The following is a 111,357-nucleotide window of genomic DNA, read 5'->3' as shown; positions in this document are numbered from 1 at the left end:
ACATTCAGTTGTTTTACATCATTTAATAATCCTCCACATTTCAAATATAGAAGATGCCAATCTGATGTTACGGTGCACAATCTTGTGAACATCACTGCCAGCCTGTCTGGCCAATGTTATGTTCTAAAATGTGTTTTTAATCTAATAGATGATCAAATACTGCAGTGAGAAATTGATGCAGGAAGGGGGCACTATATACACTCATTTCCAGCTGATAAATTAATATGAAGAATTTACATGTTGTGCATTTCTCATTTTCAGTGACTCAGGTAGTTGTAACAACTTCATTGTACAACATCCCAGGACAAACTGTGTGTCCCCACTGCCAGTAGACAGTGGTCACCCAAATAGAGCCCCTGTATGTCATAATATATATATAAACCATAGAGCTGAAACTATAAAGGAAACATTAAAACCCATTTGAAAAGTAGAAAGTAATCACTCACTGTGTTTCCTCTTACAACCTGCCCAGGGCTGTAGTGGTAAATGAAAGCTTGGGTAAACCTTACTACAGACAGTCTATTGTGGCTGTGAGGCCTTATGGATGGATAGATGGACAAATCAGTCTCTATCTTAAAAACAAATCTCGATTCTCACATTGTTTATATGCTTCTTAATATAGATTAATGTTTGTAATATAACAAAATAACAAAACTGACTCATGGGGAATTAATTTGCTCAAACTTAAAGCCAAATCAAGACAACAGTTTGACTTATAGATGAATCATTCAGATGAATGATGAATCAGCATTTTATGTTTCATAATAACATAAACTTTCTGTCAATTGTAGTGCTGAGTCTACTGACAGTTATTGAGGTCAACAACCTTTAAACAGCTTAAGAAAACATCATGTTAATTGAATTATTGTGTAGTGTTTGTACTGTATTCAAATTCAATCTCATGCTTTGACTTTTGTTTGTTGGGATGTTATTTAGTTTATATTTGGATAACAGACTGTGCCTTTTTACCCAGACAGTAATTCATCTAGACACAGTTGTAAGTTAGACTTTAAGAGTTTTCTCTGCCTCCTGTTGAATTTGTTCATGTCTCTCCTCACCTGACACCTAGACTGCTTCTATGTGTTTCGCTTTCCTCCTTAATCTTTAAATTAACCTTAAATCTTGAATCAGTTGCACCTTCTTCCTTCTTGAATCAGTTCTTTACTTTCTCCTTGTTTTTCTTTCAACACCATTTCTCCCTGCAATTCATCCTCTCTCTGACAGAGCATGAAGCAGAACTTTAACCTGTATGGTGTTAATTACAGTAATTGTGGACAAATGATACACAGTGGGAATGCATCAGCAGTCAAGCTATCCAAACTATCAAGCTACATTAACATAAAAGTAATGTAAATTAATAACTCTAGATAAACTGGGCGGTTAAACATCACTAATGTCAATTTAAAAAACTTACTTTGCTGTATTTTGTCTGACTGATTATTATTTGATGCCGCACATGTCAGTTAATATCATATATCAATGACATATGAAATTCTGTGGCAGGATCAGGACACAAAGTCATTTACATATACAAGCCAATTACACTATCCTGATCATGAATTGGGAAGGGTAACTCACCTTATCTGTAGCCCATAAAAGCATTTCATGCTCTACAACATTATTTTGATTTTCTTTACTACTAAATACTATACTAGTATTTTGAGTACTGAAGGCATTTCATCACTTATTCAATTGTAACTTTGTTAAGGACTAGTTATTTGGTGGCTGTTTCCCTCTGTCAGGAAAAAATCAGAGATAAGATATGAATACTGATATGTAATGACAAATGATAAGGCATGGGAGATTATATATATCACACACTGGGAAACTTAATTATTAACACAATAATAACATAATTATTAACTGATGAACATACAGTACCAATAAAATGTAAACTAATTTTGAGGTGTCTGCTATGGTACTGAGTTGCCTTGTTTGTCGAGAGCTGGAAGGATGCTGGTGAGTGTTGGCAGCCAACTTTGTTCTCTGGTGTGCTTAATATTTGTCTTGACTTTTATTATTGTGATTTAGTGCTTTTTGTTATTTTTAGATATTTCTTTTATACTGTTCTGTCCATTTTGTCTGCTTTGAATGGGTGTTTTTTGAATTTTATATTCAGTGCAATATACTGTACAATACACTGTTTTCCACTGAATTTTGGGCCATATTAACAGTGATGGATTCAATTATTGTACTTTTGTATGAACTGATGTACATTTGAATGGTGATGCATAGTTTAGGAAAAACATAGAACAAACTCCATAGTCAGTAACAACAAATCTTGGAACTAAACTGAACGAAGTGATTTGAATCAACCAAGTGATTCAGGATTTCCACCTCTAATGTGTGGGCATACTGAAGGCCTAATAATATTCAAATTGAATCCAGCCAGGCATCAGTTTCATGGTTTCTGTTGATTATTGTTGTCCCTAAAACAAGCTCACAGGTGTGTTACCATCAACAAGTGGACTGCTGTGGTACAATGGACCATGATGAATTGTGGAATTCACTTGCTCTGAATATTGCTTTGAAGTGGTACTGGGATGTTTACATCACATTCACCTATCACCTCAATTCTATTCCTTAAATGCAATCCACTGCTGGACCATGGACATTAGAAAGCCAACTGCTTTGTCTTCCCCATTATATTGAGTGTGAGGTCAGGCCCCATGATACTTTGCAGAGCAGTTCATTTGGTGCATTTTAAGTTCAATTCCCTACGGCACCTCCCCTCGGGAGAATCCCTTTCACCATGTTTGCGTTTCAATACTCTGAAAACTCAAGATGACTTTGATGAGATCGACCCTTTGAAGGCCGAGGGAGCAATTAAACAATGACGTAGATGCTTCACATTCACCGCACAATGCATGTTTGAGAGAACCAGCAACAAATTTTACATACCACCTTCGTTTAGAAAAACTGGACATAAATACAATATATTTTTGACAATGATGAAATCACCTGATGATTACATATTGCAATAATTTGCTGAAAACACCATTTCTTATTTGACATTAATTGGTATGAGTTAAAGGCAGTGCACAGACACTTACTGTAAACAGCTGTTTCACGATTCATTATAAATAGTATTTGTGTAGTCTGCTGGACGTCTCCAGAGACATCTCTTCATGAACATGGCAACTAATGCAGTCTCCTTAAAGCTGTCTGAGTTCTGGGAATTGTCTGCCTTGGCCTGGTTTGCCCAGACGGAAGCGCAGTTTGCGCTTTGGGAGATCACCGCAGATGCCACACAATATTATTATGTGGTGTCAGCCCTCAGGAGTTCAACAACAACCAGAGTGGTGAGCTTCCTCAAAAACCCTCCGGTGGAGGATAAATTTGAAATGCTAAAGGCTCAGTTCAAATCCTTTGAACTTTCTGATGCTGAGTGGGCTGGCCAGCTCTTTTCTCTTCAATGATTCGGTGACAGCAAGTTGTCTGAACTTATGGGAGCTTATAAACCGGACTTCCTCTTCCTCCAACTGTTTCTCTGACAGCTACCCTCTACAGGCTGCTCTGGCCACCACCGCCATCACTGACTGCTGGGCTCTTCCTAGTGGGACAACAACACAGCATGGCCGTGCTGTTTCCAGCCTAGGCTTTTTCATCATTGACTGGAGATGTCACAGTCGCCACCTCAGCAGCAGCTCCCCCATGGCAATGAACCACCGGCCTGTGTTTTTACCACAAAGTTTGGTCCCAAAGCCAAGCGGTGCCGATCTCCTTTCAGTTTCATCACAATGGGAAACGTTGAGGCCAGCTCTCATTAGTGGCCATGCGCGTTGGCCGAGCAGCCTGTCCCTCCCAAGCCTGGAGAATTTGGCCTAACATGGGCAGCGCGCCTATCGAGGCCGCCTCCTGGGACAGAGCCCCCCACAATTGGGGAATGGACCAGGGCTGGGCCGCCAACATCTAGGTCATCTCTGTGTACCACAGCGCTGAATGGCAGTCTAGGGCTATCAGGATGACCAACATCTGCTCTTGTCTCACTCTCTCCAGCAGTGGGGGAATGAGATAAAGAGTGGGAAAGGTCTAAATCAGCCTCCTTGGCTATGGCGCATGTTCAAACATGTCCACCCCCAAGGGTGGATTGTCTTGTGGCGTCAGGGAGAACCAGAGTGAGCAGCGAGTGTTGTTTCAACTGACGAACTGGTCCACTTCCACTCTCCTGAACTGGTTCCAAATCTGCCTCTCGACATGAGGTCAGCGCCCCTTTTTTCCACACCAGGAATATGGAGGGCTCTCAGAGACATGAAGTGTTCTGAGGCCCACACCAACAGGGCCATTATCAACAGGGCTGCAGATTGGACTGATGTAGGCAACCGTGGTGTGGTTGTCTGTTCTCACCAACACGTGTCTCCCCTTGACCAGAGTCAAGAAGTGTTGGAGAACCAGGAGCATTACCTGAAGTTCAAGGAGGTTGATGTGTCATTTTTCCCCTGAAGGCCACATCACCTATCGCTCTCCCCAGACTGGTGCATCCCCACCCCTTCAGGGACACATCTGTGAACACTGCAATGTAGGAGGTCACTTGACCCAGCGGTGTTCCTGCCAAGAGATGCTATGGAGACCCCTAATAATGCAGGTCCTCCAGCACTGATGGGGGAACATTCACCAAGGGGTGCTTGTGCCTCTTGAGATCTAAGCGCAGGCTGGCGATCCACTGTTGCAGATGGCGCATGTGCAGGAGCCCCAGTGGAACAACTGGATGGCCCGCTGCCATAAGCCCCAATGCCTGCATGACAGTCAAAGCTGTCACTGCCACTCCCTGCTGCAGTCTGAGGACTGCCTGCTGCAGGGCTGTCCGTCTGGTTTCCAACAGAACAACTCGCACCCTGAACAAGTCGAGCATGACTCCCAAATACTCAGCCTGCTGGTGTGACTGGGGGTTGCTCTTCTTCCAGTTGATGGCAACACAAACCTGGCTGCTTGGAAAATGGACCATTCTCACTGGCCATGACAATGAGGTCATTTAAGTAGAAGAAGACTTTCATGCCTCAATCACACAGAGGTTGCACCACGTTCAGTGTTTTTATTAAAACATTTTCAACATGTGAACACACACACAAATCTATCTCCTCTTGGGAGGATAGATTTATCTCCTTGATGCCAGAGAACGGAGGAGGAACACAGCAGAACTGAAGAGAATAACCCAGAAAAAGCTGAATATTCAACAGGCTGCTTCTCTCTCTTGATAGCTCCAGATAAGATTAGATAAGATAATAAGAACAAATCTTTACTTATCAGGTAAAGCTGACTAAGCATGCATGCTCATCTCTGCATTGCAATTCTTCATATTTAGTTCAACACATTCAATGTTGGGAGCTGCTCAGTGAAGAAGAAAATACACATTTGGGTAGAGACTTGATAATCAAGTGATGTCTGGGAACAACTCCTTGATCAACAAGATGCCAACTGTGTGTCTTTCCTGCCTTTGACCCCTGCTGATTTTACCTTTTTGATCCTGCAGCAACCCCACCTGTTTTTGCCCCCTTGATTTCACCTACTTGAGAGTTCCCCCCCCTTACTACGCTGCCTTGATCCTGTATGCAAATGCCCTACCTCCCTACCTTTTGTTTGATCTTATGGTATAAAGTGTTTCCATCCCCTCTGCTCTGAGTCAGTCTACTGTATCAGACCAGCTCTGTGTCGGTAAGCTGACCGCATTTCCGGAATGCTATTAAACCACTTCCACCACAGCAAACTTTGAACAAGGACTTGAGTGACTTTCTTCAACATCAGTAAAACCACAGCCTTCTACTGTAGCCACTGGGCAGTTTGTGGCTCAGTGGTGCCTTAATAGTAGTTGTAGAGAGAAAGTAGTTCTCCTGTATTTGTGGCTGTTTAGTCATTACTTGTCCCTGGTTTATATGGACACACCGATGGGGTCAAGCAAGGACCTAGTGGGAGGGGGGCTTGGCATAAAAGGATGGGAGGGTATAGGGGTGTTAGACAGGGAGACACTCTCAGGCAGCATGCTGGGCATGGTGCCCTGCTTCCCTATTGCTGGCCCCTTGGCACTTAGACTGGCAACAGCATGCTGTGACTTCATCCTAGTAAAAGCATCTAAGATTTTGGCTGTCTGCCGTGGTGTCCCCAGCCAATCGGGGCACACACAGTGCCAGATCACTCCAGAGGTAGCCAATAGTAAGTCTGGATGTGTTTAGTGTCATCCCTCTCAGATATGAATTCCTTTAAACCCACAAGGTACACAAATGCAGACACAAACACGAAGCTCTAATTCAGAGTGTGCACACATTTACAGAGTCTCTGTGTATGGATGGAAAGGAGAAGAGATACAAAAACAGTCTCTGTTTGTGTTTTCAAGTGAATGTACCTCTGTATACTCTTCAGTAAGTCCAGTTCAGACCTGTCAGCATCTTCAAATTACCACACATCTAGTGTTTCACATAAAGGTGGCAAGTCACCACTGCTGCATTTAGATATTTGTCTCCCTCTTGTGGACAATCTGAGTAATGCAGGGGGTGTTGGTATTGTGAAAGGGTATACTGTAGTACCAAGTATATCACTGAGGAATAAATACAGTTTTATAGCAGTATATATAATTTTAATCCATGAGGAAAATTATGACAAACATTGTTGTTCATATTTGAATCTTTATTTTCTAAATGCAAGAACAAATCCAGTGATAGAATATTTGTTTGTGACATTGATATTTCAAAGTCAGAATTTACAGCTTCATTTATTTATTTTTTTCCTTTCTTACACATATACATGCCACACCAACTATAAAGCTGAAACATAAAAAGAAATCAATATAGTATCAACAAATTCTATATACTAAAATGAGAGAAAAAAACAATAAAATGAAAATGAGTTCACCAGACTTTAAAGCTATTCCGGCCATGTGCTGTCAAAAGTCCACATTAAGATCATGAAATTGGAGTTGTCCTGTGGTCATCATCACTTAGTCTAAAAGGGAAAAAAAAACCCACAGGGAATGTGTCAGGATCTGGTGAAAGTTTTGTCTTGCATAAAAGTATATTAAAAAAAAGTTTAATTTAAACTACAGAAAAATATCAATATTGATAAAGTTTAGAATAATGACAATAGTAAAAATTGCAGAGATAACAAAACCATACAAGTGAGATTACATACTGTACAGTGAGATTACCTTAAAATACCAAAAGTACTTCAGCTCCTGTATCTCACCTTGATCAGGGTAGCCAAGACACCATAGACCATGGAGATGAGGAAAAAAAGGAGGAACATGAAAGCCATATACCAGCTTTCCACTCCTAAGTCCTGGTTAACATTGGCATGCATGATGTCATCTAAGAAACCGCAGTTCTCCAAGATTTCTGTGACAGAATTAAAATGAGATCTGTCAGTGTTGTTACTGACTCACAAATGTGTGAAATAGGTGGTTAGGTATGTGAAAAATGAATGTGCAAGAAAGATGTGGATCAGTGGACTAACTGGCACCTGGTTTAGATATATTCAGGGCTAGAATGATGGTTGTATGTGTCACCCTGCAGGTGTGGACCACCCCGGATAACCAGTTGGATTGGGACAGATGAAGGCGACTTCGGATGCTGAACTTTCTGTCTTGGCCTCTGTGGGGTTGGCTGGTGCTGTAGTCCAACAGCTCCCAGGTGTCATCAAGGAACCAAGTGATGTTAATGGAAGCAGGACTGAAGCCGAACACCAGGCACACAAGTTCACCAGAGCCCTCGACCAAGGTGGCTGAAGGTTGGGTGGGTGTCACAGTGGCTGGAGAATAAAGTCATACATGGTCATGGAGGAAGAAAAATCATGGAATACTTATAAAGTAGGAGAGTAAGAAAAAAATCTTGGAATTTGAAAAAAACAACTGCTTTTTAGTAACACTAAACCGGGAAGAATTACAGACTCTTAAGATGTTTTTAACAACACTAGTGGACTGAAATTTTGCTGAATGTTAAGTCTCTGCTCACCATACCCATCCGTTATAGTGCTTTTAAAGGCATTACAGATGACTCATGTCTGACAACACAAGAATAGGTCGATTCCTGGTCCTTGGTTTTAGATGTGTTTAATCTGCTGCTCATTGAAAAACTGCTCCCTGTATTTAATTTCCATACAGGGCTGTTAGTGTACTGAGTTGATGGAGGTCTATGGCCATCCTTCTCCCAGTTCACTATGAATTTAGATGGGAAAAATCCAGAAACTAGGCAAACCAGTGTGAGGATGTCTGACGTAGACAGCTCAGAGACAGTAGGTTGTATTATTTTCACTGTTGGTGGATGTAGCTCTTAAGAAACACAAAGAGAAGACAACAATAAATATTTCTATTTTGGCTCTTTCAATCTCATCATTTAGTCACATTCAGCATCATAGAGAATATAATTTTTAGCTGTTGAGTTTCTCATGCAATCTTGTCTTCTTAAAATATGCTGAACTCTAGAAATTCAGAAACAGCACTAATGAACTGTAAAGATTCAACTTCATGCATTTTACATATAACAATACCTCTGTTTTTGCTGATATGGTCCTCGTAGCCCTGGTTGGAACATTTGTGCTTTTCCTCACAAGACACTTGTTTATATGTGTGCCAATCCTCTACTGACACATTGAGGAAGCTCTGCAAAGTTTCTGTCCCATTCCTGTGACTCACTGGTGGCTCCATATACACATTCGAAGAATATTTGTTCCCACCTACTTTCCTACTTTGGAATATCATTAAGACGAGGGCCAACCAGAAGACAGGTGATAGTCACCTTTCCCTTGTTCTGAAGCTGCTGGACTGGTGGTCCCCAAATATACACACCAACTATTTGGTATGATGGTGGAGTTACTGAAAAAAGACATTAAAGGGGGAGAAATGCAATCATCAAGTAATGAGTAAAGAGAAACATATGTCTCAGATTCTTTAAAGGATGATTCAGAAATAGTGTGAATGTATTCATTTGACAATTAATGCATCTATATGATTATGGAATATGTTTTAATTTTACCTGAGCAGAGGCTGATGGTCTTTTTGACATTTTTATTCAGAGACAGAGAAATCTCCTGATCTCCACTGATGGACATGTAACTGGAGGCCCCGGAGGATAATAACAAGAAACAAAGCAAATGTTCTCTTTTAGATCCTTCACTCTCAAAACACACCTGATTTATATTTTGTCTAGTCCTCTTACCTGGAACATTTATGGTCTTCTCAGTGGATAAGAAGCATGCATGTTCAGCCTTACATTTTAGAGGCTTCATTGTTTTCCACTGACTTATGGAAACTGTCAGACTGCTGATTATATGAGTTGAGTTTGTGGTCTGGATCACTTGGTTATTGGGCAGAGGTTTGTTATTCATAAGCCAGGTCACGTTGGCATCAAAGGCAGTGTGGACCTCACATTTTGCTTTCACTTTAGACGTTGCCATCTCTACTGACTTGAAGCTCCACATGAATGGAAGGAGGAGCTCTTCCGTATACTGCCAGAAAAAAAATGTGTTTGGCCAAAATGTTAATCTCATTGAATTTAGTTTATTACATTTTTGAAATTAAAACTATATGTCAGCAATTTTCATAGTGTGCTGTGACAATAGCTGTACATACTTACTTTCACAAATACTTATGGATTTTGTAAAGTCTTTGTCGTTGTGCGTAGAATTGCATGAAAAATTTGAGCCTTTTTCCCACTCTGATTTATTCGGTCTTCTCCACTCCCTCCACACTCTGCAGCTTCCTTTGGGTTGGCCCAGTGTTTAAGGGTCGGTTGTCCTGTTGCCACGTCACACTCAGTGCGTCTGGAAAGAACTCACTTATGGTGCAAACAAGTTTGACTGCTGAGGTCCTGAATTCGCCTTCCCAAACAGGGTATAATGTGATGTTTAGAGAGACAATTTGTCCTGAAATAGAAAAGAGATTATTATTTATTTTCATGTATTATTCCACATTGTTGGACATTTTTAAAATTTTTAGCTGATTTGATCTCTTTAATTATACATACCTTCAGATTGTAGTCACAATTCTGAGTGTAATATCTTTGTATTTAGGCTAGATGGCAGAGTTGTACGTTTACAGTGTTTGGTATCTTAAAGTCAGGTGGAGATAAGGCTGGAAGTCTGTTGTGCGTATGTTGCAGCATGACAGGGCAGAGTGATTAGGGTTAGCAACAGGCGGAAGCATTGAGTAACACCCAGGTCCCAAAAAAGTACCAAATACAGAAGTGAAACGTGGCACAGAGCAACGATGCATCCCACACACCAGGTGTGAGGTGTGGTTATGCCAGTAAGGGAAACACATTGCACATTTAAATGTTTCATATCAGTTTACATATCTTCACATCACATAGCTTTTACATGGCTCCTTGTGACATTGCTTAAGGTTTTAGTTCTCGAATCTATTAATAATAGACTATTAATAATAGACTCGAGAACTAAATCCCAATTTGCATATTGGGTTGAACATGGTCTGTTGATTCCAGGTGCTGGGGAGGTGACAAGCATAACTGATAAATGTACACAATAAAAAATAGTAAAAAAACAAACAGAAGAAATAATACTGTAATGAGTATTATGTAATGAATGTTTAAAAATAAAACTAGAGATAATAAGAACATTTTCTTAAGAGAGACAAAAGTTGGAGGAACAACATCAATGGTTATCTTCACTTAAACATTTATTTTCAAAAAGACAGAAGATTTTGTGATTAAATTGGAAAAAAGGACAATTGAGATTACTTACATAATACTTTAAGATTGTAAGAAACAATGCAAGAAAAATTGTTTTTTTTTTGTTGTTTTTTTGTTTTTTTTTACAGAAAGTTCACCTCATTTCATTTGACCTGAAAAGAAAAGAAAGAAATATGTATCAGTAACACTGCATCAAAACGATCACATACTTACTACTTGTCACCATTTAAATGTGTAGTTATTACAAATGTATTATATGACTAATGTATGTATACTCTAGTTAAAATAAAGCTGCATCATTAAATATCATAAACATGAATCCTCAATCTGGCCTGAGCTCTTTATAGGGATGTTCTTCACATTTTATGGAGGACATTTACAGCTGGAATCTAAATATTTATTTTGGATTTCATATGCATCATTGGGTCTACTTTTTTAGAAAATTATTGTTAAATGAAGCATTGCACCATTTCTTTCCCTGACGATTTGAAAAATAAATGCATCGAAGCATGGCACAAACAAAATGTTACAACTGGCTTCTGTTGTAGTTTGCTGCACTTATTTTTTTAGTTTAATTAACTAATGAGAAAACAACTATTTGGGGATAGAATTTAACACACAAGAAAAAGACAAAAAAGAAAAAGAAAACCTGCAAGACATAGTGCAATTTAGTATAAAAGCCCCCAAATCTGAAATAAACATTGTCACTGAGGGGCTCGTGATGTTAAATCTTCGTTGAAGTATGACTCAAAATACCACTAGTTACTACACAGTTGATTCAGTCTATATATAGTCTGTAAACTCTTAATGCTTTACAAATGTGATTTTTATTTTAAGTTTGTAATGCTTGAATGCATGAAAGTGTTCAGGCGTTGCTGTTATTGTATCCGACCCCTGTAAATTAATACATAACCGATAATTGAGATTTTGCTTTTTAGAATTATTCCAAGAATCTAAAATGTAATGTAATAAAAGAGTGATGTAGTGGGTAAAGAGTGACAATTAAAATATTTATTACATCAACAAGATGTTGTCAAACATTCATAATGATTTATGACATTTAGGTGTAGTTGGTAGTTGTGATGTGATAACATTACAATGACTATTACATTTTTAAAATGACAACAAAAGGTGGCTTCTATCAACCCATCTGAGTTATTTCCATAAAATTATTTACCCAGTTGTCTTTCTCTTGTTGAGTTAAATCTGTGCACAACTCTAACATATAAACTCATAATTACCTTGAAAGCAGTGGTTACAATGCTGAACAGCAGACTGATGAGGAAGAGAAGAATGAAAGTGATGGCTGTACTCCCCATGTCATCTTGTTCTTGATCTATATCTGGCTCCGTGGGACAGCTGCCATTGTTGTTCACCTCATCTGGATGCACTGCAATATGTCAATTAATACTTGAGATAATCCACACCCAGCTTTCAACAATAGCTCATGAGACAATTTAATTCCTCATTATCTCAATTATTATTTCTTCTATTTCTCTTAGTAGGATGATATATTCTATAAACTCACAGGTTAGAGTGGATTCAATCATTGAATCAATCAGTCAGTCACGCAATCAATTATAAAGTATAAAAAAGTATCAAGTATAAAAAAGACAACCACAATTTAAAAAAAACAGCTCTGGCATATATCTTATTACTTATTACATTATTATGAGTGTACCATAAGGCCTAATCGTCAAATGTGTCCCTCTAAAATGTTGATTATGTTAATTACAGTGGCCCTAAAAAGATCCTGAATTGCTTTTGAAAGACCCCATTATTGGTGTGGCATGCATTACTTGGCTTGAGAATCAGTATCGTTATAATATGACTGAGAGACCACAGCGACTGAGTCAGACCTTGACAACCATCTCTCTTGTGTTGAGGGTGCAAGACCCAGTAGAGGAAACACATGTACACAAAGACAAGTCACAGAGACAATATTAATAAACTAGCTACAAATAAACATGAATATATAACACATGTTTTTAAAAATATGTAATTATTACCTAAATGTGGTAGGGTGTATGTGGTGTTATTCTAGTAAATACAATATCAGAGGGTGTAATAACTGATGAACTGATATACTGTCATGTCACTATGCTTTAAAACTCAAATATGCTGATATTTTCACCTAATCTATGATGCATTACACTATGACAGCACACATTCAATAAACATGTAGCTCCAAATAAAGACATGAAATGCATGCGACATACAACAACAGTTGCAAAGTGTTTTTTTTTTTATTTTGATTTTAAATCTGCATTAACAAGACAAACACAATGTCATATCACAAGCAACAAACATTAAACAACAAACAGCAGAAGACACAGCAACACAAAATAACATCTAATGGACCTCCATGTTGAGGTTGACCAGATTGGTTTGCGCAGATGATCCGTGCGCCATGGACCTGACGATGGCTTTAGTTGTGTTTTTCAGAGATTCATGGTAAACTACACAGCTATACACCTTGTCACTGTCCTTCCAATCGTCAAGGCTGAGTGTTAACTGGCCATAGACAGAATAGAATCCATTGCTCTCTACAGGGTTTGTGGTACTGATATCGTAATTTGAGTCTGCTGGCACATCATCAACAAGCCAAGACACCAACACCTCCTTGGGGTAGAAGCCTTTCACAAAGCAAGTCAGGGTCACCGTGTCTTTATTAGCCTGTTCTACTGGAACCAGCATGAACACCGAAGGATGCTGTTCAAGTCCTACTGCAAGCATGAGAAAACAATTAGGCCTCTCGCCACAGATAAAAGTACCTACTGTATGACATCATATACACAAATATACAAAATGACAATGAGAGTCAAACATAGGATTTTAGTATAAAATTGTGGTTTTCCTACCAGTCCTCCTTTCATACACTGTCTTTATCTGTAAATCTGTATGTTGAACAACGCAGACACGTTTTATCCCAGCAGTCCATTCGTCATATGTGATGTCAAGTGGAACGTCAATCAGGCCTTTAAATCCATCAGCGGGGACTGATTCTTCAATCATGCTCTTTCCATTCTCATCCTCCCAAAAAACCTTCGTGACCTGTGGCTTGTTTATCTTGACTTGACATACTAAAGTTCCTTTACTCTCTACAAACATGTCCGGCATTGTGGGGCCTTTGATCTCTACTTCCACATCTAGTACTTCACATCCAGCTGGTTATGTAGAGTGAAGAATTATTTAACAATTATTGAATGAACATGGCTGCAAAAGCATTAGAATTGAAATTGAATTTACATCATTTAAAAAAAAAAAAAGAAATATACTCACTTGGCTCAGGACATGACCCTCCGTAGGTCACAGTTGAATTCACAAATGCGTTTTCATTTTTCAACTTAAACTCACATGTAAACTTAGTGGAATTAGGTCTCAAGTCACTGGTGGGTACCATGAGAAAACTTGCTACACTGTACAGTGTCTTTCCATCGGTGGTCTGGCTTTCCTTAATGGGTGTTTTGATCTCATATACTTTGTCGAAGACATCCCCGTCATCTTTCAGCCATTTGATCTCATATTCTTCTGGTGAGAAATATTTGGCATAGCAGGAGAAGGAAGCCTCGCTTCCATCATCAGTGGAGGCCAGCACTTTAAGAGTTGGCAACTCAAAAACTGCTGAAAAACACACATATACACAAATATATGTATGTGGAAGCCAGGAATAATATATTCATATATGCAGAAGCAGAGGTGAACAGTTTGCTACAATGTCCATTTAATCTATAGACTTTTCTGTACTAGTGTATGTTATGCAACTTTCATGTACACGTGAACATACTGATTACTCTCCTCAAATTAACATTTAACTTGTTACTCAAGTGTGCAGAAAGAGTCAAAAGGAAATTTCCATGGAAAAAAAACAAACAATTATAACATACTTTTGACAGTATATGCTCGCTTCTGCATATACATTGACTGTTCAGGCAAGCAAACACAGATTAAACATTTGTTATGAACAGTGAATGTTAATTAACAACATACAGTGAACGTGAAGGCAGACAGAGATCAAGAAGAACAAGAACTATTATGCAGATAGATGGACAGAAGCAGAACACTTTGCAATAATCTGCTCTTGGACAGGTGAGAGAAAGTCAGCAGCTGAATATACATGAGCAAGCTTCAGCCTTTTTATTCCACCTCACTGTTTGTTTTGCCTGCTAGGCCTACTGATTCTGCAATTAAAAATATCTGAGATTATGTCACACTATTTAATATTTTGACAGTTCTCCAATAATGTTTCTCAGGAAAACCAACAAAGCAAAGTAATAGAAATGAACTGCCTATAGACAAACTACAACAATAACACTGACTTATAACTTTATTATAGTTTCCTTCTCATCTTTTATTCTTTCATTTTATCTGGTAAAGCACTCAGATCTGCATTTATTGGATGAATTGTGTTATATAAATACATTTATTATAAAATTATTATAACAGCAAGAGTTTTGTAACTTGAATAGTTATTTACTAGTTATTTGACATAAGGTCACCAAATGATTTTGTAAAAAAGCAAAATTCAATTAAATCCAGTATGACATTATCAATCAGTTATTATTCCCAAACTGCATGTACATTTTTGTTGCACAGTTATAAAATATGTTAACAACACTGTCATGCTAAAAACTCTAGTTCAATTATTCTATATCTATATCAACTATTTAAAGTAATTTGTAATAATATATGACATGGGATAAGTCTTACGTGGTTCAGATGGAATAAAGTCGACGGAAGGACTTCCCTCTGAATGTGTCACAGTACACTTATAAGGTGGCTTTGCCTCCCAGTCCTGTCTCCTCACTTGGACTTGACTGACTCCCATATAAAATCCGTCTTTCTGTACTGGAGGATACTGGATGAAGTCCGTCAAGGCAGTCCCACTTTTGGTCCATGAGTAGGTCACTGAGCTGGGTGTGAACTCGGTGGCGAGGCAGCCAAGAGTGACCATGTCTCCAGTCCCAGAGCTACATGATGTCAGGGGAAACAGAGTCGGTGCATGTGGTGTGGCTAAAGAAGGGAAAAGCAGACATGTAATTAACATATCAAAATGAAATTTAATGTCAACATAACAGTTATTTTTCACCAAGCACTGGTTACAACAAAGAGATGTACAATTGAGTTGATACAGTCGTATAACAAAGCACAGCATGAAAACCATTACCTTTTTAAATGGTGAAATTGGAAATATAAAGTTCCCTCCATACGCGGACCTTTGTCACCCGATCCCATTTATTTAGACATTTTATGTTGCACTAAGATTAACATACCTAAATAACATTATTTGTGTGATTTTGTTATTCCATATAGAATAGGTAAATCTCTTTCAATGCATAACTTTAACAACATCTAAAACAATAATTATTTGTAATTTTGAAATTGCAGCACGGATCGGATAAACGGATAAACGACCGATCAACTGACCGTGTTGATTGCAGTCACATTATAAGTGCCAGTAGGAACAATTTGTCACAAAAACATATTTCTTTTGTTTCGATTTAGCGATTATTTATGAGATCAAAGAGTATTCTTACCTGATGAAACAGTTACTGTTGTACCCTTTCCCCAGTAGTCAAAAGCACCGTAGTAGCACAGTACGGAATCTACTTAACTGTTAATGTAAAAACGCTACATCTACTAATGGCCTGCGTAAAAAGTTAACCTTTACATTTAATTAACCCTGTTTTGTTATAAAATTCACTTTAACGACCAAAATATAAATTTGCCAAAAATATCCTTCATCGTATCCTACTGAGAATATCGCTGTTTTGACTTTTCTCATGTTAAAAACACTTTGCTTTACAATACAGAGAAGTTACAGTATAACTTAAACATGACTTTTCACAGTTTGAAACACATCCTGCTGTAGATTTTAAATGGTACATATTTTACCTGATGTTACTGTTACCATAGTGCCTTTTCCCCAGTAGTCAAAAGCCCAGTTGTCACAGTAAAGTAAGTCAATTCACACTTCTCACAAAAACCCATTACTATCCCATTACTTCATGTCATACAATGTGATTCAGGAAACAATTAAAATCACACTAAAATATACAGCAGTTGATAGACTTATGTTAACTGTCTTATGTTAACAGTCAGGAGTTTTAAACTTTTGATCAGTTCTTTGTTGGGCTACAAAATGCTGTTGGCTGTCTTATCACTGGCCAACAGTTGTGACCACCTGAAAATGATTATATATATTTTAATGATGTGATTAGGAATTTCTTTCTTCAATCGGAAATAATAAAAGAACATACCTGAGGTGACGGTGACCATCGTGCCTTTTCCCCAGTAGTCAAAAGCATTGTCACAGTCTAACAAATTGTTAACCACTGCATACAAAAACCTGTTCCCAGCTAACTACACTTTCCATGGAAGCTTATTTCATGACAATCTACCCTCTGACATATTTTCCCCGGCTTTTGCAAATTTGGATTCCGAAGATGAAACAAAAGATGATTTTCACCACCAAAGTTTCAACTGAATCTACTGTTTATGACGCATTTAACATATTCTAGAAATGAATTAAGTGTGTAGGATCACAACTGGACTTCTTAAAAAAATAAACAGTTTTTAAATCAAAATCTACACATTTAAGAAGAAAACAGGATTGACTTACCTGATGTAATTGTAACCATCGTGCCTTTTCCCCACTAATCAAAACGACTGTCACAGTGTAATATGCCAACACATCCAACATACAAAAACAAGCACCTTAAAGATGCCAGTGATGGCACCAAAGACTAAATATGCTATATTAAACAATGCAATTATTACATTTTCATTCTATAAACAAAAACTTCTTATTTTACCTGCTGTGACCGTCACTGTTGTTCCTTTTCCCCAGTAGTCAAAGTAGTAGTCACAGTGACAGGTTTCAATAGCACTTTAGTACAAAAAATACTTTACAGCTTGTATCATCTAAAAGATTATTGTAATTATTCAGTAAACTTTACCCTGATCTTCCTTTGCTTTCGCTTCAGAATACACACCAGTTTAAGTACAAAATATATCAACATAAAGTTAATGATAAACCAGACAAATATTGAGTCGTCTTTACTTGAAATAATTAGATTATTACTTACCAGAAGTGACTGTGACTTGAGTCCCTTTTCCCCAGTAGTCAAAGTAGTCATCACAGTGATGTATTATGATCTGCTTCTAATACAAATACCAGTAATAACAGTTTAAACCAAGAAAAGTGCACGTTTCATTGACAAAGCATTTCCCAATGCACGCTTTATTAACCATTTCCCCTTGAGATAGTCATTTCCTGTGGTCTGAGTTATGTAAAATTATGTACATGTGTTTGCCAACGGTTAGTGAAACTTCCCCTTTATCAAGCCTCCTGACAGCTCCAATTCCTGCCACATGGAGTTTACACAAGCAGATGAATTTGATTCAACCAAATTATTGTTAAGCTTGATATAAAAATAATTGTTGCTTAATTTCAAGTCTGCATATTTTTACTGGCATTAACTGAGGCCTGGCTGTGAAATTTATCTAACAAAAAAATCAATCAATGCCATTGCAATACAGTAATACACACACACTAAATCAGAGTTCCCTTTAATTTTATTAGCAATGTTTTGACCAACTACATCTCTTCCCCAGGCAAATAATCACATGAACCCTCACAAAAAATACCATGGTAACACCATAAAAGATTGGCATGGTAATTTGGTCACTACTATGATGGTACTATTCTGTATTTCTATGAGACAACAATACCATGTTATTGTGCCATACTATTATAAAATGAAATGCCATGTGTAAGCATGATCAGTCATCATCAAGAAACATGATCAGAAATCATGAATTTAAATTAGTGTTCATGACTGAACATTCTGTGATCTCTGTATACACATGAACAGTTTGTATAATAAATTATAAATAATTTTCAACATTAGGACTGAACAATAATTTGCTATATTTTATTAGTGGAAATGTATAGTATTGATATCATATCATGTTTCAACAAAATCAACAATAAAAAACTAATAAAAAACTACAGAATAATCAAGGTTTGTTCATCACTTTGGTCTAATAACAGTGAAGCACAGCTGAGTGCATTTATACATAAATTTGAATACATGTGCCATATTGTGATATTGGAAAAAATATTTTTGTTGATGTTGTGATTGTGTTACATTATAGCTGCTAGCTGGTGATCAGGGAACATCTGAAAGATTGCTGGTAAATTTTCTTGCTGTTTGTGCTTCCTTTTTGGATCTGGCATCTGAAATGAATGTTTTTTGCTGGTGTGGAGGAGAGAACTTTGATAGGTGAATGAGACAGAAGGCCAACTATGCCATCTGGGGAATTTCACCCCAGGAAATATGTATGACTGGGAAATGGGTATTACCAAATATCAATAACCTCGAGTTCATAATTAATCAAGGCACATAGACTCGTTCACTGAGGGGACAGAGACATGGTTCAAACGTATTTTTTTATTCAATCAAATGAGGAAACTGGAAAATGTTGCTGGAAAGACAAAGGAGTTAGTGGTAAAACACAATATAGAGTTAAGAAGTGGTAAAAGTATTCTTTTATTACAAAACTATTTTAAAATAAAATAAAAATCTTTTACCATTATAAGTCTAAGTGTACTACTGGTATTTTAAAGAAATAAGACAAGCAAAACTAGAATAGGCTGAGACTGCTAAATGGGGTGGCAGGCTGTGTTGAGGGGTGCTACCACATACTCACCACAAGTGCAGTTACAGCAGCCTAAACGCACACAGCAAACATGTGAACCATTTGTGTGTCCCAGTGTCTTTAACCACAGCAAACAGTGAAGGGACCTCACCCAGGGTGACTATCCTCCCCAGTAGACTGGCACTCAGCTCCACTGAATTAAAGACATAAAAGGAACTACAAACAAGGTTAAACAAAATTAGCAGGTCCAGCTCTAGACAACAGGGGGCCCTAGACAAGATTTTCTTTGGGGGCCCTCTTTACTTTGCCTGTAGCCGACTATGACTTATTTTATGACTTATTTCATCTATGAAATAAAACTATTAACTATATACAGTGTATAGTTTGCAGGTTTATAGCTAGGAAATCTAAATTATAAAATAAGGGCTGCATTTAAAAATAAAATACATAACAGATCTTTTGAAAAATGTACATCTTAAAATAAAGTGGATTGATCATTTTAGGCTCTTAGATTGTTTTCTGTGCCTTCAGTTCGGATTTGAGTGGGTATGTTTGCTCAAAAGATTTGTGCTTTGTCTTGTAGCGGCGTGTCATATCTCTGCTTTTAATAATCACTATGTTTAGAATATATGAGACATATTGGTTATGAACTGCCTGTGGGAAGAATGTACATGCAAGAGTCTGTCCATTCTTGATTAAAAGCTTTGTTATCACTGTCTTCTTTTTTCTTTTTAAATCACGCCATGTGAATTTACTTTTCTGTGACTCGCTTATTTCTCCGACTGTTGTCTCTTGTCTTGTCTGTCCCCCGTGTGTGTATCTCACTGGACCTTTCTCAAAACCAAGTGCACCAAGTTCGGACTTGTGTATTTGCTAGTTTGGACTTCGCAAGTTCGACTTGGGATTACAAACTTCTCAGGACGAGAGGATACCCAGTTATATTTATCAATGAAGCCTGATGAAACCAATCAGTTAAACAAACTCCAAGCATGCCTTAAGGACATAAAGACCTGGATGACCTGCAATTTTCTACTACTAAACTCAGATAAAACTAACAAAAGTTATTGTGCTTGGCCCTAAACACCTTAGAAACACATTATCTAATGATATAGTTGCTCTGGATGGCATTACCCTGGCCTCCAGCACCACTGTAAGGAATCTGGGAGTTATCTTTGATTAGGATATGTCCTTTAACTCCCACATAAATCAAATCTCAAGGACTGTCTTTTTTCACTTACGTAATATCGCAAAAATCAGGCACATCCTGTCCCAAAAAGATGCAGAAAAACTAGTCTACGCATTTGTTACTTCTAGGCTGGATTATATCAGGCTGCCCTAACAAGTCTCTAAAGACTCTCCAGCTGGTCCAGAATGCAGTTGCATGTGTACTGACTAAAACTAGACAAAGAGATCACATTTCTCCCATTTTAGCTTCTCCTAATCCTTCTCCTAACTTACAAAGCCCTTAATGGTCAGGCACCATCATGTCTTGAAGAGCTCATAGTACCGTATTATCCCACTAAAACACTGCGCTCCCAGAATGCAGGCTTACTGGTGGTTCCTACAGTCTTTAAAAGTAGAATGGGAGGCAGAGCCTTCAGCTATCAGGCTCCTCTCCTGTGGAACCATCTTCCAGATTTGGTCCAGGGTGCAGACACCCTCTCTATGTTTAAGAGTAGGCTTAAAACTTTCCTTTTTGATAAAGCTTATCAAAAAGGGCCGACCAGGCTCACCTTGGATCAGCCCCTAGTTATGCTGCTATAGGCCTAGACTGCTGGGGGATTTCCCATGATGCACTGAGCTCCTCTCTCCTCCTCCTCCTCTCCATCTGTATGCATTCATGTAACATCAATGCATGTCACTAACTTTGCATCTTCCCCGGAGTTTTCCCCCCCTCCCCTCTTTCTTTCTCTCTCTCAACCCAACCGGTCAAAGCAGATGGCCGCCCACCAAGAGCCAGGTTCTGCTTGAGGTTTCTACCCGTTAAAGGGGAGTTTTTCCTTACCGCTGTCGCCAAGTGCTTGCTCATGGGGGAATTATTGGGTCTCTGTAAATTAAAGAGTACAGTCTTGACCTGCTCTGTGTGAAAAGTGCCCTGAGATGACTTTTGTTGTGGTTTGGCGCTATATAAACAAAAATTGATTGATTGATTGAATGGGATGTAACTGCACACCTAAAACATCATAAAAACATCATGTTAATTGAGTTGTTATGTAGTGTTAGTACTGCATTCAAAGATCTATAAATCATGCTTTGACTTTTGTTTTTTGGGATGTCCTTTAGTTGATATTTGGATAACAGGCTGTGCCTTTATAAATATTTACCAGAACAGTAATTCATCCAGATACAGGTGTTTCTCTTTCCACCTTAAACTTTTTCTATAACTCTTGAATCAGTTGCACCTTCTTCCTTCCTGAATCAGTTCTTAACTTTCTCTTTCTTCTGTCTCATCTCTCCTAATTCCTTCACTCACTTTGAAAATGTAAAAAGCCTTCCTTTTAAAGTCTGACAGAGCATGAAGCAGAACTTTCACTTGTATGGTGTTAATTACAGTACTTGTGGACAAATGACACACAGTGGGAATATATCAGCAGTCAAGCTATCCAAAATATCAAGCTACATTAACATTAAAGTAATGTAAATTAGCAACTCCACTACTTACTTTCTTATATTTTGTCTGACAGATTATTATTTGATGCTGCACATGTCAGTTAATGTCATATATCAATGATATTTGACATTTTGTGGCAGTACAATATATGGTGATGCGACTGCTTGGTTTAAGAAAAACATACAACAAATTCCACAGTGAGTGACAACAAATCTGGGAATGAAACTGGAGGAAGTGATTCAAATCAACCTAGTGATTCAGGATTTCCACCTCTAGTGTGTGGGCACACTGTAGGCCTAATAATATTCAAGTTGAATCCAGCATGGCATCAATGTCATCGTTTCTGTCGATTATTGCCGTTCCTAAAACAAGCTCACAGATGTGTTACCGTCAACAAGTGGACAGCTGTGGTAAAATGGACCATGATGAATTGTGGGATAGCTACACTTGCTCTGATGCTTGAATGCAATCCACTGCTGGACCATGGACATTAGACTGCTTTGTCTTCCCCATTATAGTGAATGTGAGGTCAGGCCCCATTTTGACTTGTAGAGCAGCTCATATAGTGCGTTTTAAGTTCACGGCACCTACCCTCTGGAGAATCCCTTTCACCATGTCACCATTACAATACTCTGAAAACTCAAGTTGACTTCTATGTGATCGACCCTTCAAAGGTTGAGTGATTGAACAATGATGTAGATGCATCACATTAAACACACAATGCAGGTTTGAGAGAACCACCAACAAATTTTACACTCCAACTTCGTTCAGAAAACTGGACATAAATACAATATATTTTTTACAGTGATGAACTCACGTGATTATTATATATTGCAATAATTTGCTGAAAACACCATTTCTTATTTGACATTAATTAGTATGAGTTAAAAGCAGTGCACAGACACTTACTGTAAACAGCTGTTTAACGATTCACTATGAATAGTATTTGCGTAGTCTGCAAATTAGTTCAAGTATTTTCAACACATAATGTATATGGTGCTAAATGTTGAGGGAGAGATAAAGGAGGGTATGCAAAACAATTATTGAAAAGCACCATATAATCGTGAGGCAGGCTGATTTTTACATAGAACCCTTTCCCTTTTCGTTTGGTATAAGTTTCAGTTGTGTGGCACTGTACTATTGAATACTCTGTCAGTTCATCAATACTAATTTAAATACAATAATAATTTTCTCTGGTTTGACGCAGCTCTGATCTGTGGGAATAAGACCATGTTTCTCAGCACTGTTTGATGTAAAACCTGGTTTGATGACTGATCGATTGATAGATAGCTACTGTAAATATGTCTGAGTTTAATAACTGAAAACTGTATAATGATACAATCATTTCAGACTTTGTTCTGGAAAATATAATGATACCTCTGATGCTGCCATCCGACAGATAGCAGCAAATATTGCACTCGCAACAGCAACACATTGAATGACTTCAGCCTCCTCAGAAATGTTACTGATGTCTGTGCCGTCATTTCCATACTTTTACAACCACAGTCTCTTCTCCCTGAATGGAGATGAAGTTTATTGCAGTTTTTCTGAAATCCAACACCATGTCAGTGGTATTGGCCACATTCAGAAGTACGTTTGTTCCTCCTGCACCACTCCACCAAGTTGGTCCAAAGGTCTCTGTACTCTGACGTCTGTCCACCTCTGATACACCCAAGAACTGCAGTCACCTGACACCTTCTGTAGATGACAGGACTTTGTACTGTGTTGTGGCAGACAGCAATAAGATTTGTGTGCCTGTGTTTCATTTTTTTCTGTTTACATTTCAGGCTCCTCAAAAATTGTAATTGAAAGTCTGAGAAGTGCACCTTGTTGAAGATATTATCATGGTCTCGTTGCTTAGCTGAAAACCGAGAGAAAGGCTTTAGGGGGAGGATACGTAGAAGGACATTTTCAGTTTCGATCAGCACTTGAAGAGTCACTTTGTTCCAGAGGCACATCTGTAGAGGTCAGGTTCTCCTATTATATCTGTCTTCAGCTTTCTTAGTAACATGAACTAGTTTGATTGTGAAACTAAGAAACCATTTGTTAATTTTCAAGTTTAATTAGAGGATCAAGTAGCTTTTATGCTGTTATAGTTTTTGTTAATCATCTCAGTACAGTTTAGTTACAATTACAGTGTTAGCATTATCCTCCTCTTAACGAGGTAAATGTAATGATGAACTACTGATTTTTAAATTTAAATTTTTAAAACGATGAACTATTGTCTATTTTGCTGATATATGACTTTAACTTTGAAGGAGACATATTATGCTTTTTGAGATTTTCTGTCATTTATATTCTTTTTATACTAATGTTGGATGTCTATGTTAAACGGTCAACATGCCAAAACTCATTATACTGTATTGAGTCAATTTGCCACTGATACAGAAAGATTAAAAAAGTCACTTTCATTGTGAACTTTAAATGTGATATTCTTTGAATATATTTATTATCTTTACTACTAGTTATTAGTCTCCATGTTATTTGGTTTTAGGCAATGACTTGTCTCAGATATTAGGGTAAAGTTCTACATTCACATGTTAATGTCTTACTTTACAGCTATGGGAGGAGGTAAGTTTTGACCTGCTAACACCCCCACCTTCTCATGGTAACATATTCAAAACATTGCATAACATTGTTAAAAACTTAATTATGGTAACATTCACAGAAAACATTGTTGATGAAGTGGTTTAAAATATGGCTTATGTCTTATGTAAACTATATATCTGCAGGTTTAAGTAAGCCATGGAGGGAGATTCCAGAGTGAGTACCATTGTGTTCTTTACACAATGCTGAAACCTTACATATCTTTTGCTTTTCAGCAGACATTTTGACTTGTCCAGGGCTCTATTGTGCATGCTCACTCACTGGCATGGCTTCCTGGGACAAGTAATGGAATAGAACCATCATTAATATTATTGATTAAGCCTGCACTATTGATTAAGCCTGCTTTGACAAGTCAGAATGTCTGCCGTGAAAATAGTCTATTGACTTGTCCTAATGAAGTTACTCAGCATTTACAGAAGCAAACTTTGAGAGGAGCAGCCAAAACACACTTAACCTAACACATTTAAACATTTTAGATAGTTTATTGGCTGACACAATTAGTACTTTTTGACGTTATCTTAAATGTTGTAGAACATTTAGTGAGCCTGTAGAGGAAAGTGTTATCCTTAAACTTATCTGATGGTACCAAAGAAAATTCCCCAAATGTGCGATCTCTGATTGTCACTATTTGTATAATTTTCATTTATTATCTCCAATATCCTTACTTAAGCAACAATAACATAATGCCCTGACAGGGACCGGTGAGTGTTACTGCAATCACGGTTTACTTTTCCTTAAAAGACCAGTGTGTAATAATTAGTGGCATCTAGTGGTGAGGTTGCAACCAACTGAATGCCCCCCCCCCCTCTTCCAAGTGAGTAGGAGAGCCTATGCTAAACGTGAAAGGCCCTCTCTAGAGCCAGTGTTTGGTTTGTCCATTCTGGGCTACTGTAGAAACATGATGCTGCAACATGGCAGGCTCTGTAGAAGAGGACCCGCTCCCTATGTAGATATGAAGGGCTCATCCCAAGGTAACGAAAACACAACAATTCTTATTTCCAGGTGACTATACACTAAAACATACTTATACCCATACCATATAACCATAATATTATATTCCATTTATAAGGTATTAGGTATTATAAGGTATTAGTAAAGGATTTTGATACTTATTCTCTCACATAATGGTGGATAAATGGTGGTGACAACAGTTATAATAACTATTCGAACCCATGTGTTATGATGTTATTCTTCTTGTTCTAAAATAAACATAAAGCCCAAGAGCTCCAGCACTCAGAAAGTGAATGAAAAAACAAATAAGACACCAAACACCACTAAGAATAATCACACACAATTATTTGCTGTGAGAGTAAAATACTGTATAATGATACTTTAGTTTAGCAAGAGAGTTAGTAAACATGTATGTATTTAATATTTTAATCTAGTCTAATCTGATATTTTTCTCTATTAAAAAGGAACAAAACTGATGATCTGAGCTTTGTGGAAAATTATCAGCCAAAAAAGAAAAAGGTCAAACATCTCAGAATTCTGCTTCATGGACCAAGTGGTGCTGGCAAGTCCAGTTTCATCAACTCTGTCATCAGCTGTTTACAAGGCAGAATTAACTGTAACAGAGCTTTCACAGATGCAACCTCTGGGAGCAGCTTCACCACTCAAGTATGTCTTTTGATTGTGTTACTTATAAGCAAAGTTATCAGTCTTTATGTATTTTGTACAACATAAAACATCCAAGTGGCTGATCTGTAGATTACAACAGTACACTGATCAATCCACCAGATGTTATTACTGCCATTACATGAATTACAAGTTGTGTAAGGCAATATAATCTTAAATGATTGTAGTTCCCTTTTCACAATTTTTTAAACTTTTTTTCAGACTTCTTTGTCTATGAAGAACAAATATTAACATTATAGATATGCAAAACTGGAGGTAAAAAATGATATTCAGCGTCAGCCAAAAAAATAAGATTTGAGTCAACAGATTACGAGAGACAGACAGGGGAGAAAGAGAAAAAAAGAATGAAGTGCAGTAATAATTGTAATTGACTGTAACAACTAAAACATTCAGTATGTGGAAAGTCACATCAAATATGCAAATTGGAAAACATTCACAAATAATGCAGCAGAGCAAAAGAATACTTATGCTCCTAAGAAATCATTCCTTTTATGGTTGAAAGTATTTTGACCTTTTGATTGAAGGTCAACAGATGTAGATTGTGTGAGTAAATATCTAAATGACTGTTTTTTACTGTAGGAATTACAATATGAGAGCTCATATGAGAGCTTGAAAATGACTGTACCTTCATTTTTTACAGTACAAAACTCACAAAATCAAGACTGAAAACTCAGCCAGTTCTTGTCCCTTTGTTTTCAATGACACCATGGGCCTTGATGAAGGAAATAACCATGGAGTCCATGTGGAAGACATCAAACTGGCCATGAAAGGACATGTGAGAGAAAACTACATGGTACAATTTTTTAATCTTTAACAATGTTCAAGTAATTTATTTTAACTGTTCTGTTTTTTTCACAGAAAAGAAAACATATATTTTAATTGCACATTTAATGGATTAATTTTAAATTAATTTCTAGTTTGATCCTGAATCCTCATTGTCTGAGGGTGATGAAGGTTACAACCCATGCCCCACACTAGATGACAAAGTTCACATTCTGGTTCTTGTTGTTGATGCTGGTAAAGTATCTTTAATGGATGACAAAGTTGTGGAGAAAATGAAGGATGTACGACAGGCAGCCTGTGACTTGGGTAGGACCAGGCATCAAGATGCTTATCAATTTGTTTGCAGTCATGGTGCCCCAGTTAATATAAATCTAAATGACATGCAAAAAATAGAGTTTAAAATACTGATACATTTTCTGTCTCAATAGGGATTCCCCAATTGGCAATTCTAACAAAAATTGATGAAGCCTGTCCTATGGCTAAAACAAATGTACAAAATGTCTATAGAAGCAAGTATCTTAAGCAACAGGTAACTTTCTTTTTTCAATTTGTTGTTTGTAAGTGTTTGGGAATATATTATAAATTTACATTTCAGTATGCTTTTATCAGCACAGTTTAATTAATTGTGAACTGAAATACTGTTTCTTTAAAACTTAGATTGACATGTTCAGCCAGTTGGTGGGCCTTCCACTGAGCTGCATCTTTCTTGTGAAGAACTACAGTTCAGAAATCTTCACAAATGATGACATTGACACAATGATACTGAACACACTGAGACAGATAATAAACTATGGAGAGGACTTCCTGGACAACCTGGAGCAAAACTGAAGCAAAACTTGTTTCATTGCAGCATCAAAAAATATGACACCACTTTATGATTTAAAAATGTACCTTTGAGTTGTAAATAAATAAATAACATATTTTCTAATTTTGAAGTATTTTACACACTTTTTGTGGATTTTCATCTAGAATGGATATAGTACATATGGTATCTACTATGTTATATGATACTACAGTATATTGACCTTGTTGAATATAAATAAGCCACAAATCATTCTGTTGTAACGAAAGCCTGGATGACTGTTTTTTCTCTGGCTGTGAAATTGAGATGTTGAATTTGCAACTTCAATCACATGAAAACAACATCTTCACAAATATGATAACATACATACAGATTTGTATAATATTTGTATATTGTATATACTGTATATGTATCAATCACTGGAAAACTAATGTTTAACTGATTAACATACAGTATCAATAAAATGTCAACTATCGAATGATAAAAGTAAACTATTATTATTCTCTCTCAGGAGAACATGTTTCCCTCTGAAATAGAAGGGACTGAATCGGTAAAAGTGAAGTAGAAGTATGTGTTGCTTAACTACACTACTAATACTACTACATTTACAGATTAAGATTTTAATCTATCATATATCAACTGATAAAATACAATGCATCATTATAGATTAAACTACCCAGCAGTACATAAGGTAGACAACAAACATTAACATGCTGCTTACATGTCAATGTGTCTGTAAAAAAAAAAAAAAGAGAATATAGTGATATAACACATAAATCACATAACACATAAATAAAAAGCAGGCCTTTGAAGCAGTATTTCTATATTACAATTTTACTACTTTAGGGATCTGAATACTTCATTATCTTGATCTGTTTTCATGAGGGTTAGACAGAAAAGAAAAAAAAGAGATTACCTTTGTTAGTTTTACAATTATTCATCACTTTCTCTCTTGTTGTTTCTTAGGGATGCTGATGACTGATTAAACTATATGTTATAGGTACAACACACAATGATAAAATAGGAACCTCAACCCTTCCACTGGTCAGTTACACTTGATTCCTAACCAGAAAGAACCCAATATCCAGTGGACTGGTGATGGATGGACGCTACCTGTGTGTCCGTCAGATAACTGGCCACTAACCTCAGACAGGGCAGTGCATACCTCAGTCAATCAGAACCTAGAACTCTTAATGAACCATCAACTAAGCCAGAAAAACTGTCCTCTAATATAAGAATGTAATACACATTGGGGGCCCTTTCTACAGGCATGTTTCCTAGTGGATGGAGAAAATATAGAACATGCACTGTAGAGCTCTGACATCTGGAAGGTATTATGTGCCACATCCGTACATCACCAGGCACTATGACAGTTATACTTTTGCCCTTGAAGCAAACTAAAGAGATCAGCACACAGTTGCGTCAAGATCATTCTTTGATGGCAGAAATCACACGCACAAAGGAAACTGAAAGGATGTTAATAAATTTAAAGACCCGCAGCCTCATATGACAGACATTGACTTAGACAACACCAAATAGTCATCAACTCAACATCAAATGTGATTTCTTGAGATGCTGTGTTTTTCAGAATTTAGTACCACTTATCATTTACAACCTTTATTCTTGTTTTAGATATCATTATTTTACTTCTGTCTTAAGTTGATATTCATTCTATAAATTTGAATTAAGTGTTCATGCACAACATAAAATTACATCACTCTCATAAAATCAAAAGGTGTCTTTAGCAACTTGGTGGATTAAGATGGAACAAATAAACACAAGTGATAAAATACTAGACAATGAAGTTATTTCGATTCAAAGACTGTGATGGGTGTTTACTATGGAAGTTTTTATTGGACTTTGATAGTTGTAACCCACAGAGGAGAATCCACAAATTTTGCCATGATCCACATATATTTCACTATCCGCAAACATTTGTTTTCTTATTGGTATTGTGTAATGTTATGTCCACAAAAATACAGAGCAATTTGCAAATAAACATAACTTATTCTGTAAACATTTACGCATTTGTGGATCCATGTGTACATGTGAAACAGTTTTTGCACATTTGTGGATCACTTCCTGTCAGTTTGTTGTAATTTCTTTAATTAATAACTAATTGTACAACTAAAAACAGAAATTATTAAATTAGTTTACAAATCAATTAATTAATCCATAGATAAATAGACTAAATTACAAAGTAATTCATTATTTAATATTTTAATGAGCAATAAAAAGGGGAATTATAAAAAGAATTTACAAATTAAATAATTATCCATCAATACATTTTTCAAATTAAAAAGGGATTTACAAAAACAACATTAAAATAATCAATTTATCGATGGATAATTATTTCATTTCTTTCCTCCATACAACTGATATGTAGAAAAAATCCACAGATATGAAGTGCAGTTACCAACTACACAAGCAGGGGGTGACATTGCCTCATATGAGCTGATGGAACTACAGTCTAACTGCAAAAAATAATTTGGTGAGACTGCTGTTGACCTCATTACCTGTTTTTGTGGTTGTCTCCGCAACATTCTGGCTAGTGTCACTATTATCTGTGCAGCAATTACAAATTATCTGCACCGTTGACTACAAAAACTGATTTGGCTGTAACCCAATCTAAAATGTTCTTTTGTGAATAGTGGCCAAGACGATTATCTGCAGCATGTGGAGAATTATCAACCTCATAAAGATGAGGTTCAACATCCTCTGTTTCATGGACCCACTGGTGCTGGCAACTCCAGTTTCATCAACTCTGTTGACAGTGTTTTAAAAGGCAGAATGGGTGCTCAAGCTTTGATAGTTGCAATCTCTCAGGAGAGCTTCACCAAAAAGTTTTGTGTGGTTTCATCAAAGTTATGTATTTCATGCACTGTTCATGCACCTTCATGAAATCTAAGAACTCTTTCACCTAGGATTTCATTCAGGAAAACTATGTGCACCTGCAATGATAATTTAGCCGGGTGGTAAATCAGTTCAGATGTGATTTTCCACTTAGTTGTGATATAGCTCTCAAAGTTGTTTGAATGTTAATACATGTGTTCTTTGTTGTTTTCTTTTGAGTGTAAAATTGTTTTCTGATTAAAATGTTAAGTAGACTGTAAGTGGGCTGTGACAGTCTCACTGGCTATTGCTGATTTTGGTCACAAGGTGGCAGCGTTGAGCGATATTATTGTGCATCTTGGTCTTTCTTCCTGTTTATGTGCGAACAACATGGATGTATAGAAAGAGCTGGATCAAGCCCCCAGGAACAGCGCCGGGCTGTGAGGCCAATTTGACATAGCGGCCAAACCATGTAATTACAACGTCACGTGATGCTATTGGGCCCAAAAACACTTTTCCATAGACTTACATTGTACCGTAAATCAGCGGATAAATTTTTTTGAGAATCACAACCCCCGCAAAATGACTCGTCTCACTATCAGAATTTGATTCATTCAGTCCGATCACATTTCGAAAGCCTAAAAGAGCTGCACCATTGAATTGTTTTATCCCCATTCAAGTTAACCGGAGTTATGGCTGTTAACTATGTATTTATCTGGTTCTATTTTTTGTTTTCTGTCGAAAGTCATAGCCCACTGCTGTATTTTGTTTTTGTTGTTTTTCTTTTAAATCATTTTTTGTATTAAATCTGTCACAAGCTGTGAAAGCACATGAGCTGCTCTCTAAAAGGACTCAGTAGCTTACACACTCCGTTAAAATGACCTGTTGCAAATGTGGTCCACAATAAAATTTTAGCTACAAGAACCCCTGAAGTAATTGTGTCCTGTGTGGCAACTAATTCCTCAGGCTACAATAATTACACAGATCAGTGGCAGTTTACAGTAACTAGTTGTGATGAAACTAGTGAGCAAGTGACATGCAGCCTTACAGCAATTGTGGGTGTTATTATTGTTATAATAACTGAACTTTCCTTTTTTTTTACAGCAAATAACTAAATGAAGTTATTATAACTAAGGTTCAGGAACAAGACTACGCCCCTCTCTCTCGCTAATTCAATCACCTATGCCTCGCTATTTCAATCACCTGTGCATACCTATATAGGTGTGTCCAACCCCTTTCTCTCCCGTTCATCTCAGTTCTCATGAATCCACCCACCCCCCAACCTTGTTCTTCTCTCCTCTCCTGTCTCTCAACAGGTGTCATGGTGGCTCAGTATTGTTCATCAAAAGTGACATTGGACAAGGGTACAAGAATTTCTCCATCAGATATTTTAAATTGTTAAGCTGAAACTATAGAGGAAAAAGCTCTGTTTTACAAACTGAGACGTAATTCACTCTTACAGGTGTTTTCTCTGCTGCTGTATCCTGTTCTGCATTGGTTCCTGTAAAGATGTGGAGCATTGCTGTCCATCTTGCTCTACAACATTCTTCTACTCATCAAAGTATTTTGAGCACTGAAGGCATTTATTCACTTCATTTAGTTGTAAATTTGTATACTAAGTAGTTATTTGGTGCCTCTTTCCCTTTGTCAAATTCATTTCAGTATGCTAAGATATAAATTCTAATGTGTGATGAAAAATGCGGCATGGGAGATGATATATATGTATGCTATCAGTCACTGGAAAATAAAAGGGACTGAAACAGTAGAAGTAGAGTAGAAGTATACAGTTGCTTAAAACATGATATGAAACTCACTGGACTAGTCACTCAAAAGCAACATAATTCTCAAGGTAGTTGCATTTTGCTTGAATATTTTACTACCCAGTAGTAAAAAAGGAAGGGAGGAAAACTTGTAGCCCAGCCCCTTGGTTTCTAGGCAGGGCTAGCTCTGGTCATTTTGGTGCCCAAGGCAAAATTAGGATTTGTTCACATTATTTTAACAATGTCACAACATTTACTGCATGAAGATATTTGCATGAATTCCTTTATATAAAGAAAAAAAAAAGATACACAATGGAACAGCTTTGGAGGTGTGGGATGTGCAGTCACTTCTGGCCACATCTTTAGCTCTAATGTCCCTCTATCAAACTGACATCAGAAAAGATAATTAAAATAAAATCCCATGACACAAAGGAAACCGAAAAGATGTGAATGAGATTAAATACCTGTCTCAGTAGCTTCACATGACAGTCATAGACTTAGAGAACACCAAGTACTAATTAACAACTATTACTGGACACTCTTAGGTAAACTAACAGTGCCTTTTCAATTAACAATTTTAGCAACAAAATCAACCCATGATGACTGTAACTGGATTAACTTGTCCACAAGAAAATTTGCTTAATTTCTTGAATGATTGAAAAAGCGATAGCAGAATTGTTGGATACAAATTAAAAAGCTTAATTTCTTATTTTTCAGAATCATTGCTTAAAGAGAACAAACACCTCTTTGTTCTAAGGGAACAACAGTGGAGGTAAGGATTTTTTATGATATCTATCCTCAAATGTGGTTTTGTTCTTGTTGACAATGTGTTAGTAAGAAGTGAAATGCTATGTTTTTCAGAATTAAGTACCACTTAACTTTTTTTGGTACAGTAACTCTTTACTCTTTACGCTGTGTCATGTTTTAGAAAGCATTATTTGAATTCTTTCATAAGTTGGTATTTTTTCTATAAATTTGAGCATAAAATTATAGCAAAACTTTCTTTTTGGAACTCTTCTTTTGGTAGATCAAGAAAATACTTGACAGGGCAGTCTTGATATAGACAGTGTGATGGGTGTTTACCAGTGACAAAGTGAAAGTGAATAAAAAAGTTTTTTTTTTTGTGAGTGCACTTTTGTACTTGCTTTTCCCTCTTGAACATACTTAAAGTTGCAATAAACAATATTTACCCATATTAGTTGTCAGAAAACAACTATTTGCTATGTAGAGATAATGCGGAGTAATGGCGTCCTTACCAGTGAATGAAGTCACACCCCCTCTGTGTGTGTTGTTATCCGAGCTCGGTAGCCGCACCATCCACGTGTGCATATTAGTGCATCCCTGAGTCCCTCTGTGTCTGCTTCACAAACTTTCTCAAATTAAAGCTAAACAGTACACTAAAATATGTTTCTGAAAGGATTTGAGGCAAGAAATGAGCAATGCACTAACAGAATCTTGATCCATATTTGATCAGCTCTGCCTAGTTTGACCGTTTGATCTGAATTTTGTTAGTTGTTGGCTTAATTTTTTTCTTTTTCCCAACCTTATTGAGTAAACCACACACAGGTTTGTTTTGGTCTGAGATGTTGGTGCTGTAGTGTGACATCTAGTGGCTGAATGTCATATTGCAACTTTAATCCACTGTATATTTTTATAATTTATAGAATTTATAGAATTATGGATATTCATAAAGAATAATAAGTTTGCTGTTGGAGCACCCTTGGGCCAGTTTTACCAGTGATTTGTTGCAACAGTCTGATTTTAGAGATGGGCATTCTTAAATATTCTCAAATATTATGGTGACATTGAGATTGTTTTTAGGCCATGGATAATACAGTTCATATTTGTAAAGTGTTATTTGTTGCTTGTTTACATGTTGCCTTAATATCTTATTGTAGCTATGGGAAGAGGACAATCCAAACCTAAAATCTGCCCACCCTCTCCTCGTAAGATACTCAAAATATTACAGAACATTGTTTAAACTTATATCGATGAAAATAACAGATAATGACACATTCTTTGTTGGTGTTGAAGTTGGGACTTCATTCACTAAATCAACATGTGCACTTTACTTGTCAGCTCTTAGTGAACCATGGAGGAATATACCATGGGGGTGAGTGATGTGTTGATGAATTTTCTTCAACTAACTATTAAACCAAAACTGCACAAAATTATTTAGTGAGACTGTCTTTTGTTATGTCTTGGTTTAATGTCAAGGGTGTCTGTGCACCATATGCACCATACATTTATTTGATGTAAATACTTTTCAATAACACACGATCTAACCTTTTTTATTGAACACTCAAAAGGAAAAAAATCTCCAGTTTGTAAGGGATTATAAACCTCATAAAGAAGGGGTCCAGCACCTCAGAATTCTGCTTCATGGACCAGTTAGTGCTGGCAAGTCCAGTTTCATCAAGTTGCAGGATTGCAACTCAAGCTTCGGTAGAAACAAACTCTGAGGATAGCTTCACCAAAAAAGTATGAACAATTTTCGATGTATGGATTAACTAAGCAAGGTGCATCCCTAATTTATTATATATCTCATGCACTGTTAAAGTTGAAATTACAAACCTTCATTATAACTGCACCTTTCTGGTGTACAGTACAAAACGTACAAAATAAGCTTTGAGAAGGGCATAAATAGAGGAGTTGGTGAAGAAGACATCAAACTGGCCGTGATGGGACATGTGAGAGAAGGTTACAAGGTAAAATAACTGCCTTCTGTTCTGCGATGAGTTTTGCATAAATATTTTTATTCACATAGAAAAACTTTTCACATTCAAGTCATCAGCAAGAGCAGATATAACTGTTTTGTGAGCTGGCTCAGTGGGTTTTATTAATTAAATCAGAGGTCTGAGGTCAAAACGGATATAAGGAATGTGTACAGGAGCAAAAGCCTGAAGAAACGGGTATGCTGATGTGTATGAATTTGTACAGAGATGTTAACTCAGTTCAAATATGTTAATGAAGTAATTTAGCTTTGTATTTTTTTGTATTAGCACAAAATAACCTTTGATCACTTTGCAGTCATTTCTTAAATACAATATTCTTCAAACATAGATGGAGGAAGTGAGTGAGAGGCTGGGTATTCCACTGAACTGCATCTTTCTGGTGAAAAACTACAACTCAGAAATCGACACAAATGATGACACTGATTCACTGATTCTGAGTGCATTGAGAAAGATAATTGACTATAGAGAAGACTACCTTAATGACATTTAACCTACAAACTACTGAGGCACATGGAAAATCTCGCTTGATTGCAGAAATATAAAAGATGATTTATGATGTATGATGTAAAATTAAATATTTGAGATCCAGTAATTCGTTCATCAGTAATTCAAGTGAGTAGCATTTTGGGGATTTGTTTTAATATTGTTTCTCCTTTGCCCAGACAAATTCTGAAATTAGTTTTATCTATAAAGACCTTTAACATATTTATGTGCATACTGTACATGTACCTCACCTTTATGAGTTTTATCTTAATTGAAAAATGCTGTATTTAACACATTTGTTGATCAAAATATGTATTCACATTTTTTAAAGTGCTTATGTTAACTTATGTTGATTGTCTCTGGGCCTACTTCCCAACTGTATTTTATACAATAACAATGGATTTATAACATACCTGGACAATAACAATACCTGGATAGTAGAGAAACGGGTCAAAAATCCTTTTTATCATGTGGCAGATGGAGTATTTGTGATCCAAAGCTCCTGTGCCACACTGCTGACAGAGGAGAATGCTGTTTGAAAGAGGAAAGAGATCACCCGACACACAAAAAAAGCATGTGAATAGTTTTTAACACAGCAATTAACAACTATTAACTACAAACAACTATTAGCAGACAATCTGAGGTACACCAACAGTGCCTTTGCACACAAGTTCAACATGTGTCCACATGAAACTGGTTGATTTCCAGACTCCCATGGTTTGTTGATGTAATCCAAGGCCAAATTTCTTGACCTGCCATCACAAAAACCTTAGATAAGATAAAAACAATTAGAGAAAATATCTTAAAATGTAAGATCATTATTAGCAAAAATTTATACATTCTTAATTGATGTTGGTAAATTGTATTTGATGCTTAGTTTGCCTTAATTTATGGCAATGCGCCTTCAGCTTAGTGAACAATGGAGGCAAACATCACAGGTGTGAATGTGTGTTTTATTATTTATTTATGATAGTGGTGCAACATGGCGGGCTCTGTGGAAGAGGACCTGCTTCCTATATAGATATAAAGGGCTCATTTTAAGGTAACGAAAACACAATGATTCTTATTTTCAGGTGATTATACACTAATTAAAACATACTTATGAATGTTATATTCTATTTCTGCCAAGTTCGTATTATTGGCAAAGAGAACTATCTGCAGTATGTGAATGTTTCAACCTCATAAAGAAGGTTCAACACTTTAGAATTCATGGACTCACTGGTGCTGGCAAGTCCAGTTTCAGCAACCTAACAGTTGACAGTGTTATGAAAGAAAAAAGAAAAGCTGCTAAAGCTTTGGCAGATGTAAACATTTAGGACAGCTTGACCAGAAAGTATGAATCACACTTTGAGTAGTGTTTGTCCAAGGTCATATTTCATGCACTGTAAATTGACAAATGACTTTTGGGTTGTTCATACACACATGCATGCAGTGAGCATTATTGTTTTTGTTTTTTTTTGGTTTTCAGCTGTAAGAATCTAATACTGTATTACTGATACATATACTGCAAGTTATTGTACAACCTGTTCTACTATATTTTACTGAATAATGTATGGAAAGGCTGTGTATCAGCCCAATGCAATCAAAACCTGTATTGTATGAGATGTGCATTTTGGGTTTTTGCATTATTGTGCTGTTAGCTATGCTTTATTGATTGAGGTGGTAATTAACTGATTTTGTTGTGTCCCAGTAAACATGAAACTGGTGATTAGCAGGTCAAAAGACATCTAAATGTCAAGGTTTAAAACTGGAAAGTGTTATTCACCAGCATTTTAATTTTAATGGGTAGTTTGGACCTGTTCTACTGTTTAATGAAACATTAGGCTACAGTACCGCTGTTCAGGTAAAACCACAATTAGAAGCAAACATAATGAAATTTGCCAGTAGTTTCCTTTAATTTAATTTCTCCTAGTCCATACAATAGACTATCTTAATGTATGTAATCCCTTGGAAGTTAAAATTATATTGGCCTTGTGGTTTTTACAAATAGGCCTTTTATGTGATACAGAGTGGTATGGCAATAACACCAAAAACTAGCCTTATATTAACAGATATATTTTTAAGTAAAACTATTGTACAAATAATTGAATCACTGTCAAATTCAAATTCAAATTTTCTTTATTGGCATGAATGTCATAACAACAATATTGCCAAAACATCAAGAGTCAATGAAACAAAATAGCATTAACATAACAGTAAGATTGACATATATTAATTATATACAGTATATCTATAGTATATTTAGTATATCTATGTACATATATCCATCTATATATGTGTGTATGTATGTATGTATAGATATACATGTATCTATATCTATACATACATATACATACACACACACACGTATATATACACAGTATATCCTATGCATGTATTTGTGTGTGTGTGTGTGTGTGTGTGTGCGTGTGTGTGTGTGCGCGTGTGTGTCACTCACTGTCACTCAGGTTGTGGCATTTTAATACATAGCCTACTGGGCAATAAGATATGCCCTGTCTCCTTCTCCTAGAAGTATTTTTAATTCTGAGAAGTCATTAAGCTCTTTGAAATCTGACATTTTAGAGTTCAACTTGTTAAAGTAAATGTTCTTTATTTTATTGAATGTTTTACATTGTAGGAGGAAGTGCATCTCTGTCAACCTCACCTGTCGAACAGAGTGGTGCTTGTAAATGAAAATCAGATTTATAATAAAACTATATTTAAGATTTAGGGCAAAAGTGCCTCATATGAGTCAGGAAAGGAAAAAAAAGGCAGTTCCTTATGAAACCCTGAAAATGTACCGTTTTAGTAGTTTTTTCCCCTCTTTAGGCTTTAGAATAATTCAACAAGATAATGTGTACAAAATCAGTAAAATACAGTATGGTAGTGCAAAAAAAAATCTTACGTTGTTAGGATGATCATGACGTCATCACGTGATCTCGTCAACAACTCAGCTGTTGTGATGGTGCCTTCCAGGACCGTCGGAAAAGTTGCAAACAAGGCCGCCTGGATGAAAAACATTTAGTGACCAATGTCATTCAGGAATCTCATTGTTCTTCAGTGAATACAACCTACATGTTATTCATTGTGTATAAAAGTATTGATTAAATTCAGCGAATTATTAAACTGGCTATTAAATAGATTATGCATGTCTGATGTGAATATTTTCTTCACAACTATTAAGTGTGGGACATATTTTATCTGTGAACAAAATGCTATTTTGTACTCAGACGTTATGATTTGATTGTTTGGCTTATAGGAATCATTTTATAAATTTAATTCCCACAAGATAAACACATCTCTCGGGGCGTGTGATTTTGGACCTTTGCTGAAAATGAGAAGTAGAAGCTTTGGAGGAGCATTTGAAGGCAGCATGGGACAAGTGAGGAAAAAAAGAGGAAGAAATCCACGTAGCCTCTTGCATCGTAATAGTCCAGCCGTGAAATGTTCTCAATGTGTCCTGTTATTTAAAGAAACGCTGCTTTCAATTAAGCGGATAACGGTGTCCATAGTGGCGGGATAACAAGGAATAACCCACATTGGTCCTGTTTGCTGAAAGGGAGAGGACTAAAATGGAGCTGGAAGACGGAGTTGTGTACCAGGACGACCCGGGGACATCAGCGATGATGTCTGAGCGGGTGTCGGGCCTGGCCAACTCCATCTACCGGGAGTTCGAGAGGCTCATCGGCAAATACGACGAGGACGTGGTGAAGGAGCTGATGCCGCTGGTCGTGGCCGTCCTGGAGAACCTGGACTCGGTGTTCGCGGAGAACCAGGAGCACGAAGTGGAGCTGGAGCTGCTGAAGGAGGACAACGAGCAGCTCATCACCCAGTACGAGCGGGAGAAAGCGCTGAGGAAACATGCAGAGGAGGTGAGTTGAACGGAGCTGGGGGTGATGGTTGTCAGCAGCATCCCTTTTTTAAAGGAGGAATAAAGGTTGCCTCAGGTGTTTTTACCTCCCAGCATCCCTGTGTGATGAATTAACCTACACGTGGCCGTGCAGCATCCCGCCCGTCCTGCCATCATTGAGGATGTAAACAAGGCAGTGTCATGGCTAACGTCAGACTGAAATGGCCTTCTCTTTGTATTAGCTGTGCTTTCTAGCTTGATGGTCAATGACTTAACACTGCATCTCTAATCCAAGGATGAGAGGATTTGACTCATGTCACCTCAACAGAGTCATTCTGACAAGCAAAACTAAAATCATCATATCTCTGACAAATTCACCTGTAATCTATGAGCTCGCCTATTGCATCAGAAAGTGTGTGAACCCTGTGAGACCCTGACTGAAGAAACAGCAGGTGAAGTGACTCAGCATTTTGGGCCATCACTGAGAGATAACTCAAATAATGTGGCGAGAGAAGAGACACACTGACAGACAGAAGGATGTGACAGATTTGCTTGCCATATAGCATCTATGCATCAAAAGAAATACTCAAAACATCCCGTCACAGCTTTACCCAGTCTATGATGATCATATTTCATAGGATCCACAACTACTACCAACATCCTGTGCTGCCAGCAGGTCATTATTTCCACCAGTCACTCCTGTACAAAGCACCGTAGCCCCTTTTCACCCACATATCAGTTACTCTATCAGATATGTTCTGCACAGTGTACAGCAATTCAAGATATCACATATACTGTAGTATGAAAACAGTCAAATGTATAATGCATTCAAAGCCTGTCACTGTGCATGGAACGCCTTTGAGCGTTCCTGGTCCCAGGTAGAGAACTTCCCAAAGCTCACATTCAACATCAAAAACTCATGGCAATATCAAAGAAAATCTGCACCATTTTCCACCTTTGGGGGGGGGGATGTTGAATCTATTGAGAGAGCAAATACACTTTATTTTTATTTATTTTTTCTTTTATTTTGTACAAGGTGAGTGATTAACAAAAAAAAAAAGTATATGTATGACGCAGGACAGTACAATCGGGAGACGCAACAGAACCAGAAAATAACTCAAACAAAGCAACATGAACAAACAAGAATAAATAAATAAAATATTGGTTTAATAGTAGATGCCCATGTGTACCTGTGTGTTAATGTGGGTAGTTGTGTGTGTGTGTGTGTGTGTGTGTGTGTGTGTGTGTGTGTGTGTGTGTGTGTAAGGATATAGAGGGGAGAGAGAGCATAAGGGACAAAAGAGAAGAAGAGGAGAAGAGACGAAAGCTACAGTGCTATTTGGGGGCATCTGTTGTTGGTTGGGTCCCAGGGGACGAGGGGGTGGCCAGGGTGAAACCAAGCTGCGCAAGGGCAGAATTGTATCTATTTATTTACTTTTCTCATTTTTATTTATGTCTAAGTTATACTCCTTTCTCTCCTCCAAATACACTTTATGCTGTTTGTTGACTGTGACCACAAATATGGTTTTAAGTCAGTATTTCTCTCTTGAAGTAACAGATATGAAAGTAAGTCAACATCCGCTGCTACAAAAAATATAGAATATGCAGCAGGTAGCAACCAAAAGGATACATTTTGTTGCAAAAGTCACTCGTTAGTTGCCAACAAAAGTACAACTCAAATGTCTATGTGTTAGGATCGTGTGTTTTTTGGCTAGGATAATAGCTAAGATGTGTGTGGTTTGGGTGTGTGAATATGATGCCTCCTGGCTCCGGGCCTCTCTATGAGGCGCAATGTGATTTGACTCGGACCTTCTGTTCCAGCTTGCTTCCTTGACTCAGGGCATTAGGCCAGCAGAGACACTGGCCCAGTATGTGGTGGACATAGTGACACTGAAACAGTGTGACAGCCAGGCACATAAACACTCTCTGACAGTAATACCGTATCTTGCGTTGATATAGTAACTTATTATGTCAAATAGATACACATTAAACCTAAATCTATGGGATTGTGTTGGGAAATATTCTTTGTCCGCACCCCAGTGGAGGAGGAGTGAGTGAGCGAGGGGTACGCTGACTGTGATTGTGGGTTGGAGAAGCCAAGTATTACTTCCAGGTCATGTGATCCTTTTGTTAGAAAGTAGCAGAAAGGGAACGTCCCCCAGCTTGCATTTTTCCCTTTTTTTTTGTTTTTTTTGTCTCTAGTTTTAGTGTCAAATTCTGGTGTCACAGACTGACTCCCCCGCCGTACCAGAGTAGTGAAGGGTGTCACATTTCTTTTCAGGAGGCTGCATCCAGTTGAGATGAACAGTTAACATGTATTGACTTTTTTTTTTTTTTTTTTAGACCTTTTACTCCCTGAATTGGCCATTCATTTCTTTTTAACTCATTATAGATTTCACTGCAGGTCACTCTGTGGCTGTGTAGTGGGCACAGACATGAAACAGCAGTATCATCATCCCTGCTTAGTTATTTTATCAGCCTTGCTTCCTCTAATCTCTGATGTATATTGAAGACATAACCAAACAAACACATATAAATTACTGATGATATTGGCGACTACCAGCTGATTTGTTTGTAGTTTTTCTCCAGTTTGTCCTTTTTTCCAAAAAGGCATTGTGGTTTTATGGATATAGCTGTCATACAGTGCCCAGAAGTCTATAACATGTGTTTGTACAAATACAGTGAGAGTCATGTGTCCAGAAGAAGGAGTGCAGCCACTTTAGAGCCTGGGCTGACTCAGCTGGACAGGATGTGGTCGCTGACACACACACACACACACGCCCACACACACTCAGAGATTTGCCCACAAGGAAACTGAGAGGAACAGGAATTTCCGAATGAACCGATGAGCTCAAGATCCTGATTTAGACACATATTTACATCCACCATCATGTTATGAAAAGTTATGTTGTCACAGTGTCATCTGTGATCCATGATATTATGTATATAACACATCTTGGGCTTTGAGAAACAATGATCAACAATTTCCACCATTTTCTGACATTTTATGGACCAAACAACTAATCAGTTAATTGAGAAAATAATTGACAGATTAATCTATGATGAAAATAATTGTTATTTGCAGCCCTAGTATTGATAAAATAGTGTGTTTTATAACACATACAGTGTTATACCAATATAATGCAAATATGTAGTAATGGATTTATTACCTTAATAACATCAATAGCACGCTCATGTTGAGATACAGCATATCTTGGTGAGACATTAGTGACATGAAGTTCCTTTTGTTTCTTACTATTAGGTTAGAAAACCAGAAAAAACGTCATCACTTATCACTTTAAACCACATCAGAGCAACAATAGCAGCTGACTTTTGATGGATGACAGCGAGCCTGACCAAGCCCTGTGTGTGTTTGTGTTTGTGTGTCTTTGAGTAGAAGTTCATTGAGTTTGAGGACACTCATGAACAGGAGAAGAAAGACCTGCAGAACCACATGGACAGAATGGAGTCCCACTCCCGGCAACTGGAACTCAAGATCAAGAACTACGCAGACCAGAGTAAGCACAAACACAGGCACACACTTAGATTCGTGTGCACAAAATTTCATCATTTATTGCACCTATTGCCTCCCTTTTACGTATGTCGTTCCTGTCATAGTCACTGCTCTCCATCATCTTATGAAGACACACACCAGTATAACCATTTATTTTTATTCATCTGTCTGTTCCCACGTACAAGGACATTTTGTTCTCCTCTCTGCTTTGTTGATATCTTCGTCTTCACTTGTTTGATGTCTCTCTCATGGCTTGTTATGCCTAGTTTTTCTCTCAGCGCACACACACTCACACACAACCATACACACTCACACCCCCTCTTTCTCGTTCTTCGCGGGGTTAACAGTAATGGGATTATAGGATTTCTGTTATTCCCATCCTCCTAATGCGGCACTGCATTACCGCCCATCTTATTGGTGGATTAAGGAATAGAGGCAAAGTGATGGGCTCATACATTTTGTCATGTTGAAAATAGTGTATTCACTCAGTGACTGGTCCAGTATCTGGTGGCAAAGCTACACAGCCAGTTAAAGTGAATCATTCATTCACACAGAGCTTCAACTTTTGGTTGAAGCTGTAACAAGCCAGGCATAATTAGGTCAGTGTTTGGTTAATTCTGGAAAATCAAATGTAAATCCTTTGAATTTTTTTTTTTTACATTGTCTGCCCTAATTAACTGTTTTCCCTATTGTGCCAAATTGGGAACAAAACAGCAACGTTTTTTCCGTTCTGTTGTGCGGATCATTGTTACCTAGCACCTGCAAAAATTGTGGATGTACTTGAGCCTCCTGATGATTGATTGTCAGCAAACCACAGTGCTCTGCTGCCGCTTCCAGTGAATGGTAAATGATTCATTCATTACGTTGCAGAACCTGAGCTGATTGTGTCCTGAGGCATTTCCTGTCCAGGACAGAGTCCACAGCTACTGTAGTGTCACAGTAATAAAGCCACAGTTAGTTAGCAGATGTTTGGCAATAACTGTATAGCTTGGATTTATTTTATTAACTTAATTTTCATTTGCCTGGCACTCAGTTTTGATTTGGGGTTGTGTAGTTTTACCAGTCTTGAACGTGTTCTACAATGTAGTTTTTTTTTTACATACCCTGTTAGATTGGATATGACAGAAGGAAAGTATTTAATTTTCAGTGTTAAACACATTTTAGGTGAATAAATTCAATCAATATTATTGCCTTAATGTTCAGCGTCCCTACACTGTGGTATTTGAACATCACAAATACAAACCCACAGGAGAGATTGCTAGAGACTTCAGTTGCCTCCCCTGTGTGTAGCCTTTCACTTCATTACTTTGTATCCATGAATTTGATGACTCATGATAGTAGAATGAAATCCCTCAGCTGTGTCAAAATATACACATTGGCAAGTCATCATCACACAACATGCAGAAGCTGCACTGTAGCTGCTGTAATTGATACTATCCAGGCTTTATATATCTGTCTGTTGCAGCAGCTCTGTGTGTGGCTTAGGCTAAACCTGACGTGCTAATAGGGGATTAGGTGTTTTTGTCACTTCATAAGTCGGCCCAACATTGAAACCTATTGGAGTGAGATTTACCCCCTCTGCCTTGTTCCGGTGCCTGTCTGGTAGAGCAAAATTATGCAAGTGGGATATGCACACTTTTTAATGTATAGACTTGTACTACAGTCATGTATTTGTATCTGTTCTTTTCTAATGATGTAAAATATTTAATCAATATCTCATATGCACCTATAGCCTTGTTATGCAGGTATTGCTTAATTGGTAAGGATTTTGTAGTCCAGCTTGCAGTATTTTGAATTTTTCATGCCTGATTCCCGTTTTTAAATGATTTTCATTTTTGTTTACGCATAATTCATAGGCAAAGTAGGATCATTGTCTTGCATATTTCAGAGTGACCACCTTAAACTAAGCAGTATTTATTCTTTTGCAGTTGGCAGGTTGGAAGAACGAGAATTGGAGCTCAAGAAGGAGTACAACTCCCTCCATCAGCGGCACTCTGAGGTAAGAGGGAGAGGAACTGAAGGGGGAGAGGAAGGAAGGAAATGTTGCCGAGTTGTGATTGTTAACAACATTCTTGACAAGGTTCCTCTGGGTCATTTGTTTTGACTTCTGCAGATGATCCATAATTATATGGAGCATGTAGAGAGGATCAAAATGCAGCAGATCAGTGAGACTTCAGAGTCAAGCGGTGTCGGCAGAGTCAGGTAAGAACACACAGGATACGTCTGCATTAAGAAGTTTTTCATATTATTATTTCATATTATTTTCAAAGCTGATCAGTTCAAAATAAAAAAAACAAGTGAAAACACCAACAAAGCAAACCCTTAGTTTGCAGATCGTGCCTTTGAGAAAACGTCAAAACAAAAATCTTTTTTCGTTTCCCTCTCACCTCTCCAGGAGAGAGCGGCCTCTTTCTTTGGGGATCTTCCCATCATCTGGTGGGGCATCTCTGATTATCCCAGACCCCCAGGCTAGGGCAGAGACACCAAACACAGAGGGCTGGAGGTTCAATGACGCAGCACAGCCACGGTCCAACACTAGCCTTAAGGTAGGTGTGTGGATGGCAAAATAAGTCTTTATTTTCCACACTTAAACTCACTTACATGGAATAAAAAATCACTTACATGATATCAGCCTGATAACTGATGTGGGGGAGTTGGAAATGTCAGACATGCAGTGTAGCATAGTGAAAGACAAAGGATGCCATATCTTTGAAGTCCTGCCACAAAGACCGACATGTTTCCCTCCTCCAGTCACTGTTAATTCATCTGGACTTCCTTCCTCAGTATCTGTGCTCCAGAGAGTCAGTCGTGTAGTGTGTCCTATCTGGCGACATGTTAAAAGCTGATTCTCCAGTCTGAATAATGATGATCTTAAATAATCAAAACTTATTGTGTAGTCTGATCCCATCATTATTCTGCTCACAAAAAAGGACATCACTTAATTCAAATTATTTGATAGCTGAGTGTGAACTACTATGTAAACACTCTCACCATTTTAACTGTCAGATCAAAATCAGTGTCAACAGTATACATTTTTTGAAAAAAAAAAAAATGCAAAAATGTAGAGAATGATATGATCGCTATTATCCCATTTCCTGGCAGAGTGTTTCCGGCCCTCCTGCCAGTGCTAGAAGATAGAGGAGTTTTTGGCTTTGGATCCATTTAAGAATAGAGAGCCTTTGATAAGGCCTGGGCGCGCCTAAGCATATTTCAGTAGGCATCTGACAAGGCCGTCTCTATTTTCAGACATCCTCTTTTAAGCCATTAATGAATATGCAAACTTGTCTGATCACCTGGTGCATCAGTGAGAGGAGATCATTAAATGCATCACATGAATATTTATAATTGCAGCAATTTTCTATTTGATGCAGGGACAAATTACTTCATTTTTCTTTTGAATTTTATTCTTTATATGATGTGTGTTTCCACTTATTTTAATTAATGTTAAATTGCTCTAAATATTACAGGGAGCACAGCTCATCCTTCTCATATAGATGTTATAATGGCTGTTTTCCTTCTGCTGAAATTTTGTTGTTACTCTAAATTATTCGCATTTTTGGGTGTGTGGGTTTTGTTTGTATCTGTGGCAGTTAGGACCTGGAGGGTGACAATGTTATTTCATCCCACTGCTGCGTTTTTGTTAAAACTGGGACATCAGCTCTGTGTCGCGGTGCATGATGGGAGTGATGCCGCTGTATGGCTCGCAGCCAGTCACCGAGGGAGAAAAAGGACTAGCTGGAATGTGATTGGTCCTTATGTAATCAGTGCCACAGGACGGTTATTGTTGAGCCACAGCCTTTTGAATACGAGTGGCTTTGATATGCACACAGGCCGTTATAGTTAAAACACAGACATCATATTTATTTATGGGAGTGGGCGGTGTTGCAAGTGAAAATGAATGACAGGTTAATGACGTGCATGCCAGCCATAATCTAATCTCCATCAGCAATATGAATCATATAAATAAGACCATTTCATTGCCTTTGAGTCTGGTGTAATTATATTTCCTAAATCATTGCATTTCTTTCATTCAAAGGGACCTTAACAAAGCAATGTCACTTAAACAAATCAAAGTGGATATGTAACTGGTACAATACATTGACATTTTGATATTACATAATAATTACATAATTTTGTAAGCGTTCTAGGTAGTGATGAAAAAGTTAGAATGCTGCAAATATTTGTTTGTAATGTTCATAATTAATAGTTTTACCTCTTTATTAAAGGCCCTGCATACCCGCACAGGTGCTCCCACTTAACCTGGACAGTTTATGCACCAATAAGAATGATAAAGATGTAATATGTCCCTCCCTGGCAGGTGCATCAAAGATGTCAATCAAACAGTCTACACACTCCTGAGAAGTGCTTGAATCATTCAAAATACATTAAATCACCTGTGCAGGTGTACAGTGGGCATGCAGGGTCCTTTAAATGAAAATACCAATGCTATTTACAAATGCTATGTTAAGATACATCTTGGAAGGTATTTTGGCTGTAGGTTAGACTAAAAGCAAAATTTTAAGTTTTATGGTATACAGAAAATGATGAACTGCCACTTGTGTACACACACACATTCACCTATATATGTATGTACTTTGCTACAAACAATAGTACTTTTCCATTCACTTCACAGACATGCACACTTTTGGGTGTATGCATTTCTGCTGAACTGCTTCTGCACATACAGTATGAGCTTCATTCTTACTCTTCCCCCCCAAGCAGTTGGACTTTGTCGACCCCCCAAAGGAAAGGGAGGGTAAGAGTGCGCAAGACTCTACTTGGGGGAATTCACTGGCAGACGACTGCAAGGTAGTTGGATGAGTGGCGGTTGGTGGAAATGCCAGCAGCAGCACGCCTGCATTGGCTTTGGGCAGCACATTGTTTGTGTTTGCGTGTGTATGGGCTTCAGTAGTCTCCTCCACTATGCCGTTTCATCTTTTCAAAAAACGTCGCCTACTCACTTTGTGCATTTATAGACCATCACTTCACAGACCACCTGTGATGGACTGTGCTACATGCAACCATGCCGTATGTGAGGGCTACATTGGGGTCTTTTCAAAATCTAAGTGCACACAACTGTCAGCTGTGTCATGGATGGAAACGGTTAATTATTAATCTGTCAAAGTCAATGACAGCTTGGTTGCATCTGGCCTCTAATTTGTTTTTCATTTCAGTTTAAATGCATGATAGTTTTAGATTTCATATTTTGCTTCATTCACACAGATCTCAACATTACAGTAACATTTCTGATCATCTCTCATTGTACAGTAACGTAGCATCATATATTTAGATGGTACTCTGTGTCTTTGCTGTTGTTGTGTAATAGTAGACCTAACACGTCCAGTAGATGTATGATTTCAGCCTCTGTTAAGTTTCTTCTAAACTGTTTTTAGTTTTTGAATCTTGTGTTGTGTATAAGAGGCAGAATGGCACCTCCCATTGTGGCCATGATTTATGTTCAGTTGATGTTGTGTGAAGCCCCCCCTCCCCCTGCAATCTGTGAAGCTCTGTGTCGACTTACTGTTTGTGTGCTAGCTCTGTGTTCCTCGTGTTCTCATAGGAAGCTATCCTCAGTCCATGTGTGCTTCTTTTGTTGTGTTCATTCATAGTGTTTCTGTTAGATTTCTTAATGTGTTCATGAACTCCAATTTCACAAAAAAACGATTCCCTGTAGCTTACTGTTCCAGATTTTTGTGTTTAAAAGATTTTCCCTCTATCTAATTCAGAACACAATAATAAAAGTTTTAAAGTTATATTTTCTATACTTTGAGATTGTCATGATGCTCTCGCTCTACATAATGTAAGAGCTGAAGGAAATTGGACTCTTGTGTCTTCCCTTGTCTTGTTTGTGTTTAGCCCTTTCTCTGTTCAGCCTCATGTTTACCTGTTAGATCATAAATTGTCTTGTTATGTTTTCTTTTCCCCTGTTTGGTCTGAATATGTTGTTTATGTGTTTTAATATGTAATATGTCCTTTTACATTTTTATTTCTTAATTTTGGCTCTGGTTCATTTATGGTCTACCTGAGTGGCATCTTGACCCTTGATTTTGAGCAGCTATCAATATGTTGCCGTGAATAAGTCCCCTGTTATTACAGGATGAGCTGTCGGACTTCAACGGCTCCAAGTCTGCCACACCAATGTCCACCACAGCCTCGGACATGGAGAAGGAAGATGGGAACAGTAAGAGCATGGAGGTGCAGGCTGCACCAGGGACCAGATCCATATCAGTGGGTAGGGTCAAACATCATGAAACTGCGCTAGTTACGGAATCACATTCATTAATCATCCATTAGTCATTCGTCATATACAGTAGATGAAAGAGTGTTTGGCATACACTGTTTATGCTGTAGAGCTGTTAAAGAAGTAAAGTTTTTGTTTCCTCAATCTAAAAAAATCCTAGTCTTACACACCAACTTTACTAATGACATGTTTTGTAGATTTTTACTCATATATTGTTCTGGCATGTCCTGTGTCTTATGTAGGATTGTCTGAAAATGAGGACAGCTCAGATGTGCAGGACATCATTGAGTCCACTCCTGAGCTGGACATGGATCTCATTGGTTACAAGGCATGCAGGTAGTACTAAGAACATGCTGTCGGGTCAGTTTTACATAAAGTTTCACCAGGTAGCAAAACATCACCTCCTGTTCTTATTATTCTTCTAGCACCCCTACCAAAGGCATTGAGAACATGGCATTTGACCGCAATACGGACTCACTGTTTGAAGAGCTGTCGTCTGCAGGCACTGGGCTCATAGGGGATGTAGATGAGGGGGCCGACCTGCTGGGTGAGTAAAAACTCGATTCTCATTGGTACAATGCAGAACTGATAGTGAATTATGTAGCAGTAATCCTGTTGGACCCTCTGAATACATGTCACCTGTGTAGTGTTGAAATAGTCTGTATGAAATTGCTTGATTCAATTATGAATTGACTCAAAATGGTTATTTAAGTTAAAAAAAAATCCTACTCACAGGTGTATTTCACTATTTTACAATACATAATGGTTGAAATATAAAACTGCTGAAGTTCTACTACAATACTTTGTATGTTGTGTGAAGATTAAGCGTATACATATAGTAAATGTTATGTCTACAATTACACCATGGCCATGAAAGATACTTGTTTGTAATTGGCTGGCAGGTGTCTGTTAAAATCATACAGGTCTTTCGAGGCATCTTAAATGTGGATCTAACCATAAGCTTCACCATTCTAATTCATTAGAACATACATTAAAGGTCAATAAAACTCAGGCCTTTGAATGATTTAAAGAAAATAAATGGATATAAAATGAGAAGAACTTTTCACAATTTTGATTTATCTTTAGCCCTCTTGAACGAGCTATAGGTGAAATTTCCCCATTGATAAAACTACAGGCAATGATACTTACATTTTTAAAAATGTATGACAACTTTATACGCAAAGTACCTTTTGCTTCTTTTGAGAGTGGCCATGGTATAATAATATACTTAATAATACACTTTGAGGTGTCCTGATACAGAAAAGGATAGACTCTACATCATGTTGTGGTGTCGATTTTTAACTTTTTTGTTAGGACACATCATGCAACCAAAATGTGTCCCAAAATGTGTTCAAGATATTATGTGACATCAGAGAATATTTTATATTTTAATGGACTATTTCTGTTTTTTCTTGTTGTATCAGTGAGGTGTAGGTTAATACATAAAAATAACTGTCTAATAACCCTGCATATTTCTTATGTCTTTGATTACTGCTTTTATTGGTTTTCAAATTGACTTTAAAGCTGTTTTACTGAAGCTCTAGTACCATATTTGGTTAGCAGCTGTTGTTCTACTGCTAGCACTTGTTTTAAATTCATTATAACTCCAACACCTGCTGTATGCTGCAATGCTACACCAACTGCTTTGGTCCAGCTGTTATACACAGTGTTAGCCATCTACCTATGTTAACATCACCTCTCTTTCTCCCGTGTCTCATCTCCCTGCTTTTGTCCATAATCCCAGTGGAGTACTCTGGTGTGTATGACCTCAAACCTTTCCTTAGCTAAACATTCTTTCGTAATTTCCCTTTGACTTTCTACTCACAACTCACCTTCTGCCATATTCGCCATCGCTACAGCTCACAGCCTCTTCCTCATTATGTTTGATAACAGTTGGGTTCAGTAATGCACAGTGTGTAGCTTTTCAGCTGTCTACTTTGACTGCCTCTGAGCTAAAACACACAGATATGCAGTCGTTTAGACAAAGTTTGGTGCATGGGTGACGGGGTTCAGTGTTTCCTTTTTTCAAATGATGCATCATTTCCATAAAGTTATCCTAACTTTTCTTTTTACAGCTTAAAATATTTTTTTGCCCTTGTATTTTCTTGTTTTCCTTCTCCCTACTGCTGCCTTAAAGAACAAGCAGCATCTCTTCCTGTTTGCTTGTGGAGTCAACAGCTACATGTTTAGCTCTGGCTCCTCCATCATTTTGGTCATTCCACTGTCTCAAACTATATCCGCATTTCTTTCTCTCTCTCTCTCTCCCTCTTCTTTATTCTTTCCGCCTGACTTGGATTGCATGGTTTTCTCAGACCTTAGTTTGATTGGTAAGACCTCACCCTCTCTATCCATCCTTCTCCTGTCAGTCATGTGACATGTGCTGTGGGTTTTGTGTGTTGTGGTTGTTTCTGCACATAGTTTCTTGTATTGTGAAACCTACAGTAACGCATATCTCATTAGGAGATATTTCTCACCCTATGTAGTGTCTTATTGGATTTTAGTAAGAATAATCTACAGTGGTGCATCTTAACCTCTTCCACTCCCTGAGGACACTGGCGTCTGCAGGTGACATTACTGTCTCTCAGAGGCTGTAGCAGCTCAGTTTTAAAGCTACAGTTAAGATACTTGTATCATATGAAACTAGGCGACCTAATCCATTGGTACCAACCATGTCATCCTATCTTGTTGGGAAGGGGACTAAATAACACTCCAAAATTAGGCTAAATTTTGACAAGGGAAAACTGGCATGGCCATTTTCAAAGGGGTCCCTTGACCTCCCACCTCAAGATATCTGAATGAAATGGTGTCTATGGTTACCCACAAGTCTCCCCTTTATAGACATGCCCACTTCATGCTAATCCCATGCAAATTTAGGCAAAAACCATGCAGTTTTTTGCATGCAGTATAAATGTGTTATTTTCAGCTATTCTAAAAATGGTGTATTTGAACATTTCTGCATACTTGGGTCCCTAAACAGTCTTGGAATTGCATAAATTGGGTATGACTGGAAAGCTGAGACTCTTGTGGATTTAATGAGCCAAATTATATTAATGTGTGATCATGTTAGTCCCCATAGTAGCCATTTCATTGTAGTGAGACCATTTTTTGAAACTTGACCTCACTGTATAAAATGACCTATTGTGACCTCTGGGATAATCACAGTCTCATGAAACTTTATACCCACCAGCTAGAGACTGAGGGCATTCAGAGGACATATGGCTTTCCTAAGTATATTGACCATAAGGGGGTTTCTTAGCAATTTCCAGAACAGAAGTGCTCACCATCCAATCTCTGAAAAATGCAATTCTTACATAAATCTCCAAATGTCAAAAGTTTTTGATACCAAATCACAGCATGAATTTTTCTGTTGTGTTCTTCAAGGTCTTGGTGTCTTAATGTGGTATTTTGGAGGGATTTTTGACCATTTTTTATCAATTCTCGAGTGGTCAAAAATGGTTAAAATTTGCACCAAATCTGTATAACAAATTATATCAACCCAAAAATTGCTGCAACAACTTATGAGACATAATTGAGCCTGGGAATGGCCATCATATACTTCCATCATAATGTTCTAGGCCCTTATACACTCTAAACTTTCAAAATTTAAATAGGCTCCTAACCAAAACGCAATGTTCATTACAGATTTATTACTAGAAAAACTTGACACACAGTGCTGAACTGCATCTCAAATTAATCTCAGATTCCCATCTTTCAGATGATATATATGTGGCATATACTGTTGACCTGCTATCTCTCCCTAAACATCCCCTGTTCCCTCCAAAAATGGGTCTGTGGTAGGGGGGCAGGAGTGGAAGAGGTTAATATGTAGTGCTTATGTAGTCACTGCTCCAGCTTGCTGTCAAAGTTTTGTTATGGAATAAAATTCCAATGTGGTCATCAATTCCGTACAGGTATGGGACGGGAAGTTGAAAATCTCATACAGGAGAATTCACAACTGCTTGAGACAAAGTAAGTACATAACTTGAGGAATACGCCACCATTTTAGCATTGCACTGCTATAATACTGTCAGACTCATGATGGACAGTTTAAAGAAAGCAGATCAAAATCATTTATTACACACATTATTCTTTCATTTCAAAACCTGCTGCCTACATTACCCACAATGCAACTCGACTCGAATCACTCGACTATAAAGAATTTGGGTTTGTTACGCTCGTAGTGACTAATGCAGCCTTGAGCAGAATTGAGGAGTGAGCTACAGAGGATTGGTAACCTCCCTTGTTTTTTACGCCACAAACTTGTAGTCTTCAGCCCCAACTGACACTGACTCAAATGACATCACTTTTAGGCAATTTATCAAATTTCACGCAACTCTGTGTGGAGCCACAGAAGGCTTTATACTGTTTTCACATATGCAGTAGTACTCCCCAAGACCTGTAAACAAACTTGGATGTGTAAAATCGGTGGAGCTCTCTTTTTAATGTCTTTTTGTGTAAAGATTTTGATATTTGATATCCATCACGTTTTAATCCTTTGTCCCAGTTAAAATGTACCTAGGACTCAAGAGGGAAAAAATGTCAACAGTGTTGTATGAGTATACTAAAACATACTTGTTCCCTTTCTTTACAGGAATGCCCTGAATGTGGTGAATAAAGACTTGATATTGAAGGTGGATGAGTTGACCTGTGAGAAGGAGATGCTGCAGGGGGAGATGGAGGCTTTGCTGCAGGCCAGGACCAAGCTGGAGGACAAGAACAGAGAGCTTGAGGAGGAACTCAAAAAGTAAGTAGCAGGTATCATTATGTCTCTGCGTTGGTGACAGCCAGGGCCGGAGGCCTTATGTTTTCAGGTTGTCCATATGTCCGTCCCATTCTCGTGAATGCGATATCTAAGGAACGCCTTGAAGGAATTTCTTCAAATTTGGCAAAAACTTCCACTGGGACTCAAGGATGAACTGATTAGATTTTGGTGGTCAAAGGTCAAGGTCACTGTGACCTCACGTCCGTCCCATTCTTGTGAACACGATATCTCAGGAACCCCTGGAGGGAATTTCATTACATCTGGCACTAATGTTCACTTGGATTATATGAGTCCGGACAGACATGGATTTAAGTGCAAACTTGACTGGTTGGCAGAGGCATACAACCATGAGGCGGTATTTCTAGTTTTTATACTGCAGTTCTTGTTTTAAAGTATTTTTTTTTTTGTTTTTTTTCCAGAGTGCGAGTGGAGATTGAGGAAGTGAAACACAAAACTAAAGATGAAGAAGATGTGAGTCTTGTACAACAATATCTGCAACTGAACACTTCCCACATGTATCGAAATGGAGCTCATTCCTAAAATAATGAATGTATTTCTGTGTGGTCATGTGTGGGTTTAATTGTGCGCTGCCACAGAGTGATGTACCTACAGCCCAGAGGAAGCGCTTCACCAGAGTGGAAATGGCCAGAGTGCTGATGGAAAGGAACCAGTACAAAGAGAGACTAATGGAGCTACAGGAAGCTGTGAGGTGGACAGAGATGATTAGGTAAAGAGGAATTAGTATTCATCAAAGCCAAACTTAATACCAGTATCTCAGTGTTCTGTGAGATCTCTGCTGTTTTCTTAACTTAGAGTTAAAATCCATAACTTTCTGCATGTTAATGCAACAGCAAAGATAACTGAGCATCCACCAGTGTTGTCTGTTTGCAGTAAAAACATCTCTGATCAAAACAATATTCTGACCATGAAACATGAGCATATTATTGTCTGGATTGATGAAATTGGATGGTGTTACAGCTGTCAAAAAGCTCAGACAACCTCATTAACTTTTTTCAGTAGCGGAACATGGAGACCACCTCCAACCACAATAATGTCTTAATATTTCAGCAGCAGTCAGATGGATACAATAATGACATACCAATTAAAGAAGGCAATAGAGTTCAGCTTTAATTGTAAGGAGCAGAAGGATCCTTCTACATACTCAACCTGCACTTGTGTGTCTAAACACTGTCTTCAAACTCTTCTTTAGGGCCTCGAGGGAAAATCCAACACTCACAGAAAAGAAGAAATCCAGCATCTGGCAGTTGTGAGTCCTCTCAAATTTACAGTTTCTTTTTTTTAAAAACTACAGCGTTATTCACCATTTTGTCTGGGCTTTAGCTTTGACAGCCTTTTGCGGTCAGTGCACACTTTCCATTTAACTCCTGTGACATTTTCTCTCAAATTATTCAAATACATTTTTTTTCTTATCTTTTCCGGGATGTGTCATTGAATTGGCAGCATTAGGTAAAGATGGTTTAGTAACTCTTCTCCCAGCCAAACCTCTCTCTTGCCCTCCACTGACACAGAACTACTCCTCCATTACAAATGGATCCAACTTTGATGTGTCTTTCTCCATAATCTTTACTCTCCATGCAGTGTATCAGTTTTTGTTATCACAAACTGCTCAGACATGACTCTCCTTGTGCCCCCCGGGCTTTCCTGTCTCCTGCCTGCTGTGTGCCTTTTGATGTTTTCCTACCCTTTCTGCTCATAGAGAGCTAAAGAGGGATGGAGTTCCCTCAGTAGCCTAAATACATGTACATGTTCTGTCACTTTTGTGTGTGTTCTGTCAGTTTTATTGTAAGACATTTTTAACAGAATATAGTAGATGTGTTATCTTTGTTTTATTAAGTCTACTTGAGTAGACTTTAAAAAAAAAACAAGTTAACAAGTAATGCAAAACCTAGTATATTATGGGAAATGACAACATAGAAATCTCTGGAGATTTCTGGAGAAAAAATTTTAATGTTCAATACCCAGTTCTTGTAAGATTTTATAGGTAACGCTCAGCTATTCCACAACTCCCAGCATGCTTTACATTACTGTGCAGTAAATGTTGGTGGTAGTTGGTGATCCTTGGTTGACCCCTACCTTGCTTTTTCCCTGCACTCTTGTTGGCTCTGTGTCCCTCTTGGCTCTCTGTAACTTCGCCACCTGCAGCTTCAGCAGACTGTTTAGCTCCTCCTCCAGTGCCCCTGCTATAAAGAAGATGGAGCCCCAGTCCAACGTAAAATCCAACCCGGGCAGCCTGGTGAAGAGGAGTAGCACCTTCTCCCAGTTCCCCACAGAGAAGTCCAAGACCTTCGACTTCCTCAATGAAGAGTGAGTACTGCATTCAAGTGATTAAGTTGGACAATGTTTAGAGAAATTCCGAAAAAGGTACAGAAATGTGTTGAATTGATACAAATCCAAAAAGTTAAAAATAAAGTTACATTTGATGATTATAATTTAATAATTTGACTTCTGTGTCATTGCAGTACCTTTTGAGTTTGGTCATCATTCCAAAATTCATTCACCTAATAGCCTGTTATAATATTCATGTACATAATGTATGTTAGCTGATCCAATTTCTCTCTATCGCTCTTCTTGCAGAAAAGACCAGTGCAGTTCGCCATCACGTAAAGAACAGAAGAGAGCCCAGTACAGACAGGTGAAGGCCCACATGCAGAAGGAGGATGGACGAGTCACTGCACATGGCTGGAGCCTGCCTAGTAAATACAAGGTGGGAAAGGAAGAGGTTTAAATACAAATCTATTACTGTAAGAGTAAATATGGCTGTTTTTTAATGTTAATGATCAAGACTGTCAGTTTAAAGTTGGATCATTTTACTTTTCCCCACTGTTTTAAAAGAAACATATTTATTTAAATTGTCCACTAGATGGAGCTTGGTCCTGTGAATTTGCCAATCGTGTATATCTAAGTACAGATAACATAAAATCAACACGATACATTTTTAGTTGGAGTTGTCCATTTGTTTTCATTTCATTTACTATGAATGTAGCTGTGCTTTCTTTCTGCTGTGCCTATGTGGCCAGTTCGGAGAGATGTTGGCTTTAAGCAGTTTTGTTTATGTTGCCTTTTTGTCTAAATTTAACAGCCATCTAAACAAATACTGTTCAGTGCTCTCACAACATTGTCCATATTTTGATCAAATATGTTTTGAAATTTGACCCTGACAGGTGGCAAACGGTGGCCAGGTAGAGAACAAAATGAATTTGCCTGTACCGGTATACTTGAGACCTCTGGATCAGAAAGATGCTTCTATGAAGGTACATAAGTAAACTAGATAACATGTACATACACAGAACATACTGTGTGCCTTTTTGTACATATCCATTTGATATTTCTGTGGCACAATATTATTTTACACTGATGATTAATCGAAGTGTATCACATTAGTGGATATAATCCCATTGTAATATGTTTAATTTGTTCCTTCTCTGTTTCCCAGCTGTGGTGTGCTGCAGGGGTTAACCTGTCCGGTGGGAGGACATTACCCACATCAGAGCTCGCTAAGCAGACGAAGGGTTCTCAGAGTAGCCTGGACCAGTTGGAGCAAGATAATAAAGTTAGAGTGAGTCATTTAAGGAAGAAGCTGTGGTATCTTATAGTGTTTTTTATGTTTAAAAATTAGTTGCTGTCTGTAGGTCCAGTAAGTTTAGAAAGTTCTTCAAACTTTGGTTTGAATTCTGTCAAGACTTTGGCTGATTTTCAGGATCAGGAGAAAGGGGAGCAGGAGAAGGAGCTGATCCTTCAGGATGAGATATCCAGTAGGGTGTGGGTGTGCACCAGCACCCACTCCTCTACCAAGGTTATGGTGCTGGACGCCAGTCAACCCTCTGACCTGCTTGACAGCTTCTATGCCTGCAACACCCACGTCGTCTGTATTGCCAGTGTTCCCGGTAGGTTGAGTGGTCACATTGTTTATTTGTGTAGGGTGGAGCATTTGGTTTCTCTCACTTTGTCATCTATAACTGAATTTGGACTGTAAGGTTGTTAATGTCAATTTTCAGGTGCGTTGGAGACTGACTATCCAGCGGGTGAGGAGGTACCCCAAGACTTGGAGGCTAGTCAAGGTGACAGGGTGTCACTGGCTGGCAGTGTGGCCAGCGTGGGCTCAACAGGCAGTGATGGTGCCATGGCAACAGAGGGGACCACCGCCATCCCCCAGACAGCCAGCACAGGTGTCACTGACCAGCCGGCTGAGCACAGTGCCATCTCTGGCTCAGGTATTTCTCTGCCGGAAATATGTTTTGATAGAGTATTTCCTTAATTATTTCTCATCTGTGAAAAACAATTTTGCTAATAAAATAAACAGATTTTCTACTGATAATCCATCCATCTGCAGGTATCACTATTTCATCACTATGTGCTTCATCTTACACTCATGAACAAGAACTTCCCAACCCAAGTATCAGGGGCAATCCACCCTTTTCCTTGCAAAACAGTTACATTCCTTGGTGCTGAAATCCGTACCCTAACCTTAAATTTATTATGAATTTTCTCTCGGATCAACCCACAATACCCATAGTTGAGCTGTCCAGAGAGACCAGTCCAGCAGAGGATGGGGTTCCTACAGCGGAAGAGGCAACAGAAGCAACAGAGGCCAATGCTGGTGTGGGCGCAGAGGGAGAGGACCAGGGAGCAGATCAAAACCAGCCAGGAATATACACAGAGCATGTGTTCACCGACCCACTAGGAGTGGGGCCCACTGATTCTTCTCCTGTTGACACACATAGGTGGGGAATCATGTTCTAGATTATAATTTCTGCCATTGTGGAGTGTAAACACTAAGATATGTTGAAAGCATTAACAGCCTTTACTGAAAACTTCCATCTTGATTTCAACAATTCTACAGTAGAAACACAAAAATTTGACACAATAAGTAATGTTCAACTGGCCTTTTGCTGTCAGACGTATCACATCTTCAGTACTTTTTCAACATGCCAGCTTTATTTATTATTTTGCTCTCTCAAAGGAGCTGATGTGCCTATGCCAAAGAAATAGTGTGAAGACTAAATTTATATATTTCAAATCAAATTTTCAGTCTAACATTCTTCCCCTGGTTGGCATTACAAAGTATAACCCTCAGGATATTTAGCTTACAAAGTAAATGTTAACAAGAACAACCTTGGTGTCATTAATATATACATGTATATGTGTCCATGTGTCACAAGTTTTTTAGTTTTACTATGAAGTGTACATGATCTTCTGCCCTCTGCGACCCAGGGGCTCTGGGCCGGATGGTGTGACCTCCTTACCGGAAGACTCAGACCCGTCAGAGGGAGAACTCCTGAGGATGAGTAGCGCCCTCCCCACCATGTGGCTGGGAGCTCAGAATGGATGGTGAGCAGGACAACAGTCACTAGAGGGTGCTATAAGTACAGCAAGAAATATAAGGGGCGGCACTAACACAACAAATTCCACATTTTCCTTGCCAAAGGACTCAGACAAAGAATGGAAGTTTAACTTAATTGATAAAATTGTTCTTACATTTTGAAAAACAGGAAGGTGTTTATAGAATCAAGCCTGATTTAAGCCAGTAATGGTTCTGTTATTTGTCAAATTATTTTATCACACAACTTTTAGTTGGAAATCTACTCTTCTTAAGCCAGTATTGTACTCTGATCGGCCTTTCTTCATCTCTCTGTGTCTCCCTCTTAAGTCTGTATGTCCACTCGTCTGTAGCTCGATGGAGGAAGTGTCTCCATGCCATCAAATTGAAAGACTCCATCCTCAGCATAGTGTGAGTACAAAGTTGCTTGTGACACACACACCTAACATACTTTTTTACTTACAGGAAAAAAGGTGTAAAAAAGCATCTTCATCTTGTTACAGGCATGTTAAAGGGAGAGTCCTGGTAGCATTGGCAGATGGGACTTTAGCAATTTTCCACAGAGGCATTGGTAAGTCTGTAGCTTTTCCTGTACATTTTCAACAACATATCTGACTATATTTATACTGTTGGAACCGTTTTGCCAAAACCTCTGATGACCATTTTATGCCACAAAGACCTTGGCTCTCAAGTCTCTGTGTTTCTCCCAAGCAGATGGTCAGTGGGATCTAACCAACTACCACCTGTTGGATCTGGGCCGGCCCCACCACTCTATCCGCTGTATGACAGTGGTCCACGACAAAGTGTGGTGCGGATACAGGAACAAGATCTACATAATCCAGCCCAAGGCCATGAGGATAGAGGTACAACTGTCACTACAGTCAATAAGTATTCTGTCACTTATAGACAGAATTATTTTCCAGTCACCCACAACTTGTGTAACCTGATAGTCTTATAATTTTGTTAAAGTAATAGTTAATCTTTATCGCAGGTAAAGGCAAGGCAAGGCAAGTTTATTTGTGTAGCTCATTTCAACAAGGAAATTCTAAGTACTTTACATAGAGCATAAAAGGCATCAAGACAGAATATAAAAGCAACACAAGACAATGTAAAGAGACATTTAAATATAATTTTTAAAAAGTGTTAAATTTGGAAATAAAAAAGAAGCTAAAACAGAATAAGACAGATAAAACAGGATAAAAGTTACAGTGCAATGTAAGATATTAACCCTTAAATTTGGTTAAATTAAAAGCAGTGGCAAACAGAAAAGTCTTCAGCTCTGATTTAAAAGAACTGAGCGTTGCAGCAGACCTGCAGTTTTCTGGGAGTTTGTTCCAGATATGTGGAGCATAAAAACTGAATGCTGCTTCTCCATGTTTAGTTTTTACGCCTGTCCCAGATGACCTGAGAGGTCTGGATGGTTCATAATGTAGCAGCAGAGCAGAAATGTATTTTGGCCCTAAACCATTCAGTGCTTTATAAACCAACAGCAGTATTTTGAAATCAATTCTTTGACAGACAAGAAGCCAGTGTAAAGATCTGAGAACTGGAGTGATACGATCCACTTTCTTGGTCTTAGTGAGGACTCGAGCAGCAGCGTTCTGAATCAGCTGCAGCTGTCTGATCGATTTTTTTTTTTTAGGCAGACTTGTAAAGACAGCGTTACAGTAGTTGGGTCCAATGAAGATAAATGTATGGACAAGTTTTTCCAAATCCTGCTGAGACATAAGTACTTTAATTCTTGATATATTCTTCAGGTAATAGTCGGCTGACTTTGTAATTGTCTTAATGTTGCTGTCTGAGTCCTTATCTACACCAAGATTTCTGGCTTGGTTTGTGGTTTTTAACATTATCAATTGAAGCAGAGTGCTGACCTCTAATTGTTCTTTCTTGGCTCCAAAAACAATTACTTCAGTTTTATCTTTGTTAAATTGAAGAAAATTCTGGCACATTCAATTGTTGATTTGTTCAGTGCACTTACTTAGTGCTTGTATTGGACCATAGTGCCCTGGTGATATGGTTATGTAAATTTGTGAGTCATCTGCATAACTGTGGTAACATATTTTGTTGTTTTCCATAATCTGAGCCAGTGGGAGCATGTAGATGTTGAACAGAAGAGGCCCCAGAATGGAGCCTTGGGGAACTCCGCATGTAATTTTTGTCCGCTCAGATGTGTAATTACCTATAGACACAAAGTAGTCCTTTAAGTAGGATTCAAATCTGTCCACCGGTTCAGTAAAGTAAATAAGCCCAAATTAGCAAAATATTCCTTAAGTAAAAACATGTCTCACGGTGATTTCCACAAAATTCTTACATTACATCATCTCTACCTGTCATACCTGAGCAGAAGTCGTTTGATGCTCATCCTCGCAAGGAGAGCCAAGTCCGGCAGCTGGCCTGGGTTGGAGATGGTATCTGGGTGTCTATCCGACTGGATTCAACCCTGCGTTTGTTTCATGCCCACACCTACCAGCACCTCCAGGATGTGGACATTGAGCCCTACGTCAGCAAGATGCTGGGTATGGCTACTGGTCACTGCTTACCAACTTACTCACAGAAATCCTTTCAACTAACCAAACCACAGTTTTCCTCTAAAGTTACTTTATGAAAGTTAACTATTTAAAAATAATTAAATTTGTATGTGTGATCATTTAAAGTCATATTACCAGTTCGGTAGGTTTACTGAACATTTATAATTTTGGCTTTAATGTCAAGAATTTGATTTAAGTCCAAAAAGACAAATTAAATTGACTACATGTAGCTATAATTTTTACCATGGACAATGTTGACCATATGCCACACAGTGATAAAACTGACATTTTGCCCATGATCTCCTGGATCTAAAGAACTGGTCTTATTTTTGTTTTAATATTGAGAGTGTACGAGTAAGGAATTACCATCAACTGTATATTTTAGGTAGATACTGAAGATTTTTTGAATATAGATTGAAACAGCAAACAAATCTCTTCTTTGCGTGTGTTGCAGGTACGGGTAAACTGGGCTTCTCATTTGTGAGAATCACAGCTCTGGTGGTGTCCTGCAGCCGACTGTGGGTGGGGACAGGAAACGGTGTCATAATTTCCATCCCACTGTCTGAAGGTATCGTATGTGCACAGCATCAACAGCCCACTCAGATTTACCCCATGCAGCGATCTGCTAAATGTTCACTTTTGTTTACAGTACAAATTCTGGATCTTCTGAAAGTTTGTTTGTTTGTCATTGCATGTCTTGTCCCCATCTTCTTCCTTTTCCCTTTGTTCTCTCTTTTTATGTAGCTTTCTATTGCACTTGTTTTCTGTCTTGAACTCCTCTTGTTATGGAGTATGAATATGGGAGAAATTGTTGCCGAGCTAGGTCCTCTTTTTCTTTAACCTCTGGTTTCTCCACTACGGGCCTCACTCGCTGGTCAGAGGCACAGAGCTCTCTTTTTGCATGTTTATTCAAAAACAATGAGGGCAAACATGCTCAGCTGCTGTCAGACTGTCATGAACCCACAGACTGCTCTGTGCTGTCTGAGAGACTTTGCCTGCAGGCCATCTCTGCTCATAAACTCTCTAGTTTTCTGGATTGAGTTTCACACTCTATTATGTAAATTTGTGTCTATATGAATGTGTGTGCCTCAGTAATCCATTAACACATTGTTGTCAAAGACTGCGATTTGATGGCCTCACCAATTGTAAATCGTAAATGGACTGCAGTATTCAGACCCCTTCACTTTTTTCACATTGTGTTATGTTGTAGCCTTATGCTAAAATCTTATAAATTCATTTTTTCCCTCATCAGTCTACACTCAGTACCCCATAATGACAAAGCGAAAATACAATTTTAGGAATATTTGGAAATTGATTTTAAAGGAAAAACTAAAATATCACATTGACATAAGTATTCAGACCCTTTGCTGTGACCCTTTAAATTTAGTTCAGGTGCCTTCCATTTCTCCTGATCATCTTGGAGATGTTTCTACAGCTTGATTGGGGTCCACCTGCGGTAAATTCAATTGATTGGACATGATTTGGAAAGGAACACACTTGTCTATAAAAGTTCTCACAGCTGACAATGCATATCAGAGCAAAAACCAAGCCATGAGGTCAAAGGAACTGCCTGCAGAGCTCAGAGACAGGGTTGTGTTGAAGGACAGATTTGGGGAAGGCTACCAAAACATTTCTGCTGCATTGAAGGTTCCCAAGAGCACAATGGCCTCCATAATTCTTAAATGGAAGAAGTTTGGAACAACCAGGACTCTTCCTAGAGCTGGCCAGGCCAGCCAAACAGAGCAATCGGGAGAGAAGGGCCTTGGTAAGAGAGATGACCAAGAAGCCAATGGTCACTCTGGCTGAGCTCCAGAAGGACAACCATCACTGCAACACTCCACCAATCTGGGCTTTATGGCAGAGTGGTTAGACAGGAGCCTCTCCTCAGTCAAAGACACAGGTGCGCAAGCTGTAAAGACTGATAATTACACCCTGAGGTGGACAGGCAGTCCACGCCTTTACCTGAGTTAACCAATGTAACTCGAGGCTGTAACTGCTGCCAAAGGTGCTTCATCTAAGTATTGAGTAAAGGGTCTGAATACTTATGTCAATATAATATTTCAGTTTTTCCTTTTTAATAAATTTGCAAAAAAATTCTAAAATTCTGTCTTCACTTTGTCATTATGGGGTATTGAGTGTAGATTGATGAGGGGAAAAAATGATTTAAACGATTTTAGCATGAGGCTGCAACATAACAAAATGTGAAAAAAGTGCATGGGTCTGAATACTTTCTGAATGCACCATATTTAGCACCTTCTAGTCTTCGGACCACTCAAAGCGCTTTTACGCTACAAGACACATTCACCCATTCACACAACAATTGATATGTTGATGGCAGGGGCTGCCATGCAAGGTGCCAACCTGCTCATCAGGAGGATCTAATCATTCACAAACACATTCACACACTGATGGCACAGCCATCGGGAGCAATCTGGCGTTCAGTATCTTGCCCTTTGCCCAAGGACACTTTGACATGTGGACTGTAGGAACCAGGAATCAAACCGCCGATCTTCTGATTAGTGGATTACCTGCTCTACCTCTTGAGCCCAAATGACCTTACCTCTTGTCTTTACCATTGTCCTGTTTGACCACTTCATCTTTTTTTGTATGGTTCTTATTTTGTTTCTCATTTCTTATTCTTTCATGTGCTTGTTTATTGATCATTTTCCTGATAAGCCTTTGCCTTCCCTGCTTTAATACAGCACAGTAAAATGCACAAATAAAATTGGATGTTTTTGTCTGAAAACAAGATCATTTACGCATTGACCTCACTTGTTCTAGCATTAATAGTACTTTCTTTTTCTGCAGCCAACAAGACAACAGGAATAGTGCCAAATCGTCCCGGCAGTGCTGTACGGGTTTACAGTGAAGACAGTGTGGACTGTGCCATGCCAGGCAGCTTTGTGCCATACTGCTCCATGGCCCACGCCCAGCTGTGTTTCCATGGACATCGAGATGCTGTCAAGTTTTTTGTCACCGTGCCAGGTAAGCAATAAGAGCAGAAACAGTGATGAATGCTGAAAAATGAATAGACTGCAAAACCCATTAATCAATTAAAAATGCCAGCTACTTCTATGGGCCAGATTACTTTATATATGTCATTACTTGACATTATTTTTCATCTGAGAAGACATTAACAGATTTGCATTACCATCGTTTCTATTTCTTTTCTTTGCATCTTAATTATGGTCCATTTTGTGAATGTCAATAATAGTCATTTGACAGAAGTCCACTTTTTAAGTCAATCATCAAATAAAAATGGCAACTGCCTCCTAATTATAGCTACTAAAAGTTGTTTTTTCTCGCTTTCTCAATACTGTAAACTAAAAAAGTTTTTGACTTGTTATTTGATTTTTCTTCAAAGGTCAGGCAATGCCTCCACCAGGTAGTGCTGATTCAGGCTCTGATGATCCTGCATCTGAATCCTCTGACACAGCGACCTCTGAACCCAAAACATACCTGGTCATGAGTGGAGGAGAAGGTTATATTGACTTCAGAATGGGTGAGCATACCACATGTGTGTCTATATGTGTGCACACATTGGTATACTGTATACAGCCTTTAAAAACAGAATATCTCATTAAAACACCCACATAAAAGTCTGCTATAGAATTACAATAGAATAACTGGTGTAATACAAAGCACAGATGTAGTGCAAATGTTTTCACTGAGGTGGAGCAAACACATAATATTCCTCTTAGCAGAAGCAAAATATTAACGGCTGCATTTATGTAGCTAATATATACACTGTACCTCTGACTATTAAAACTGTGACCTGTTGACTAATCGTCTTCCTCCTCAGGTGATGAAGGCGGTGAGTTGGACGGTTTATCAGAGCAGACAGCCGGCGAGCCGTCAGCACCTACCAAGGCTGAGCGGAGCCACCTCATCGTCTGGCAGGTCACAACCTCCCATGATTGAGAAAATCACAGACTGTCACCGCCAGGGCTGCCCACCAACCCCCGCATGTCCTTCTCTAAGTTTTTAATTTGATATAACTGATTGTTCTTAATGCCTGAGTAGTTGACTACTTTGTAAAAAAAACAGTTATTTTTAGTCCATGTTTTGTACAGTTTATTCTTTATGAATTTAAAATTGGTAAGTTGAGGTTTATGTTAACTTTAAGAATACGTCCAAGATCCAAGTGTTCCCTTCTGCTGGGTTTCATGTTGGAAAAGCTGTTGCACACAGGAAAAGGGCCAAGTGAACACACATAAAGGTGTGGGCAATTTGATCAGGTAAAGTACGGACGTGTTTTTGTTCCACAAATGTTAAAAAAAAAAAAAAAGAAAAAGAGTTTAGATGTGATCGATATAAAGGGAAAAGTGCTTGAAGCATTTTTGCAGTCATTAAAAAGGGAACAGGAAGCAAGTTTTCATTTGAACTGAAGTATATTTTATATTATACACGTAAGACTTTTACATTTGTATACCACATGTCTGTACGTGTGTGAGCATGAGGTGTGTGTGTATGCTTTCACGGACATCTTTCCTGTGTTGAGCATTTTTATCATCTTTACCATTAGGGCTGGGTGTCAAAACGTGATAACTACATGGCAAAAGGCATAAGACATTTCAAAAGGTTGAATTATCACCTGCAATATGAGGCTATTTGCTATACTGTATTGTCTGATGAGAGTGATTGACTTAGAAAATCAGCCTGCACATACAAGTGGTAGTATACACAAAAAACATATAATGTTTCATCACTAAATGTGCTTTTATTCAGCAGAAGTTGTAGAATAAAACACTGTTATAGAGGGTGTATACATTTTTTGATTGATACCCAGCCCTATTTTTCCACAGGTTTAAGTTTTGTGATATCAATAATGTCTAGGCAGTTTGGATACTTCGGTGTTTCCTGTTAATAGAAGAACCAGCGTACTGTAGGTTAGCATTAGCCTGCATGAGGGAATCCTGTATTATCGTCCAAGTGTGTGTGTGCCTGCTCGGCCATTTTAAAAGCTAAACCCTAGTCTGCTGTGTGAGGAGAATCTGCCTGTGCCACCAGCTTGGTGCTTCCTGTTTGCTTCAGCTCATTGGCACTTTAAAATGTTAGATGTTAGTCGCTTGAGGTTTGGAAAAACACCCATGGTAATGTAAACTACACTACTGTACTGTGTGCCAATTGTATGAAGGGAACAATATGTTTAAAAAAAAAAAAAAAATTCTTGCAAGGCGTCACCCCAGTAACCAAAGGACGAAAGTAGAAGCACCGTGAAACTGAATTTCATTATTTTCATATTTTCCAACTTTAAATAGTCTTGTGAGTCTAATAATTTGAAGCGTATACATGTATATTTTTAGGGTGTCCTCTTGGGAAATAATCTTGAATGAGGGAATTTGACTGACAATAACATTTTTGCGTGGCACCTTCTAATGGACATGCACATAGCACTAAAGAGAGTCTCCTGATTGCTTCATCATTCCTTGTTTTATTGTGACAAATGCATTTGGAGACCTGGAAGGCAATTATTGTCATTATTTTTTGTTGTTGCTGTTTTGTATCCATCTGTGAGACACTTTTATTAAGTAATGAGAATTTTGATGTAACATGAAAGCAGAATACCAATATTAAGCAGGTGTTTTAGTTTGTTTTTATGTTGGGCCAAGATTGGTCTTCAGTCCATTTTTTTCCATCATTCACAATAATAACTTTATATTGTGTTTTTGCCATTCCAGTATTTATTTCCTTTGTTATCGAGCCTATCTTGGTTCAGAATGTAACTTTCTACATAAGCAAAATATAAAAGGAGGCTATTGTGAGCAAGATAGTCCAATGAGTTTACATGATTGTTAATAATGGTTAAATTAAATGGTTAAAAAAAAAAAAAAAAAAAAATAGCAATGTGATCATGTTGGAAATTTTTTGACAAACCATAAGATCAAAGTGTGTAAACAATAACTTGGTTTTCGAACAACACATTCATGTACTAAGCTATGCATGTTTTTTTTAAGAGAACACTGCTATGTTATCGGCTAAATCTGTTTTATTGCCACCGTTTTGGGTGGGGTGGATGTCTATGTGTGTGTGTGTATGTGTGTGTGTGTGTGTGTGTGTGTACGGTACACATGTACACGTAGGAGTCTGAACGCGAGACACATTTGTCCGTGTGTGTTTGATATTGCAAATGTGCAGTGTATGTGTGCTCACTGTTATGTCCATCTGTAATACCCCAGAGAATGGTCACATTTACCCGTTGTACTGGACTTCTCTGGACGCCACAACGGTTGTTCCTCCTGGTCAATGTTTGCTAAAACAGCATCATAGCCTTATTTTTAACAATCTATTAAACTCAGTTTCATGGAGAACTCGCTGATGTCCTGTGTTTCATTGTTGGTAAATTAATGAGTGCATTTTTTTTTCTCATTGAAAGGTGTGGCAAAGTACAGTATGTTGTATGACAAAAACATTTAGTGCACTGATAGCATGTAATTATGATTTAATTTATGAAAGTGGAAAAAATGAACCCCTTTATTTCTCCACTGCATCCCCTCTGAACTATAACTCATGCATAAGTCAGTTTATGTCCCATGTGCTTGTCTGCAGAAATGTTTCTACGAGGCAGTTGCTAAACTCTATCCCAATACTTGCAGCATCCATAAAGAACGTCAAATGACAAATACCCAGTTTAGAATTGAAGATAATTCGTTTTTTAATTAATGAGTGACATTTTAATACCTACATCATTTAAAACAACTGTCTCCGTCAAGTGACCCATATTACCACCAGATGGTGCTCTTTGTTTATTTTTTAAAATGGGTTCAATTATATCCTCTCAGTTCCACTGTGGTCATATTCATGTGTGTGATTTGCATTTCTGGTATCAAAAGACATGACGCATTTTGCTTCATATGATAGAAAATACTGAAATATGCGTCAAAGGGTTCATTGAAAACCAAGCTGAATGTATGTAAATTTATTATGCTAAACAACTGAAGAATTAGTGTGATGAAAAAAACTGTTTATCTGATTGATATATTCAAATCATATCTGAGTGGGTGAGGAAAGACTGCCAAACATCACTTTTCCAGTCAGAATTATATCTATGCTGTCTTCATGCTGTCTCTTCCTCAGCCAGTAGGTGGCTGGGCTGTCCAAAGCTTCTGTAGGATGCAGCACAAAACCATTTCCATGAAATTACATCACAGCGTAAAGCCCACCTCCCGCCCCCTTCTTTCTCCATCCCTCCATCCTACCTCACCCACCCCTCCTCCTCTTAAGCCATGCGGGGGTTGACAGCAAGGCCTGCACACACACACATAAACACTGAGGTTTCTGACGTCACAGAGTGTGTTGTAGACCAGACAGGGGATTCTGAGGGATTCTGAGTAACATGCCAGGTTTGTGCTGTATTACAGCTGGGATGCTGCAAAAGAAGAACTGATCCCAACTTCCTGTGTCAGAGCTGTTGGGGACGGAGGGAAGAAGTACCTCCATTAGATCAGTTACAGATTATGACTAAAGAAATACTGTATTATAACTGTTCCGCACCTGTGACACAGTGGGTTTTTGACTGCAGTTCATTTTATAATGACAAAGAATGAAAAATGCTGTTCAAACTGTTAAAATGATGTTTTCAGTAGTCTTGTGTTTGTGATGATAGTGCATACATCTGCACATACGCATGCCAAGACTTTGTCTCATCAGTATGAAAGCTCATAAGGCACAAAAAAGAGAAAGAGGGAAATAAGTGTGTAAGTTGTGTAAGTCCAGTGATTAAACATTATGTAAAACATAACTAAAATAAAGATGGAGCAGGGATTTCAACTCTGACCAGGAGAGCGGGAGATTTAGGTTGATCATCGAGCCTGTCTTGGTCATAGATGACAGTAAAATAAGCCCCATAGGCCCAAATATGTGGAGGCTGTTACATAACATCCCCAGCTGCCTTCTCTGTGTCTCTCCGACCTTCCTTGAAAGTCAATCCCCCGTCAAAGGTCAAAATCTTTTGCTTGTCATTTGTTCTCTGTTAGTTATCAGTGATCACAGAAAATACATTTGTCACTAAAAGCTAACAGGTCCCTTTATGTGTTCTTCCTTGATGGTGTTTCTTTGTTGTTGATCCTTTTTTTTGTTGTTATTGTGCTATGTGATGTGAAAGTCGACACCTGTGCTTGTCTCAGCCCAATACACGGCAATGACATGCAACACAGGCTGCCAAATCAATAGTGTGATCACACAGCGAGATTAAGGACAAGACCTTCAGTGAAGAAAAACAAGGGCAGAGCAGTTTCAGTGGAAGGAAATGAAGAAAACAACAGCAAACACATTCATAGCACCTTGGGTGAAGCTTCATAATATTGTACCCTTATGAAACGCATCATTATGAATGCTTATTCATAAGGGGGTGAAGTTTGTGCGATAGTGGATTAAATAGATGCAATTCTTTCAGGGACGCCTGTGGTGTGTCAGCATAGCGGTAAAGTAGTAGTGATTCTTGGCTAGTAGCGAAGGGGGCTGGATGAGTGCAAAGCAAGGTGAGAAATCCAAGAAGTAAGAAGTCTAGAAAAACAGGGGGTGGGGGGGGGGGGGGGGGGGGGGGGGGGAGTCTACAGAGAGATAGGCTCACCAGATGACGCTTGAGTGAAAAATATGGCAGTGGTGAGGAGGGAGAGGAAGAGATGCATCTGCTACTATCAAGATTCCCCCTGCAAGTAGTTCAGCTAATAGGCTTGGTAAACAAGAGGAGAGGTGTGTGTGTGTGTGGGTTTGCATGTGTGTATGTGTCTGCATCAGCATGCTTTAGTGAGTGGGGGGTTATTTTTTTGTATTTTTTCCCCCTAATTCTCTGAATCCAATGATGCTCTCTGCAGGCCATGTATAGAATGAGAAGATACAGTACAAACACTCAACTATTTTAGTAGTCAATACTTCCAAATCAGACCTCTGACATCTGCCTTGTTTTGTGTTTGAGCACCTAATGGTACTGCTCCTTTTTTTGGCTGTCAAGCCATCATGACTCATTTTGTCATTTTAACAACAGGATCTCCTTCTCTCCATTCCAAACAACACCTGATGCTGCTGCCAGAAATGGAAAATCACTTGCTCTATATGCAGGAGAATTTCTCCCATTAAAAACCAACATGATTAATCTTATCTTCCAAAATTTCAAAGGATGATTAAAAAGTCGGGAAATGTACCCAACTCACCAAAATGAGAAAAGTACTAAATATACATACAGTTGCTTGTTGGTGTGCACATAGGAACACATACACAATTTAACAGTATGCAGTCATTCCCATTCATACAATATCTTAACACAGTAGAGGCCTTTTCTCCTCCCTCTGCTGTTTGTAGTGGATACAGCAGGTTCGGTACCACACAGTCACATTATTGTACCACCAACATAGTGGAGCTTTTTAATCCAGGACATTGTATTAGGCAATAAAAGTCTTTAATAAGCAGAGAGAAAATTGGCAGAGAGGGAATAGAAATTTACAGGGCTTTTCCTCAAAGTGAATTTCAAATGAAATTCATCAGGAATTATGACAAAAAAGGATTCAGTCACCAAGAAATTAACCAAATGGCTACTAACTCAAATATGATATCCACAGTGTCTGGAACTGTTATTATAGTGACATGGTTGTCGTTAGAAGAGAAGCGCACACAATATTACACACAGAATATTATAAATTTTGTGTGTTGATACAGTATGTGCCTCTGTCTGTGCCTGTCTATTTGAGCTCCATGCGTGTGTTTATGAGTGTGTGCACCTGCTATATGATCACATGTGATTTAAAAGCCTCCCTCAGTTCTGGTGAGAGTGCCCTTGGCCTCCCATGGAGGTACGCAGTATTTCATTGTGATGGGCTGGGCTAAGCATTTTCTGAGCCAATACAGCAAAGCATTGTGGCGTACTTAGAGCACGCTGTGCTCACCATGAACGAATGACATGCCTGCAGGTGAGGCCTCATAACAGCTGAAATCCTTTTGGCTAAAAAAATAAAAAGAGTTTTCTAAAGTAGATAGACAATATGGCCTGGTGGCTGTAGTCTGTGTGTGTATGACTATTTATAGCAAATGACTAAAGTGCTGAGGGGACTGAACTGGGGTTGAAAGCAGGGACACAGTTTAGTGTGACACCATGTGCAGGCTAGCAGTGAGGCGGAGGTTATATATGGCTGCAAATCAGTCAGATCCTCATCCTCTCTCTCTCTCTCTCCCCTCCCTTGCTATATTTAGGGAGTGTTTTTGAAGTATTGTGTTTCTGTGTGGTTTAACCTTGTTTGTGGAATGGGAGGAAACCTGAATCTTTATCTATCTGCCCTTCTGCCCTGTTTATCTTTTTGTATGTGGGACCTTAAATGTTAGAACTAAGTGGATGACAGTGCAACTAAAGATGCATAAAAATAAGAAAAACATATATCTGGAGCAGTAATCATAGGTTACCTCATGTTATCCAGTGTATGTGAAAGGCATTTGTTGTGACAGTGCACTGTGAATTATTGACCAGATGGATATTGATGAGGAATCACGTGCACGTGTTTGTGTGTGTATTAGGATGCTGTTTGTTTAATAATTAAGCATTGGCAGTACGTGGGTGCGTGCAGTTCTGTACATACTCTTTGTGTGTTTTCATATGTCGGCAAGGGGCTGGGGGCGAGCCAGCTTCTCTGCAGTCTGAGTGACATCACTGCCCAGCAGAGCATGACAGGCGGCAAGGCCACAAGCAGCAGGGAGACGTGGGTAATATTACCCACGCTCCTCGCTCCTTTATTTATCCCCTCAGCCCCAAGGGTCTGGTTACTCTTTCAACGATGACGTAGACATGCTGCTGTTATCGCTGTCCTCCTCTCTCTTTCTCCCTGTCACTTTTTTTTTTTACACTATTGTGTGGACAGACAACTGGATGAGCTTATGAGTCTCTTTTTCCTTTTTGAATTTCATGATTCATGGGGCTGACGGTGGTTGTCTCTCTGAAGAGGCACTTCAGGCTTTCAGGCACTCCGTACTCATTCTGACAGTCATTCTTCTTCTGCGATTTAGCTTTATATCTTATATAATCTTGCACACATGTAAACAAGAGAACTGAGACATTGCTACCACTGAAGTGGCTGATAAGAGAGATTTTCATCCCTAAATGCTGCGTAAGTTTTGAAACCATGTTTGCTAATTTATCAAACGATAATTAAAATCCTCTTCAAAAGATCATGCAATCATATATTTTTCCCCTCACAAGAGAATGTGAATAAAATTGAATTTGAGGCACAGATGAATCCAACCTAAGATAATTTGCCTAAACCCAATGGAAATCAATCAGACTGGTGCAATACAGTAAGAAAATTCACTTTGATATGCTTGGACATGGGATAAGTTACTCTGATCCCGTTAAGGATTTAATAATATATTGATTTATTAGGTATAGAGAGCTGAAGTTGTGCCCTTCCTTTGGGTTCACCTCTATTTGACTTTGTTCTTGTTCAGAATGGTTTTTCCTTTACAGCAATTGTTCTTTAAAGCTAAACCATGATACTGAAATATGTGGTTCATATTCTTAACTAAATGTGTATCTGCTTCTTGTCTATAAACGTCAGTGCAAAAATACACCGCGGAACAAAGGCTAATAGAGCAGAGCCTGGATGTAGAGCAGGTCTTCAGCTCTAAACAATAATTTATTGGATTACCATGACACACAACCTTGGTTATTGAGAAAATGTATTTTTAATTAGCTATTTTTATTAGCTGAATGTGAAGGTCACAGAAAGTAATGGAGAAAATAAATAATCCTTCCTAAAACCTGGGGCATCTTCAGCTTTCAGCATCTTGTTTTATACATGCAGCTCAAACTGTTCAAGTACAGACGGCAAACAAACACACAACCTCTCTGACTCAAGGGATGCATGTCCACTGACACCACACCCCGTCAGTTCCTGAATCTGATCACCTGTCACAGTCTAATAGTGTCTGTGTGTGAATGAGTGTACACAAGTTGGTGTAACTTCATTAGCTACAGACACATGTCTGCGCTTGAGATAAGACAGTGTGACACTTTAGTCTGCAAGCTTCAGAGTTAATTTCACACTTGCGGGTTATTTAAACAGCCTCACTGAAGCTGCATCAGTTCTGTTAGTGGACACACAATTATCTCATCAACTCCAAATAATGCTCACTGAAAAATCAACAGAGAATTTGCTGTGGAATGGAAATAGCAGATACGGGTTATGATTTCATTTCACCTTATGTCAAACGCAATTTGCCCATATACAGTAGGAAGTACGTGAAGGTCATGGTGTAGTAAACTGGACCTGAATAATGAAGGCTCTGACATAAAGGTGACTCACAATGTGCCTACTAGTGCAAGGCTGCTCACTTCTTCCCACCCCCTGCACACCCGTCTCCTCCCCTTCTCTTTCAACCTCCTCTACCGCACCCTCCCTCTTCTCATCTCCCTGTTGTTTCCCCTTCATCTCCGCCACCTCTCCATGCTCAGGTCCTCCTTAATGCCCTACTGCAGGGTCTCACTGGTGGGCTACATCCTAGCTTTTGATCCCTCAGTGTTGGATCTGATGTGGCCCCACTGGGGCTCTGAGCTATGCTGACCTTTCCCAGGGGCCCTCCCATGTCACGCTCATCTGAAGACCCCTGGAGAGAGGCCAGGGCAAATATTGACTTCCTCCATCATCAAAAGCTGCAACAAGCTGGCATCTTTCTGTATGCAGTATGTGTGTATGTGTGTGTGTGTGTGTGTGTATGTGTGTGTGATTGATGTATCATATATTCACACTTTCCTTGTTATCTGCATTGTTGTAAATGTGTTTGTGTGCTTGTTTACGTATGCTGCTGTTTGCCTTTAAATGTGACTGAAAAGAACAGTCCCTCTTTCTCCTTTATCTACAGAAATGTGTGTGTGTGTATACCAGGTATTCCTTACGTCGTGGGGACGTAAATATGTTTACACAGTCATGTTGTGGGGTCTCGCCCCTTACGAGAGCAAAAACAAGTCCCCTTAACGTAAATAATTAATTTTAGGATGAAGACTTGGTTTAAAGTTAAGGTAGGTTTAGGGTTATAGGTAGTTATGGTTAGGATAAGTCTCCAGGAAATGAATGTAAGTCAATATAATGTCCTCTGAAGTGATGGAAAGGGGACTGTATGTGTGTGTGTGTGTGTGTGTGTGTGTGTGTGTGTGTGTGTGAGTATGATGTAAGTGCCCTGCACAGCTTACAGATGGAGAGGTCTTTTTTGAAGTCATGCATAGCTGATTAATACTGATTAGTTTAGATCTCCCTGCAGTGTTATCCTCCTGGGTCCTAAAGCTCTCAACTCTGGAGGGTTGATCAGCTCTCTCTAGGGGTGATTTGACTAATATGACTAACATATGTAGCACCGCATTTTCTAAATTTGCTGAATTAAAAGCATTATTTCTATTTTTTTTCCAGTTAATTAATGGTATATAACAAGGTTGCTTTGTTGTATGTGCCTCAGCTTGCTACTCACATGGATGCAAAGTCAGCCCATACTGGTCACGTACACAGTATAGACACACACAACAGAAGAATCAACAAGCAAGTGCAAAAAGCAAGTCTATTTCATGTGCTCCATTAATCAGTATTTTTTAAACTGCCTGATTGAGCACTGATGAATATAATTTAATGTCTGAGTGAGAGATTATTCACACATTTCCTCAACTGAGTACCTGCAATTCTGTTAGCTATTCAAAACATATTAATGCAGAAAGACGCAGTTCTGCACTATGAATGAGGGCTCTAATTTATAGGCAGGCAGCACACGAAAACAGTTTAAAATATAATCAAGTACAGATCATTTAAACATTCTTTTCACAATTTCATCACTCACAAGTGTTTAATATGGCGTGCGTGTTCCTGAGCGCCACATGAGAAATGAAATGTGATAGATAGTCTATATTCTTTCCACAAGATCTATTTCATGAGTCACAGTTATGAGGTGAGTCATTAAAATGCAAATTTGTTCATTTATAAGAACAACCAGTATAATGTCTGTCCTTGAATGTGACCTCTATCGTGAATCCTTTCATGACAGTAGCTTTTGTGGCTGCTGATTTACTTTTAAAATGCAAATGTGGGAGCTAACTGCTGCTGCTGTATCATGTTAACCATCACAGTAATAAGAAGCGAGACATGATTTCTGGTAACATGTTGATTCTGGTTTACTCTCCATTTCCTTTTGCAGCCCAGTGGTGTGTTTGTGTAATCAGAGAGGTTCATGTTGATGTCTGACTGAAGGAGAGAACAGTCAATCACCTTGTGTTCAGCCTTCTGCCAATGATGTCGGCCCCAAGAAAATTTATCCATGTCCTTGCCAGACCACAGTGAGATAAGCGATCCTGGGGACTGGCTGTTGGAGGTTAGTTGTAACTATGATGTCAAGGTACCTGAAAGGCAGAAAAAAGATAACTGAGTGCTTGTAAATTGTGAAGAGAACAGTTCCTCATATATTATTATTCTACTATCTGTTATTATGTTGTGATTGTGAAATTAGTTTCCAGGGGGAGTCCTGTGCAGCTCAGAGGCTTAGATGTTTTCTTTTACTGTGGTATGCATGCAATGTGTAAAAGGTTTTTAGGTTTCTGATAGTGAAATGTGTCTTTTTTCAGATCTTGTAGTGATATCAAGTGTAGTGAGTCATTTTCATATCAATTGAGGGATTTTTAATTAAATCACTACTTATATTGATTAAATCATTTAGATAAAAGGACACAACTTTTTTTTAGTCACCAAAAAGACAGATCCTGTCTTATTGTCCTATTGTCTTATTGTTTTTTTAAAACTTGTTTTCATTTTCACTTGCATTGATTTTTTACTGATTTGTTTTGACCTATTGTTATTATTTTTTTTCTGTGTGTATTATTCTTTCTAAATTATATATTTAAAAAAAATCTGTTTAATTGCTGGATGAGTCTGCTCTGATGTGTCTGTTTTTGCCAAGCTGCAAGCCAAATTTCCCATGCAGGACATATTCATGGTCACATATGAATACATATGAGTTGGAAAGCCTATAGGTTGCACCCCGAGGCCATCTGCTAATATATAGCATTGTGATGTTTTGTGAGAGGTGTCATCACATGATGTAATTTGGCAGTTAAAGTGCACTTAATCACATGTGAACATCTGGATTCACCCTCCTCCAGCCAGTCACAGCTGCTATCACATACTGTGATATAGTATAGTTTCCTACTATCACCATTTAACTTATTAATATTTCTGAAACCCTCCTGTATATTATGGTTTGTCTTTACCTGGAGGCTATAGGCAGCTCCACAGCTACATCTGCTAGTCTGCATGAACTCCGGGATGGCTGAGTAAACTTGATTATACAGTTTGTGCATCAGATGCCTCAGGACCAAACGGAAAAGAAAGTAAACACAGTGAAGAGAGTCCCACACTTCAGTGTATCCACTATACTGTTAGAGAGAAACATTAGATACTATTTCGATTAAACTGTCTGAAATGCAAAACTTTGCTGACTATATGTTTTAAAGAAAAAAAGAAGGACAGGATCATATCAGAAAAGCAATTGAACATACAATATGTGCTGTAAAAAGATGAAGTGAGACTAGTAAAATAACTTGTCTCAGGTAGCTCCATCTCAGTTTCCATAAATAACACATGGAATTGGAAATGAAGGTGTGCTTATCTTCTTGCACATTGGATGAAGATGGAAAAGCATATTTATATTGTTCAGAAACACACACACTCACACATATACACATATACATGCACACATACATAAGCAACAGTTTTGCTGTCGTGCACCATAATGTGATTACTGAGCATCTCTGGGTGCAGTGGCAGGCTTGTGGTGAGACAGAGTCATAAATCTCTGACAGGGAGACAGACACAGAGATAGACAAGCAGACAGATGGGAGCAGAGAGACTGAGTTTGCAATTCATTTACTGTAAGAGCGCCACATGTCTTTGGTGCCGGGGCGATTTGTCATTTTCACTTAGCTGTGCAACTTAGAAAAGTCGATCTTTGAATGTAAACACTAATGTGGATCACACCATGGGTTCATGTTAGTGCTGTTAAACGGGAACTCTGTTAGTTAAAACAATCTAGCCTACATTTTATTTTTGTTTCAAGGTACTTTTACAATGTTACACCAAGTTTACAAAAAATAGACTTTCGAGGGGTTTGAGTTGGAGCAGTACCATTTTGAGTATACTTTTATATCTTTAAAGAATAATTTGACATCTTGGGAGAAACACCTGTTCGTTTTCTTGAGTTAGATACCACAAGATTGATACCACTATTATGTCTGCATTGTCACAATCTGCTCTTCAGTCTGTCTCCGCAGCCCCACACTCCCACACCCAGCTCTCTACATTACTTCTCCCTGGCCATGTTCGTTCTTCCTACTCCCCACACCTGCCATTCTCTACCAGTTCACCACATGCCCTCAGACTTTTCTCCAGACCTTGCTATTGCTGCAATCACCTCATTCTGTGCTTCTTCGCCCATCTCTCCTTCTCTGTCTCTCTGAGTTTAAGAGACTCCTGGTTCAGAAACCTCAATCCTGTGCTGAAAACCACATTTTCCCTTACACACTCCCTTTTAGTTTCTGATCCCCACACAAACTATTAAGAGACTGTTTTGCCTTTCTGTTATACATAAGAAAATGCTTTTGTGTATGTGATATTACCTTTTGTAAATGTAACAATGTACAGCAAGGAATCAGACAACTGTCTTTATTGTGTTTTCTGGATTTTTGGTTTTCTGTTTGCTGTGTTTCCCTCCTGTGTTTGTGTACTCCTCCCCATCCTGATTTTCCCTTCACACCCTCCCTGTATCAGCCTCGTTAGTCCTTCCCCGCTCCCAGTGTTTTCCCTAGCCAATCAGCTCCTTGCCTGTTCTCTTTCTAGTCACCTTATCTTCATTCCCTCATTAGTTAAGTTGGTATTTTAGTCCTGGTTTTCTGTTTAGTCCTTGGTGGATCCTTTGTTCTGTTCAGTTCAGTTTTACTCTGCCTGCACTCAGTCTTTAAAGATTTATTCTTCAAGTTGCCTGCAGTCTCCTGCGTTTGGGTCCACCTGCTCTGCTCTTCATGCATGATAAATATGAAGCTACAGCCAGCAGCCTGGTAGCCTAGCTTAGCACAAAGACAGGAACCAAGGGGAAACAGCTAGCCTGGCTCTGTCCAAAGGTAATAAAATCCGCGTACTAGCACCTCTAAAGCCGAAAAAGGGATTTGTGAAATGAGGTAAATTCAAACTGTGTTGGCGGTCACTATAGATAAACCACTCAGCCACAGTATCACAGTGCATTTAACTTTCCTGCACTGATGGCTCCCAATGATCCTCTTTGCCCCGCCAGACTCAGCCCGGTTGCCTTTTTTTATCACCTGAACTTCCTCTGCCTCTTGAGTATTTTTCTGTGTCTATGCTGCAAGTGAGCCGAGAAACTGTCAAAGATGTGTTCCCATGACAACCTCCATCCAGCATTAGGAACATGAAGTGTCAGGGAATATCCAAGTGTGTGTGTGTCTGTGAGAATTGTGGGTATAGAGCATACAGTTTAGAGTTTTCTTTGTGAGTTATTGAATATAAGGGAATATGTACACACGTATTAATACTCATTCATTCAATTCAATAGTATTGTATGTAAGTATTAAGGAGCACACAGTAAATTAACCCCAATTCAAACTTGAACTTTTTTTCTAATCTTTCCTAACACCCTAAGAAGGCGCCTTTACTTCATTTCTTTAACTGAATGGGAAATACATCACAGATACATTTACATTTATGGAAACATGCATTCAAAAACATACTTATCCACACACACATATTTGGGAAAACCTTGCAAGATGAAGTTATAAGCAGGCTGTGATCCCACCAGACAGATTGTACTGCATGTTGTCATTTGTGTCACATCCAGCTCAGCAGTGAAGGACTTCTATGTTGCCACAAGAATTTCCAACCTGAAAATATTACTAGAAATCAAAACAGAAAACATCATTTACATTTTACACAATGGATGAAGAGAAATATAACTGAATGATTTCAATCCGTACGATGAGAAGTGATTTTGCCTCGTTGGGAGTATTATCTTGGTTTTAAATAGTTGTGAAACTGCTAAAAAATAGGTCATAGGTAGTGATATTGCTTCATCTTGTGAAATAAATCATGTTGTGACATGTTTCTGGCACCTGTCAGCTCATGGCCTGAGGTAGTCACTCACAATGTAGGCCTACTCTACTGCACCTCCCGTCTATCTTCTACTGTATCGCTTTTTTCGTCATTTTCTCCTTCACTTTAGGTATTTTCATTCTCTCTCTGCACTCTCCCCATTTCTCTGTTTTACCTCTCTCACTCAGCCCTCTTTCCCTGTTCCTTCTTGTCTCTGTATCTGAATTATTTGGAAGGGCAAAATCTTTTTCCATATATGTTGTTGATGTTCCCACAAAAACAACTCAAAGGAATTTAAAGGTTTGTGTTTTTTTGCTCTTTCACACGCAACTCTTTTCAAAGTTACAATTTTGAGATGCAGTCTCTTGGAAACTCCAATTTACAAACTTTGCCTTCGGGGATGTGAATCTGTATGTCATGCATGTCAAACTAAATTAATCCTTGCTCTCTCTTTGCCTTTCTTTCTTAGGCGTATGAAATACAGCAGGAATAAGCACAGCTTCTTGGCATTTACTGGACACTGCACACAGAACTGCACAACAAAAAGACATACAGCAGGGCAGATGGGAATTAAATTTACTAATGTATCTGCCAAGGTTGGGCTGCAGCAGTTGAACATGGCTACCTGACCTCTGGGACTCCTCGCAGGAACATCAGTCTCTTTCATGACAGGCTAAGGTGAAAAACTAGTACATCTTAGCAGGAGTGGAGAATACCATTTTTGAGTGCACAAGCCTCCCTTTTTTATGTGACATATTGCCTTGGTCTTTACGAGGGTGCAGGGTGCACATAATAGGATTGCAAGAAATAGATTAATGATAGATTGAAAATCAATACAGGATGGTGACAGATCTGGAGTTGGGCTGTTTCGGATTCAGTTTCATTTCTATTTTGAACATGATTAAGAGTCTATAGCCATACCGGAAGATCACTGAGTCTATATGGCTTTTTTAGATGAATGTTTTGCAAGTATAGGGATACCAACATATTCACAATGGATCACTAAAATTAATATGTACTCATCCATTCAATAGTTGTAGAGACATTTCACTCAAAACTACAAATGTCAACCTGTTAATGGGGATGCAAGAGGAAAAGTCAGGGGGTCACCAAAGTCAGTAGGGTTCATCCTCTGGGGATCATGGATACCTGTACCAAATTTTGTGCTAATCCATCCAGGAGATGTTTATATATTTCACTCGATAAGCAAAAAATTGCTGGTGGCACTGGAGGACAAGCCAAAGCCTAAAGATCATCAAAGTCTGTAGGATTAATCTATTTGGCATCATGGATATATGTATGTACCAAATTTCATGGCAGACATCCAATAATTGTTGAGATATTTCACAAAAAGACAAAAATGTCAACCTACTGCTGGCACTTGAGGAAATTACAGCAGATCTCAAAGTCAGTCAAATTCATCTTCTGGGGACCATGAATGACTGTACATACTTTCATTGCAATCCATGTAAAAGTTGTTGAGACCGACATTGCCATTGCTAGAGCCATGCAGCTAACATGTATGAAACTGGTGAAGATAGACTGAAATAAGATGCGTGAAATGTGATATCAGACTAATAGATACAATATCTGTGGAGCCGATAAACATTTGAATTTTTGTGTGCAAAATGCGCCGTGCTCACAGCTAGGAACTTGGAAGTTATCAAAGCAAATGAAATTTCTAACATCTGTTCAGTCTGATCTGATGACATTTTTTCTTAAATCTATTGTAAACTGTATATATTTCCAATAAATGCTTCTCTACGCAGGCTCCATTTAGATGACTGTTTTCTTACACAGTGGGGTCATCAGTATTTTGTCCCTCCTTTCTCCCTGTCGGGGTTTTAAGTGTTTCCCATTCCTCCTGTGTCCTGCTGGCATGGTGCACAATGCCCTTTTAGTGAAGGAAAGCTGGCTGGGTGTGAAAATGCCAATGTTTGTGAAACGTCTTGAGCACTGAGGTGTAGGGAACGCTGCCAAGCACGAGGGACATTTTACACTTTAAGCTTTCTCGGAATGTGGGCACCATTCACTTATATTGACACATTTCTAACTTTCTTTGGGGCTTCAAGTGACTACTCCTCTTGATGCTGAAACAGTGATTTTAGTTTTTTATAACAGTAATTTCTTTCTCTCACAATACACAGATATCGCTCCAGTTGATTTACTGCACTACAGTGCTTCAGTATCCTGCTCTATCTTCACCTGTGTGATGATATCAAAGCCATTATCATTTTATAAATCAAGAGATGACCTTTACATAGACAAGCGTTGTGTTGAAATCTGTGTGCATGTTTGTGTGTGCTTGGTCTGTTTCTAGGCAATCACGGCAGGTTTGTTATGTCACTATAAGCTTTATCTCTATCTGGTTGTGTAAACTTGATTTGTTATGGAGCAAAGCTTTCCCGTGAACCCAGCTAAAAAACTAATTGTGTGGCTGCGGAGCATTTCAGGCCTTACGCCAAATGGTTGACAACTCTTTTCTCGAGCCTCACAATCAACAAACAAACAAACAAACAACCTTTAACATTTCAAGTCTGCCTGTATATAGCAGATAACATGATAACACGTCATCATAGGTTTTTTCATCGTCTGCTGATGATCAAGACTTTTGAATGAGTTTAATGATGCCAAAACCTTTGGTGAAAGTAGAACAAAAAAAGAGGTTTGGCTCACCACCAAAGGAAACTATTTCTTTCTCTCTTCCCCCATCCATCTACATCCACTTTGAGTCTCTCTCTGTATTTCTCTAAGTCTCTGCGACCTCGTGCTTTGTGTATTCTCACATACTTAAACATTCCAGTACTCATCCTTGCCTCTTTTCCAGCCTTTGTCATTCTGCACTGTATGTTTTAAAAGACTCCACTCTAGATTTAGGCTGTCTTAATTAATTCCCATGGTAAAAGATTGTTTTTGACTGCTCAGACTCAGAGGTGGCTACTGTGAAGTATCAGAAGTGGGAGAGAGGAAGGTTCAGCTATCTGAATTTTTAATGCCAGATCTGTGGGAAGCAGAAGCCAAAGTGTTTGTTGATGAGATGGATGAGAAACGCCTCTCTCACTGTGAAGATGCAGGAGTTACAATGATGCAACTAAAGCGATAATGTGTTGTTGAGAGTTTGGCGCAGAACTGGCTGGCTTTATTTACTCTTCCTGTGTGCATGTTGGATGGCCACTGACTCTTGATGTTGGTTAGGCTGTACGTGATTAGTGCACATGCATACATGGACACACACTTTCCTGAGAGAGGCGTGCTGATCAGCTGCTTAGCTGAAGTAGATTTTGCCAGCCAGAGCATTCAACCAGTCACATCCTTGAGGAGAGCAGCTGAGGAGACAGAGAGCTTGAGAGAGTAGCTTTGGTTGGGTATGAATAGCAACTCTAATCGCCCCAGGCCATGGGAACCAGCTAGCTGCAGGGCTAAGAATATGCCGGATTGCTGCTTCGTGTGACAGCCAGAGAGCCGCTCTGCAAGGCAAGACAGTGACCCACAGTGGGAGGGGATTGAGGTCAGCTTGACGCTTTCTGCTACCAAAGCTAGCTCAAGCTTATACAAGGGGAGTAAGGAGCACTGGGAGTTATTTTTGTGTATGTACAGGGGAGAGGTATAGAGGAGGGGAAGAGAGCAAAGGAATTGTTCAATTTACCTTTTGTGAGCTTATAGAAAGTGTGGCAGAGAACTTTATATAATGAGCAAACAGTCTAACAGCACTCACACATGACTTTAACATCGACTGGATAAGTTTTAACAACGTTGCCCTGCTGCAATTGTTTCCAATGCCTTTTTATGCAGAAACACACAGCAGTACTGTATATTACAACAAGTCCTCCAAATTAAATGATCAAATAGGCCGTATAACCATGCACTCCAGAATGACCCATAAGAGCATTTTCTAATATGCCACCTCTATCATCATTAATCAGCAGGACAACATAATTTGTCTGTGCTTTCCAAAACTGTTACAAATCACTGTTGAAAATAATGATGTTTTATGGTGTTAAAACACTATGGTTAAGGTCTGGTTAGGTTTAGGCACAAAAAACACTCGGTTAGGGTTTGGGAAAGATCGTGGTTTGGGTTAAAATGATCACTTGAAACAAGGTGTGGGTTAAAGTTACTACTTCCTTAGGCAACCTTCATCATCATGGCAAGAAGCACCATGACAATTGTAGGTTACAGTTTTTTCTTACCATGGGAACTGTAAGAAATGTGACACTTGTGGTTGGAAACAGGAAGAGAAGCAGCGGTATCCTGCAGCACAGTCCAAAGTCCACTTTTCACAAGTTAGGATCTAACCAGCCACCTCTGAATATGGAAATTTGCCACCTTATACAGACGTCATCTGAATTGCGCCACTGCTCTGGGTCACAATTACTATGGCCACTAGATCATGTCCGTCACTCAAATGTAACTATAGGTCGTTTTTGGTGACTGCAGGAAAAAAATGGCCCAAAACTAACTTCATATGTGGTCCTAAATCAGATACAGGTCTGATTTTTTTGCAACACAACCTCAGTCTGAACAGTCATATTGGAAGTCACACAATTTTTACGTCACTCTAGATCGACATTCGTCACAATTCTGCACTGTTGGGAATCATTCCATGAATACAAACATGGAAGATAGCTGCGATGGAGGGACAGCGATCATCTCGTTATCATCTGAACACGCCAGCTTCCACTGCACATCAACTTATAAATGAAACCGTAAATGCTGACTTCAGTGGCCTCCACGTTTACTTCCGTACAACAGCGTGCTGCGGTTGACATCTTTGCGGGTCAGTTCAGGACCGTGACCAGTTCACACTGGAATCTGCTATTGGCCACAGTTAAAAAATAATGTGAGCAGCCAAACAAAAAAAAAAGGATCTGATCAATCAATCCAAATTAAGCACCTAGGCTTTCTATGTAAATGTAGCCATAGTGTCGTTTTTCTTGGGAGGACAGGCTCATATATCAATACTGTATGTGTACTGTTTCAGATAACTAGTTCATAAGCTTTTGCTCAGTGAGGTCATATTGTCTTTCACAGCTTGTTTGTCAGAATTTGCAAGCAAGCATTTCTCCTTCTAAAGGGGGCCATCAGTGTTTTGGCTCATTTATTACAAATCATTCTACATTACTGCTGACTATTTCCAAAAGGATACCATGGTAATTTAGATTTAGATTTTAGATTTAGATTTGAACCTTACTTCATAATCATTCCCAGTGAACATCTTGATCACAGTTAAAAGGATCACACAAATTCAGTTGCCTCTTGCATGTAAAAGGTTGCTGTTCTGTAGGACCCTGGAGGGCCTACAAAATGAGTAGCCTCTCTCTTGATGAAGTAGTACTGAATATCTATTCCCACAGTGAGAAAATCATTACCCAGCGGTGCTCAGTTCCTTCAGGATCGAAGAAATCCTAACAGCATCTGACCTTCAGTGGTCACCCCCCAAGTTGAGAAACAAGTTGGTTCTGATTGAACCCTGTCATTCTGCACCTGAAACGAGGGCACTGCATCTCAACACTTCTGTCCATAAATTTTTCATTCAGTATTGACTCTTCATGTCAATATTTCTGATACGTAAAAGGGGCCATTAAAATTCATGAAGGGCACATGGTGTAGGTCACAGAGCACCCGAAATGATCATCATTCTCTCCAACTCTGCAGAAATTCTTTGATATCAGAAAGCATTCCTGATTTTTGCAGCTCGTCAAACCAACCCCAACATCATTACATACCTGGAGCTTTATCAATTTATATCCAACAGATTTTGTGAAACATGAAATGCTGTCAAAATATTGACTAGAGGCTGCTTCAGCCAGGCAAAAGTCTGTCTGCTTCTTGTAAGGCTGTATGTGGATTTGAGAAATGAACTGAATTGAAATGACAGAGAATAGAAGAGGATGAGGGAGAGAAAAACAGGAGATGAAGAGGAAAAAAACGCCTTTGATTGCAGAGGATTGCAGGTCGGGCATGTTTGCAGAACACTGAAATATTATCAGCCCTATAATAAGACCTCTCTGGTTAATTTGTAAGGATTGCAATGTTGTTGTGGATCATCTGTTGGCCGATAGTTTGACCTGTGAATGTGCCGGGTCACTACACATGGGGAGGCGTCAGCAGAGCTATTAACGACTAACTAAGCTCTATCCGTCCTCAGATTAGCAGTGTGCCAGGATGCTTGAGAACTAATCAACAGCAGAGAGAGTGGTGGCTCTCTCTCTGACAGCTGCATCATCTTTAATTCTCTCTTTCTTTGTCTTCACTTTGCTTCTATCCTCCTTCTTTCTTCCCCAAATCACTTCTGTCTCACCCTCTCTTCTTTTCAACATCATACTATTCTGGTCTCCATTGCTATTTTCGTCAACAGATCTCTATTTCTCCTATATATGTCAATCTCTCTTTTCTGTCATCCCCTTCCCTCACTTACTGTTTCCCCTTTTCTCAGAGTCTTCCTTCATACTCTTCTCATTTCCTTTTTGGACACTATAAACCTTTTAAGGGAAAGCTTCAGGCTGCCTTGGCTCTCAAAAAAAGCAAATATTCACGCCATGGAAGTGAACTTGTGGAATGCAGTGGAGAATGGGATACACTTTGAGAAACACTCTCACTCTCTTTTCCCTCTTTATGCTTACTGTAAGGTCATATTTTACTCTTGACAGGCAGCAGCTCTGAGAGGTGACAGGAAAATAATGCACAAATAATGTCATCAGCAATTAACAAATTGGATGAAAGACAAATACTGCAAATGTAATGCTTCAAAGTCACAACCATCCATCTGAAATAAACTGTACACACAAAAAAGCATTTGACATTTTCAATAAAATAACTTGATTAATCACCATGAACAACATTTGCTTCTGCAGCCCTGTTTACTTATTTTCTTTCCTGCAGACAGTCTTCTGTTATGTGCTGTGTTGACATGGTAAACATGAAGCGGAGGCAGGCCACCGCATCAGTAAATGCCATGACCAGGTTGCACTCTTAATTCTGCCATATTAGCTGCAAGTATGCCTGCTTGTTGGTGCTTAAGAAACCAAGCACTGATCCAAAATAAGCCTCTCTGCTCGTGAGTAACTACCCTGAATAGTCGATAGAAAGAAAGGGGTAAAAACATGCATGAGGGATTTCTTGCATCATATTATGTCTTTGGGAAATTATAGTATGTGGCCAACATATCAGGCTTCTAACTAGGTTAGCTTAAAAGTGTCTGGGAAAAACATTGTGCCCAGAGACATCTGTGCATTATTAATATTCAGCAACACAAAGGTTGGGATTTGCCTTATATTTTCACACAGAGCTACTGCAGATATGAATTTCCAAATAGGCTAAATTTGAGGTTCTGGGTGCACTAAAACAGAATTAATAATTAAAAATGACTATATTAACAAACTAATAATGTACAGTGTGATGCTGTAACCACAACGTGTCAAGATCAAGGCCAGGGATTTTTTTTCAGAGTATATTTGCTATCAGGTTTTACCACTTTGCTGACGCTATCCCTTCTAATCTAAACACAGATCATTTTATGCACTCTGACTGACGCTAAGCGCAGTGCAAACATTAGCAAAACTGATTAAAATTTGACTGACTTTGCTGGGTAAACATTTGTCAGATATCTTGACAGAGAAAGTACATCCTATCTTACTCTCCCTAAAATAGCATGTTTGACTTAAGAAATGGCTTCTCTTACATTAACTGCTGGAGTACCTCATTTGAAAGGTGCACATTAAATAGAGTGTGTCCTGTCATGCACTAATGCACAAATAGATGTGCTAAGACTTGAAAAAGAGGTAGATGTGACCATAGTTTTCAATATTGGGACACCATGGAGTGTATTATTGCGATATATTGTAACACATGATTTTAACTGACATCTGCCATCTCAAGTGGAAATTTCAGTGCACACAGATGTGGGGGTCAGCAGCTGGAGACTATAGAGCACTGTAAGAGGGTGAAGCCTGCATGAAATATAACATAAACATACACAGTCTGCTCACTGCACAGTCAGTCATGTTTAGATCTTTTTTTTTTTTCCTTTACAGCACATCATAACTCTCGGTCCTACATCCCGCACCCTGAGGTGTCAGAGCAGTGTGTGCTTTATGATGGTCTCAGGGGAGACTGAAAGATTGGATGGACACGCCCTAATACTATGAAGGTCACCATGTTTGCTTTGCATCAGTATGGAACAAGCGTTGGACTCTACTTGGATATACGCTGTGTATAAAAACAGACAATGCAGATTAAATAGGGCCTGAAACTCAGTCGCTGTTGTAGCTCAAAAGAAAAAAACAGCAAAAAAACAAAACAAAACAAAAAAAAGAGCCTGTTCTGAGCAGAGTATTTAGAAATGGATTGTAGTGAGCAGCAGCTTTTATTTTCATCAGCTCTGTACAGTCAGGGATTTATGCCACCCCTGTCTGAAAGTGCCCTCGCTCTGTACTTTATGGCACCAATATGAATCAGAGTTGGAGTGCAGAGAGCATAGGGAGTGTAATATATGTCCACTGGTTCACCTCTGGCGAGCCCATCACTCTGCCTTTACTGCATTTACTCCTATTGGAGTTTAGTGTATTGTGGAAGGTAAAAATTTAGAGACTAAACATATAGTGACTATAGACCGTATCATTATATTTAGACATGTACAACTTTATAAATGAGAAATCCTGTTTAAGTGATACAGCTCCATGCTGCAACTTCAGTTTCAATTTTTTGTCACCAGTGAACATGAACGGAAATTTTAAGCTTTGAGCCCTTGTTTGCAAATAATGTTTGAATGCGAGTTTTCCATGTTGTATGTATTTCTGGCTGTTCATGTCTCCCATAGTTTGGTGATGAGTTTACACAGTTATCCAAACATGTGCTTGGTAGGTATCTTTATTATGGTTACTAGTATAGTTCATGGGCTTTTACATTTAAGCAGATGATGTTAATGTATAAATGTCACAGTGACAATCACTTTAATGCTGCAGGAAGGTCATAGTGGATTCATATAAATCACTTGTCACTGATCCAGCAGCAGTATATAAATGCTTTGACAGCTACATTCAGTGTGCATTGTGCCAAAGAACTGCTACCTCTCGAGTGTCCACCTACCTGGACTCGCCACCTGGTGCGGTCATGCTGCGGGATACTCAAGAAAGGGAGGAAACAGTCCAATGCCACGTGTCCAGCATCCAGTCAGGCTGGCCGTCGTCCTCTTATTGACTGTGATATTAGCTAAAACAGGCTCCTGTGTGTTTTTGATTCGACTCTAATTGATCTAGCAACAGTCTCCTGGTTTTTGGATGCTTCTTCTGACCCTTTCATGCTTCCCCTGTGATTCTCCCAATCCAGCTGCATGAGCATCTTCTGGCGAAATGTTTTTCTCAAGTTGAGCATAATCGTCACTTCAGTAGTTCTTCTCTTCTCTTGCTCTAGTCTGTAATAGAGCAGTCATGTTTTTTGTATAGTTGTAGCGTGTAGATATTGTAGCGTTTTGGTGTTCAATTATTTACTGTGATGTCTCAGCTAAACAGTGCATGTTGTTTGTTTGGGGTTTGGGAAGCTGCTGCACTAAAGTGAATCAAAGCAGCACTGTGGTATCATTGTTGCCAAGTAATCACTGAGAAAGACTGTTCAAAACACCAAGTGGATGACCACATATCACTAAAGGTGTCACAACACAAAAACAAACATACCAGTCAACCAAAGATGACACATACACACACTGATACACATTAAAACACCATGACCATTACAATAACTAGGTGTCTCCTGACATGTGTTCATCTTACAAAGCAGCACAATCACATCTGGCTTTGCAAAACTATGAGTGGAAAGAATCTCATGAAAATCTTAAGACCAGAGAGGAGGCAAGAGCAGTCGCTTCTGGCTTTATAAATTGCTGTGAGGCGTCTCATAGTCATCCAGTGAGGGACTGCAGAGTCCTGCACAGGGGGAGTTTGCTGGTTCTAAGACAATTTGCAGTAGGAAGCCTTGTGAATGTTGAACAGACTGTAGCATGCCGTTTTACTGAGACTGAAGGCAAAATATGAGCCTTGTGTGTCCTCAGTAGAAAGCTCATGTTTTACATTAAATGGCCCGACCTGGCCTCTCCCCTCTGCACTCAATTAGAGTGCTATGCTAACATTGGGGCTTGCATAGGTGAAGCCAAACAGGCTGCACTACATGAATTCATTATGCAAAAAACAAAGTTAGAAAGCCTTTTCTCTATTTCTCTTTTTCTATTTGGATCCTGTTATCTTTTGATCATCCAACAAACGTGACAAATTGAACCTCTGACAATCCATTCAAAGATGTGAATTCTAAATCCCTTGATGTGTGGCCTGTGTATGTATTTACACCTAAGTTGATTTACATTTCTATGGCTGCTGGGAAATATGAAAGTAAGGAGCAAGAAACCATCGCAGAGCACAGATCACTTGAGCTGCGCATATTAATTGAGACATTAAATTGCCAGGTTGTGTCTCTGACATCAGAGACAGGCAGTAACACTCTCATTCTCATTCAGCCTGGTGGTGATACACACGAACGCGGACACACACACACACACAGTCTGTTTTGACATCCACTGAATGATTATGGTAAACAATTGTCAGTACATGTTGTTCCCTTCAAAGCGCTGTTACATCAGCCTCATGTACTGCACCAGCCATTACCCATTCACAAAGCAAACATCAATTATGCACCATATGTCTGACAACATAACGCAAACACACAAAAACACACATTGATTGAATGTCTTATGTTCAGTTTATATATATGATGTTCAATTACAGCAATGCAGTCCCATCAGCAGGCTCTTTCAGGACCACTTCATTAATCTGCACAGCACAAACATGATGGTCAAGACCTCAACATATCAAAATGAAAAGCCACTTCCTTTGATTGAATCATAAAAAATGACAGATGGACGTCAGATAGGAAGGGCGCTTTAATCTGAATCAATAAGAAAAGCCATAGCCAATCAATATGTTGGCTGAGACTGCTTGCTTCAACATGTTCTTTTGAGATTTGTCACGTATGCAGGAGATAGGATTTCTCTAATAATATTGATTGAATGGAATTTAGGTCAGTCGCATTTGGACATGAAGAGCAAAGCTGTTGCAACACAACTGGCAGACTTTCCCTTTAAACTGGACCCTCAAATTATTATTTTTCCTACTCCGTCAGCATTAAACAAAAGTTAATAATTGCTTATTTTTTTATCATGCGTGCTATCGTGTAGTGCTCAGGCTTTCTCTAAATCTAAAACTGATAAAAGATACTCGGCTGCTTTCATTGCTGACCTGTTTGCTTTTCCCTCTCCTATTTTTCCAACCCCTTCATCCATCCATATGTCCCTCAGTGTTTCCTCAGCTTGAGAATAAGAGCAGATGGAAGGGGAGCGTGCCGCCTGATGCCAGGTGGTCAAGCGATAGAGGAAGGATGGAGGGAGGGAGGAGAAGCCAAGGTGTACTCCTGCGGTCACGGCACAGCAGTGCAGTCTGCTTTGACCTGTGATAAGACAGCGGTGACCCTTCCCTGAGCTGCCCTTGTAAATCATGTGGATTTTTCCGGATCTTTGACCTTGCTCGCAGTGGATGACTGAGAAATTGCCTGATGTTTTCCTATGCTTGTCCTGTTTTCCGCATTGCACTCTTTTAGAACTTCATTCTTTCATAATCTCAAAGGGCTATCATTAAAAGAAAAGGCATCCATTTGTCATAGTGAGTGCTTAAATGATTAAGAGTTTAACAATACTCTCCCTTGTCTTATCTTATAAAGCAACAGCATGCACCATGATGAATTGAAATATTAGAGGGATGTCATAGCAGATTCTGACTGCTGGCTTTATCTCCCTGTCATCCAAAGATCAAATGCTTCACTCTGCATTACACAGCTCAATGTAATGCATTGGGTTTACATTAAACACTATTTTGTTTGGACTTGTGCAAATCTCCTGCTTCTGTCTTCGCTGACTATGCTACAGGAAAAATTTCCACTGCCCACCTCCTCTGCCCGCTCCTCCCCCTGCCCTCCTCCTCTTCTCTTGTTTGGGATCAACTGCAATCTCTGGAAGGACATCAGATAGCCACACTGACAGCTCCGGCTATAGTGTATGCACACAAATACACACAGACACAAACACATACACACACACGCACACAATATTTGTCGTAATTAACTCCTGTTTGCACCATTAAACCTCTTTTGCTTAAAGAGGACATAACATGCACATTCCCAAGCCTACGTTTTTATTCTGGGCATATCTTTGCATGATTTACAGTAAAAAAAACCCTCCTTATTTATCTTATGCCGGTGCTTTATGCAACCTCAGTTCCATTTCTGTCTGAAATAGGATGCTCTGATTGGCCAGGTCCTGAGGCTACGTAAACAAACAGTAGTCAGATTTTGCTTCTTTTTCTTCTTCTTTACTGAAAATATATACTTCTCAAATACATCCGTACAAGCCTGAATCTGATCCAAAATGCAAGTTGACAATGCGAACAACCCCTGAAACATCTTTAGAAACAAAGACAACAGAATGGATAGCCATTTGTAGGCATGTGCAAACGATCTGACATCAGTTCAATGGGGAACTAGAGGTAACATTGCAAATGGAGTGTTCAGAGAAGGCTGAAGCCTGGGCGTTTGATTTGAAGGTGACATTTTTACTATGTTCACCTCAGGTTTTGGACTTGTTTAACATTGACATCTGACAATTTAGCAGTATATAAATGACAGAGAATCACAATAAAGCTGTAAGATCTCTACCAGAAAACTGATTGCTTTGGTTACCTTCATGTAGTGGGTTAAAGTTCACTTTGGTCTTTGTGTTAGCAGAAGCTCATCTTCATGGGGAGTTTATTTACCTTGCTCTCATGCAGGGAGGTGAGTAAGACTGGTGGACGACTCAGTTCTCGAGGCTGCCAATATGTGCACAACCTGGTGATGCAGCTCCTCCCTTTTTTGTACTGTCAGCCCTCGCTTCAAGAATTTGGCAGCCTCTTTCTGTGTGTGTGTGTGTGTGTGTGTGTGTGTAGATGTGGGCATGTCTGTGTGTGTATGTTATTTTAGGGGGAAGACCATGCCAGTGCCAGGCCAAATGATGCAGTGCCCTTTGGAAAGAGGCCCATTAGGGAGGGAGACAGAACATGTATCAGCAGGGGACAACTTCCACTTATATGGACCTGTTTAGCCAAATGGGGCACTTGCTGTTATTTACCTGACAGCAGAATGTGGATTAGCATATTTTTTACCTGAAGTTTGACAGTACAAACATGAGAAAATATGATGTTTGGCTTGGTTTACTATTAAATAGCCAAAAAACCCAAGTCATTTGAAAAGCTTTATAGTCAAGGTCACTACAAGTTAATTGCTATTTTTTGTCTTACACAATCAACTGTTCAGGAGAGACTGAGCACTTTCAGTCCTCCATTTACTGTAAATACTCAATGACATTTACACATACCACTATGCAAAACACGAGTGAGAAGTTTTCTTTTAGTATTGTTATTTAGTTTTGTGATACTCCAAACAGACTCACCCCTTGTGTTTTTGGAGGATAAGCCTTCCCTCCCAGTATGTCAAATATTTGATTTTCTTGTTCAGTATTTGCAGAGCTGTTGAGCTGTTACAGCTGATAAATTGTACATATTTTTCAGGACTGTGTAACAATTTGTTAATGCATGAGGCAAATAACAACTGAATCAGAATTGAAACCATACTCATTGGTTGTTTCTGTCAGATTTAGAGACAAACAAAGATAGCGCTGTCACTTTTCATTCAGTGTTTTCTCTCGCTTCTAGACATGTGGTTAAAAGTCAAGCTTTGTGCCCACCTGAACCAGCATGTTTAAAACATAGCAAGTAAACAACAATGCAACCATGCTTCAAAATAAATGTGAAAAAGCGTTAGGAGGTGATTTAACTAATAAAGAATTTGTTTGTGTGATTTGATTATATATCTATTAGTAGGATGAGGTTTATGTGGACAGGAAAATATGAGGTGCATCCATTTACTGCATGATATAACATGATAATCGCTCATTTGAATCAACAGTGCCCTGATTTTGACAGATTAAAATTTGGGACAACATCAACATACAGCTTCCATTTCGTCTGTGTTACACCACAGATTGCTGGGATACTCATGCCAACCAATTAGAGATAGAGAGAGAGGGATTAGAATGAAAGAAAGAGTGTTTGAGGTTAGATGGGTGGTTGCATATCGTGATGGAGGGGCAGATGGCATGAGCTGAGAAGAGGACAGAGCCAGCTTGTACATGATTTACAACAGCAACATCTCCCCTTTCACAGAAATTATTCTCTCTGGAAGCCCCACAGCAGTGCAGTTTGAGGGAGGATTACATTATGCAATCTCACACCTGGGTGCACTCCAGTTCAAGCAGCCTTGTACTGTTGATGCTGAACATCAGAGCAGCTGGGTTGGCAGGGAGAAGATAGCCTCGTTCCAGACCCCTGAATCGCCGCCCACATCTCAGATTGTCATGGAACAGACATTCTGACCTGTCAAACACTGCTGTAACTAATACAATTAATAAAGGCTGCATTCCAATTAGCTGTGCCAGTGCCAGAGCCCTATTGTGCATGCTGGGTCATGACAGAATTTAGTAACACACTGGATAGAAGAGAGCCATCACTGACATTATTAGTTACACCTGTTCTTTTCCTGCCATGACAAGACAAAATGTCTGCTATGAAAAGGTTTATTTAAAGGTTTGGTGTTGCTCTCATAAGTATCTGTTTCCTTTCAGTTTAATATATCAAAGCAGCATAAACACATCATAGTAAATTTTGCCTGATACTGAGTTAGTGGGAGTTCAAACTGAAAACTGTCTTGTGATGAACAAATGCAGAGGGCAGCGAGTGGTGGGAGTGTGTTGCTTCTGGTATCGATGAGACAATATGATTCAGGAAGTATAGTTGAAGTAACAGATTCATGAATTTGAAGGATTATCATACACCACAACTCTGCACAGTGGTTTAAACTGATCTGAAACAGTCATCATGATGACAATCATTGTATCTTTTGTCGCAACAATCTAGAGGTAAACAGTAGAAATTTATTTTGTACAAATATTTTAAAAATCATTTGTTTTCGGGAAGGAAAAAAAAAAAAAGTCAAATACCAGTGTGCAGGTCGGTTACATCGCTATCTCAGTCTCTCTCCTCTGCTCTGCTGTTCCGTCTATTAGCAGTTCTCAATCAGGGGAGTCACATCCATCTGCTACATGACGCACATTTCCTTATTTGGACATCACTCCTAGAGTTGGGGATGTTCCCTAGAGATAAAGCTGATTTACTAACATGCACAAAGTGCTCCCAAGTGACTCTCCATAACCCGTTGTTCCCCTTCTCCTTTCCACAAAGTTAGGTTGTAAAAAATAGGTAATAAATAAAAAGCGCCAAGCAGTAATGGCCTTTGAAGTTCTTTCCTACATGTTATGCATTGTAATGTCTCTGTGTTATGGGTGTATAAATAGCTACAGGTCTGTCTGCACAGTGCAGTTGTCTATGATCTGGGAAACTCGAGTTTGAGACCCGCTGTGGGGACCTCCTTCGTAAGATAGTTTATGCATAAACACTCATTTTAACACTTTAATATCCTAAAATTAAAAGTGTAATAAAAACAAAAACAGGATTTTTGCATCTATTTCCACTTTTATTCGAATACAAATACAAATATAAAAATAAATAATTTTGCTGCTTCAACAAATGTAGATACAAATACAAATATTGGGCTCTCTGCACATCCCTAACGTTCACATCACACAATAATCTACCTGGAATGTGTGCTTGCACATATTCAGTTGGCCAACACAGCTCAATGCCGAATTATGATGCATTGTGATCAAAAGAAAAGTTGAGACTGCCAGATCATCCTACATTTTTTTGACAGAGCTCTCTGTGTTGGAACCCTCCGGATGAAGTAGACCCATTCAAATGAATAAGGGGACCGCATAATTTCACCCAGCTGAACGTATGCCATAGTCACAATCAAGTTCAGAATGAACTACAATGGCTATGGTCTTCGTAATTGAGAAATATGTTGACTACATCATCTTAATTAATGTATATACATATATATATTTAACAGTTCTGTAATAATAATAAAACTTTTTTAAAAATGAATTCCCTTGGCATATATCAGACAGAGACAATATGAGTTATACCAGCAAGATGAATCTCTCTTTGGGGGATTTGTTCAGACTCTCACTTTCATCTGAGTGTGTGTCACTACATTATCATAATCATTTTGTTTGTTTACAATTTGCTGAGATTCAATATCAGGCTAGACAGAAGTGGGTAGATAATGAAGAGAGTCTAAATTAACCACAAAACCACACTTCTTCCTCTGCAACAGAAAAAAAACAAAAATACTGATATTTAAGTGTCCATGGATGATTAACTCCATTAACAGCACCATGTTATCTCCCTCATTGTTGAGTGCCTTTTTATTGGGTCACAGTGTCTGTGTAGCTGACTTCACCAATGGTACGTGCAAGTGTCTGTCCTCAGGGGAGAAAGTAGTTCTGCCAACTTTCACAGAGATGAAGCATGAACCTTTTGGGTACGTGTGAAATTCAGTTGAGGACAGTTGTATACTCACAGATGTTGGATCAGATTACGTATCTCTGTGTTTTCTAACTTTAGATCACAAATAACCTGGCCCCAGAGCGGTTGTTGGGATTGCTTTCCCTCGCCTATTTGTGACAGACGGCTGTGCTCAGAGAAGACACCATTGTTGCAAGAGGTGTGGCCATCAAGACTGCATCAACCTATCACAGTGTGGGGTGGAGTCGTGCTTCTACCCAGCAACAGACTTAGAGGGTCCCCCATTGCTAAGCTGTGCTCAGGTGGGCTGACAGAACAGCTCTCGTCCTAAGAGGCCAGTAGGTTAGTGCAGAGTTCAGTTTGTCTCATTACGTACTGTCGGCCATTCTACATGTTAAATTTAGAAACACACTCAAGAAACACACAAAATTGCTTTTAGGCTTTGATTGGAGCAGCATTAATGTATGAAAGTAGTCACTGAATTAGGCTTTAACAGTTTCAATCAAGCTGATGAGTGTTTTACATTAGCTGTGTTGACGCAGCAAAGGGGAGGTTGAGAGTGAGGCAGCAACATATTGCAGTACATGAGGGACAGTTATCGAAAATGTCAGGAAGGAAAGAGAGAAAAAGAGAGAGAAAGGGAGAGAGGGGTTGTGTTTGCACAAGCAGTTTTTCTGCCCAGGAGGCCCGACAGTGCATTTTTAGGAACTTGGCAGATAGACTGGTAGAGTGAGTAAAACATTAACACTCCACAACCTTTGTTACTGCCAAAGGAACTGGGGCTGGAATCAAGACAATGAGAGATCTTCCAGTATGTGTGTTTGCCTGCAAGTGAATGTGGGTGTCTGTTTTTGTGTGTCTCTGGCTGCCCAAATACTGAACACACAGATGAAAGTGTTGATTTGAAATCTAGAAATAACCATCTTCCTATTTGCTTTCACCACCAGTTCACCCAGTCCTCCTTCATATCCCTTATCAGGAGAGAATCTTATCACTGCTTCAGGGTTTCAATTATAACTCTGAACTTTTCCACTACTTTCACCCTTTGAGGAATATCCTCACATTAAAAAGGGTTTTAATGCAAGCAGACAATTTTGTCCTTGAAAATATGGCTTGTATGTTGTGCACGCCAGCACATTAACTCCTGGACCATTTGTTTTGGGTGTTGACACCTCTCTTAATGCTGAAACTGTAAATCACTGAGCGAGGGTGACAGCAGTGACATTACCAATTCATGCAATAATGGAGATTGCTGAGCACACACGAAAGGGCTTTTCACACTGCATATTCTTAGCCCAGGGCTATCCTTAGCCCTGAGGTAAGGATAGCCCTGGGATAATTTAGCCCATTTTCACACACACATTGTTAACCCAGGGTTAACCTAAGCCCAGGGCTAAATGATTTACACTGCACTTCTGCTAGCCCTGGCTTATACGTCAGTTGGAACATTCGACTAATGTTTACATTTTAGAATGATGCGTGACTACTCTTTAACAGCAAGCAGTAACATTAAAGTGTTGCCATTCGCAGGGCTTTATGTGAGAGCGGTGTTGAAACATCAAAAAGAGATAGAACAGTGGAGAAAGGAAAGACTGAAGATGTCTATTGTTTTACCTTTTCCAGCGGAGGCAAGGAAATAAGAAGTTGCTATTTTGCTGTGTCATGCCTAGCGAAGTACCACCACCTAACCAACAGATTTGGTCACTACCAAAAAGTGACCGTAGGTGGCACTTCACAGTCAAAACATTTACGGATGTAGAATGGATCAAACACTTTAGGATGTCGAAAACAACATTTGATTTTCTTGTCAATAATCTGCGACCATACATAAAGAAAGGCAAGTCTTCACCAGGCAGTCGAGATCGACTGCAGAGTTGCCCCGACTTTGCGGCGCTTAGCCACCAGTGCTGAATATAGAACCATCGGACAGCTGTTTGGAGTGGGCGTTTTCACTGTCTGAAACATTGCACACCAGGTACATTTAAATGTTATATTTGTCATTTAACAGACACTCTTATCCAGAGTGGCTTACAGAAGTTAAGTGCATCTAATGAGGTAGCATGAAGATGCTGTATAACTGGACACAACTAATCAACATGTATTATTAATAAAACAGTGCTGAGGTAAACTAGTGTAGGCTATATCATTCATGATTCAATGCTTAAGTGCTTCAGGTCATGATTGATAGGACTGGGACATTACAAAATAATCACATACTATGATGAACAACATAGAATGAAGAGATCACGCTTAGGTAGGAGACAAAATTATTATTAATTACAACATCTTGTCCTTTTTGGACTGTGCCATACACATTGAAGATGACAGGAACCTCCACATTAGAGTATAAAGGAAGCCCACACAAACAGACCAATATTTTAACTCTCACCACCCACTGGAACATAAGCTAGGAGTTATCAGAACCCTGCACCACTGAAGTGATAACGTACCAACAAGTGCCCTGGCCCAAGAGAGGGAACACAAACACCTAAAGGATGCACTTTATACTTTTGGATACCTTAGCTGGACCTTTCTGAAAACAGCCACAAGATCCAGGAAAAAACACCAACACTGCAGGTGGTGAAGAAAAGAAGAAAAAAATGCAACATTGTCATTCTATACATGTCTGGAGTATCTGAGAAACTCAGGAGGATTTTCAACAAACACTGCATCCCTGTGTCTCTGAAACCCAGCAACACACTAAGACAGAAACTGGACTACCCAAAAGACTGAACACTCAAACACAAGAAAATCAATCTAGTGTATGCAATCCAATGCAGTGAGGAATGCAAAGACTTGTATATTGGTTGTTTGGTTGTTGAATGCATGGCTCAGCACAGGGGGGCCAACTCCTCAGGTCAAGACTCAGCAGTTTACCTACAACTGAATGATAAGGTACACTCTTTTGAGGACAACAATATACATTTTTGGATAGGGAGGACAAATGGTTTGAAGGAGGAGTGACAGAGGCTATTAATGTCAAAGTAGAAAATCCATCCCTCAACAGAGGAAGAGGTCTACGACACCACTTCTCCCCTACCTATAATGCTGTCCTTTCATTCCTTCCCAGGAGACTTAACAACATTCACATTTGGCCTCATGTGACAACTCCAACGACTGTCATTTACACTTGGCCTCAGGTGACTCCAACGACTAACAACTGTTGTTACAACAGCCAGGAGCACTAACGAACCAACTGGTATCAATGACCTTGATAACGACCCCACAGACAGAGGTTAAATACCTGGGACTCCCCACCAGTCAGAACTGACGAAGCCCCTTGGATGAGAGGCGAAACTTCAAGTATCTAAAACCAAGTCCAGTTGTCATTGATTGATTCAGTCTTCTTTGTATAACCATGACCTGGATGACTGAGAATCTTCAGACATTAGTATTATTTGAGAGTGGCCTCCATCAATGGACTCCCTTGTCTTTGTACGATCTTAGTAGCTTGGCAGCAGTATTCTGGACCACTTGTGATTAGTCCATGTCTTGCTAAGACAGATTTAAAGGGAATTGCAATAATCAAGACAAGAGGAAATGAACGCAAGTATAATCATCTCTATCTCAGCTATGACACAGTGGGCCTGAGTTTAGCAATGTTTCTCAGCTGCTAGAAACAGGAGAGAACCAAACAATTTACATGCTGGTCAAGATTCAAACCCTGGCCCATAGAAATGCCCAGATTACGGAGGGAAGGTTTAACAGAAGATAAAGAGCCAAGTGGAAAGGAGAGCTTCTGTTTTATGAGTATTTAGCAGTAGAAAATTTGCCATCCAACCTTTTATAGTGTTAAGGCAGTTCACATAACAGACAGTTTTGAAACATTTTGAAGCTTAAATGAAATGTATAATTGAATATCATCTGCATAACAATGGAAGGAGATACATTTAAAATTACTCATCTGCCCAAGTGGAAGCAAGTACAATGCAAACAGTAACAGGCCAAGGACAGAACCTTGGTGTTAGATTTGAAATTTAATGGCTGGTGGGGTAGGCTGAGTGTGTTTGAGAGAGACCCATAGATGAGGCAGGAATCCAAGGTTCAAAAACACAGCCATTTTATTTTAATTTCTTTATGGATTTCCTTTTCAATGTGTGTGTGTTTTAAGTTCTGCAAAGAGAGAACAAAATTATTAACATCAATTCTTAACAGAAATTGTGTGCAAAAATTCAATCCAAATAAGGAAATTCACTTACAGGACACACACAACATGGCTGAGGTCAAAAAGAAAGAGCAAAGGGAGGAAGGCTATATATATAGACTCTCATTAAGGTGAAGTGATTGCAGCTGAGGGGGGGGGGGGGTCCTTCCAGGCAGGAGTGCTTGTGCTATCCTCCCTGCCTTAGGTGTGATCATTTGACTCTAGGATAGGGAGTTCTTGATACGTGGGGAACACCATAAAACAAAGATTTAGCTGATGAGGCATAATTATGAACTGTAACTGAGAAGGTCCTGTCTGACAGGTATGCAGAGGACCAATCCAAAGCTGATCCAGAGATACCCACTCACTGCCTGAGCCTCTCAGTCAATATACGGTGGTCCACAGTATCAAAAGCAGCACTGAGTTCTAGTAGTACCAATATAAACCTTATGCTGCATCAACCTGCATTAACAGATCATTTGAGACTCTGAGAAGAGCTGTTTCTGTTTAATGCAACTGACTGAAACTTGTTGAAAATGTTGTGCTTATCTAAGACAGCTGTAAGCTGCTTTGCAACCACTTTGACCTTAGCTATAAAAGGTAACTTAGAAATAGGCCTGTAGTTCTGGGTCAAAGAATGGTCCAGGTTTGTTTTTTTTGAGAAATGGTTGAACAGTGGCTTGTTTGAATAAGCTGGGACATGACCAGATGTCAATGAGTTATTGATTATAGAGAACATTTAAGAAGATATCACTTTTTTAACAGGAGAGAATCAAGCATCATGAAAATCTATAGATTAGGGATGTCCAGAGAGCCCAGTATCTTTATTTGTTGAGTTTGTATTTGAAAAAATGTGGAAATTGGCATAACAATCCTGTTTTTGTTTTTAACTAACTTTTTATTACGCTCTGCAAAGCACTCAGACCTGCCGCTATTCATACATCCATGACACAGAGATCGACAGAGTGGAGCAGAAGAGAGAGACAGGACAGTGATGTAACCAACCTGCACACTGTTATTTGCTGTGATGTCAATAATTTTAAAAATATTTGTACAAAGTAAATATTCATAAAAATCCATTGTTTGTGCTTTTCCTAATACCATATTCGGATTCGACTCCACCCTTACTATAGATATCTGTGGTGGGGGACAGGATGGGACTAGTGGGCATTTTTTGGTGAATTGAAACCAAAAATTAGTTCTTACAGTGTACTGTAAAGTATGGCTGCTATTTCGATTTTCTACATCAACAGAAACACATAAATTACTACTAATAAAAATACAAATATGAATATCTGAAAATAACCCCTTTTAATTGGCACTGGTTACAGCTACAGAACGGGTGCAATAACTTACTGACTATTGACACAGAATGGGATTCCATGCCAGTAGTCCACAGGCTGTTGGTCCGGACTGGCTTTCCGTGCCAATAGTAGTTTGTTCTATGGGTACGTAAATACAAATTTAGCAGGAGGGGGACATTATTTTAGGGGGAAACAGACTTCAACACAACAACAGACCTGTTGTAGACCACTAACTGGACATTCTTTACTGTCACCTCTGGTATTTTTTGTCTCAATTCAACATCAAGGCTAAGCAACTCATTAAAAGGTAGACTCTAGGGGTGTGCCCTAATACAAATACGTTATTCAGCAAAGCACAAATAGTGGGTTTTTTTACGAACATTTATTTCATACAAATATTTCAAAAATTTGTTTTTGGGGAGAAAACAAAAACATAGCAAGTCTCAACAAGGGGAGTCACATCAACCTGCTGCATGACGCACATTTCCTTATTTGGACATCACTACCAGAGTTGGGGATGTCCCCCAGAGATAAAGCTGAGCTACTGACATGTGCAAAGTGCTTTCAGGGGACTCTGTTTTCAAGGGTGTATAAATAAGTAAAGGTCTGTCTGCACCTGGTTTTAGCTCAGTAGTCAGCACAGTCATCTATGATCTGGCAGGCTTGAGTTCGAGACCTGGTGTGGGGACCTCCTTTGTAAGATAGTTTATTCATAAACACTTATTTTAACACTTTATTATCCTAAAATTAAAAACGTAATTAAAAAAAAAAGGATTTTTATGCCCATTTCCACTTTTATTCTAATATAAATACAAATATAAATAATTTTGCTGCCTCATCAAATACAGATACAAATACAAATACTGTGCTCTCTGCACATTCCTAGTAGACTCGTGTGTGTGTATGTGTGTGTGTGTGTGTGTGTGTGTGTGTGTGTGCATGTGTGTGTGTGTGTGTGAGTGTTAACGAGTATGAGTTGTCTGTTTGTATGTGTATGTTACAGTGGATGTGCAGTGTGTGACTGTTGTTCGAGAACAAAGACAGCCTACCTGGGTGTTTTGATCTGACTCCTGCTGATGTTGATGAAGTGATTTAATTCACAGCATCCATCCTTTCCTCCTCCGCAATTGACACGTCCCCATCTCCATTCTGCTCTCCCCCCATCTACTCCTCGGCCATGGCCAGGGTGTCTTTGCTCGCCGAGTTGTATCCACCTGAAGGCTTAACACTTGGCCAAACTCTGGAACAATGTCATATCAGCCTGCGACCAATGTGATCTGAAGTCTTTTCTGGACATATTATTGTTATTTTAAGTTAGCTAGCATGCTAGGTACCTTTAACATCTGAATGTTGCCTGTTTCAGTTAGTAGTAGTTACAATGTAAACAGAAAGCATGTGCATACTGTAATGACGTGACGAAGAAGTCGTGTGATTGGACAACAAAAATGATACACAAAGTCCATTGTTTACTTTAGCCACGTTTCACACTGGCACCTTTTAGCCCCATGTTTAGTTTATTTTAAGGGGATAACCCTGCAAACTCGGGAATAACACTGGCCTGGAGCAGGGCCTGCAAGCTCTAGGCTAAAGTCGAGGTTAGCTCACTTTGGAATGTGCCAGGATTGTGCCAGTGTGAAAGCTGACACCAACAGAGAGAGTGAACGTTGACAGCAAACAGCTCCCTTTCTTGGGGCTAAGAAGGTTCTAAGAATGCTTTTAGCCCTGGGCTAAGTGCAGCGTGAAAAGCCCTTAAAAATATACAATCTTCACATACACATTAAGAAAATTATGTTTTTTTTCTACCTTTCGCGCTATATAATTCTAATAATGCAATCACACTTTATCAACACCAAGCTTTTTTAGAAGAATCATAAGTTTAAACAGAAACTGCACATTTGCTGCAATGCTCCGATTTGTTTTAATGCAGCCACAAAGTTAAGCTTTCCACTTTGTTGTCTCAGCAGAAATGTCAGTACCCTCACACAGTAACTACTACATCAATCAATGATACTTAGATACGCTCTGCTGGAGCAGATACAAACAGGAAAACAAGGATAGGAGGGAACAGGAGAGGAGCTGTTTTGCTCTGTTGTGGAGATAAATGGCCCAAAGGACTTCAGTTGAGAACAAAAACTTTGGAGGGTGATGGACGTGTCTGTGGTCCAAGGGGAAACAAGGAGAAATATGTCCAAAGTTGGTCCATGCTTATATAGAATTTCATTGTCTGATCTCATCAAGATAACTCAACACACTATATTTTAATTTTGTAAACACTGGACACTGTTGGAGAGGGATGCAAATTAAAGAGAAATGAGATTTAAATAAAGATTTATATGGATTTAATCTATCTAAAATACATTTAATAGATACATCTGCCCATGTCCTTGTTTCTTTTTTATATGCACAGGGGGAGATGAGATTTGGGGGTCACAGCATCAGCTTATTCCTGGTGAAGCTAAGCATTGTCTAGCAACTCCATGTGTATTTGAAGGAGGCACATGACTGACTGCACCCTTCCTAGGCCAACAGTGGAGTTAGCAGTGATATGGATGGGGTAATTGGCAGGGGTGGACTTTACCATAAGGCAAAGTGGGCAACTGCCTGGCCCCCAACTAAAAGGCTATAAACAGCTATAGATTTATTATGATGCTTAAATATGAAAAATATTGTATTATGTTACTATTCTAACTCATTGTACCCTGAAATAACTTACAAAAGGCCCCAAAAACACTTGTATACTTGTATATATAAAGCAACTGTATATTATTGTGTACTTCTACTTCAAAGTAGAACTTCAGCATTGTACTACTACATTTACCTGACAGATAAATGTTACTGGTTACATTGCAGATCAAGACTTTACTCACAAAATAAAAAACTAAAAAACTCTTAAAATATGATGCATTATTATTCATTAGACTATCCAGTATTATATAAAGAAGTTAGAATTAAAAGCTTCACCTTGAACAGATGTTAAGTAAATTCAGGTACATTGTGCTAATAATTCCTCTCTTTCACTCTTCACTTTAAGTAAAAAATTTGAATGCAGGACTTTTACTTTTACTGTGTGGTATTAACAGTTTTTCTATTAATAGTTAATACTCTTATTTCAGAAAAAAGTTTTGAGTACTTCTTCTACCACTGCCAATACCAATAATCCCACTTAGAGAAAGGGTGAAAAGCAAGACAGCATCTGCCTAGAGCCCCTAAATCACTAAATCAGCCCCTGGTAATAGGACATAGCAAATTCGGGGGAAAAAAGTAGGGGAGATTTACAGCCAGAGGAGTCACATTATCACTAACATGAAAAGTGTTGCTGTAGCCTTTGAATAATCAGCCAAGTGCAAGGATGTGAGTATTACCAGAACTCATCTACTGAAAATGTAGAAGAGCAGAGCACCTGCAGGCTGTAGTCTGGCTGTAGTCAGACAGACTGTGTATGAGAAATAACAGAAGATATCATACAGATTGCCACCTCAGGGCTCAAAGTCTCCAGCAGCAGCACTGTGTGCAGCTGAACATTAATTGGACTACAACATTGGTTCAAAATCCTCAAATGCTGACTGAGTGATGGAGAGTCATTGCCAAATTTATAGAGTTTCATGCCTTAATTTATGGAAATGAGAAAACTTGTGTGATTCAATTATTTATTTAGGACAACAAGTTAGTTTTACCTCCTCAGATGCTGGCTAAATACAAACAGTACATCTGGGGTTCTCTGTGTTTCTAATCAGGTTGTGAGGATGAAAATCGAAGCTCCATAACTTCAGTAAAAACAGATCCCACCCTGTCTGTGTTGCATGAATTCAAAGACTCTATTGTGTGAATGTGGAGGCCAGCAGCTTTTTCCTCCTTATCCAAACACAGCATATTGCCTGAGCTTTAGCTCTGTCCTCCACATAATGAATATTTCAGTAGAGTAGTGGTGGAGGGTCACTTCCTAAAATGCCTCCAAGTACCGATACAAACGTGTCCTTGATTTTTGTCTGCATCAGTTCAAAGTTGCACAGTTAGAAGAAGACCACAGTGATAACTGGCACTATGAAGAATAAGGTTAATTAAGCTTGAGAATATCGTCATCGCCTGCTGTGTGTTCCACAACTTGTGTGAGTAATAAAATGTCATCTTCTTTATTATCTTTCATTTTGGGCCATTAGAAGATATCAAGGGTAAGATATTAGATTCCCCAGTTTGTGCATATGGCTCCTGCATTGAAAGCAGCTCTCTGCTGGATAACGCCCAGAGGAGCTGAGGCTGGGCATGCTCACTGACTTGTTATTAGCTTAGTATACAGTCAGGCCATCACTTTCTGATTCCCTCTAGCAAGAGCATATACAGTTGACATTGTAGGTCAGAAATGACTGAAGGATAATGTTGTATGCTGGAGCTGCAGCATATCTGGAGGAGGTGATGCTCCGTTACAAATGAATTTAGTAATGACACCTCAGGGTCTCAACGTGGTAAAATGTGGATTGTATTTGTATGTTAATGTTGCAAAATATGAGGAATTATCTATTTGATGTGAGATATTTGTTACTACTAGTGATTTTTGACTACTTATGTAAGCACAACCTCATTTACTATTCAGCCTTTTGCACTACATCTCTGTGGTTTATGTAACCAGATGTGGCGATTAAATCTTCCGTTGAATGTTTAACAAATGGCAGCTTATGTCAAATGTAATGCGTGATGAATTTTTCAGAATAGCATGCAAACCAAAAACAACCTGTAATTTTGCAACAGACAGGATGTGAAAGAAAAAAGTAAGTCAACAGACCTGTCAGAAGAATGCAACACTTCTGCCTCTTTTCTCTTTCACATCGACCAAAAGAAGAAGTGCAGGGGCTGGTTGAGAAACCCTAGCACGGCAGGATCAGAATTGAGGTCACTCCTCAGGTGCCTTGTTGGCACTTTTACAAAGCATGAAACTGGCCTCCAATTGCAGTGTGCTGTCTGATGCTTCAAGTGCCCTGAGGTATTGATTATATGTTCAGAATTCCCAGAGGACAAGTATGACTCAGCATTTTCTTCACTTCCACTGGCCATGTTGGACCCGCTCCCTTTCCGCTTCTGTGCCCGTGACCATGCCGTCCTGTTACGCAACCTTATGTGTGACAAGTGTGAGGGGGGGAAATGGCACTGAATGTTAATAGAATATGCAGAGATTTACACATCCTTTATCAGCCTTGTCAATTCTGGATTGACATTTTTCTCCAAGAGTCATGAGTTGAATCTGACATGAGACCACTTTCATTACCAGGCACTCCATTCCAGGATAGGGCTGAGTTCAACACACTCCTTCATACACTTACTGCAGGTTTTTAAATTTGCCATAGTGATGATGCAGGCCTTGTCACAGCACATTGCGCACAACAGGGGATCATCATCACTCTGTGCAAAGGCTGTTGACACTGCTGCTGTTCACTCTGGGAACAAAGTAAATACTGTAGAAGATATATTTTCTTGTGAGAGGATGATAGAAAAGTGTAATAATGATTGTAAAGACTTATTTGCTGTAGTGGGAGCCAGACTGTAAATATTGTGGCACATGCAAACACTCATGCCAGCACACACCAACACAGAGTAATGAAACACACTTGGGGGGCCAGCAGCGACACACCACAGGATTTCTCATCCTGATTTAATGGATCCGTTAGTGTGTCCTTGGAGACAAGGTGGACTGTGATGTAATAAGTGATCTGGCCAGCCGAGACAATAAATGAAATAATCTCCAGGATGAATGACATTGTGAACCCATGATGCTACACCGCAGGGCAGATTGTTTGGACTCCAAGTATCCTCCCTCCTAGGACACCCTGGTGTTGGTATTAAACATCATCAAACATCACTTTCATCAGCTCACGGTTTCTATCATTTTGCATGTGATACTGTGTGTGTGTGTGTGTGTGTGTGTGTGTGTGTGTGTTTGTGTATTGAGAGATTAATTAAATCTGCTCAAAGCAGCTGCTGGAAAGGTGTGTAGGTTGGCATTTCATGGCTCTTTTAACAAAAGAACACTGGAACGATGTTGTCCTTCAAAGAGAGCGCTGTAAAATCTGTAGCTTATACACCTTTGAAATCATCTGTAAGAACAGCCAAGAAATACATTCACATGCAGATCTGATCTCCCCAATGAAAAACACAAAGATACGTTAAAAAAGTGAAAAGAAAGAATAGATTTGACAGAGAATAAGGATATGTTTTTCCTCCTTTGTACATGTGTTATTTCTCCTCAAGCCTGTTGCTTAAAGAATGAGGCGTGTCCTTTCAGAGCCCAGATTGTGCTACATCTGTGACGTTCAGCCCAACCATTCAACTGTTGAATATATAAGCTCTATAGAAAAAATGCATTTGATTCTCTCCCCCACAAGATAGCATATGGCTGCCTTAAGTGTTATTGACAGTGTCTCCTTTTCACTAGAAAGATTACGCATATCCTTCTTTAGACCGTGGTGTGTCTCTCACAGTGAACAGTCTTCAACCTTTTTCATATTTCACAGTTTGTACCATGACAATCAAAAGCCAATGCCACTCGGAAAATAACATTATTTGTACAAATGAATCGGTAAATCCTCTTTATATGACAAATAGAAATGTACTAAAATCATACATTGTAATTAAGCAGTTTGTTGATTGTGCTGCATATATGGATTATAGTGGTGCTGTTTTGTGTGTCAGTGTATTAATGCTGTATTGATGGTGGATTAGGGGTTGTTTATGATGACAGAATTCTTTTCCCCTTCACAATAAGGCAATTGATAAAAGATTAAAACTAAGATCACACACATGATTTTTTATTTATTTTATTATTTTAACTTTTGTGGCAGACTTTGATAGTTTTTTTCCCCCTATATTACCTCCCCAAATAAAGTAACAAATTTATTGGGGTCTTGTTTGTTAATTTTGTATGTTAGCAGGATATTTCAAATATTTGATAACAGATATCAATGGGAGATAAGAACAATAGGATTTAGAGAATCACTTCGTGTTTTTTTATCTTTGTTTTAAAAGAAATTTACATTTAGTTGAGAATGCTACCAAAATTCAATATCTTCTTGTGGGAAAGTCTTTACTGTACAGGAGCCAGGAGAGAGAAAATCCCAGTATGTGAAGTTATGGCTCCCCAGGTCACCCCAAGGAGGATGAAGTAAGTGCCTTAGAGCATAACTGCAATATCAGGCTGGACTGTGGAGAAGAGGGACTTAAACTCCCCTAACAGCATTCTGGGTCTGGGATGAGCAGCTGACAAGCAGCCAGTGGATTGAGTGCAGGAGGCCCCACTCCTGTATCCTGAACTATGCTGGCTGCAGAATCCTAGATGAGCTGTGGGGGCTGAAGGCATAATACTCTGGAGGGACCAAAAAAATAAAAGAGCTGGAACAAGGAGGCGGGCAGAATCGCTGATGAAAAGCAGGATGACTGAGTAAAGCTGGGTTCAAGCTTGCAGGATTGGATTGAGTCTCAGGAAAGGAATTGTGTGAGAGTTGGTTGTCAATTTAATCTTAAAGTCGAGATGAAATGAAAAATGCCTTTTTAACCCTTTTAGATCACATCCCTGGTTATATTGTGCATTTATTTAACAATATATGCCAAAAAATACCAAAAAAAAAAAAAATCCATTTCTTTGTATTCCTATATCAAAATCCAATCATGTTTTCTTCCTGTAAAACAAAATATGACATGTGCTTATGTAGGTTTGAACCAACCAATTTCAACCAATAATATCATGAGATCCACCAATCAATCAAACTTCAACTTTTATCAGCACAGAGCTTATGTTTGTTATGACACACCCACTTTTCAACGTTCAAATCAAAATCCTCCCCACCTTTCTATCCTGTTTCACTCGGAAATACGTCACGATACAGAAGTTAGATACTCTCGAAATGCTGTTCCACCTGGACTTTAAGAGAAGGTTTTAGAAAATATCTCCTTCATCAACTTCCAAAAGTAACATTATATATTCTTTTTTTCTTAATTCACAGTACATTATATTATTTAAAATAATTTCATGGCAACTAGTGTAACTGACAGCTGTTTTGATTAATTTATTTTTAATCCATCACAAAGTAGAAATTATAGCTGAAAAACAGCCATCTGAACAATGTTAGCTTCATCAGCAATTCAATATTGATAAGACCACAAATAAATCTATAGAACAAAGACTCATGTTACAAACATAAGTGAAACTTTGGTCAAATTCATATCAATTGGTGTAATTATTCAATGTATTGAGGAGAGTATAATTAAAGATTGAAATTCAGTCTTCTTGCTCTATTATAATACTTTTTTCATCAACAGTGAGGGATGACTGAGATAATTTCAGTAATAAATGTGTGACAGGAACACTCATGAGATACAAGAGATGGCTCGACATAAATGAAGGAATCTTTTTTTTATTAAATCCTGGAAAAACTGAGATAGATTTACTACTCCAATAACATTAAAATAGGGAGATTTTAATGTGTTTTTCAAACGAATACTCTTTTACCTCTCTGCAAGTAAGTTTGCTACTGTTGGGGAAATAGGCATATGTTCCAGTGTCTTCCCAAATTAGTATTCATTGGCAGAAGATTCATAATAACACTGTAAATCAGTATATACCAGTTTATCTGATGCAAGGAAATTCAAGTTTTTTATTTCAGTGGTGCATTAAGTGCTTCCGTGTGCTGCATGTGGATGTCAAGATGTAAACTGAGCTCTGGCTCATCAGTAATGTGAGATTGTGCTGTCAGATCACTAAACGCTACCTTTATTGTTGCCCCTTTTCCAATTTCCAGTGCTCGCAATTCACTTCTCAGCTGCTTGGCTGCACATATTTTTAGCTCCAAGCTCAATTTTGTATTGATTGTATCCGCACTTGTTTTTTGTGTGGGCAACTTGGAGGTTAGCCACATTCCTCTGGCCCTCCTTTGTCCCTGAGGGTGCCTTGTCATTATGTACTCCTCATATTCCAGCCTAAATCAAAGACTGAAGCCTTCCATACTCCCTTTGCTGAGCCAGACATCATGTTAGAGGTGTCAGGTAATTAAAATACTACCAAGGTGATGATATTTTATATTGAAATGTTTAGATGTTGTGCACAGCATGTTTTGTTTAATTATATGATATTGAGGAGGATTGAGTGTACACATACTGTATGTTTATGTGTTGATTTTTATGTCTTTAGATAAATTCGACAATAGCATTTCTGCAGTAAGGTGTCATTAAATAGACTCATTGTTTCTGGGTGAGAATGAATAACCACACACACACACACACACACACACACACACACACACGTGAGGTCGCAGTAATGATTGGATCCAGCATCTTCTACACAGGATGCAGATATGCAAGAATAGAAACAGCATAATGCTCGCCACTGATTCCCAGTGGCACAGTGATATCTGGCATCATCAGCATCACAGATACTAAGACAATTTTCCCCATGCTTCTCCCCCACACCCCGCCCATCATCATCCCATTCACATCCGAAGCTGTTGCACCAT

General features: G+C 38.9%; 2 protein-coding genes and 1 pseudogene across 9 annotated transcripts; 2 read left to right on the top strand and 1 right to left on the bottom strand.

Moving 5' to 3' along the window:
- Positions 1-6,597: 6,597 nt before the first annotated feature.
- LOC121883918 lies at positions 6,598-22,521 on the bottom strand (annotated as a pseudogene).
- Positions 22,522-24,488: 1,967 nt separating this feature from the next.
- On the top strand, positions 24,489-27,772 carry LOC121883757 (interferon-induced protein 44-like). Its single transcript, XM_042392235.1, has 5 exons — positions 24,489-24,669; positions 26,789-26,941; positions 27,066-27,237; positions 27,360-27,460; positions 27,589-27,772. Exons 1-5 carry the CDS (start codon positions 24,652-24,654, stop codon positions 27,757-27,759), a joined length of 615 nt encoding a protein of 204 aa, XP_042248169.1. The 5' UTR covers positions 24,489-24,651; the 3' UTR covers positions 27,760-27,772.
- An 11,119-nt stretch (positions 27,773-38,891) lies between these two features.
- spag9a (sperm associated antigen 9a) lies at positions 38,892-68,069 on the top strand. 8 transcript variants are annotated; one of them, XM_042392194.1, is made up of 31 exons: positions 38,892-39,394; positions 42,770-42,890; positions 44,815-44,885; positions 45,000-45,088; positions 45,282-45,432; positions 47,609-47,695; positions 48,983-49,118; positions 49,370-49,463; positions 49,553-49,674; positions 50,872-50,883; positions 53,039-53,096; positions 53,719-53,871; positions 54,309-54,360; positions 54,486-54,616; positions 55,100-55,156; positions 56,053-56,214; positions 56,485-56,614; positions 57,072-57,161; positions 57,344-57,466; positions 57,608-57,794; positions 57,906-58,121; positions 58,424-58,631; positions 59,122-59,238; positions 59,558-59,638; positions 59,731-59,798; positions 59,942-60,090; positions 61,575-61,746; positions 62,213-62,326; positions 64,567-64,743; positions 65,123-65,260; positions 65,561-68,069. In XM_042392194.1, the coding sequence occupies exons 1-31, from the start codon at positions 39,095-39,097 to the stop codon at positions 65,677-65,679; spliced, it is 3,885 nt and encodes a 1,294-aa protein (XP_042248128.1). In that variant the 5' UTR covers positions 38,892-39,094; the 3' UTR covers positions 65,680-68,069. The 8 variants fall into 8 exon arrangements, with proteins under 8 accessions (XP_042248128.1, XP_042248124.1, XP_042248123.1 ...); XM_042392190.1 differs by having other exon boundaries at positions 59,939-60,090; XM_042392189.1 differs by having other exon boundaries at positions 47,606-47,695.
- Positions 68,070-111,357: the final 43,288 nt, after the last annotated feature.

The sequence above is a fragment of the Thunnus maccoyii genome, chromosome 18, assembly GCF_910596095.1.
Source record: "Thunnus maccoyii chromosome 18, fThuMac1.1, whole genome shotgun sequence".
NCBI lineage: Eukaryota > Metazoa > Chordata > Actinopteri > Scombriformes > Scombridae > Thunnus > Thunnus maccoyii.
This window is presented reverse-complemented; position numbering and strand designations above follow the sequence as displayed.

Bases quoted from the DNA above. Each gene is read 5' to 3' on its own strand.
- LOC121883757 (XM_042392235.1), top strand. The intron at 26,942-27,065 runs GTACAATTTTTT...ATTAATTTCTAG, and splicing joins ATGTGAGAGAAAACTACATG to TTTGATCCTGAATCCTCATT. The intron at 27,461-27,588 runs GTAACTTTCTTT...TTTAAAACTTAG, and splicing joins GCAAGTATCTTAAGCAACAG to ATTGACATGTTCAGCCAGTT.
- spag9a (XM_042392188.1), top strand. From the start codon at position 39,095: ATGGAGCTGGAAGACGGAGTTGTGTACCAGGACGACCCGGGGACATCA. The intron at 39,395-42,769 runs GTGAGTTGAACG...GTCTTTGAGTAG, and splicing joins TGAGGAAACATGCAGAGGAG to AAGTTCATTGAGTTTGAGGA. The intron at 47,696-48,982 runs GTAGTTGGATGA...CTGTTATTACAG, and splicing joins CACTGGCAGACGACTGCAAG to GATGAGCTGTCGGACTTCAA.